Source organism: Heterodontus francisci, chromosome 3 (genome assembly GCF_036365525.1).
Source record: "Heterodontus francisci isolate sHetFra1 chromosome 3, sHetFra1.hap1, whole genome shotgun sequence".
Classification (NCBI taxonomy): domain Eukaryota; kingdom Metazoa; phylum Chordata; class Chondrichthyes; order Heterodontiformes; family Heterodontidae; genus Heterodontus; species Heterodontus francisci.
In genome coordinates this window covers 79,918,027-80,053,055 of record NC_090373.1, presented here as the reverse complement: position 1 = coordinate 80,053,055, position 135,029 = coordinate 79,918,027, and the positions used below count along the sequence as shown (strand labels likewise).

The following is a 135,029-nucleotide window of genomic DNA, read 5'->3' as shown; positions in this document are numbered from 1 at the left end:
GGGCCATCCTTCTTGTTGCCTCCGATGGCTGGGTGTAGTCCCAGCAGTGGCCACCACTCCGAGTGGCCCTGCTAGGAGAAAAAGCTGCCTCAAGGAGGTGCAAGTTCTGCCCAAGACCAATTCATGGCCTGGGGAGCAAAAATTCCCGGCGTGGCTCCCCAGGCCCAGCGGAGGCGGGCACTCCACTGAGATTTCCGCCAGTGGGCGGGGCCTCCCATTCCCACCCAATGTAAATTCCGGCCAATATTTCAGGTTGATAACTGTTCATCAGAACTTGTAAAAGTTAGAATGTAATAGGTTTTAAGGTCTTCAAATGGAGAGAGGGTGGAAAAAGAGCAAAAGGGAAGGTCTGTGATCGGGTGCAAGATGGGAGACATTAAATGACAAAAGAGTCGATGGGGTCGAGCGAAAGGGAGTGGTAATGGGACAAGTAAAGACACAAAAGATGTGTCTAGAGGAGGTATCAGTGGCAGAATGATGAACAGCTTTTTTAACCTGTTCTACTGAAACTAGCAGAGGACATTGATTTGGCATACTGAGATGATGCTATAAATGTAGAAGACACCTCTGTTCATGACAAAGTCATCACAAAGTCTGTATGAAAAAAATTAACCTAAACTTTCCCTAGTTAAGAAATGTTCAACCTTTTTGCATCTGTAAGCTGTTTAATTACAAGTCAGTGGATGGAGAAGGAAGTAAATGCAGCAAACCTTGCATGTATTAGAGTTGTGTATGCCTAAGCCTGTCAAATCGTCTAGGGTTAGGCATAAATATATATGTGCAGCAAGTATCCAGCAGGAATATACCAGCCAGTGGGAATCTGATATTTGGGTGGCAGGGTCAGATCAAATTGCTGCAAACCTGGACAACTAAACAAGAAATGGGAGGAGGAGGCTCCATGAAATCCCCATCCTCCATGACAATGAAGCCCAGATGTGAGTGTAAAAGACAAGGCTAAAGCTTTTGTAATCCATTTAAGCCAGAAGCGTTGAGTGGGTGATCCACCTGGGCTTCCTCCTGAATTCTCCACCATCACAGAAGCCAATCTTTAAAGGACTGCTGGCACTCTTTTGAATAGATACAGCAGCAAAGAAGCCTGAGAGTTGACAGCAGCTGGCTGATGCAACAATGGCAGAGGCAAGACCCGGGTGGTCCATGGTTTAGCAATGCCTCCCTGTAGGTTCCCCTTCAGGCTGCCCTGGAAAGTTGGGAGGTTCTCTACCCCAGGAGACCTGCCTACCAGACCAAGCAAGCCTGGATGGAGATCGCAGAGGAGGTCAGCAGCCGTGGGGTTGTCCGTAGAACCTGCAGTGCCACAAGAGGGTGAGTGACTTTGTGATCTGCCAAGGTAGGTGCACCACAATGCGCTCACCTTAGTGGTGACACATGAGGGTGAGCTAGTTAGATAAGGGATGCTAACCCATTTCCTGGCAATGGGGCCAGGCAGCATCATCGGCTATTGCAGGCATGGCAGCATTTCAGTGAATTGCCGCAGCCTTTCTCAGGTGACTCCTGCACTGCTGCTTCCAAGTGGCTGCGGGTGGGACCATCATAGTCAGATGGTCAGCATCATAGTTTTTGTCAGGTGACTAACAATGGTCATCTATGTGCTTGCAGGAAAAGACAGCCCACAACACCCGGGAAAGGGGCATCCCGTAACTCTTAATCCTGACCCTCTGAGCAGGTGGTGCTGGAGATTGGAAGACAGCATGGCGTCCATTCTATCACTGATGGTGAGATAGGAGTGGAGAGATGAGAGAATGAGTGACCTTATGGATGGGCACAAGAGTGCCTCTGGCAAACACAAGGCATAGTGCTCATGTGTCCATCACTGGTCAGATGGAACTCCACATTAGGAGTGGACTGAAGGACATGATGGAATGGTCATCATGCTCTAATTACTCTTCTGTCTCATGTAGGACAAAGACAAGAGCAGCTTGCTGCAGAGATCGGGTATAGCCATCCACCTCTGAGGAGATGGAGGGAGCCTCAGAGGAAGCACCGTCACATCATTCCCCCGCACTGTCCATCAGCGCAGATACTCATGTTGGTGGGCATCTGTTCATGAGTAGATCTGGGATCACAAGTTGGTGAGCACGCCACAGGCGTGTCCGAGCAGCTGATGGAGGCTGTAACAGCTGAGGCCACCGACACTTGGAGGACTGTGGAAGGCCAGGGTGATCCTGAGTTTCAGGCTGATGACATGCCTCTGGAGTTGTCAGCAAGATGGCAGATGCTGGAGCTGCAGCCAGAAGGAGTCCATCCAGGCCATGAGCACTGCCACGTCTCTGACTAATGCGCGTATAGCTTCCTCCATGGGGAGACTGGCAACACTCATGGAGATGCATATCTAGCAAACCACTCATTGGATGCTGGAGATGCGTGTGGGCCTACATGCCATCGCCAACTCCATGAGTCTCCTGAAGCTTGGTTTTGTGTGGGGGGGGGAGGGGATTGGGATGAGGCGCATGGAATCACAACCAGGTCCTCACACTCCTCAGGTGATCAGGGAGGGACAAGTGTGCCTTGAAAGGGAGGAGACATTGCTGCCTGAAGCATCAGAAGGCTCCTCAGGGTGCTCCTGGTGTGGACAGTGGCTGCTCAGCCCTTCTGTCAGTGACACCAGTGCCTTACTCAGCTGCGATGATGGAGGCAACTCCTGAACTTGTGCAGGAGGCCCTCAATGTGCTAGGGCCCTCCAGGACTCAGGCAGCCTCAGGATGACAGCCAAGATCATCCCAAGCCATGTGGTTTCAAGGTCAGCAGCTGCCTGAATCTCAGCTGATAGTGTTATGGGAGAACTTTGTAGAAGCGCACAGAAGAGATTTAAGATGTGCACCTAGTTGCACTTGGGGTTCCAGGTTACTTTTTTTGGATTTGTGTAGACTTGAAAATATTTGTAATGCCATTAAATTTCTGATGTGGCAAGATCAGAGTTCTCCTTGCATCTCTTGGGGGGCCGTTTGGACTTCAGGAGCACCCTGGCTCCGTCAAAGGGTTTGATGGGTGGGAGCACACTGTGCAAGGTCAAGCCATTCACTATGCCACAGTGTCCAGTCGAACTGGGACCAGGTAAATGGTGAGGACAACGAACAAGGTGGCACCAAGGTTGCAGAGTGTTGAAGCTTCATTGGATTGCATGGATCTGTCAATAACAATATGAAACGATTTTGTATTAGCGCATCCTGAGCATCCCTTCAGCATATAGCATGGCGCCTTGCCTGTTGTCCCTGTGGCTTTGCAGCATTCTGTGCCTGGTCACTGTAAGATCTCCACATTGTAGATCTGATATTGTAAATGTATAAAAGAAACAAACGGCACTAACTTCTGGATTGCTGATGTAAACGGAACCTTTATTACTGACTCATTATAATGGCACGCTGTGCAGGCTGCATTAAGCATGTATGGTGTCCTCAAATGAATAATACATAACATATCAAATGATATGTCATACATAGCTGCAATGCTTCATCTTGTTTTGTTACCACTTTGACGCCAGTTAATTTTAGCAACTTTGTCACTGCATTTATGCTCACATGGTTAAGATGTTGTTTGGCAGTCCGTTCTTTGCGACTTGATCTGGTGCACAGATTGTCAGCCAAGGATGGAGCAAAAGATGGTCTGCTGGGTTAAGCTTGCCTGGCTGATACTTAACACGGAACTCATACTCTTGTAGTTTGAGCATCCAACACTCTACTTGAGCAGGTGGCTTGTTATGCAGATTGTTGAACAGGCTCACTAGTGGCCTATGATCAGTTATCACTTCAAATTTGCTTCTATACAAGTAGAGATGAAAGTGTAGAATGCTCTATGTGATTGAGAGTGCTTCACTCTCTGCAAATAACATTGTTCTATGGGCGTTAATTTAGTTTAGTTTAGAGATACGCACTGAAACAGGCCCTTCGGCCCGAGTCTGTGCCGACCATTAACCACCCATTTATACTAATCCTACACCAATCCCATATTCTTACCACATCCTCACCTGTCCCTATATTCCCCTACCTATACTAGGGGCAATTTATAATGGCCAATTTATCTACCAACCTGCAAGTCTTTTTGGCTGTGGGAGGAAACTGGAGTACCCGGAGAAAACCCACGCAGACACAGGGAGAACTTGCAAACTCCACACAGGCAGTACCCAGAATTGAACCTGGGTCGCTGGAGCTGTGAGGCTGCGGTGCTAACCACTGCGCCACTGTGCCGCCCCAAATGATCTGATTGCCATCACGCCGACTGATGGGTGACCTGCTTTGTCTTTCTGCATGAGAACTACACCAAAGCCAACCCAGCATGCATCCATGGCTGGCTGGGTGGTTTTCTTTGGGTCGAAGTAGGTGTTTATGGAACTTGCAGACAACTGTTGTTTGATCTGGTGCACAGCTGTTTTGCGATTTAGTCCACTCCCACTTGATGGTTTCTTTTGGCAGTCCACATAGGGGGGCAGACAGCATAGCGAGACCAGGAATGAAATGATTACAGTATGTGATAAGCCCAAGCACACTCCAGACTTCATGCACGTTTGGAGGGTCTGCAGCGTTTGCAATGGCTTTGACTTTCTGTGGCTCAGGTGATACTCCTTCACCACTGAAAACATGATCTAAAATTTGATTTTGCTTTCATTAAACAGGCTTTGTTCAGGGTGAGGTTGCATTCTCTTACACATTGAAGGCACACATGTAGGCATGTCTTGAGTTACCTTGCAGTGCGGCCGTAGATGACACTGTCATCGCTGATATTCAACATGCCAACAAGTCCTTGCAGTGCAGACTGAATCATGTGCTGAAATACCTCAGCTGCTGAGTTGACTCCAAGTTGAGCTTCTTGTATTGAAAGAGCCTGATGTGAGTGGAGAACACTAAAATATCTCAATTCTTCTGCAAGCTCGATTTGATGGTAGCCTGCATTGAAGTCAAGTTTGGAAAAATGTTTGGCACCATTCACTTTCTCTATGATGTCATCAATTGCCAGTGTTCAGTGTCTTTTTCATTGTATTGCTTGGTTTGGTGATTGCTACTGATGCAGATTATGATCGTGTTCTCACTCTGGGGTTTCTTGACAACTTGTATGGGTGAGACCCAAGGGGTGTGTTCATCCCTAACATTCTCAATGATGTCAAGGTCAAGCAAGCACTGATGTTCCTGCTCTGTTTGCTTTCTGACATGGAATGGTATTCGTCTATGTTGACGCATGACTGGACTGGCTTGCATGTAGCATCCTTCAATTTGCCGATACCCATGAAGCAGTCAGCATACAGTTCAAAAAGTTGTTAGTATGCAGAGGAACTGCATATGTGACTGCAATCATGCATAAATCTGTTGCTGTGTCATTTTCTCCAGATATGACATAGAATACAACTATTGTTCTGGAGTCTTTGAATGTGACTGGCATTTCAAAAGGCCCAAGATCTTTCAGCGGTTTGTTACTGTTGTAGGGGAAGATTTTTGTATTCCCTGGTTTGCAAAGAATGGGGCAGTCCTGAAATTTGTTAAACATTTTATCTCCTATGATGTTGACAGACGCTCCTGTCTGAGAGCATCTACTTTCGAGCAGCCAATGGTCACTGTCATAGTTGGCTGGTTGCTATGTCTGGAAGTATATTCAGGATCATCTATCTCTACATTGGCTACATTCTCTTGCCCTTTTGGTGTAGTACGCGTATATGGAACTGTTTTGATAGTGTTGGTCTTAACAGTTTATTTTGCTCATGAGTGGCAAACATGAGAAAAATGGTTGGGTTTTCCACAAGCTTTACACTGCTTGCCAGCAGCAGGGCATACTGTCTGGTGTGAATAAGTACTGCCACAGTGGAAGCATCACTCGGACAAGTCATGATCCTGTTTGCGAGATTGCTGTCATCGCTTTGCAAGTGGTTGCCTGGCACATAAGTGGTGAACACTGTTCACAGGAGTTGAGCTTGAAGTGTGGTAGCTTCTATTGGCAGGCTCCACTTCAGCAGCTCTGGACTCAGAAAGGGATAGCAATATTGCTAACTCCAGCAGTTCTGGCAGCTTTCTGTCTTTCTTGAGTGCTTTTCTGCACATTTGACTAGAGAGGCAGCCTTCAATTATCTGTGGAGAGAGAAGCAGAGTTAACGTTTCAGGTCTGTGACCTTTCATCAGAACAGACCTGAAATATTAACTCTGCTTCTCTCTCCACAGACGCTGCCTGATCTGCTGAGTATTTCTAGCACTTTCTGTTTTTATTTCAGATTTCTAGCATCTGCAGTATTTTGCTTTTACTTCAATTATTTGTATTTTAATTTCCTGTTTGACATGTTCAACATCACCAAGGTCACATTTGGTTTTCAGTTGTCGCAATCTTGTGTAATATTAATCAATTGTCTCATTTGAATTTTGCTTCATTCATCAGAAAAAATTGTTTTGTATATTGCATTCTTCTTGCCTGTGAAATAAGTTGTTAGTGGATTTTTTGCTGAGTTGCAGTGATCTTTTCCAATTTTTCATCTCCATAGTGGAGACATAAGGCTTTTTTTCTCTTATCAATGATTCCAAAGCCCACCATTGTGCCCTCAAATCGTCACAGCCACTTCTGCCAATAAGTGAATAAAGATGATGACTCAGCATGCCCATCGAAATGTGATGGGTTGCACATAGCCATCACCATCTTCATCACCAATGTAGCGATAGTGCATGGTCAAAGATCAAGGATAGTATTCCACAGGCGCAATTACACAGATGTAATAATGGCGGGTGGAAGAAACAAATTCACATTTTGTGGAGCGCTATAATCCTGTAATAAATTCTTCTCTAAGGTTTAAGCAGACCCTTGCATTGGTGTATGAGACAAAATGACTGTCCTGCATTAGCTGCACAAAGATACATGGTCTGCTGTGCACAAACCCAACACTGTTGGTATTTGACAATCTGGTTTACCTGGAGTTCATGACTGAAAGCAGAGCAAATTATATCTGGCGATAAAGTAAATGTAGATTCTGTCTTTGTAGCCATTGTAAGATCTCACATTGTAGATCTGCTATTGGAAATATCTGGAAGAAACACACAGATTACTGCAGTAAACTGAAACTTCATTATCAACTATCTTTGGTGGTACACTGCACATGCTGCACTAAGCATGTACGGTAGCCTCAAATGAACAATTCACTATATATCAAACGAGCAATACATTGCAGTCATCATGTTCCTCCATCTCATAGTCGGAAGAGGCATCGTGCTCAACTATCCTCATTGTGCAATTGCTCCCTGCTTTGTCGCACCAGGTTGTGCAGGGCACAACACATCACAACGATATGGGAGACCCTTGCTGGGGCATCCACCAGATCTGTCTAGGCATCTGAACCGTGCCTGTGCTGTTCCAACCTACTGGCCAAGGCTCACCAGTGCTCACGATGGCTGCCGTCTGCAGCCAGAACTGACCTCCCGCTTGCTCACCGTCGCCTTACACCTGGCGAAGCTCTGAAGCTCCGTGGTTTACCTGTAGGTCTGGAAAAATCTGAAAACCCTCATAAAATTTAAATTAATTGCTTTTTAAACAAGCTTAATTACCCGCCCGCTGCATGGAAGTGCGATATCTTCCCGACATGCCGCAATATCCGGATCTGGGGTGAAGACGTTAGTCTTCTGTCCTGATGTCTTCCAACTGGATATTCTGATTCCTCCTGGCCCACCTCCAATAGGCTGGGCAAAGTCAGCCTAACGTTTCAGTTTAATTCAGTTCTGACGAGGGGTCACAACCTGAAATGTTAACTGTTTCTCTCTCCACAGATGCTGCCAGACCTGCTGAGTAATTCCAGTATTTTCTGTTTCTCAGATTTCTAGCATCTGCAGTCTTTTCCTCTTTAACAACTAAAAACAGTAGTTTTTAACATTCCCACACTTATCCACTATTTCCTTCTCTATTGTCCTCTTAGCCAAACCACTAACAGGTTTTGTTGCCCTCACCTGAATCCAATTACCTTCCATATTGTCTTGAGTTTTTTTTAAAGCTTGTACCTTGTAAAATATTTCCACTTTATCACCAATTAGCCATTATGATTTTGTTTTTCTTCAGCAGTGAGATTTAAATATATTCCTATGTTCTTAGTTAACCTTAGTCAGCCTTAGTCATGTTCAGAAAAACTGAACTTTTAAAAAAACAAGTATGTGTCCCAAATAGATTGTGAAACAAATTTAGCGCTGAGAAGAGCTCAATCGTTCCATTAAAGCTCGTACACATGGTCACTGGAGTAAATTTTTGACTTTCGTCTCCTGGGAGGTAAACTGGTGGAGTGGATTGCTTGCCCTTTATCGAACTCATCCAATTTTCGTTCCAATTCCATGAATAAAAAAGGCGAGAGAGATGTAAAAGACTTTAGTGAAAAAGCACTGTGTGTGCAGGAGTGTTATTTGACTTAATAAATTCACTAGCAAGAGACTAATATTAGCATGGAGCAGAGGCTTCTTTGGAGACAGTGGATTTTACACATAGCATAGCAGAAAATTGCCATTAAACTTTATTATGCTTTAAGAATCATAAAAATATAAAGTGGCAGAAATGAAAAAGAAAATAAAGACTTATATTTATATTGCACCTTATTGTGGGTCTCAGAAACATCCTGTAAAATGAATTACTTTGAAGTGCAGTAAACATACAGATAGTCAATAGGAGGATGCCACCTGGGATAATGTGGTCTCTTTCAATATTGCGCTGAAGTATCAGCCTAGTTTGTGTACTCCAGTTCTGGATAGTAGGCTAATCAGCATCTGAAAGAGAAAGGTTATTTTAATCTATTCTGGTGGACCTTTCAGCAGAACTGGTCAGTTCTGATAAAGGGAACATTAAGCTCTCTTTCTCATTCAGACTTGCTTCACTTGATGGGCATTTTTGGTTTTCAAACAAAATTTCCAGCATTCACAGTTTTACATTATCGCTCTGTTTTATGGACTGGTCATTTCCTTTTTTCATGAAATCAAATAAAGGAGGCATTAATCCATTCCTGGACACTAACAAATAATGCCGAGCGCATTGGGAATAGCCATGGAAAATGTTAAAATCTCTGGACAGGCTTCCAACACTCAATAAATGAATCATTCTCTGAAGGAATTTACTTAGTGGTAAACCAAAAAATCATGAGACTCTTCAGCTACCAACAATAAGCCATGTAGCAACTCCAGCAGCAGATATTAGCACAAATAAACATCAGTCTATTCACATTGCTTCTTTCGCATTTGATACTGATGATGAAATAAATATTTGGGTTTTTATATATCAACAAAAAAATAGTAGGGAAAGAAATTATTTGGTAGAAAGTGGCAAAAGAAAGCGTTATGCAGAACATGGACCATAAACATCGAACGGCATGACTGACACACTTATGAAGCGTGTTGGAAAGGATTTTGGTGCCACTGTAAAAGTCTCTTGTAAGCCATATTTTGCACAGAGGATAGTGCAATATTGGATGCATTACTTTAGCAGTTATGTCTATCACTGCAAATGAATGTTGTTTTTATTAATATAATTGTTAGTCACTAAGCCAGTAGGGGAACGGGTTATCCTTGGCCATCTTAAATATTTGATATAAAGTGTTCTGATGAAAGGTCACAGACCTGAAACATTAACTCTGCTTTTCTCTCCAGATACTGCCAGACCTGCTGAGTATTTCCAACACTTCCTGTTTTCTTTCAGATTTCCAGCATCAGCAATATTTTGCTCTTATCAAATATTTAATGCATTTTCAGATTTTGAACTCTCAGTTAAGGAAAATATATATTTCCCCATTCTTTTAATATGCTTTAGAAAGATTCCTTTTGCTGTCTTGGATACTTTCAAAGTAAATACTTTTGAACTTCCAATTGGGAAAGTCTGCATACGACTGCTTGCCGCATTCTCACCACCTTCCTACATGCATTATTTTTATACAATAATTAACCCAGTTTAAGCATGAACTTTGCTGATCCAACATTCTACCCCGCTAGGCCAGAATTTCCGGCAATGGCATAATCGGCATGTTCTGCTGAAATTTACTTGGACATTTACGCTAATCGCATCATCATATGCTAAAATTTCCCCAGACTCCCATTAACATGGAAAGCGACAAATTCATGCCATATATAAAAATTAAAGTTTTTAGCTGTCAGATCATTATTTCGGCACATTTGGCACACAGCGGGAGAAATTCATTCACTTAGCGCCGCTTCCTGGAGTGCTACGCAGACGACATCGATTCTCTGGGAGCAGGCAGTGCCGCTGGTCACAATACGAGCATCCTGCATGGCCCGTGTGGCGTTCTTCAATGGTATCAATGAGGAACGTTGTGTGGGCTGCGCAGGTCGTGGCCCTACCAGTCGGCACTGCCTGACCCCACCCGGGGGAAACGACGTAAGTCAGATCCTACGCGAACGCATTTCTCCCCACATGTTTCAAAATGCAGCTGTGGAGGTTTTCTAATTTTTATTGCAAATCATTTTGATGCCATTAGGGCGATTCAAAGATACAGAAAACACATTGTGAGTCTCAGTGAAAAGAAATAAAATACGTTACTTTAAAAAAATCCACAAGACACTAGAGATATGACTTTGGATCCTGTTGCGCCTAAAATGTTAAGAGTAACTACACAGCCCTTTCAGAACTGGTGTAAATTCAGGAAATTTGCATGAGCTGCACTTTGCCATGCGGGAGTGGAAATATGTTGAGAGACAGGAGAGTAGAGGTTTTGTGGAATCAGTGCAAAAGATTGAGGAAATTCCGGCATAATGTAAAACAGGCGCAAGTCACTTGTGCCAAGATGTCCTTAATCCTTTGTGCCTAAAATCGGCATCACGTAATACGAATGCTGTTGTTTCAGTGCAAGTTTTCAGGCAACTCTACGTCTAGGTGGTATGATGTTGGGCCATAAAGACCGTAAGGTTCCAGGTTGGATTCCAACCAGAGTCCGATAAGTCAGCTAAGGTTCTTGATCTTGGTTGCTCTCTATTGACCTATGCTGGAAAATGCATGCGTGCAATGGATAAGGGAAAGATGGCTGGTGATGGTCCCCCCATGGTAAAATGGACTGCCAATACTCAATGCCCTCAAACAATCCTTGGATGAGAAATCAGAGTACAGGTTGCTGCCTTATGGAAATAGAAACGTGGAGGGAGGTGGGGGAAGCGAATAGTCAAGGATAAAATGCAGTATACTTATGAGAGAGAAGGAAAAACGTAACCTTATGTTAATAATGAAAGAAAGAGGGAAGTGAATCATTACACGCATGACAGAAATAAAGGGAAAACATATATCCAAGATGAAATTCAATGATGAAACTTAGACAGATACTAAATGCAACTGATAATGTAATATTATGGGTCTCTGAATTTCTTATGAACTCCAAATTCTAAAATGCATGTTTAAATTTTGTATGTAGGAACTTATTAAATCAAATAACCCACCTATGTTTAAAGCAAAGGTTTAGTTAAAAAAAAGCATGAAGCACAGAATCCTCCATTTTGCCAAGCTTGTCAACGGAAGAATGTCCAGCCATATAATGATGTAACAATATTATTGTGCTACAGGTATATATAACTTGTTAGAAGATGCACAACTTTATCCAAAAACAGAAAAAAAATTACATTGCAAAATTTGTTTTGGCAGCAGATATATTGCAGGGTGCATTTATACAGCAGCCATCATAGTAGCTTTTGAGCTGCGTTTTTACTGCAGCTGCTCTTAATAACTTAGCTTGCACAAAACACTACCAATTGTGGCCATAGGACCTCATTTTGACATCATGCCCATGCAAATGTTTTTGAGCACCATTTCTTTTGATTGGAAATAAATGAAGCAACCACATAGATAAACTGCATTGGAATACACTTCAGAATGACGGCATCAGGACAAAGTGACAGCCAGTTCTTTTCACTCTATTCTGTCAAAAAAGTCAAGTACATTTTTTTACAAAGATGCAGATAGGTCTTATTAGTGTAGTATTTATATTACTTAAATCACAGTTTTGCTGAAGTGCAATACGTGCACTATATGCATATTATTTTATTGATATAAAAACAAGAAATGCTGGAAATACTCAGCAGGTCTGGCAGCATCCGTGGAGAGAGAAGCAGAGTTAACGTTTCAGGTCAGTGACCCTTCATCAGAACTGGCAAATATTGGAAATGTAAAAGGTTTTAAGCAAGTAAAGTGCGGGTGGGGCAAGAGATAACAAAGGAGAAGGTGTAGAAAGGACAAGGTCACAGAGAATAACCGACCTGAAGGTCATGGAGCAAAGGCAAGCAATATGTTAATGGTGCGTTGAAAGACAAAGCATTAGTACAGATAGGGTATTAATGGACTGAAAACTGAACAGCTGCAAGTACAAACATGAAAAAAGTGGGTAAGCAAACTGAACAAACTAAGATAAAATATAATAAACACAAAAAATATATAAAAAGAAAAAAGAAAAAAATAACTAAAAATATAAGTAAAATGGGGGGCCTGTCATGCTCTGAAATTATTGAAATCAATGTTCAGTCCGGCAGGCTGTAGTGTGCCTAATCGGTAAATGTTCCTCGAGCTTACATTGATGTTCACTGGAACACTGCAGCAATCCCAGGACAGAGATGTCAGCATGAGAGTAGGGGGAGAGTGTTGAAATGGCAAGCAACCGGAAGCTCGGGGTCATGCTTTCAGACTGAGCAGAGGTGTTCCACAAAGTGGTCACCCAGTCTACGTTTGGTCTCCCCAATGTAGAGGAGATCAAACTGCGAGCAGCGAATACAGTATACTACATTGAAAGAAGTACAAGTAAATCGCTGCTTCACCTGAAAGGAGTGTTTGGGACCTAGGATAGTGAGGAGAGAGGAGGTAAATGGACAGGTATTACACCTCCTGCGATTGCAGGGGAAGGTGCCATGGGAAGGGGATGAGGTGGTGGGAGTAATGGAGGAGTGGACGAGGGTGTCACAGAGGGAACAATCCCTTCGGAATGCTGATGGGGGAAGGGAGGGGAAGATGTGTTTGGTAGTGGCATCACGCTGGAGGTGACGGAAATGGCTGAGGATGATCCTTTGGATATGGAGGCTGATGAGGTGCAAAGTGAGGACAAGGGGAACCCTGTCGCAGTTCTGGGTGGGAGGGGAAGGGGTGAGGGTAGAGGTGCGGGAAATGGGCCGGACACGGTTGAGGGCCCTGTCAACCACAGTGGGGAGGAATCCTTGGTTGAGGAAAAAGGAAGACATATCAGAAGTGCTGTCATGGAAGGTAGCTTCATCAGAGCAGATGTATCGGAGATGGAGAAACTGGGAGAATGGAATGGCGCCCTTACAGGAGGCAAGGTGTGAAGAAGTGTAGTCGAGGTAGCTGTGGGAGTCAGTGGGCTTATAATTGCCCTTTAAATTGCTATATTCGGCACTTCATAACTGTTCAAACAATATCTGTATTCTATTATTCATCTGGGCATCACTGGCAAGGTCAGTGTTCATTGCCTGTCCCCAATTACCCTTGAGAAGGTGGTTGTAAGCCACCTTCTTGAATACAACTGAGTGCCTTGCTGGGCCATTTCGGAGAGAAGTTAAGAGTCAACCACATAGGACCAGCCCTGACAGCAGATTTCCTTCCTTAAAAGAACATTATGAACCAGATGATTTTTTTTTAAAGGGCAATCCGGTAGTTTCGTGGTCACCATCACTATTTTATTCCATATTAAGTAATTAACAGAATTTAAATTCCCCAGTTTGGCGCGGTGGGATTTGAACTTGTATTTCTGGATTACTAGTCCAGTCACTATACTAACATAAAAGCAAAATACTGCGGATGCTGGAAATCTGAAATAAAAACAAGAAATGCTGGAACCACTCAGCAGGTCTGGCAGCATCTGTGAAAAGAGAAGCAGAGTTAACGTTTCGGGTCAGTGATCCTTCTTCGGAAGGTAACTATACTAACATATCCCTTTATTGAAGCAAAAGAAGCAAAGAAAAACATGGCTATTGGAAGGCAGTGAAATTGTCGAGATGAAGTATAAGTAATATAAACTAGATTTTCTAAACTCGAGTTTAGCGGTGAATTCTTCAGGACAGTATTGAGCTCCATATCTGTCCCGGCTAACAGCACAAGGCAGGCTTTACTCGCACTACCTCCTGTTCATGCGAAGTGCCCGGGCAGCGCGGCGTTGTTGCCTGGTAACAGTTTGTTACACAAGGACAGCGACGCCTGATAGCTGCAGCTCACAGGGCACCAGGGAAACCTTGTGTGTGCAGGAGAAAATAAATCAAAGCAGATAGTTTTCATTCGTTTTGTTAGGCTCTCAATATTTCCGAGGCAAACATTGTGGAATCATGGCTTCCCGTAGTGCTGGGACACTCATAACTAACTACAATGCGACATACATTCCTCCTGCCTTAATGCCCGGGTAAGATTAATGGTGCACTGATAATATTAGATGTCAGAATTTGTATTAGGCTGTTCTAATAATGACCGTAACGACTGCAAGTGTTATTGTTTACGCTATTCAGTCGCAGATATCCAGTATTGTTTGGAAATTTTCAACTACTGCAGAAATAACATAACCTTAAGGGATGTTTTTACTATTTTTTAGGTCTGTTATAATATAGAAACAAATGTTTGCCATATTAAATTACTAAACATCTCGGTTCCAATTCATAATGCTTCAGAAAGCACAACTGCCCTGAGATTTCAGGATTATTCAGTCATTCCCAGACTCATCCACGTTTGTCTTGAAAGTCTTCTTTGACCTCCTTGTCTCCAGAGACAATGGGTAAGCACCTGGAGGTGGTCAGTGGTTTGTGAAGCTGCGCCTGGAGTGGCTATAAAGGCCAATTCTAGAGTGACAGACTCTTCCACAGGCGCTGCAGATAAAATTGGTTGTCAGGGCTGTTACACAGTTGGCTCTCTCCTTGCGCTTCTATCTTTTTCCTGCCAACAGCTAAGTTCTCTTTGACTCGCCACTCTTTAGCCCCGCCTTTATGGCTGTCCGCCAGCTCAGGCGATCACTGGCAACTGACTCCCACGACTTGTGGTCAATGTCACAGGACTTCATGTCGCGTTTGCAGACGTCTTTAAAGTGGAGACATGGACGGCCGGTGGGTCTGATACCAGTGACGAGCTCGCTGTACAATGTGTCCTTGGGGATCCTGCCATCTTCCATGCGGCTCACATGGCCAAGCCATCTCAAGCACCGCTGGCTCAGTAGGGTGTATATGCTGGGGATGTTGGCTGCCATGAGGACTTCTGCATTGGAGATATGGTCCTGCCACCTGATGCCAAGGATTCTCTGGAGGTAGTGAAGATGGAATGAATGGAGATGTCACTGTTGGCTGACATACGTTGTCCAGGCTTCGCTGACATAGAGCAAGGTACTGAGAACACAGGCTTGATACACTCGGACTTTCGTGTTCCGTGTCAGTGCGCCATTTTCCCACACTCTCTTGGTCAGTCTGGACATAGCTGCAGATGCCTTTCCCATGCGCTTGTTGATTTCTGCATCGAGAGACAGGTTACTGGTGATAGTTGAGCCTAGGTAGGTGAACCCTTGAACCACTTCCAGAGCGTGGTCGCGATATTGATGGATGGAGCATTTCTGATGTCCTGTCCCATGATGTTCGTTTTCTTAAGGCTGATGGTTAGGCAAAATTCATTGCAGGCAGCCACAAACCTGTCGATGAGTCTCTGCAGACACTCTTCAGTGTGAGATGTTAATGCAGCATCGTCAGCAAAGAGGAGTTCCCTGATGAGGACTTTCCGTACTTTGGACTTCGCTCTAAGACAGGCAAGGTTGAACAACTTGCCATCAGATCTTGTGTGGAGGAAAATTCCTTCTACTGAAGACTTGAACGCATGTGAGAGCAGCAGGGAGAAGAAGACCCCAAACAGTGTAGGTGCGAGAACACAGCCCTGTTTCACGCCAGAGTCAAAGATAGTCACACAAAAATAAAATTACCCTTACCCCACACAAAAAAAAGATTCAGGGAGTTACTGATTGAATGTACACTGCCATGAACTGATTTGGATTTAGATTTATGGACCTTGGCTTAGATTTAGTTTTAGATGATATTAAACTTATGCCGTCAGTAGGTAGACTACATTAGCTATATTCACCATGCGACCTACCAAAGATATGCATACATTCTCCCTTGTCGTTTATAGTCATAGCCATATGACCTGGTGACCAGTTAGGCAACATAAAACGTGCTTAAAGTGTTGAATCATAGAATAGTACAGCACAGTACAATACAGAGCATCACATCTTTTGCAGGGCAGTTAAGAGCAGTCCCACTCCCTTCAAGTATTTATCCAATTTCCTTTTGAAGGCTACTATTAAATCTGTTTCTACCACCCTACAAGGCAGTGCACTCAAAATCTGACCCATTCATTGCATAAAAAAGCTTTGCTTCACACCTTAAATCTATGCCTTCGGGTTATGGACCTTTCAGCCATTGGAAACAGTTTCTCTTTATTTACTCTTATCTAAACTCTTCATGGTTTTAAACACCTCTATTAAATCTCCTTTTAGCCTTGGCTCAAAGGAGAACAACACCACCTTCTCCAATCTATCCATGTAACTGCAATACCTTATCCCTGGAACCATTCTAGTAAATCTCTTCTGTGTCCTCTACAAAGCCTTCACATTCTTCCTAAAGTATAGAGGTCAGAATTGAACACAATACTCCAGCTGGAGCCGAACTAATGTTTCATATAGGCTTAGCATGACTTTGTGGCTTTTGTACTCTAAGCCTCTAATTATAGAGCCCAGGATCCCATATGTTTTATTCACCTGTTTTGCCAAAGATTTGTATAAAAACACCTTCAGATCTCTTTGTTAATGCACCCACTTTAAAATTCTACCATTTAGTTTGTATTGTCCCTACTTATTCTTCCGACGGTCCGACCTAGGATTTTTCTGCATTGAATATCATCTGCCATGTGTCTGCCCATTCCAGTAAACTATCTAGATTCTCTTGAAGCATATTGCTAGCTGCCTCATTGTTTGCTACACTTACTGCATGTCTAGCCAAGCTGTTCCAGTGAAAAATTGCCCAGGTACGTCCTGTACACAAAAAGCAGGACAAAACCAACCTGGCCATTTACTGCCCCATCAGCCTACTCTTGATCATCAGTAAAGTGATTGAAAGTGTCATCGACATTGTTATCAAGTGGCACTTGCTTAGCAATAACCTGCTCAGTGTTGCTCAGTTTGAATTCCGCCAGGGCCACTCAGCTCTTGACCTCATTACAGCCTTGGTTCAAACATGGACAAAAGAGCTGAACTCAAGAGGTGAGGTGAGAGTGACTGCCTTTGACATCAAGGCAGCATTTGGTCGAGTGTGACATCAAGGAGCCCTATCATAACTGGAGTCAATGGGAATCAGGGAAAACTCTTAGCTGGTTGGAGTCATACCTAGCGCAAAGGAAGATGGTTGTGGTTGTTGGAGGTCAATCATCTCAGCTCCAGGACATCAGTGCAGGAGTTCCTCAGGGTAGTGTCCTAGGCCCAGCTATCTTCAGCTACTTCGTCAATGACCTTCCTTCAATCATAAGGTCAGAAGTGGGGAAGTTCGCTGATGATTGCACAATATTCAGCACCATTTGTGACTCCTCAGACACTGAAGCAGTCCATGTAGAAATGCAACAAGACCTGGACAACATCCAGGCTTGGGCTGATAAGTGACAAGTAATATTCACAAATGCCAGGCAATGACTCTCTCAAACAAGAGAAAATCTAACCATATCCCCTTGGCATTCAATGGCAATACGATCACTGAATCATCCACTATCAACATCCTGAAGGTTACCATTGACCAGAAACTGAATTGAAGTAGCTATTTTAATACCATGGCTACAAGAGCAGGTCAGAGGCTAGGAATCCTGTGGTGAGTAACTCATCTTCTGTCTCCCCAAGCCTGTCCACTATCTACAATGCACAAGTCAGGAGTGTGATGGAATACTCTCCACTTGCCTGGATGGTGCAGCTCCAACAACAGTCAAGAAGCTCAACATCATCCAGGACAAAGCAGCCCGCTTGATTGGCACCCTATCTAAAAGCATTCACTTCCTCCACCACCGACGCACACTGGCAGCAGTGTGTACCATCTACAAGATGCACTGCAGCAATGCAGCAAGACTCCTTAGATAGCACCTTCCAAACCCATAACCTCTACCAGCTAGAAGGACAAGGGCAGCAGGTGCATGGGAACACCACCACCTGCAAGTTCCCCTCCAAGCCACACACCATCCTGACTTGGAACTATAACACCATTCCTTTACTGTCGCTGGGTCAAAATCCTGGAACTCCCTTCCTAACAGCACTGTGGGTGTACCTACCCCACATGGACTGCAGCGGTTCAAGAATGTGGCTCACCACCACCTTCCCAAGAGCAATTAGGGATGGGCAATAAATCCTGTCCTAGCCACGACGCCCACATCCCATGATTAGATTTTTTGATTGGAGATACAGCACTGAAACAGGCCCTTCGGCCCACCGAGTCTGTGCCGAACATCAACCACCCATTTATACTAATCCTACACTAATCCCATATTGCTCCCAAACATGCCCACCTGTCCCTATATTTCCCTACCACCTACCTACACTAGTGACAATTTATAATGGCCAATTTACCTATCAACCTGCAAGTCTTTTGGCTTGTGGGAGGAAACCGGAGCACCCGGAGAAAACCCACGCAGACACAGGGAGAACTTGCAAACTCCACACAGGCAGTACCTGGAATCGAACCCGGGTCCCTGGAGCTGTGAGGCTGCGGTGCTAACCAATTTCAAGTCATCTGCAAATGTTCTGTATCTCCAAGACATTATTGTGGATCAAAACAGTAGTTGTCCAAATATCTAGCCCTAGAACCCTAGGGATGTATGATGTTTTGGCAATAACGGAGACCTGACTCAAAGGAGAGCAGGACTGGGTACTAAATATTCCTGGATACAAGGTGTTCAGGAAAGATAGGAAAGGAAGGAAAGGGGGAGGAGTGGCAGTTTTGATTAAGGAAAACAGTGCTGTTCTGGAGAGAGAGGATGCCCCAGAGGGATCAAGGACAGAATCTATTCAGCTGGAGCTGAGGGACAAAAAAGATGCAATTACATTGCTTGGTGTGATAAATAGTCCACCAACTAGCAGGAAAGATGTAGAGACACAATGCAAGGAAATTTCAGGGCGGTGCAAGAATTATAGCGTGGTTATAATGGGGGACTTTAATTATCCAAATATAGACTGGGATAGTAGTAGTGTTAAGGGCAGGGAGGGAAAAGAGTTCCTAGAATGTGTCCAGGAGAATTTTCTGCAGCAGTATGTTTCCAACCTATCTTGTAGCCATGGACCTGGTTCTTGGGAATGAGGTGGGCCAAGTGGACCAAGTGTCAATAGGGGAAAATTTAGATGACAGTGATCATTGTATCATAAGCTTTAGGGGTTGTCTATGGGAAAGGACAAAGAACAATCCAGAGTAAGAATAATGAACTGGGGGAAAGCCAACTTCAATGGACTAAGAATGGATCTGACCCAGATAAATTGGAATCAAAGGTTGGCAGGCAAAATGGTAATTGAACAGTGGGCTGCCTTTAGAAAAGAGATAGTTTGGACACAATCAAGGTATATTTCATGAAGGGGAAGGTTAGGGCAAATAAATCCAGAGCTCCCTGGATGACAAAAGAGATAGAGATTAAGATAAAGAAGAAAAAGCGTGCTTATGACAGACGACAGGTGGATAACACAACTGAGAACCAGGCGGATTATAGAAGGTTCAGAGTGGAAGTGAAAAAGCAAATATGAGAAGCAAAGTGAGATTATGAAAAGAGACTGCCAACTAACATAAAAGGTAATTCAAAAATCTTCTATGGGCATATAAATAGTAACAGGGTGGTAAAAGGAGGAGTGGGGCCAAGTAGGGATCAAAAAAGGGATTTACACATGGAGGCAGGGGGCATAGCTGAGATATTAAATGAATACTTTGCATCTGTCTTTACCAATGAAGAAGATGCTGATCAGGTCATGATGAAAGAGGAGGTAATTCAGACACTTGCAGGGTTTTAAATTGTTAAGGAGGAGGTATTGGATAGGCTAGCTGTACTTAAAGTTGGTAAGGCACCAGGACTAGATGAGATGCATCCAAGGATACTGAGGGAAGTGAGAGTCAAAATTGTGGTGGCACTGGCCATAATTTTCCACACTTCCTGAGATTCAGGGGTGGTGCCAGAGGACCAGAGAAAGAAAGACTCTCGGAGAAGGATGCACCATTCGTGGTTAACTAAGAAAGTTAAAGATAATATCAAATTGAAAGAAAAAGCATACAATTCTGCGAGGATTACTGGTAGATCAGAAGATTGGATAGATTTTAAAAACCAGCAAAGAATGTCTTAAAAAAAGGAGGGAGAAATTAGATTATGAGAGAAAGCTAACTAGAAATATAAAAACAGAGAGTAAGAGTTTCGACAAGTATTTAAAAAAGGAAAAGAGTAACAAAAGTGAACATAGATCCTCAAGAGAGAGAGTCTGTGGAATTAATAATGGTTAAATAAGGATATGGCAGAAGCGTTGAACAGATATTTTGTGTCTGTCTTCATTGCAGAAGACACAAATAACATCCCAGAAATACTTGTAAATCAAGAGGTAAAAGGGAAGGAGGAACTTAAAACAGTTGCAATCAACAGAGAAAGGGTATTGAAAAAACAATTAGAACTAAAGGCTAACAAGTCCCCAAAACCTGATGGACTTCATCCTAGGGTATTAAAAGAAGTGGCTGTGGAGATAGTAGATGCATTAGTTGTAATTTTCCAAAATTCCCTCGATTGTGGAGAAGTCCCATCAGATTGGAAAATAGCGAATATAAAGCTTCTATTCAAGAAAGGAGGGAGACGGAAAGCAGGAGACTACAGGCCAGTTAGCCTAGCATCTGTCATAGGGAAAATGCTAGAATCTATTATTAAGGAGGTTATAGCAGAGCATTTAGAAAATCTTAATGTATTCAGGCAGTCAGTTTGTTTTTGTGAAAGGGAAATCATATCTGACTAATTTATTAGAGTTCTTTGAGGAAGTAGCAAGCAACGTGGATAAAGATGTCGATGTTGTGTACTTGGATTTCCAAAAGGCGTTCAATAAGGTGCCACATCAAAGGTTACAGCACAAAATAAGAGCTCATGGTGTGTGTGTGTGTGTGTGTGGTGGGGGGTGGTGGTAACATATTAGCATGGATAGAGGATTGGTTAGCTAACAGGGAACAGAGAGCCATTTTTTGGGTTGGCAAGCTGTAACTAGTGGAGTGCCACAGAGATCAGTACAGGGGCCTCAACTATGTACAATCTACATCAGTGACTTGGATGAATGTATGGTTGCTAAATTTGCTGATGACACAAAGGTATGTAGGAGAGAAAGTTGTGAGGAGGACATAAGGAGTCTGTAAAGGGAAAGAGATAGGTTAAATGACTGGGCAAAAAATTGGCAGATGGAGTATAATGTGGAAAAATGTGAGCCAGTCCACTTTGGTAGGAAGAATGGAAAAGTAATATTTTGTTTAAAATTGAGAGAGATTGCAGAATTCTGCAGTACAGAGGGATCTGGGTATCCTGGTATATGAATCGCAAAAAGTTAGTATGCAGGCACAGCAAGTGATTAGGAAGGCAAATGGAATGTTGGCCTTTATTGCAAAGGGGATGGAATATAAAAGTAAAGAAGTTTTGCTACAGTTGTGCAGGGCCTTGGTGAGACCACATCTAGAGTACTGTGTACAGTTTTGGTCTCCTTACTTAAGAAAGGATATAATTGCATTAGAAGCAGTTCAGAGAAGGTTGACTCAACTGATTCCTGGGATGAAAGGGTTATCTTATGAGGAAAGATTGGATAGTTTGTGCCTGTATCCATTGGAGTTTAGAAGAATGAGAGCTGATTTTACTGAAACATATAAGATCTTGAGGGGACTTGACAGGGTGGATGCTGAGAGGATGTTTCCCCTAGAGAGACTAGAACCAAGGGACACAGTTTAAAGTAAGGAGTCTCCCATTTAAGACAGGAGATGGGGAGAATTTTTTTCTCTGAGGGACGTTAGTCTGTGAAATTCTGTTCCCCAAAGAGCAGCAAAGGCAGAGTCATTGAATATTTTTAAGGATGAGTTAGATAGATTCTTGACTGACAAGGGAATCAAAGGGTATAGGGGATAGACAGGAAAGTAGAGTTGAATCCATAATCAGATCAGCCATGATGTTATAGAATGGTGGAGCAGGTTTAAGGGGCTGAATGGCCTGCTCCTGCTCCCTATTCGTATGTTCGCACATTCGTATGACTGGAGAATTGCAAATGTTACACCCTTGTTCAAAAAGGTGTAAAGATAAGCTCAGCAACTACTCTCCAGTCAGTTTAACCTTGGTGGTGAGGAAGTTTCTAGAAATGATAATTTGGGACAAAAGTAATAGTCACTTGAGAAAATGCAGGATAATTAGGGTAAGCCAGCATGGATTTGTGAAGAGCAAATTGTGTTCAACTAAAATAAAAGCAAAATACTGCGGATGCTGGAAATCTGAAATAAAAACAGAAAGTGCTGGCACTATTCGACAGGTCTGGCAGCATCCGTGGCGAGAGAAGCAGAGTTAACGTTTCAGGTCAGTGACCTTTCATCAGGACTGGCAAAGCAAGTTCACTGGGTCACTGACCTGAAATGTTGACTCTGCTTCTCTCTCCACAGTTGCTGCCAGACCTGCTGAGTAGTTCCAGCACTTTCTGTTTTTATTTTAATGTTCAACTAACTTGCTGGAATTTTTTGATGAGGTAACATAGAAGGTTAATCAGGGTAATGCTGTTGATGTGGTGTACATGGATTTTCAAAAAAGCATTTGATAAAGTGCCACACAACAGACTTGTGAGCAAAGTTATAGCTCATGGAATAAAAGGGGCAGTAGCAACATGGATACAAAATTGGCTGAGTGACAGGAAACAGAGAGTAATGGTTAATGAATGTTTTTTGACTGGAGAAAGGTTTGTAGTGGAGTTCCCCAGGGGTCAGTGTTGGGACCCTTGCTTTTCCTGATATATATTAATAACCTAGACCTTGGTGTTTAGGGCACAATTACAAAATTTGCAGATGGTACAAAGCTTGGAAACATTGTGAACTGTGAGGAGGATAGTATAGAACTTACTTCAAAAGGACATAGGTTGCTGGAATGGGCAGAAAAGTAGATGAAATTCAATGCAGAGAAGTGTGAAGTGATTCATTTGGTAGGGAGAACATGGAGAGACAATATAAAATAAAGGGCGCAATTCTAAAGGGGGTGCAGGAGCAGATGGATCTGGATGTATGGACATAAATCATTGATGGTGGCAGGACAGGTTGAGAGAGTGGTAAATAGAGCATACAGCATCCTAGGCTTCATTAATAGGGGCATAGAGTACAAAAGCAAGGAAGTTATGTCAAACGTGTATAAAAAATGGTTCGTCCTCAACTGGAGTAGTTTAGGAAAGATATGAAGGCATTGGAGAGAGTACAGAAAAGGTTCACGAGAATGGTTCCAAGAATGAAGAACTTCAGTTACGTGGACAAGTTGGGTCTGTTTGCTTTGAAGAAGAGAAGGTTGAGAAGAGATTTGATGGAGGTATTCAAATTCATGAGGTCTCTGGACAGGACAGATAGGGAAAAAACTGTTCCCATTGGTGGAGGGATTGAGAACAAGTGGGCAGAGATTTAAGATAATTGACAAAAGAAGCAATAGCAACATGAGGAAAAACTTTTTTATGCAGTGAATGTTTAGGATCTGGAATGTACTGCCTGACAGTGTGGTGGAGGCAGGTTCAATCGAGGCATTCAAGAGGGAATTGGATTATTATCTGTAAAAGAAGAATGTGCAGGGCTATGGGAAGAAGGTAGGGGAGTGGCACCAGGAACACTGCTCTTTTGGAGAGCCAGTGCAGACACAACAGGCTGAATGGCCTCCTTCTGTGCTGTAACAATTGGTGATTCTAAACAGCACTATATACCTCCCTCCAGTTCAACAAAACAACTATTCATCACTATTCATCACTATGGTCTGTTTTCTATCCCTTAAGCAATTAATTTGACATTGAAGAGTTTATCAAATATTAGAGTAATAAAGCTAGGTGTGGTTTTAGAGGAAACTAAAATAAGTAATTCACCGTTAAGAAGTATGATATTTGTACTTGCTCACTAATTAATGCAAATAAAGCTCACTTAAAATTCCAGTGACTGAAATAACTTTCAGTTCTATTCAATGGTGTCAGCCTGTCATTATAACCACAATTACTATGAACACAATACTGAATGTTCTGTGAATCACCTAATGTATCACATTAGATGGCTCTTTGAATACATCTTTTGAAACTACAGCTGTTATATAGACTGTTAAGAAGCAGAGAAGGTAAAGGGGAGATTTAATAGAGCTGTTAAAAATCATGAAATGTTTTGAAAGATTAAATAAGGAGACACTGTTTCCAGTGACAGAAGGGTCAGCAACCAGAGGACATAGATTTAGCAAGTTGTCATGATCTGTAATGCATTGCCCGAAAGGGTGGAAGCAGATTCAATAATAACTTTCAAAAGTAAATCGGGTAAATACTTGAAAGGGGAAAAATGCAGGCAAATAGGCAAAGGGTGGGGGAATAGGACTAATTGGATAGCTCTTTTAAAGAGCTGTCAGAGTCACAATGGACTATGTTGCTTACTTCTGTGCTGTCTTATCTATTGTCTGTAAAGAAGTGCAGAACATTTAATTTAGAATTCAGATGGTTGTACCTTTATTAATCCATTCATATTGCATAGGTTCTCCTGTGAATAAGCAGCATTTATGTTCTATGTGTTTATTATCAGACTTAATCACATTATATGTTTAAGAGGAAGCAACCTGATATAAATGATGGAAAACTCTTGCTTTTCCCAATATTTTATCTGCAAAAATATGCCTCGAGTGGTTTGTAAAGGCCAACGAGCTATTTTCTGTGTCATTAAATTTATCAACACCCAGAGAAGTATGAAGTGATCAGAGTTGCTCAGCATGGCATTATGAGGAAAGATTGGACAAAACAAATATGTTAGAATTCTATGAGGAGCAGCAGAACTTCTGCAGAAAGGGATCTCCATGGACATTGTTTATCCAGACTTCAGCATCAATGAACTGAAACTATGTGACTTCCACTTCTACAGCAATAATTCTGCATTAAAAAAGTATATTGTGCAGTGAATTTTCAGTATGGAGTGTTCTGTCATCTCTTTAACTGCCACCCCTTGCCCACTCATCGACAATTTTATTAAGAAGAATTCAGTATCATCCTGTCTTGTTTCTGTTAACATGTTTAACAATGTGAAACTGTTTCCCCAGCCTTGAAAATATGTAGGTTTACAAAGCAAGAGTTCCTGTATCTTTTAACCAAATGCCCATTGAGTTTTATCATAAACTTATTGGGGATTTTCAATAGTGGCTTATAGTCAGTTTTACATTGCATCCAATTTGTAAAGAACAAAGAACAAAGAACAGTACAGCACAGGAACAGGCCATTTGGCCCTCCAAACCTGCGCCGATCTTGATGCCTGCCTAAACTAAAACCTTCTGCAATTCCGGGGACCATATCCCTCTATTTCCATCCTATTCATGTATTTGTCAAGATGCCTCTTAAACGTCGCTATCATACCTGCTTCCACCACCTCCCCCGGCAGCAAGTTCCAGGCACTCACCACCCTCTGTGTAAAGAACTTGCCTTGCACATCCCCTCTAAACTTTGCCCCTCTCACCTTAAACCAATCTGAAACGAGGAATTAAGAGGGCTAAAAGGGGTCATGAAATATCTTTAGCAAACAGGGTTAAGGAAAATCCCAAAGCCTTTTATTCATATGTAAGGAGAAAGAGGGTAACTAGAGAAAGGATTGGCCCACTCAAGGACAAAGGAGGAAAGTTATGCGTGGAGTCAGAGGAAATGGGTGAGATTCTAAATGAGTACTTTGCATCGGTATTCACCGAGGAGAGGGACATGACGGATGTTGAGGTTAGGGACAGATGTTTGATTACTCTAGGTCAAGTCGGCATAAGGAGGGAGGAAGTGTTGGGTATTCTAAAAGGCATTAAGGTGGACAAGTCCCCAGGTCCGGATGGGATCTATCCCAGGTTACTGAGGGAAGCGAGAGGGGAAATAGCTGGGGCCTTAACAGATATCTTTGCAGCATCCTTAAACACGGGTGAGGTCCCGGAGGATTGGAGAATTGCTAATGTTGTCCCCTTGTTTAAGAAGGGTAGCAGGGATAATCCAGGTAATTATAGACCGGTGAGCCTGACGTCAGTGGTAGGGAAGCTGCTGGAGAAGATACTGAGGGATAGGATCTATTCCCATTTGGAAGAAAATGGGCTTATCAGTGATAGGCAACATGGTTTTGTGCAGGGAAGGTCATGTCTTACCAACTTAATAGAATTCTTTGAGGAAGTGACAAAGTTGATTGATGAGGGAAGGGCTGTAGATGTCATATACATGGACTTCAGTAAGGCGTTTGATAAGGTTCCCCTTGGTCGGCTGATGGAGAAATTGAAGTCGCATGGGGTCCAGGGTGTACTAGCTAGATGGATAAAGAACTGGCTGGGCAACAGGAGACAGAGAGTAGCAGTGGAAGGGAGTTTCTCAAAATGGAGACGTGTGACCAGTGGTGTTCCACAGGGATCCGTGCTGGGACCACTGTTGTTTGTGATATACATAAATGATTTGGAGGAAAGTATAGGTGGTCTGGTTAGCAAGTTTGCAGACGACACTAAGATTGGTGGAGTAGCAGATAGTGAAGGGGACTGTCAGAGAATACAGCAGAATATAGATAGATTGGAGAGATGGGCAGAGAAATGGCAGATGGAGGTCAATCAGGGCAAATGCGAGGTGATGCATTTTGGAAGATCCAATTCAAGAGTGAACTATACAGTAAATGGAAAAGTCCTGGGGAAAATTGATGTACAGAGAGATTTGGGTGTTCAGGTCCATTGTTCCCTGAAGGTGGCAACGCAGGTCAATAGAGTGGTCAAGAAGGCATACGGCATGCTTTCCTTCATCGGACGGGGTATTGAGTACAAGGGTTGGCAGGTCATATTACAGTTGTATAAGACTTTGGTTCGGCCACATTTGGAATACTGCGTGCAGTTCTGGTCGCCACATTACCAAAAGGATGTAGATGCTTTGGAGAGGGTGCAGAGGAGGTTCACCAGGATGTTGCCTGGTATGGAGGGCGCTAGCTATGAAGAGAGGTTGAGTAGATTAGGATTATTTTCATTAGAAAGACGGAGGTTGAGGGGGGACCTGACTGAGGTGTACAAAATCATGAGAGGTATAGACAGGGTGGATAGCAAGAAGCTTTTTCACCAGAGTGGGGGATTCAATTACTAGGGATCACGAGTTAAAAGTGAGAGGGGAAAAGTTTAGGGGGGATATGCGTGGAAAGTTCTTTACGCAGAGGGTGGTGGGTGCCTGGAACGCGTTGCCAGCGGAGGTGGTAGACGCGGGCACGATAGCGTCTTTTAAGATGTATCTAGACAGATACATGAATGGGCAAGAAGCAAAGAGATACAGACCCTTAGAAAATAGGCGACAGGTTTAGATAGAGGATCTGGATCGGCGCAGACTTGGAGGGCCGAAGGGCCTGTTCCTGTGCTGTAATTTTCTTTGTTCTTTATTCTTTGTAAATCTATGTCCCCGAGTAACTGACTCTTTCACTGTGGGAAAAAGCTTCTGACTATCCACTCTGTCCATGCCACTCATAACTTTGTAAACCTCTATCATGTCGCCCCTCCACCTCCGTCGTTCCAGTGGAAACAATCCGAGTTTATCCAACCTCTCCTCATTGCTAATACCCTCCAGACCAGGCAACATCTTGGTAAACCTCTTCTGTACCCTCTCCAAAGCTTCCACGTCCTTCTGGTAGTGTGGCGACCAGAATTGCACGCAATATTCTAAGTGTGGCCTAACTAAAGTTCTGTACAGCTGCAGCATGACTTGCCAATTTTTATACTCTATGCCCCGACCGATGAAGGCAAGCATGCCGTATGCCATCTTGACTACCTTATCCACCTGAGTTGCCACTTTCAGTGACCTGTGGACCTGTACGCCCAGATCTCTCTGCCTGTCAATACTTCTAAGGGTTCTGCCATTTACTGTATACTTCCCACCTGCATTAGACCTTCCAAAATGCATTACCTCACATTTGTCCGGATTAAACTCCATCTGCCATTTCTCCGCCCAAGTCTCCAACCGATCTATAACCTGCTGCATCCTCTGACAATCCTCATCACTATCCATAACTCCACCAACCTTTGTGCCGTCTGCAAAATTACTAATCAGACCAGCTACATTTTCCTCCAAATCATTTATATATACTACAAACAGCAAAGGTCCCAGCACTGATCCCTGCGGAACACCACTAGTCACATCCCTCCATTCAGAAAAGCACCCTTCCACTGCTTCCCTCTGTCTTCTCTGATGAGCCAGTTCTGTATCCATCTTTCCAGCTCACCTCTGATCCCGTGTGACTTCACCTTTTGTATCAGTCTGCCATGAGGGATCTTGTCAAAGGCTTTATTGAAGTCCATATAGATAACATCCACTGCCCTTCCTTCATCAATCATCTTCATCACTTCCTCAAAAAACTCAATCAAATTAGTGAGACACGACCTCCCCTTCACAAAACCATGCTGCCTCTCGCTAATAAGTTTGTTTGGTTCCAAATGGGAGTAAATCCTGTCCCGAAGAATCCTCTCTAATAATTTCCCTACCACTGACGTAAGGCTCACCGGCCTATAATTTCCTGGATTATCCTTGCTACCCTTCTTAAACAAAGGAACAACATTGGCTATTCTCCAGTCCTCTGGGACCTCACCTGTAGCCAATGAGGATGCAAAGATTTCTGTCAAGGCCCCAGCAATTTCTTCCCTTGCCTCCCTCAGTAATCGGGGGTAGATCCCATCAGGCCCTGGGGACCTATCTACCTTAATGCTTTGCAAGACACCCAACACCTCCTCCTTTTTGATAATGAGATGACTGAGACTATCTACACTCCCTTCCCTAGGCTCATCATCCACAAAGTCCTTCTCTTTGGTGAATACTGATGCAAAGTACTCATTTAGCACCTGACCCATTTCCTCTGGCTCCACACATAGATTCCCTTCTCTGTCCTTGAGTGGGCCAACCCTTTCCCTAGTTACCCTCTTGCTCTTTATATACGTATAAAAAGCCTTGGGGTTTTCCTTAATCCTGTTTGCCGATGACTTTTCATGACCCCTTTTAGCCCTCCTGACTCCTTGCTTAAGTTCCTTCCTACTGTCTTTATATTCCTCAAGGGATTCGTCTGTTCCTAGCCTTCCAGCCCTTACGAATGCTTCCTTTTTCTTTTTGACTAGGTTCACAATATCCCGCGTTATCCAAGGTTCCCGAAACTTGCCAAACTTATCCTTCTTCCTCACAGGAACATGCTGGTCCTGGATTCTAATGAAGTGACGTTTGAAAGACTCCCACATGTCAGATGTTGATTCACCCTCAAACAGCCGCCCCCAATCTAAATTCTTCAGTTCCTGCCTAATATTGTCATAATTAGCCTTCCCCCAATTTAGCACCTTCGTCCGAGGACTACTCTTATCCTTATCCACAAGTACCTTAAAACCTATGGAATTATGGTCACTGTTCCCGAAATGCTTCCCCTACTGAAACTTCAACCACCTGGCCGGGCTCATTCCCCAATACCAGGTCCAGTACGGCCCCATCCCTCGTTGGACTATCTACATATTGTTTCAAGAAGCCCTCCTGGATGCTCCTTACAACTTCTGCCCCATCCAAGCCCCTAGCACTAATTGAGTCCCAGTCAATATAGGGGAAGTTAAAATCACCTACCACTACAACACTGTTACCTTTACACCTTTCCAAAATCTGTCTACATATCTGCTCCTCTACCTCCCGCTGGCTGTTGGGAGGCCTGTAGAAAACCCCCAACATCGTGACTGCACCCTTCCTATTCCTGAGCTCCACCCATATTGCCTCGCTGCATGACCCCTCCGAGGTGTCCTCCAGCAGTACAGCTGTGATATTCTCCTTAACCAGTAATGCAACTCCCCCACCCCTTTTACATCCCCCTCTATCCCGCCTGAAGCTTCTAAATCCTGGAACATTTAGTTGCCAATCCTGTCCTTCCCTCAATCAAGTCTCTGTAATAGCAACAACATCATAGTTCCAAGTACTAATCCAAGCTCTAAGGTCACCTGCCTTACCTGTTATACTTCTCGCATTAAAACAAATGCACTTCAGACCACCAGTCCCGCTGTGCTCCGCAACATCTCCCTGCCTGCTCTTCCTCAGTCTTACTGTCCTTATTTACTAGTTCCCCTTCATTTATTTCACTTGCTGTCCTACTGCTCTGGTTCCCACCCCCCGCCACACTAGTTTAAACCCTCCCGAGTGATGCTAGCAAACCTCGCAGCCAGGATATTTGTGCCCCTCCAGTTTAGATGCAACCCGTCCTTCTTGTACAGGTCCCATCTGTCCCTGAAGAGATCCCAATGGTCCAGATATCATAAACCCTTCCTTCTACACCAGCTGTTCAGCCACATGTTTAGCTGCACTATCTTCCTATTTCTAGCCTCACTGGCACATGGCACAGGGAGTAATCCTGAGATTACAACCCTGGAGGTCCTGTCTTTTAACTTTCTACCTAACTCCCGAAACTCCCCCTGCAGGACCTCGTCACTCTTCCTGCCAATGTCGTTGGTACTGATGTGTACCACAACCTCTGGCTGTTCACCCTCCCCCTTCAGAATGTCCCCTGTCTGTTCAGAGACATCCTTTACCCTGGCACCAAGGAGGCAACATACCATCCTGGAGTCTCTTTCACGTCCACAGAAGCGCCTATCTGTGCCCCTGACTATAGAGTCCCCTATAACTATTGCTCTTCTGCGCTTTGGCCCTCCCTGCTGAACAGTGCCAGCCGTGGTGCCAATGCTCTGGCTTCTGCTGTTTTCCCCTGATAGGCCATCCCCCGCAACAGTATCCAAAACGGTATACTTGTTAGAGAGGGGGAGAGCCACAGGGGCTTCCTGCACTGACTGCCTGCCCCTTCTCGCGGTCACCCATCTATCTGCCTGCACTTTGGGTGTAACCACTCCTCTAAAACTCCTGTCTATGATGCTTTCTGCCACCTGCATGCTCCTAAGTGCATCCAGTTGCCGCTCCAACCGATCCATGCGGTCTGTGAGGAGCTGCAACTGGGTACACTTCCTGCAGATGTAGTCGTCCGGAACGCTGGAAGCGTCACGGACCTCCCACGTCTCACAGGTGAAGCACTTCACCCCTCTAACTGACATTTCTAGTACTAGTTAATAAATTAATTTCAAATAAATAAATACTTATTAAATCCTTACTAAATTGTTATAATTAACTATATGGTCCCAAGTGCTAGATTCCTACTATAAATATTAAATGCTAACTAAATACAGTAATCTCCTCCCTCTGGTTTAGTTACTCTACTTATTAATTAGTTAATTAGGGTTTTAATCAATTTTTATCAATGTTTTATTTTCAAATTCAGTAAAAATTCCCTACCAGCCAATCAGGTCACAGCTTTCCTGTGATGTCACTTTCAGTTTTTTTTTACCAGAGGTAAGTTTTTTATACTTACCGGTCCGGAACTCCGCCCTCCGAGTCTTCTCCCAGTCAGCTGTGCTCTGTGGAAGCTCTCGGCACCCCTCACTCTGAGGATAGGGAGGAAATGAAAGGAGCTCCTCACTCCCTCCTCACCGAACTTCCTCAGTTACCAAACTTCCACTATAGCACTCTAATGCAACCTAAGTCAGCACTCCAATGCAAACAAAGTCGCACTGTAAGATGGCCCACTTTATTACTGACTGACTCCAGCCCCTGAAAACTGGTTTAAGCCAATTCTCTAATTAACAAGGTGCAGCTGCAAACAGAGCCTGAGTGAACCCTGTTTAAAGCTGGTCTACAACTCACCTTCTCCAACCCTAACTGCAACTGTTAAGTTAATCTGCTAAATAAAAGACAGATTAGATTTAAGACAAAATTAACCCTTAATTATCCTCAGTTACCAAACGTCCACTTTCGCACTCTAATGCAACCCAAGTCAGCACTCCAGTGCAAACAAAAGGGCTGACAATTCACTGCGTGTTCATTTTGCACTACTGCTGTAGACCAATTTTTCCCACAAAATCTCTTCAAAAAAGTGTTCTTAAATTTTTTCCTAGAAGCTATTTTTTATTGTATTCTCTTATTAAGACAATGCTTTGAAATGTTTTTGACTTGTTAAATGGGCTGAAATGCAAACCATTTATGATGACTTATATGTAACTAATGCTGCAAATGAAAACCTGACCCATTATGTATCAGTGGTGCAAGCGTTTTCATAAATTTCACGGATTATTCTTTGTTCTTTCTGAGAAATGATGCCTGATGTCAGGGAAGAAGAGTTGAAGATTCAACAGAACATTATAAAGTAACAAAATTTCAAGCAGTTTTCTATTTTTATTGAAGATAATAAAATTCTGTACACTGAATGAATTACAGTGAATAAAGATCATTAGCTTCTCATTTGATCAAAATAATAATAAAATTCCTCTGTGCTGAGATTACTGTAAGTAATCATTTCATCAGGGTGAAATAAGGAGTCAATCCATGTCATTTCTCTATCCCACATGAAGTGTATTTGGATAATAATGAGGACGGTCTTCATATTTGTGTAGAGGTACAATCTGTGTTGCTACTTCTGGTCACAGACATCCTGAAAGCCAGTTTAATTTTAATGTTTATTTAAATGGTCAGGATATCATATGCAGCATGTGCCCTAGTTTGTGAGGTGCATTTCTGATGAATGAGATTCTCTACTGGGAGCACAAAATCAGCATATTACCCCTTATGACCCTTTGCTACTGGTTTGCTAACCAGTAGAAATAAACTTTTGCTGTTTATCCTATCGAAACATTCAGATTTTAAAAACTTCTATTCGAACTCTCTTTAATCTACCAGTGAAAAATTTCACAATTTTTTGAGCTTTTCTTCATAATTGTAATTTTTTATTCCTGCTATTAGTCTTGTGAAGTTTCACAACACTTTTTCCATGGCTGGAATATCCTTCCGATAACAGGATACGTGGATCTGCATACAGTACGGTGGCATAACCAATGTTTGTGCAAATTAATTTCTTCCTTTTACATTCAACAACATGCATTTATATAGAGCTTTAATGTAGAAAATTGTCCCAAAGCACTTCCAAGAGATGCTATCAGACAAAAATAAGGCACTGACACAAAAGAAGAGCTATTAGGAAGAGTGACCAAACACTTGATCAGAGGAGGGCTTTAAAGAGGAGAGGGAGGTTGAGCTGTGGTAGGTTTTAGGGAGAGAATTCCAAAATGTGGATGCTAGGCTGCTAAAGGCATGGTTGCTAATGGTGGGGTGAAGAGAGGGCAGATGCATGTAAGGCCAGTGTCAGATATTAATGTTCTATGTAGAAAACCTAGATGTTCCATTTCCTTTTTTTTAAGAATGGCGTTTCCTTCCTGCACCTACTTTTACAAATGATGTATCTGCACTCTGGCTTTCTGTTCCTTCAGTTTCAAAAATTTGAATGTTTATTACAGACTTCCTTTCACTTTTTTTCCCAAAAATGTACTTATTCCAATTTATCTGCATTGAACTGTCTCTGCTATTTCTTCCCCAACTTCCCTCAGTGTTCTGGGGGAATTCTCAGTATCCCTCAGTATACTTATATGGGCCGACTGACTCATCTTCTTAATTTCATTCATTATTTTAATACAGTTTCTTCTTTCACATTCTCTTCAAACGTTCTTATAATTCCACTTTCACCCTCCTTTTTGAAAACTAAGCAAAATACATATTATTCATCTCCATCATTCCCTCATTCTCAAGTACAAGCTGGCATCAGTCATTTCTAAGTGGTCCCACTGCTTGTTAACTAACCATTTACTTATTTCAGAAGTTAGATGGATAGTTACATATTGCATTACGTCATTAGTACGTAGGGATATTTTCTATTCAGCCCTCCATTAAAGTTTAGTCCTTTGAAGGATGGAGAATGCAAGAGAGCTGAGGCTATTGGGACAAATCTTGGATGTGCGTTGTGAGGACAGGATGTTACTCTCTTAGTCTAATACTAAAGTCCATTTCTCTTGACTACTCCCAGAGGGAATTTCCACCTCAAGTTAGCTGCTTTTTCAGCACTCAGGTAGAGCAGCCAGGAAAAGGTGTTGGTACTATCACAGTGGTTCATGATGTTGAAAAGTCAGCAAGTGTTGTTCCTCATGTGGCAGTGCTGTATAAAATCTTATCTGACCTCTGTGAAATAGGCTAGGAGTAAATGCACCTAGCCTGGAAGCCACAATGTTGGATCATATGTTTTATTGTTCATGTTGAGAAGGCAGAACTCAACAATTGCCATAATAACAAAGGACAAGGAAAAGCACTGCCTCCCACCCCAAACAGAGGGAGATGCCATTGTGGGAGGCCAGAGAGACCTTTGGGATCATTGTCATTATTGCCAAGAGTTGCAAACCCAGAGAAAGAAAGATAAAAGCCAGAAACCAAACAAAGGAGACACTGAACATCGAGCATTGAATGAGCCCATTTACAGCTCAATAATTTCTATCTTGGCTGTGCAGCACATTATGGGTATATCCTGGCAGGACAAAATCACAAATGTGGCAATCCTCTCAAAAGCAGAGCTCCTAAGTGTGTTGGCACTAATCAAACAGAGGCGGCTTCGGTGGATTGGACATGTCCACAGGATGGAAGACGATCACATACCCAAGGACCTTCTGTATGGTGAGGTAGCCGGGGCCTGATGACCAGTGGGGTGCCCAAAGCTCCGCTTCAAGGAAGCTTGCTAGCGTGACATGAAGGCCCTAAATGTTGACTATTGTACCTGTGAGTCACTATCTGGCAAAAGAGGAAAATGGCGACACATCCTGTGGACTGGCATTCACTACCACAATGACCAGTTGCTACTGCAGCTTGGCAACAGGCACCAATGTCACAAGCAACTCACAGCGTCACTTGGCAGCTTCACTTGTGGCACTTGTGGCAGAACCTGCATCTCAAAGATTGGCCTTCACAGCCATCAGCAAAGGTGCACCAAGAGAAGACACCCCACCTAAATGGATTGTTTGTTGTGTGTCCATCAGCTTTCACAGATGGAAGGATGCCAACCATAGAGCTCCTCTGATATACCAGATTTGAATACCATGAACAGAACAAAAAGCTGGGGTGGTACCTCACATATATGCTACAACTATAAATGTAAAGCAGAATTGTTGCAGTAGGTACGAAAACTAAACAGTCATCACATTTCTTACCCCACTGAGATTAATAGGGAATTTACAAATGACTGTACCTCGCTACACACCTCTGAGTTCCAAGTTATACAATAATAAACTACACAATCCCACCCTTTGCTAGCTCTTGGGGAGAATACACAATTGCTTAATTCCCTAATCACAGACTGTGATGCTGGCTGTAAAAAGGTCCATTGCCTGATGGCTTCTCACCCAAATTCTACAAAGTGATGCCCCCAGAGCTGACTCTTCTGCTAAAACCTCTCCTCTACATACTGGGAAAGAGTAGTTTCAGAACGTTGAAGTCTCAGACTAACAATTTGGATGTAAACGAGTATCTGACCAGATCACCATGCGTTCGCTCATTCATTACTGTTCAATCCTTAAGTATCATTGAAGAATAGTTGTGACAGTGCACTATCAGTGGGACATTTTGTGCTCTGACTTGAACTATTGCTGTGTTATTCTTCTTTCCAGATACCGTGGCTATGTCCCTACTATAAATTTTACATATGGTGATACCTATGGAAACACCACCAGGAAGTATTTCCAAGACTTCCGTCTGTCAGCTCTGAATACAAGTCAGAGCCCTTACAGCAAAGGAGGGCAATTCCCAACCATTTACTCCAATGACCCCTCACTTGTAATAGCAAATAGGGCCCACAACCGGAATAGATGGCTGTATGCCCCACAGTGGTCTAGATACGATGTGGATTTTGACAGGAATGAAGAACTGAAAACATTTGATAAGGTAAGACCACGATAACAGGTAATAACTCTTTTTTAAACTGAGGTGAATGGTGCTGTTATACTACATGTATCGATTTGACACCAGTACCTTCTTACAGTGATTGGAACCTGCATTCTTGGTGGCTTTACATTGTCTGTTGGCTATACAAAGCAGGATGCTGGTCCAATATTTTAGTACAGGGACATTGTTGGACTAATGTTTGAAAGTTGTGGAATGGATGGCCATTCTCCCTAGAGCTCAGAAAGCACAGAACTTAATTCACCTCCATACAAAGTATGTGAAATTTCATGTTTACAAAAGAGCTTTGGGCCGGTCGGTTCCTTGCCAACTTCAAACAATTTTAAAATCAAGTTAAAAAAACTCTGCGGGTGATACAGCTGACAGCATAAAAACCTTTTACAGTTTGCTTTGTGCAATTTGCCATTCTCCTGCAGCTGATAAAGTGGTCTCACATTGTTGACCAAGAGTCAATCTGGCTGATTTCATTACCCAGTTACAGACATGTCAACATCACCATCTCATAAATCAAGAGACGAACTGTTAAAATTTAGGAGATTTGGTAGAAAAATCATGAGTTAATTTTTCAAACATAAACCAGAATAGACTGACAGTAGGTTCATAAACCTCATTAGCGACCTATTTAATCACTAGCAGGTCAGGGTTCTTTACAAAAACTATATTATTTTATTTGAAAATTATTTACAAAAAAACCCTTTTAAAAATTCTACCTGTTATCAGTTGTGCATTCTGTCTCAACAGACAGGGGGTCATGTTTACCAGCCTAGTATCTCTGGTTTGTGGAGTTGACGAATGAGGCAGGTTTCTGGGGGATATTCTATTTTGATTCTGTAGCCAAAAACCTTACTGAAACTGGGTATGATATGCTTTTGCTAGTTCACCAATCTCTTCTCACAGTACTGCTATAGGTTCAATAATGTCCTTCAGGAAAGGGAACCAACCCAGTCTCCCTAAAATGGAGTCCAGTCTCCAAGCCAACAATGCAATTGATTCTTAATGCCCTCCGGGGAACTAGGTATGGAGAATAAATACCGGCAAAAATTATTTAATCATTAATACTACTTATTTTGTGATAGAATTTTATTGCAGTTAAGCAGCAGGTCTGAACTGTATGAGCAAAGGAGATGGCAGATAAGTTCAGTAGGAACCCTGTGTCTGCGTGGGTTTTCGCCGGGTGCTCCGGTTTCCTCCCACATCCAAAGACTTGCAGGTGATAGGTAAATTGGCCGTTGTAAATTGCCCCTAGTGTAGGGAGGTGATAGGGAATATGGGATTACTGTAGGGTTAGTATAAATGGGTGGTTGTTGGTCGGCACAGACTCGGTGGGCCGAAGGGCCTGTTTCAGTGCTGTATCTCTAAATAAAAAAAAAGAAGCAATTCATCAAGCTTTTTTTTCCAGTGTCTTCTTGTTGCTCTGGCCCAGAATGGAAATATTTTGTATCGATGCTACTGTTATTTCTTAAATATTCTTGGTGAGTTTTCCTAACTAAGTACATGTTATACGATAGGCAATACCAAGAACAATATACTTGAATATGTAGATTTCAGAAATGCAAGGAATGATTTTAACAAATGTCTGAAAATACCAAGAGTACTATGTAATATTTGCATCATAGGATCTCGGTTGTCATTTTAGTTGGAACTGGTTAGAGCCTACGTCTTCTTCTCAACATTTCAATGTCAAAATTTCCATCCTTGGTTTTAAAGCAGTTCATAACCCATTTGCTCCTTAGTCACTCTGAACATACCTTCTGGTCCTGTTAACAGCTTCTCATCCTACCACTTGTTCCACTCCCTGGAAATCCCTACCCTGTTTCTTCCCCTTGCTGCAACCAGCTCCGCCGTAAGAAACCTGTTCAAAAGCCTCCTCATCCACTGTGCTTTTGGAGCCCTGAACACAATCTGTCCATTTCTCTCCCAATTTCCCCCATGCTATGATACTCTCTATCCTTTTTATCCTCCTTGTAAAGCATTCTGGTTGTTAAATAAATACAAGTTATTATATTGAGTAATGCAGATATAGGCTGGAATTTTACAGCTCCCAAACAAGCAGGCTGGTAGTGGGGGTAGTGCAAAATTGAGTGAGAGGCGGTGAGGGAGGGGGACCTTTCCCAACCTCGCTGCAATTTTATGCAGGGCAGTGGCGGCAAGAAACAGCCTGCCCACCCGAGGCCAATCAAGGCCCTTAAGTGACCACTTAACCGGCACTTAAGTGCCTTCTCCCACTGCTAGGGTACTTTACCCTCAGAGGCCGGATGGCAGAAGCCTCAAGAACCCCGCCCAGTAAAATCAGGCGGTCTTCTTGTGGGCTGGGGGGGGGCCCTCCTTATTGGGCAGCCTCTGCCCCACGGAGGGCTGTCCCTGAAGCCCCAACAATCTGAAATGCACAACATTCCCCCGCCCCTCTAACTGACTCACCTTCCCTCGCTGGGGCTCGACCAATTGTCCCCAGTGAGGCCCTAAAAACTTACCTGTCTTCCAGTGCCATCCTTCCCCTTGCTTGTGATGGCTGGGTGTAGTCCCAGCAGTGGCTACAGCTCCCAGTGGTGCTGCTGGGATTAAGAGCTGCCGGTCCGCTAATTGGTTGGCAGCTCCATTTGGCAGGACTTCCTGCCTCAAGGAGGTGGAAGCCCTGCCCAAGCCCAATTAAGGGCCTGGGGAGCAAACAATCCCGACCTGGCTCCCCAGGCTAGGCGGAGGCAGGCTTGCCACCAACTTTTTGGACGGTGGGCAGAGCTTCCCACCCAACGAAAAATTCTGGCCATAGATGCTAAAATCATTTTAATGTAACTCACAATCCCAAACTGAAAAAAAATGCACCCTCCGTGCATTTTGGGAGAAGACTCGGCAGGTCTGCCCAAATTGGGTAATGCACGCGCTTCATGGAGGTAGTTAAGTGGCTGCTGGGAACAGGGCCTGAAGAGGTGGTCTCTCAACATGTGGGTAAGGCTGGCGTTTGCTGTAGATCTTTGTGGGCCTGCTAGTTTCAGCTGCTTCAGGCTCGGTTGGTGTAGTGGACACCTCCAGCCAGTACTATTAGTTTGTCCGATCGTTAGCATGATCCATCCAGGGAGGAGCAGGATGTAGCAGCCTACGAAAGGCACTTTTCCAAGAATGTCTGCAAAAAATCCTGAGACTTCAAAGGTCTATCGCAAGATCATGAGTGAAATTTAATTTTGCTTAGGAACAGCGTCTTTCATTATAGATTTGAGAGAGCTGGCATGTCTGCGGTTATCAACACAAAGCTGAAATCACTCTGCATTTCCACAAACTGTCAAATAAATGGCTGCAAAGATTGAAGTTTCATGGATAATGCAATGCTGCTGTGTCAAAACATGTGGGCCAGTAGAGCAAATTGGGCTGATAGTGCTTTCCACCACATTGTACTTTCATTTCCATTGACTTCAACAGAAAAGAAAATGGGCTGTGTTGTAAAATGTGTGGCCCATTCTACATTACTGACATAGACCAATTTCAACACCTGTTTACTATGGTGAAAACATTGTTGACTAGGTCAGCATTTATTGCCCATCCCAAATTGCCCTTGAACTGAGTGACTTGCTAGGCCATTTCAGAGAGCATTTAAGAGCCAACCACATTGCTGTGGATCTGGAGTCACATGTAGGCCAGACCAGGTAAGGACAGCAGATTTCCTTCCCTAAAGGACACTAGTGAACCAGATGGGTTTTTGCAACAATCACTGATGGTTTAATGGTCACCATTAGACTACCTTTTTAATTCCAGATTTATTGATTGAATTCAAATTTCACCATTTGCCATGGTGGGATTTGAACTCATGCCCCCAGAACATTAGCTTGGGCTCTAGATTACTAGTCCAGCGACATTACCACTACACCACCAACTCCCCTAGATTTTCCAATCATCCAAAAAAGACATAAATTGGGCAAAACTGAGTGAAAATTCAAAGGTGAGCATAGTCATATTGGTTTTGTGACCCAAGTATTTTCTGCTGGTATTTCCTTCTGGTCCCTTAGGTGTTTGTCAACTTCAATATGTAAATGAGTATTGAATGACATGTTACCATCCTTCAGGCAATTTCCTTGGAATTATGCTGAATTATCACTGATTCATCTACCCACCCATATAAAATGGGTTTGGGGTTGCTTAGCTGTTGACGGAAATGCTTTTAAGGAGTCCTGCACAAAGACTACAAGGACAACCTACACCTCCATTTTTTTTCTGTTCTATCTTTTAACTCTTCAAAGTCCTTGAACGTGTTATTGCCTTCCAAATCCATGCCCATCTTTCCTGGAACTCTATGTTTGAATCCCTCCAATCAGGTTTCCACCACAGCCAGAGTGCTGAAATGACTATCAAAGTCACAAATGACATCCTATGTGACTGTGACAAAGGTAAACTATCCCTCCTTGTCCTTCTCAACCTGGTTGCAGCCTTTGACACAGCTGACCACATTGTCCTCCTCCAATGGCTCTCCACTATCCTCCAGCTGGGTGGGACTGCTCTTATCTCTCCTCTGTTTCCATTTTTATTTACTTAATCATAGCCAGATTTATTGATTGAATTCAAATTTCACCATCTGCCGTGGATTCTCTTCTTGCTCCCAGGCTGTTACCTCTGCTGTCCCCCAAGGATCTATCTTTGGCCTCCTCCTATTTCTCATCTTCATGCTGCCCCTCAGCGACATCATTCAAAAGCACAGCATTAGATTCCACATGTACATTGATGATACCCAGTTCTACCTCACTCAACTCCTCCACCGTTGCTGAATTATCAGACATGCTTATCCGACAATCAGTACTGGATGAGCAAAAATTTCCTTCAATTAAATATTGGGAAGACTAAAGCCATTGTTTTCGGTCCCCACTCCAAACTCCGTTCCCTATCTACTGACTCCATCCCTCTCCTTGGCAACAGTCTGAGATTAAATCAGTCTGTTTGCAACCTTGGTGTCATATTTGACCCTGAGATGAGCTTCTGACCATATATTTGCACCATCACTAAGACCGCCTAGTTCCACCTTTGAAACATCATTCCAACTTTGCCCATTCAGCTCATCTGCTGCTGAAATTCTCATCCATGCCTTTGTTACTTCTCAACTTGACTATTCCAATGCATTCTTGACTGCTCAACCACATTCTACTCTCTATAAACTAGAAGTCATTCAAAACTCTGCTGCCCATGTCTTAGCTCACACCGAGTCCTTTTCACTTATCATCTCTGTGTTCACTGACTTACATTTTGGCTCCTGGTCAGGCAACATCTTAGTTTTAAAATTCTCATCTTTGTTTTCAAATCCCTCCATGGCCACGTCCCTCCCTATCTCTTTAATTTCCTCCAGTTCCGCAACCCTCAGATATCTGTGCTCTTCTAATTCTGGCCTCTTGAGCAAACCTGATTTTAATTGCTGCACCATTGGTAGCTGTGTTTCCAGCTGCCTAGCAGCTAAACACTGGAAATCCCCCATTACACCTCTCTGCCTCTTTACCTCATTTCCCTCCTTTAAGATATTCCTTAAAATCTACCTCTTTGACCAAGCCTTTGGTCATCTGACTTAATGGCCGGGATTTTACAAAGCTTCCGGCGTCAGGCCGCATGGATACAGGAAGACCGTTCCATCAGTGGCTCACCACGGAGCCCGACACGGGAGAGCTGGGCCCAATCTTCCCGGCGGCACCACGGCTCCGTGGTAGCACCGCCCCTGTCCCTGCCCCTGCCACTGGGTGAAGGGACCCGGATTGAAATATTCAAATTAGCAGAATTCATTTTAAATAAAATTGACTCCAATCTTATCGTCAGGCTGTGATCTGCTGAGTGGCGGCCCACACTCACATGCCTTCACTTTGCCATTTAGTGGGGAAAGGGCGAACTTAAGATTTTTAGTATGGCGGTGGTGGGGGGTGGGTAGGGGGGGGTCAAATTTACATCATTAGTCTAGGGGATGGTGGGAAGGGGTGACCTGTGCACTTAGTTCAGTTTAGATGTTGTGGGGGGGAGGTCAAATGTGGAAGGTAAGTGCTTTGTGGGGGGGTTGGCAGGGTGGGGAGAGAGCAAATAATGAATTTTGTTATTGGTGGGGTGGGAAAGGGTGGCAGATTTTTAATCAGTATAGTGGGGGGGGGGGGTGGGGGGGTGTGGGGCTATAACTTTAAAAATCTGAATTAGCCGGCAGGGCTTTAAAAAAGGCTTTGGAGAGTCCGCCCTCTCCATGTGATTTGGTGCTGGTGGAGGGGCGGTAGTGCAGGGAGGAAGATTGTGGCAGCATGGCGGTGTGCGGGCCGCCATTTGTTTCGCCTGCCGCCACTTTTGGCGGCAGGTGCGTATAATCCTGCCCGATGTCCCCTTATGTAGCTCAGTGTCATATTTTGTTTTATAATGCTCCTGTGAAGTGCCTTGTGATGTTTTATTATGTTAAAGGCACTACATAAATATAACCTGCTGTCAGCATTTGAGGAAAATTCTGCCATTGTTAGCTTTGCTCCAGCTGCATGAAAAGCACATGGGTTTTTTTTCATAGGAATTCCCCTGTAATTGTGTTTTGATTATGATTATGATTAGAGATACAGCACTGAAACAGGCCCTTCGGCCCACCGAGTCTGTGCCGAACATCAACCACCCATTTATACTAATCCCATATTCCTACCAAACATCCCCACCTGTCCCTATATTTCCCTACCACCTACCTACACTAGTGACAATTTATAATGGCCAATTTACCTATCAACCTGCAAGTCTTTTGGCTTGTGGGAGGAAACCGGAGCACCCGGAGAAAACCCACGCAGACACAGGGAGAACTTGCAAACTCCACACAGGCAGTACCTGGAATCGAACCCGGGTCCCTGGAGCTGTGAGGCTGCGGTGCTAACCACTGCGCCACTGTGCCGCCCTGAAGAGAAGGTGGACCAATAGAAGAATGCAGCCCAGACCCGGCTGCATCACCAGCACCTTAACACAGTGAGGCACATATAACATTAGTGTCAGAGGAATGGTGCTTGCAAAGGCTGCTATCCACAAGGGAGATTGTGTCTGATGTTTGCCACATGCTGCAAGTGACTTAAAGCCAAATCCATCCATAGGCTTAGCCCTACTAGTAGCTGTATTTTAGGTTCTGGATCATTTCCAAGTGCCACGGATGACATCAGCCAGATATCTGTCACCTGCAGTACAGAGATACATATAAAGCAACATATAATGCTTTGCTTGCTCAAGCAAGAAATTTCATCATCTATTGTATGAACTAGAAACAATGAGAAGGTTATAGAATTTTAGAAAATGACAGGATTTCTGAAGAATTGGAGGATTATAGATTGCACCCACACAGCCTGTGTGCTTCATTGCACAGTGCCACTAAATACATGAAACTTGAAGGGTTCCACTCTTTGAATGTTCAGCTTGGTTGTGACCATCATCACAGGATTATACACATTGATGTTCAGTTCCTATGCAGTGGTCATGGTCCTGATGCCAATAACAAGAATTACATCTGGAATTCTAAATCCAGCATTTATTTTCCTTCTTGCTCTTCCCATTTATTCTAGATCAGATAGTAGGTAGAAAAAGTATTGGCTTGCTGGAACTGATTCGTACTGCTATGTACTGAGCTTCCCCAAACCTGCTGTGAAGGTGTTTGCTGGATATATTCAAAATCAAATTAAAGCTCAGAAAAAGAACATTTCGGTGAATGTGCTGAAACTTCATTCAATGCTTTTAACTGAAAAAGCTGAGCTGTGTTTTTTTTTAACCAAGAGCACATTTTCCCATCTCCAGAACATAATGGACAAAGAACCAAACTCCACTGGCTCCTTGAGCCACACTGTATCAATTTTAAAATCCTTTTCCTTGTTCTTTAATGCCTCATTTTAGTCACTGTGCACAATTCCACCCCCAGCAACCCCTGCTAGTTGTGTGTCCCAGGCAGCATCCACACATTCCTCTGACTCTGGATTACTGCTTATTTCCTGGTCCCTCTGCTCCTCCATCAGAGGCCAATCTTTCAGTCACTATGTGCTTTTGCCCTATTTCTCTGAAATTCTGTTCCCAAACCACTACTGTATTACTGACCTGCTTCTTGTTTACCAAGGCTTATTAAAAACTCATTGCTACAATTATATCTTCATTATTTTCCCCACCCCAAATTCTTTATTTTCTGCTTGGACACCCCTTTTTCTATTAAGTCTCAGAACACTTGACAAGAAGTTATTTTTTCTGCTACTGATCTATGATTACTCCATTTTTGAACATCAGGACCAGCTGCATATATACTCTGTCTTCTTTGGCCTCCTTATCTCGAGAGACAATGGGTAAGCGCCTGGAGGTGGTCAGTGGTTTGTGAAGCAGCGCCTGGAGTGGCTATAAAGGCTAATTCTAGAGTGACAGGCTCTTCCACAGGTGCTGCAGAGAAATTTGTTTGTCGGGGCTGTTACACAGTTGGCTCTCTGTCTTTTTTCCTGCCAACTACTAAGTCTCTTCGACTCGCCACACTTTAGCCCCGTCTTTATGGCTGCCCACCATCTCTGGCGAACGCTGGCAACTGACTCCCACGACTTGTGATCAATGTCACAGGATTTCATGCCGCGTTTGCAGACATCTTTAAAGCGGGGACATGGACGGCCGGTGGGTCTGATACCAGTGACGAGCTCGCTGTACAATGTGTCTTTGGGGATCCTGCCAACTTCCATGCGGCTCACATGGCCAAGCCATCTCAAGCGCCGCTGACTCAGTAGTGTGTATAAGCTGGGGATGTTGGCCGCCTCGAGGACTTCTGTGTTGGAGATACGGTCCTGCCACCTGATACCAAGGATTCTCCGGAGGCAGCGAAGATGGAATGAATTGAGACGTCGCTCTTGGCTGACATACGTTGTCCAGGCCTCGCTGCCATAGAGCAAGGTACTGAGGACACAGGCCTGATACACTCGGACTTTTGTGTTCTGTGTCAGTGTGCCATTTTCCCACACTCTCTTGGCCAGTCTGGACATAGCAGTGGAAGCCTTTCCCATGCGCGTTGATTTCTGCATCGAGAGACAGGTTACTGGTGATAGTTGAGCCCAGGTAGGTGAACTCTTGAACCACTTCCAGAGCGTGGTCGCCAATATTGATGGATGGAGCACTTCTGATGTCCTGCCCCATGATGTTCGTTTTTTTGAGGCTGATGGTTAGGCCAAATTCATTGCAGGCAGCCGCAAACCTGTCGATGAGACGCTGCAAGCACTCTTCAGTGTGAGATGTTAAAGCAGCATCGTCAGCAAAGAGGAGTTCCCTGATGAGGACTTTCCGTACTTTGGACTTCGTTCTTAGACGGGCAAGGTTGAACAACCTGCCCCCTGATCTTGTGTGGAGGAAAATTCCTTCTTCAGAGGACTTGAACGCATGTGAAAGCAGCAGGGAGAAGAAAATCCCAAAAAGTGTGGGTGCGAGAACACAGCCCTGTTTCACGCCACTCAGGATAGGAAAGGGCTCTGATGAGGAGCCACCATGTTGAATTGTGCCTTTCATATTGTCAAGGAATGAGGTGATGATACTTAGTAGCTTTGGTGGGCATCCAATCTTTTCTAGTAGTCTGAAGAGACCACGTCTGCTGACGAGGTCAAAGGCTTTGGTGAGATCAATGAAAGTAATGTAGAGGGGCATCTGTTGTTCACGGCATTTCTCCTGTATCTGACGAAAGGAGAACAGCATGGCAATGGTCGATCTCTCTGCACGAAAGCCACACTGTGTCTCAGGGTAGACGTGCTCGGCCAGCTTCTGGAGCCTGTTTAGAGCGACTCGAGCAAAGACTTTCCCCACTATGCTGAGCAGGGAGATTCCACGGTAGTTGTTGCAGTCACCGCGGTCACCTTTGTTTTTATAGAGGGTGATGATATTGGCATCACGCATGTCCTGGGGTACTGCTCCCTTGTCCCAGCACAGGCATAGCAGTTCATGTAGTGATGAGAGTATGGCAGGCTTGGCACTCTTGATTATTTCAGGGGTAATGCTGTCCTTCCCAGGGGCTTTTCTGCTGGCTAGAGAATCAATGGCATCACTGAGTTCCGATTTGGTTGGCTGTATGTCCAGCTCATCCATGACTGGTAGAGGCTGGGCTGCATTGAGGGCAGTCTCAGTGACAACATTCTCCCTGGAGTACAGTTCTAGGTAGTGCTCAACCCAGCGGTCCATTTGTTTGCGTTGGTCAGTGATTATGTCCCCTGATTTAGATTTGAGGGGGGTGATCTTCTTGATGGTTGGCCCAAGAGCTCTCTTAATGCCATCATACATTCCTCTGATGTTTCCGGTGTCTGAGGCCAGCTGAATATGACTGCATAGGTGTTGCCAGTAGTCATTTGCGCAGCGCCTGGCTGTTCTTTGTGCAGTGCTTCTGGCTGCTTTAAGTGCTGTGGATGTTAAATCGCGGGGGGCTTTCTTCTAGTTCAACAGTGCAATGCGCTTAGCGGCTATGACAGGTTCCAGCTCTTCATTACGAGATTGAAACCAGTCTGCATTTCTCTTTGCACTTTTGCCATAGGTGGTCAAAGCTGACTCATAGATGGCGTCTCTGATGTGGGCCCACTTGGTCTCAGCATCCCCTGTGGGAGTGTTTTGAAGGGCTGTTACAAGTGAATTTAGAAATTTTTGTAACAGCTGTGGGTGAGAAATTCTGCTCGTGTTGATGCGCGGGTGGCCCTTTTGCTTGGAATGATGCAACTTCTTTGGTCTGAGTCTAACCTTGCTGCACACCAGGGAGTGGTCGGTGTCGCAGTCCGCACTGTGGAAGCTGCGTGTGATTTGAACACTGTTTAAGGCGGCTCGCTTTGTGACAATGATGTCTAGCTGGTGCCAACGACGTGATCTTGGGTGCCTCCATGAAACCTGGTGACAGGGTTTAGTGTGAAAGAACGAGTTGGTGATGCAGAGGTTATGATAGGTACACAACTCAAGCAGCCTCTGCCCGTTTTCATTCATCCTTCCAACGCCATAGCGCCCAAGGCAGGAGGGCCATGAGTCATGGTCGGCCCCAACCCTGGCATTAAAGTCCCCTAGCAGGAATAGGTGTTCGGTGTTGGGGATGCTGCTGATGATGTTATGGAGTTCCTCGTAGAACTGATCTTTAGCTTCAGGTGGGGAGCAGAGTGTTGGAGCATAGATGCTGAGTAGGTGTACTGGACCAGAGGTGGTGAGCAGTCGGATCGACAGTATGCGTTCCGAGCCATTTGAGGGAGGCTCTATCATGCTGAGCAAGGAGTTTCTGATGGCGAAGCCCACTCCATGCTGTCTTGGTTCTTCAGGATCCCTGCCCTGCCAGAAGAAGGTGTAGTCTTGCTCTGCTTGAGATCCACTCGCGGGGAGGCGAGTCTCCTGAAGTGCTGCAATGTCTACATTGAGTCTACTGAGCTCGTTGTTAACGATGGCGGTCTTCCGAGAATCGTTGATTTGTGTAAGGTCTTCCGACAGGCCAGGACACATAGTTCTGACATTCCAGCTTGCAAAGCGAAGGGCTGGTACCTTCTTTCCTTTTTTCGTGTTTGGTGCGGTGTATCAGTCCACCTTTCAGGCAATGACCCTGAGCTCCAAGCACCCATTGAAGCAGGTAGACTGTGGCGGGACAGAACCTTATTGACCGGGGGCTGCCCAGTTTGAGGCGGGCGGTAGCTGTCCAGTATACTCTGTATGTTGATGGTATGAAACAGCAACTGCACCTTAAGAAACTGTACCATTCCATAAAGTGTATGCAGCAAACATGACAAAGCTTCAGATTCCATTTCTCCTGCCTGCCACACTGCATCCCACACAGTGCCATTTCCTAGATTTTATCTGTTTTATTCAGAAATCTAATACAGATAGTTAACATCACCACATAAATTCTCCAGACCCTTTGTGTTCTTAGGAAGCATCAGCGTCCATTCTCATTAGATTTCCTTCTGGTTGTGCTTGTTTATTGTAGACCAAAATAAATAATTAAGAGTATTGTGAGATTTATATTTGAAAAATAATCTTCCCAATGCTTGATTTTTTCAGCCATAATTTGTTTAATTACACCTGTCTTTTCCAGTGTTTTGAATTTTTGGTGAAAAAACACAGATTAAAAATATTTATGCATGGGGATATTAAATTTATGATGCTCTGCAGAATTATTGGTACAGAAATTATAATGCCAGACAGAAAACAATAACCATGGCCCAGATTTTGCAGCGTTCGGGGAAGGGGGTGGGCGTGTTTGTGGTTGACTGCGAACTGTCAGTATTCTCCATTATTACCCCACTGAAACTAACCGCGACTTCAGGATGTTCGCCATGCGCAGATTAGCGCAGAAATCCTGAAGTTCACAACTTTGTTACAGTGCAGAAGGAAGCCATTTGGCCCATCATGTTTGCACCAGCTCTCCAGAAGAGCAATTCACTCAGTTCCATTCCCTCCACCGCCTTCTTCCTGTAACTCTGCACATTTTTCCTTTTCATATAACAGTCTAATTCTCTTTCGAATGCTTCAATTGAACCTGCATCCACCACACTCTCAGGCAGTGCATTCCAGACCTTAGCCACTTGCTGTGTGAAAAAGTTTTTCCTCATGTCACTTTTGCTTTTCTTACCAAATACTTTAAATCTGTGCCCTTGTTTTTAATCCTTTCATGAGTGGGAACAGTTTCTCTCTATCTATTCTGTCCAGACCTCTCATGATTTTGAATACCTCTATCAAATTACCTCTCAGTCTTCTCTTCTCCAAGGAAAACAGTCCCAACTTCTGCAATCTAACTTCATAACTGAAATTCCTCATCCCTGGAACCATTCTCGTGAATCTTTTCTGTACTCTCTCCAATGCCCTCACATCTTTCCTAAAGTGCAGTCCCCAGAACTGGACGCAATACTCCAGCTGAAGCCATACTAGTGTCTTATATAGGTTTAATGTAACTTCCTTGCTCTTGTACTCGATGTCCCTATTAATAAAGCCCAGGATATTTATTAACTGTCTGAGTATTATCAATCTGTCCTGCCACATTCAATGACTTATGAATGTATACACCCAGGTCCCTCTGCTCCTGCAACCCCCTTTAGAATTGTACCCATTATTTTATATTGTCTCTCCATGTTCTTCTTACCGAAATGAGTCACTGCACACTTCTATGCATTGAACTTCATCCGCCTCCTGTCTGCCAGTCCATCAACTTGTCTATGTCCTTTTGAAGTTCTACACTATCCTCTTCACAGTTCACAATGCTTCCAAATTTTGTATCATCCACAAACTTTGAAATTGTGCCCTGTACACCAAGGTCTAGGTCATTAATACATATCAGGAAAAGACAGGGTCCCAAATCTGACCCCAGGGACTCTCCACTACAAACCTTCCTCCAGCCTAAAAAAATCCATTAACCACGACTCTTTGTTTCCTGTCATTCAGCCAATTCCATATCCATGTTGCTACCGTCCCTTTGCTACCGTCCCTTTTATTCCATGAGCTATAACCTTGCTCACAAGTCTGTTGTGTGGCACTGTATTAAATGCCTTTCCAGGTACATAAATCCCTGAAAGTTGCTACCCAGGTTAATAGGGCTGTTAAGAAGGCATATGGTGTGTTAGCTTTTATTAGTAGGGGGATCGAGTTTCGGAGCCACGAGGTCATGCTGCAGCTGTACAAAACTCTGGTGAGACCGCACCTGGAGTATTGCGTGCAGTTCTGGTCACCGCATTATAAGAAGGATGTGGAAGCTTTGGAAAGGGTGCAGAGGAGATTTACTAGGATGTTGCCTGGTATGGAGGGAAGGTCTTATGAGGAAAGGCTGAGGGACTTGAGGTTGTTTTCGTTGGAGAGAAGGAGGAGGAGAGGTGACTTAATAGAGACATATAAGATAATCAGAGGGTTAGATAGGGTGGATAGTGAGAGTCTTTTTCCTCGGATGGTGATGGCAAACACGAGGGGACATAGCTTTAAGTTGAGGGGTGATAGATATAGGACAGATGTCAGAGGTAGTTTCTTTACTCAGAGAGTAGTAGGGGCGTGGAACGCCCTGCCTGCAACAGTAGTAGACTCACCAACTTTAAGGGCATTTAAGTGGTCATTGGATAGACGTATGGATGAAAATGGAATAGTGTCGGTCAGATGGTTTCACAGGTCGGTGCAACATCGAGGGCCGAAGGGCCTGTACTGCGCTGTAATGTTCTAAAAAAAAAGAAAGTCCATGTACACCACATCAACAGCATTGCCCTCATCAACCCACTCTGTTACCTCCTCAAAAAACTCCAGCAAGTTAGTTAAATATGATTTTCCCTTAAGGAATCCATGCTGGCCTTCTTTAATTAACCCATATTTGTCAATATGACTGTTAATTTTGTTCCGAATTATTCTTTCTAGAAGTTTCCCCACCACCGATGTTAAACTGACTGGCCTGTAGTTGCTGGGCTTATCTTTACACCCGTTTTTGAACAAGAGTGTAATGTTTACAATTCTCCAGACCTCTGGAACCACCCTCGAGTCTGAATTATGGCCAGTGCCTCTGCGATTTCCACCCTCACTTCCCTTAGTTTATTTGGATGCCTCTCATTTGGTCTTGCTGCCTTATCGACTTTGAGTACAGACAGACTATCTAATACATCCTCTTTATCAATTTTAAACCCTTCTCGTGTCTGAATGACCTCCTCTTTCACTATTGCCTGGGTTGCATCTTCTTACTTGGTAAAGACAGATGCAAAATATTCATTTAATACCTCAGCTATGCCCTCTGCTTCCATATGTAAATCCCCTTTATGGTCCCTAATTGGCCACACTCCTCCTTTTATGATTTATATGTCTATGGAAAACTTTTGTCCTTTAATGTTAGCTTCCAGTCTCTTTTCATGCTCTCTCTTTGCTTCTCTTATTTGCTTTTTCACTTCCCCTCTGAATCTTTTATATTCAGTCTGGTTCGCAACAATAATTTCTGCCTGGCATCTGTCATAAGCACACTTTTTCTTCTTTATTTTAATCTCTACCTCTTTTGTCATCCAATTGCTGTCTGTTACCCAGGATTTCATCACAAGTTGCGCTGTGGTTCTGCCCAGAGCCAACTGTCATTGAAATCAGTGAGAAATTCAGCTTTCCCACTCCCACATTGTTATTACACACCATATAAAACGTTACACAAGAAATAGGCGCAGAAGTAGACTATGTGGCCCATCGAGCCTGCTCTGCCATTCAATACGATCATGGCTGATCTTGGGCTTCAATTCCACTTTCTTGCCCGCTCCCCATATCCTTTGTTTCCCTGCGAGACCAAAAATCTATCTATCCCGGCCTTAAACGTATTCAACGATGTTCACCTTGTTCAATCAGCTGTAACTGGGTTTTAATGGCATTGTGATGACTAAAATTTGATGAACAGAACTTGACCTAAAAAACTAATTTTGTAATCATGGAGTACTGTTAAATGATTCATTAGTAGACTTTTTAAGATGAATTTTTAAAGTAATTTTTTTAATAGTTTAGAAAAAGTTTTTCAAAATATTTTACATTCTATCTTCGTCCCATGTGTATGTCCCAATCATTAATTTGTTCAATATAAAAAATTTTTCAAATGATTTTATTCTAGTGCTTTTAGTTCCTTGAGGGGTGGGGAGTCTGTGAAAAATCTTTATTGTGATTGGTTGCTCGGACAGCTTGATGCCATAACTGCTGCTCCACTCTGGGAGTGCCCAGTAAAGAACGCTGCAATCAGTTGCAGTTCCACTGCATGGTGATACAAGTGGAATTCTTACCAGATCTCTCAACAAGACCTACTTAGGGGTCAGCGGCAAGCAACCTTGCTGTGCTGATGAATGCAAAGTCCAGCCTGTCATATTGCTGAACTGAAGTGTTAGAGGAAAGGTTGATTAATTACAATGTTGCCAAAGAAAATTATGGAATAGCAAATTACATAGGAGAACTTGGACATTATACTTAAGGATAAGCAAACTGGAACAAGAAATAATGCTAGACAGTTCTCAGTTATTCCTTTGTAATATACTTAAAAATGTCTTTTCACTATAGCTAGCCCAGCAACACCGGGAGAACTACAAGGATAAGACGGGCACAATACCCAGAGTGGATCATTTTGTGCTGCCTGGGAAAGAGGAGGACACATTCCCTTGTTTACCGAATATGTGAGTATGACAGGGTGGAATGATCTCAAAACAAATTATTACAGTATCATTTAAACAGATCATTAATTTAGCAAACCGGTGTTTAACAAATCTCATTGTTTGGGAATAAAGAAAAGTCAGAAAGTTAGATTGCATTTTCTTCATAATGAACTTTTACACACACACTGGCACATTTCAGTGTGATTTACACCCTGTCATGTACTCGTAAACAAATGACGAAGATTTTTCAAATACATTTTACAGGCATCACTGACCAGATATATTTTCCATGAAGACATGAGAGCCTCCTTAATGCATTACAGATGTATGTAAATGATAGTGCAGTTGGTATAATTGGAAAATCTCAACCCAAGATACAGTCATACACACTCATGTGACCGTCCACCACTGCAATCTGATCATGGGTTATTGTCGATAGGTTCATCTGATTTTCTTAATAATTACTAAACCACATAGCAATTGTTTACAGTTGGGTAGCTTGCTAAGGCAATTTAAAGGGCATTAAGAGTCATTTGGGACTGAAGTCCCAAGTATGCAGACTGGGTAAAGTTTAAAGGATCCTTTTCATGAAAGACCTTAATGAAATGACTCCTGACAATGCAGCCCAGCGCCGATGTCATCAAAGTGCTCCCAGCTTTGCACATGTGCAGAATGGACCCTTGTTGTCAGTATGGTGCTGCGCATGCGCAGCCTACAACCAGCTTGCCAGGACGAATTTGCGCTTCACCCCATCCCCCACCTGTCAGCCACTCACTCCCTGCCTCGCCACTTTTCTGTCCTCATCCACTCGCTCCTCGCTTCACCACCCACCCCCCCCACCTACCTGTGGGCCACTTGCTCCCGGCCTTGCTGCTTCCTCCCCTCTGCTCCTTCCCACTTCTGCTCCCCGTTCCTTCCCACGTTTTCTCCCCATTCCCTCCCGTGATCGCCGCCTTTCTTCCCCGCACGGGGGAAGCGGGGGAGAGAGAGAATGAGAATGTAGACAGGGAGGGGAGGGAGACTGTGAGCGGGACGGAGCAGGGAGCAGAGGCAGAAAGCAGCGAGACTGGGAGCGAGTGGCTGACAGGTGGTGGGGGGTGGGGTTGAAGCGGGAGCGAGGGGGGAGAAGTGGTGAGGCGGGGAGCAAATGGGTACAGGACGCAGTGGTGAAGAGAAGTGTGATGGCAGGATGGAGCGGGGTATTGTTGGGGTTGGGATGGAGGTGGTGGGCATTTGGGTTTCATTTGTTTTTGTTTTTGCGATAAATTGAGCAGCACCATCTTTACGACTGGCAGCTGCCAAAAACGTGGCGGACAGTGACATTTCAGTGAATGAGGCTGCATTTGCGCATGTGCAAGTACTGCGCCACCTAGTGGTTGTGTTGTCAGCAAATGCAGCTTTTCTTTTAACCACACAATGTATGTTTTCAAGGTTTTTTTAAAAAACTGATTTATTGAATTTACTTTCACATCATCATGCTAGGATTTGAGCTCTCAAACCCTTGTACCCTTCAATACCTTTGTTTGCCAAAAAATATATGTTACCTTCACAAATTTTATTACCTCCCCTGCCTCCCAGGTTGGTCACCATCCTGTGCATGAAGAATTTACATCTTAACTGTGTATTCACCTTTTTTCATCTAAGTTTGAATATATGTCCCCTTGCTTTACAGCTAATGCTAATATAACATCTGCCTGGAGTCCAGTTTATCTCTACCTATAATATATTAATACTGTGTTAAAGTTAAAATGTGAATTTGAATTACCTCAAAACTAAAGTGAATGTCAGGAAAACTACAAGGAGTGTTACAAAATTCTGTTACCAAAACAAGGTAATTTATGGTCCATCATATTTACACATTGCCAAAGGATATCCCAACCTCACAGTGCCAACAAGCCTCATCAGCCAAGGGTTAGAGGTTTATGCTATGCTTTTAATTTGATTTTGTTCAGGAGTCTCGATGAAGGGGTTTTTCCTGTTGCTTCCAAAGTTGTCCTATTACCATTGAATTTACTGTACAATCTTTGCCATTATAAGGCTCTGTAGACAAAATACTCCAAACTGCTATTGACGGAGGATCAGCAGACCTCAATTTCTTAAAATAATTATACTTAGTGGAAGTGAATAAAAGCAAAAAACTCCATTTTTTAAAGGGAGTTTTTACTCTAAATCTTCCGGTATTGATGTGGCTTCAGAAAAATAATTACAAGATGACTATAAAGATGGTGACTACAGGCTGCAAGACTGGGTTACTATGCATAACTTATTTTTCTGATACCTAAAGTAGATCAATGACACAGAGTGGCTTGATGTATGACTCCACAGCAAACTTGGATTAAAGCTCAGGCATGGCTCATTTGATGGATGCAGCTTAAGAGTTTTAATCACGTTTGTATTTTAGGAGATGCCTCCAACATACTGCTTGTAACTGAAATTTTCATCGAATATTTGTTCAATCTTGAGAGTTTGATTTCTAGAAAATTGCTAGATGTATGTAACTTCACGTGATATAGCTGCCCAGTTTAAAGTTTATGTCCTAACATTTAGGTATTTGTGAAGCTGAAATCAAAGATTCTATCCTTGATCCTGTTAGTAGCTGGACAAGACCTCCAAGCCCACCACAGAAGGATGATTCCTGTTCTTTTACAATACTAGGGGAAATTGATTATTTTTTCCGAGGGATTGAAGGCAGCCCTTACTTGCAATCAATCAGACCAATAACTTGCATTTATAGAGTGCCTTTATGCCAACATCTGTGCTGGAGAAAATGAACAGAAACAACAACAACTTGCATTTATATTGTGCCTTTAATATTGTAAAACATTCCAAGGTGCTTCAAAGGAACATTATCAAACAAAATTTGGCACTGAGACACATAAGTAGGTATTAGGACAGGTGTCTCAAAGGAGGAGAGAGAAAACCATTAGCTCACAGTGGATCAGATATCTGCTTCCATCCCCAACATGACTTTCTGGTAAAACAGACATGTAGTTGTTATTGGATTACCAGCTGGGCTGCCAGGGTAAGCAGATTATTATGGAACCACTATCCTCACTAGACTACCAGATAGTAAGAAACAAAAATAGTGATGTTGTATTTCCAGTAGTGGGTGACATGACAGTGACACAAGCACCACAATATACAGGGATAATCTATAACTGCATGTAGGTAGAAGGATATTTTGACCCAGTGTCTTGATAAGCTCAAATAAAAGCAAAATACTGTGGATGCTGGAAATCTGAAATAAAAACAAGAAATGCTGGAATCACTCAGCAGGTCTGGCAGCATCTGTGGAAAGAGAAGCAGAGTTAACGTTTCGGGTCACTGACCCGAAACGTTAACTCTGCTTCTCTTTCCACAGATGCTGCCAGACCTGCTGAGTTATTCCAGCATTTCTTGTTTTTATTCTTGATAAGCTCATTTTGTCTTGAAAAATATTTCTAAGTCAACCCAAGATTATTCAAGTTGGGCAATATTCAAATATTCCTCATTCAGGTCATTGCAATTGGTTTGATTCATACTTCCAGTGTCTGTGTCCATATAATGAAAATTTAGACAGTTCAGAACATCCACCTTTTTTCTAAAATCCACATGTAGAATCATAGAATGGTTACAACACAAAAGGAGGCCATTTGACCTGTTGTGTCCATACTAGTTCACTGCAAGAGCAACTCACCTAGTCCCACACTCTCACTTTTTCCCCATAGCCCCACATTTGTTTTCTCTTTAGATAACTGTGCAATCCTATTTTGAAGGCCTCAATCAAATTTGCTTCCACCACACTCTCAGGCAGTGCATTCAGATCCTAACCCCTATTTTTGTAAAAAAGCTTTTCCTCTTGCGCCTCTTGGACGGTGAAGCAGGCTCAGAGGGCTGAGTGGCCTACTCCTGCTCCTAATTCGTATGTTTGTATGTTCGTATTTTTTTCACCATTGCTCCTTTTGCCAATTACTTTAAATCGGTGTTCTCTGATTCTTGATCTTTCTGCCAAAGGGAACAGTTTCTCCCTGTTTACTCTGTCCAGACCCCTCATGATTTTGATCACCTCCAGCAAATCTCCCCTTAATCTTCTTCAAGGAGAACAGCCCTAGTTTCGCCAGTCTATACACATAACCAAAGTCCCTCATCCTGGAACCATTCTCGTGAGTGTTTTCTGCACCCTGTCCAGTGCCTTCACACCTTTCCTAAAGTGTGCTGCCCAGAATCGGACACAGTACTCCAGTTGAGGTCCAACCGGTTTTTTATATAGATTCATCATAACATCCTTGCTTTTTTATTCTAAGCCCAGGATCTCAAATGCTTTATTAACTGCTTTCTCAACCTGCCCTTCCACCTTCAATAATTTGTGCACATATACCCTCAGGCCTCTAAGTTCCTGCACCCTTTTTAGAATTGTGCTCTTTAGTTTATATTGCCTGTCCTCATTCTTCCTACCAAAATATATCACTGCACACTTCTCTGCATTAAATTTTATCTGCCACTTGTCTACCCATTCCACCAGTCTGTTCAAGTCCTCTTAAAGTTTATCACTATCCTCCTCACAGTTCACAATACTTCCAACTTTTGAGTCATCTGCAGATTTTGAAATTGCGCCCTGCACACCCTAGTCTAGGTTATTAATATGTATCAAGAAAAACACTGACTCCTGGGAAAACCCCACTATATACCTTTTTTGAACAAGGGTGTAACATTTGCAATTCTCTAGCCCTCAGGCACCATCCCCTTATCTAAGGAGGATTGGAAGATTATGGCCAGTGCCTTCTCAATTTCCACCCTTACTTCCCTCAGTATCCTTGGCTGCATGTCATTTGATCCTGGTGACTTATCAACTTTAAGTACAGCCAGCCTATTTAATTTTATCAATTTTTAGCCCATTCAGTATCTCAAGTGCCTCCTTTGGGTAGATAAAGACAGATACAAAGTACTTATATAGTACATCAGCTCGGCCCCCTGCCTCCATGCATATATCCCCATTTTGGTCCCGAATTGGCACCAAATTACCACCCTTTGTTGCAGTACTTCTGTAAATCAGCTGACAATTTACAGTATTTTTTGATATATAAGGTGTTTTCTACTTGGTTGATGTGTAAACTTTATGAAACTGATTTAATTGCACGCTATTCGTACAGCAATCTTATTCTTGACCCAGTTAAACTGTCAGACAATGGCAGACATGAACTCCAAGTTCTACATGCTGATCTGTTTGTAAGTGTTAATGGATTAAATTGATCAATTCAAATTTATCCACCTCAGGGCTCAGATATATTTGAATTTGTTAATACTTTAACATACTTTGACACACAACTAGTAAGCACATTAATCCCAGGTGTATCATTAAAATGAGCAGAATTGGGAGTTTCTTGTACAAACCCCAAACAATTGTCCACCCTAATTCTCAAATGTTTGTCCAGTGTTAGGAATAGTGACAGCATTCTATCACATCAATGGCTGCAAAAGGGACAAGGAGCATATTTGTAGTCAACATTTCTTCACACTGACACAGCTCTAAGGTGGCAACAGCAACAACTTATATTTATATAGCACCTTTGACATAATGAAACATCCCAAGGTGCTTCATAGGAGCATTATAAAACAAAATATGACACCGAGCCACATAGGCGATATTAGGTCAGATGACCAATAGCTTGGTCAAAAAGGTTAGTTTTAAGAAGTGTCTTCAAGGTGGAAAGTGAGGCAGAGAGACGGAGAGGTGTAAGGAGGGTATTCCAGAGTGTAAGGCCTTGACAGCTGAAGGTATCACCATCGATAGTTTAGTTTAGTTTAGAGATACAGCACTGAAACAGGCCCTTCGGCCCACCAAATCTGTGCCGACCATCAACCACCCATTTATACTAATCCTACACTAATTCCATATTCCTACCACATCGCGTGATTAAAATCAGGGATGCTCAAGAGGCCAGAATTAGAGGAGCATAGATATCCCAGAGGATTGTGGGGCTGGAGGGGATTACAGAGATAGGGAGAGGAGAGGCCATGGAAGGATTTGAAAATGAGGATGAGAATTTTAAAATCAAGGCACTGCTTGACTGGGTGCCAATGTAGGTCAGCGAGCACAGGAGTAATAGGTAAACACTTGGTGCGAGTGAAGACACAGGCAGCACTTTTGGATGACTTCATATTTACGCACAGTAGAATGTGGGAGACCAGCCAGGAGTGTATTGGAACAGTCATGTCTGGAGGAAATTAAGGCATGGTTGAGGGTTTCAGCAGCAGATGAGCTGAGAAAGGGGCAAAGTCGGGCGATGCTACCAAGGTGGAACTACGCGGTCTCAGTGATGCCGCAAGCCTATGGCTGGAAACTCATCTCGGGATAAAATATGACACTAAGGTTGCAAACAGACTGGTTTACTCTCAAACTGTTGCCAGGGAGAGTGATGGTGTCGTCAGCTAGGGAATGGAGCTTGGAGCAGGGACCGAAAACAATGGCTTCAGTTTATCCAATATTTAATTAGAGAACGTTTCTACTCATCCAGTACTGGATGTCAGATAAGTAATCTGATAATTTAGCAACAGTGGAGAAGTTGAGAAAAGTGGTGGTGAGGTAGAGCTGGGTGACATCAGTGTACATGTGAAATCTAACGCAGTACTTTCAGATGATGTTGCTGAGGGGCAACAGGTAGACGAGAAATAGGAGGGGGCCAAGGATAGATCCTTGGGGGGCACAAGAGGTAATGCTGTGTGAGCAGGAAGAGAAGCCAGTGAAAGTGATTGGCTATGATTAGATAGATATGAACCAGGTGAGAGCAGTCCCACCCAGCGACATGACAGTGGAAAGACGTTGGAGGAGGATGGGGTGGTCAACCGTGTCAAAGGCTGCAGACAGGTCGAGAAGGAGGGAAAGTTTACCTTTGTTGCTGTCACATAGGATGTCATTTGTGTCTTTGATAGTTGCTGTTCGGTACTGTGGCAGCAGCGGAAACCTGATTGGAGATATTCAAACATGGCTTTCCGGAAAGGATGGGCACAGATTTACAGGGCGACAACATGTTTAAGGACTTTGGCGAGGAAAGGGAAGTTGGAGCTGGGATAGTAGTTTGCAAGGATGGTTGCAGTAAGGATTCTTTTTTGAAAAGAGGCTTGAGGAAGGCAGATTTAAAGGGGAGAGGCACACCACCTGAAAAAAAGAGAGAGCCATTAACAATATGGGCTAACATGGGACCAGGAGGAGAAGTTGGGTGGTCAACAGTTTGGTGGGAATAGGATTGAGGGAGCAGGAGGTGGTTCTCAGGGAAAGGATGAGCTCGGAGAGGACATGAGGGGAGATAGAAGAGAAACTACAGAAAGATACGAGTTCAGGGCTAGGGCAGGGGAGAACTTTAGAGGAAGTTTTACCTAGTGGGCTACTGGAAGGGAGGGACGCGGCAGAGGCAGCTGATTGGATGGTCTCGATCTTAGTAGCAAAGAAGTTTATAAGCTCCTCGCACTTACTATTGGAGGTGAGGGTGGAGGGGACAGGGGAGAGGGTTTTAAGAAGACGGTTTGCAGTAGAGAAAAGAAGCCGGGGATTATCTTTGTGTTCCAGGATGATCCTGGAATAGTGAGCAGTTTTAGCAGATGAGAACAGGACCCGATAATGTTTTATGTGGTCCAGCTAGATCTGGCAGTGGATGGTTAAACCAGTTCTTCTCCATATTCTTTCAAGTTTGCACCTTTGGACTTAAGGGAGTGGAGATGAGGGCTGTACCAGATGGCCAGGGTGAGATAGACTGATCTTTTTATTGGAGACTAGGGTCAAAGATGGAGATGAGGGTGAGGTTGAGCAAATCAGTAGCTGCAGAAATGTTGTGGTGAGCGGAGGGCCTAAGGCTAAGTAGTTGGCATTTTGAAAGAGCAATTGTAAGGGAAATGGGGGATAATATTTTCCAGTGACAGATGCAGAATAAGGTAGCGTTAGGACGTGGAAGGGAGTGGAAAATGATGCAAGTAAGTGATCAGAGATGGCCTTATCTGTAATTGATATGATGAGGGATATGATGGGACTTGCAAGACCATATGAGATGGCAAGGTCAAGGGGGAGGCTTTGAATATGTGTTAGGGAGTTTACATGCAGGGAGAGATTTAGGGACGAGAAAGAGGGCAGTGAACTCAAAGAGAGAACATGATAAATTGAGATGGATTGAAGTGACGGAGGATGAGAAGTCGCTCGGTGCAGAGGCCGAGGGAGGAAAACACTGAAGATACCACCAGTGAGAATTTTTTTTATAGTACTTGGGAGGGCGGTGGAGAACAATGATCTTGAAAGAGAGGTGAGAGGGGTGGAACAAGACAAGATGCTCAAAGGAGGAGAAAGTGCCAGAGGAGTAGGGGGTCAGGCCAAGGTATGATCTGACGATAAATGCCACCCTGCCACTGTGATGGCTTTGGCGGGGCAGATGATGGAAGATGTAGCCAGGTTACATTAAGGGAAAAGATGTCATCACCCTTCAGCCAGGTTTCCGTTAAGGCCATGATGTCAATGCAATCATTCACAATAAGTTTATGGATTGCAAGTACTTTGTTCACAAGTGAATGGACATTCTGCAGGGAGATGTGTAGAGGGGCAGTGAGAGCTGATCTGCTGACAGGGTCCACAGGGCCAGCAGTGGGAAGCGTGAGTTAGAAAGGAAGATTGGCAAGATTTCCCCCAGTGGGTGCACTGGGTGGAAAGGATGACGAGAGTGTGAGATGGGGCAATTACGGTTGCTGCTCATAATGAGCCATCACCAAGTGCCTCAATGAGCCCATCAGAGGATGTCAAGTGAGGCACAGAGGGAAGCTGTAGGCTTATCTAAGGGGGAATTAAGCCTAGAACGGCGGCAAAAGAGCAGGAAGGTTGAGGAGTACTGAAGGGTTGGGGTAGGGAATTGGGAGGGCTAGAGTACCTGAGAGTGGAAAAATGAAAGGAGGCATGACGATAGAAGAGAGGGGTCTAGGAGGGGTAAAGGAAAAAAAGAAATTGAAAAGCAAGAACAAAAGTGAAAATAGAGTGATGGGCTCATGTTCGGCAGGCAGGCCTTGTATGGAGTCAGACAATGTCCTGTCTGTTTTTGATGTTTAAGACAACATTTTAAAAAAAATTGCAATTTACTTTTATACATGATTACTGATGTTATGTCTCTTAGCAGGGCAGCTGCTTAATATAGGATACACCTGAGTTAGTGCTTTGGTTTAGATTGCACATTGACAGATATAAAATAGATGACTCCATCTCTCTCCTTGGCAACTGTCTAAGCCTGAATCAAACTGTTTGCAACATTAGGTCATATTTAACCCGGAGATGAGCTTCCAACCGTACCATCACGAAGACTTCCTATTTTCACCTCCATGACATCATCCAACTGTACCCGTGACAGCTTATCTGCTGCTGAAACTCTCATCCATGGCTTTGCTACCTCGAGACATCACTATTCCAACACACTGCTGGCCAGCCTCCCATGTTCTACCCTTTGTAAAGTTGAGGTCATCCAAATCTCTGCTGCCTATATTCTAACTGGCACTAAATCCCATTCACCCATCTCCCCTGTGCTTGTTGACTTACATTAGCTCTGGTTAAGCAATGCCTCGATTTCAAAACTTCTATCCTTGTTTTCAAATCCGTCCATGGCCTCACCCCTCCCTATCTCTGTAATCTCCTCCAGCCCCACAACCCTCAGAGATAGAAACATAGAAAATAGGAGCAGGAGTAGGCCATTCGGCCCTTCGAGCCTGCTCTGCCATTCATTATGATCATGGCTGATCATCCAACTCAGCAGCCTGTTCCTGCTTTCGTCCCATACCCTTTGATCCCTTTAGAGCCAAGAGCTATATCTAACTCCTTCTTGAAAACATACAATCTTTTGGCCTCAACTGCTTTCTGTGGTAGCGAATTCCACAGGCTTACCATTCTCTGGGTGAAGAAATTTCTCCTCATCTCAGTCCTGAAAGGTTTACCCTGTATCCTTAGACTATGACCTCTGGTTCTGGACTCCCCCAACATCAGGAACATCCTTCTTGTATCTACCCTGTCAAGTCCTGTTAGAATTGTATAGGTTTCTATGAGATCCCTCCTCACTCTTCTGAACTCCAGTGAATATAATCCTAACCGACTCAATCTCTCCTCATACGTCAGTCCCACCATCACAGGAATCAGTCTGGTAAACCTTCGCTGCACTCCCTCTATAGCAAGAACATCCTTCCTCAGATAAGGAGACCAAAACTGCACACAATATTCCAGGTGTGGCCTGCAGCAAGACATCCCTGCTCCTGTACTAGAATCCTCTCGCTATGAAAGCCAACATACCATTTGCCTTTTTTACCGCCTGTTGGACCTGCATGCTGGTGTACGAGAACACCCAGGTCGCATTGCATATTCCCCTCTCTCAGTTTATAGCCATTCAGATAATAATCTGCCTTCCGGTTTTTGCTACCAAAGTGGGTAACCTCACATTTATCCACATTATACTGCATCTGCCATGCATTAGCCCACTCACTCAACTTGTCCAAATCACCCTGAAGCCTCTTTGCATCCTCCTCACAACTCACCCTCCCACCCACTTTTGTGTCATCTGCAAATATGGAGATATTACATTTAGTTCCCTCATCTAAATCATTAATGTATATTGTGAATAGCTGGGGTCCTGGCACTGATCGCTGCAGTACCCCACTAGTCACCACCTGCCATTTGGAAAAAGACCCATTTGTCCCTACTCTTTGTTTCCTGTCCACCAACCAATTTTCTATCCATCGCTATACACTATCCCCAATCCCATGTGCTTTAATTTTACATGCTAATCTCTTATGTGGGACTTTGTCGAAAGCCTTCTGAAAGTCCAATTAAACCACATCCACTGGCTCCCCCTCATCAACTCTATTAGTTACATCCTCGAAGAATTCTAGTAGATTTGTCAAGCATGATTTCCCTTTTGTTAATCCATGCTGACTCTTTCCAATTCTACCACTGTTCTCCAAGTGCTTTGCTATAAAATCTTTGATAATGGACTCTAGAATTTTCCCCACTACCGATGTCAGGCTGACTGGTCTATAATTCCCTGCTTTCTCTCTACCTCCCTTTTTAAATAGTGGGGTTACATTAGCTACCCTCCAATCTGTAGGAACTGTTCCAGAGTCTATAGAATCTTGGAAGATGACCACCAATGCATCCTCTATTTCTAGGACCACTTCCTTAAGTACTCTGGGATGCATACCATCAGGCCCTGGGGATTTATCGGCCTTTAATCCCATCAATTTCCCCAACACCATTTCTCTACCAATACTGATTTCTTTCAGTTCCTCCCTCTCACTAAGCCCTGTGTTCCCCAACATTTCTGGTATGATATTTGTGTCCTCCTTTGTGAAGACAGAACCAAAGTATGCATTGGGTTGGTCAGCCATTTCTTTATTCCCCATAATAAATTCCCCTGTTTCTGATTGTAAGGGACCTACATATCTGCTGTCCTCCAATTCTGGTCTCTTGAACACCTCAATTTTAATCACTCTGCCATTGTTGGCCATGCCTTCAGCTGCCAGGATCCAAAGCTCTAGAATTCCCTCCCTAAAATCTCTGCTCGTTACTTCTCTTTGCTCCTTTAGGATGTTCATTAAAGCCGTCTTTGACCAAGCTTTTGGTCATCTGCCCTAATACCAGCTTATGTGGCTCAGTGCCAAATTTTATTTGATTATGTTCCTGTGAAGTGCCTTGGGACTTTTTATTATTTTAATTGTGCCATATAAATACAAGTTGTTGTAAAATAGATGTATAGTCAACTGGCACAAATTACAGAGACGTGCTGCCCAGCTGCTTTCTTTGCTGAATCAGGGCCAGGCTGGTGTAAGGTTTTGCTGCATGTTGTGCACTTCTATTGTTGTCAAAGAAAGACACCAGAGCTGGTGCATTTAGAGTACATTGGGCATGCACGGAGTACACATGAGTATACACAAACGTGGATATTATGGACTGGGTGCTTCAGTATGTATGTCAACACCATTTTGTGTGTTAAAAATATGTATCCATCAATAAATATAGACTTTACTTGTGATGTTGTTAATTTTTTAATGTAGATTCTTCCATGGGATAATAAACTTTAAAATCAAAATTTGTTTCAAAAAATTAAAACAACTTTAAGTACCATGACTTCTTTAAAAAAAAATCTTTTGCAGTTCTTTACACATAATCATCACACAAATTTAAATCATGGCCCAGAGTGGATGGGCAGTTAGCAAAATTGTTCACACTTGCTCCAGATGTTACAATGGCGATTTTAACCGTGCCGGTCCAGTAGAAACCAAGTGGGTGAGCAGTTAAAATCGCCCGCGGGGCTCACCTGCTGAGGTCTTGCTCTCTTCTCACAGGTTTTTTTTTTAGAATTAGAACATTACAGCGCAGTACAGGCCCTTCGGCCCTCGATGTTGCGCCGACCATCTGACCTACACTATTCCATTTTCATCCATATGTCTATCCAATGACCACTTAAATGCCCTTAAAGTTGGCGAGTCTACTACTGTTGCAGGCAGGGCGTTCCACGCCCCTACTACTCTCTGCGTAAAGAAACTACCTCTGACATCTGTCCTATATCTTTCACCCCTCAACTTAAAGCTATGTCCCCTCGTGTTTGCCATCATCATCCGAGGTAAAAGACTCTCACTATCCACCCTATCTAACCCTCTGATTATCTTGTATGTCTCTATTAAGTCACCTCTCCTCCTCCTTCTCTCTAACGAAAACAACCCCAAGTCCCTCAGCCTTTCCTCATAAGACCGTCCTTCCACACCAGGCAACATCCTAGTAAATCTCCTCTGCACCCTTTCCAAAGCTTCCACATCCTTCCTATAATGCGGTGACCAGAACTGCACGCAATACTCAAGGTGCGGCCTCACCAGAGTTTTGTACAGCTGCATCATGACCTCGTGGCTCCGAAACTCGATCCCCCTACTAATAAAAGCTAACACACCATATGCCTTCTTTAGAGCCCTATTAACCTGGGTAGCAACTTTCAGGGATTTATGTACCTGGACACCAAGATCTCTCTAAAATAAAAGCAAAATACTGCGGATGCTGGAAATCTGAAACAAAAACAAGAAATGCTGGAATCACTCAGCAGGTCTGGCAGCATCTGTGGAAAGAGAAGCAGAGTTAACGTTTCGGGTCAGTGACCCTTCTTCGGAACTGACAAATATTAGAAAAGTCACAGATTATAAACAAGTGAGGTGGGGGTTGGGCAAGAGATAACAAAGGAGAAGGTGCAGATTGGACCAGGCCACATAGCTGACCAAAAGGTCACGGAGCAAAGGCAAACAATATGTTAATGGTGTTTTGAAAGACAAAGCATTAGTACAGATTAGGTGTGAATATACTGAATATAGAACATCAGCAAGTGCAAACCTGAAGAAAAACAACCTGAAAAAAACAGTGGGTAAGCAAACTGAACAAACTAAGATGAAATGAAATAAATGCAAAACATTTTTAAAAATTTTAAAAAGGAATGCAAAAAAAAGGAAGAAAAAATAACTAAAAATGACTAAAAATGAAAGTAAAGTGGGGGGCTGTCATGCTCTGAAATTATTGAACTCAATGTTCAGTCCGGCAGGCTGTAGTGTGCCTAATCGGTAGATGAGATGCTGTTCCTCGAGCTTGCGTTGATGTTCACTGGAACACTGCAGCAATCCCAGGACAGAGATGTGACCAAGATCTCTCTGTTCATCTACACTACCAAGAATCTTCCCATTAGCCCAGTACTCTGCATTCCTGTTACTCCTTCCAAAGTGAATCACCTCACACTTCTCCGCATTAAACTCCATTTTCCATCTCTCAGCCCAGCTCTGCAGCCTATCTATGTCCCTCTGTACCCTACAACACTCTTCGACACTATCCACAACTCCACCGACCTTCGTGTCATCCGCAAATTTACTAACCCACCCTTCTACACCCTCTTCCAGGTCATTTATAAAAATGACAAACAGCAGTGGCCCCAAAACAGAACCTTGCGGTACACCACTAGTAACTAAACTCCAGGATGAACATTTGCCATCAACCACCACCCTCTGTCTTCTTTCAGCTAGCCAATTTTTGATCCAAAGCTCTAAATCACCTTCAACCCCATACTTCCGTATTTTCTGCAATAGCCTACCGTGGGGAACCTTATCAAACGCCTTACTGAAATCCATATACACCACATCCACGGCTTTACCCTCATCCACCTGTTTGGTCACCTTCTCGAAAAACTCAATAAGGTTTGTGAGGCACGACCTACCTTTCACAAAACCGTGCTGACTATCGCAAATGAACTTATTCTTTTCAAGATGATTATAAATCCTATCTCTTATAACCTTTTCCAACATTTTACCCACAACCGAAGTAAGGCTCACGGGTCTATAATTACCAGGGCTGTCTCTACTCCCCTTCTTGAACAAGGGGACAACATTTGCTATCCTCCAGTCTTCCGGCACTACTCCTGTCGACAATGACGACATAAAGATCAACAACAACGGCTCTGCAATCTCCTCCCTGGCTTCCCAGAGAATCCTAGGATAAATCCCATCTGGCCCAGAGGACTTATCTATTTTCACTCTTTCCAAAATTGCTAACACCTCCTCCTTGTGAATCTCAATCCCATCTAGCCTAGTAGGCTGTATCTCAGTAATCTCCTCGGCAACATTTTCTTTCTCTACTGTAAATACTGACGAAAAATATTCATTTAATGCTTCCCCTATCTCCTCTGATTCCGCACACAACTTCCCACTACTATCCTTGATTGGCCCTGTTCTAACTCTTATCATTCTTTTATTCCTGATATACCTATAGAAAGCCTTAGGGTTTTCTTTGATCCTATCCGCCAATGACTTCTCGTGTCCTCTCCTTGCTCTTCTTAGCCCTCCCTTTAGATCCTTCCTGGCTAGCTTGTAACTCTCAAGCGCCCTAACTGACCCTTCACGTCTCATCCTAACATAAGCCGCCCTCTTCCTCTTGACAAGCGCTTCAACTTCTTGAGTAAACCACGGCTCCCTCGCTCGACAACTTCCTCCCTGCCTGACAGGTACATACTTATCAAGGACACGCATTAGCTGCTCCTTGAATAAGCTCCACATTTTGTTTGTGCCCATCCCCTGCAGTTTCCTTCCCCATCCTACACATCCTAAATCTTGCCTAATCGCGTCATAATTTCCTTTCCCCCAGCTATAATTCTTGCCCTGCGGTATATACCTGTCCCTGCCCATCGCTAAGGTAAACCTAACCGAATTGTGATCACTATCGCCAGAGTGCTCACCTACATCTAAATCGAACACCTGGCCGGGTTCATTACCCAGTACCAAATCCAATGTGGCATCGCCCCTGGTTGGCCTGTCCACATACTGTGTCAGAAAACCCTCCTGCACACACTGGACAAAAACAGACCCATCTAAAGTACTCGAACTATAGTATTTCCAGTCAATATTTGGAAAGTTAAAGTCCCCCATAACCACTACCCTGTTACTCTCGCTCCTACGAGAATCATCTTCGCTATCCTTTCCTCTACATCTCTGGAACTATTCGGAGGTCTATAGAAAACTCCCAACAGGGTGACCTCTCCTCTCCTGTTTCTAACCTCGGCCCATACTACCTCAGTAGACGAGTCCTCAAACGTCCTTTCTGCCGCTGTAATACTTTCCTTGATTAACAATGCCACACCCCCCCCTCTTTTACCCTCTTCTCTGTTCTTACTGAAACATCTAAATCCCGGAACCTGCAACATCCATTCCTGCCCCTGCTCTACCCATGTCTTTGAAATGGCCACAACATCAGGATCCCAGGTACCAACCCATGCTGCAAGCTCACCCACCTTATTCCGGATGCTCCTGGCGTTGAAGTAGACACACTTTAAACCAAGTTCTTGCTTGCCAGTGCCCTCTTGCGTCCCTGTAACCTTATCCCCTACCTCACTACTCTCAACAGCCTGTACACTGGAACTACAATTTAGGTTCCCATTCCCCTGCTGATTTAGTTTAAACCCCCCCGAAGAGCACTAACAAATCTCCCCCCCAGGATATTGGTACCCCTCTGGTTCAGGTGAAGACCATCCTGTTTGTAGAGGTCCCACCTACCCCAGAAAGAGCCCCAATTATCCAGGAAACCAAAACCCTCCCTCCTACACCATCCCTGCAGCCACGTGTTCAACTCCTCTCTCTCCCTATTCCTCTCTTCGCTAGCACGTGGCACGGGCAACAACCCAGAGATAACAACTCTGGTTGTTCTCACTCTAAGCTTCCACCCTAGCTCCCTGAATTTCTGCCTTAAATCCCCATCTCTCTTCCTACCTATGTCGTTGGTGCCTATGTGGACCACGACTTGGGGGTGCTCCCCCTCCCCCTTAAGGATCCCAAAAACACGATCAGAGACATCACGTACCCTGGCACCTGGGAGGCAACACACCAACCGTGAGTCTCTCTCGTTCCCACAGAACCTCCTATCTGTTCCCCTAACTATGGAGTCCCCAATGACTAATGCTCTGCTCCTCTTCCCCCTTCCCTTCTGAGCAACAGGGACAGACTCTGTGCCAGAGACCTGTACCCCATTGCTTACCCCTGGTTCTGATTTTAACCTGCTCAACTGAACAGGCGAGAGGGACACCCATTGGAAACTGGTGGGGTCCTTCTTTAAACATGCTGATTGGACTCAAATGATATTTCATTTTTATAGTCATTCATGGGATGCGGGCATCGTTGGCTAGGCCAGCATTTAATGCCCATCCCTAATTGCCCTTGAGAGGGCCATATTGCTATTTTAACCAGTGGCCTGGAGCAGGGAAGCTGTTGTGGCTTTCCCACTAGGCGAAAGGAAGTGGCATCCGAGCCAGAAGTTGTCCAGAAGTTGACTTTCCTTGTTGAGGCAGGTTGAGCAAGCGTGCTTCTCTCTGTCTCCAAAAAGAAACATTCTACCTCCTCTGGCCTGTCCAACTGCAAGGTCCTCCCAAACCCCCTCCAAGCCACTTAGCTCAGTGCCAAGGGCAATTTCTTCGGGTCCCTGGTGGACGTCTCCTAGTAAAATCTCCGACCCTCACATCGCCCAAGTCAGAATGGTTTGCAGTTCACCTTGCTGCTGCCTACATGATGCTCCCAGAGTTAAAATCCTCACTTATGTCTTCAATTTTGTCCTCATGATTATTAACTGTTTATTCATTTGAATTTAGCAGTTCACCAGAACACACACAAATTTTCTTGTGTGGTTATCCAAACACATTGCTGTGATGTTTGATGCATATGGGGTCATATATAAATCATCTGACATCATTATTCAGTTGAATAAAAACATATGAACTATAGAAATGCACTTCCATAAATGCTGATTTCTTTATTTCAGTTTTAATATATGAAATTTGGGAAATGTTTCAAGTTGTTATTTTCAATGTATTAATTTAAATATTAAAATATATTGGCTGCATGAATTTCAGTACAGATATTACAGGAAGGCAATCCATCTCAGAACTGGAAACACAATGTAATAAAAGCAAAATACTGCGGATACTGGAAATCTGAAATAAAAACAAGAAATGCTGGAACCACTCAGCAGGTCTGGCAGCATCTGTGAAAAGAGAAGCAGAGTTAACGTTTCGGGTCAGTGACCCTCCTTCGGAACTGACAAATATTAGAAAAGTCACAGGTTATAAGCAAGTGAGGTGGGGGTGGGGCAAGAGATAACAAAGGAGGTCTAGATTGGACCAGGCCACATAGCTGACCAAAAGGTCACGGAGCAAAGGCAAACAATATGTTAATGGTGTGTTGAAAGACAAAGCATTAGTACAGATTAGGTGTTAATACACTGAATATTGAACAGCAGCAAGTGCAAACCTGAAAAAAAAACAGTGGGTAAGCAAACTGAACAAACTAAGATGAAATGAAATAAATGCAAAAAAAAGATTGTAAAAAATGTAAAAAAGAATGTAAAAAAAAGGAAGAAAAAATAACTAAAAATGAAAGTAAAATGGGGGGCTGTCATGCTCTGTAATTATTGAACTCTGTGTTCAGTGAGATATGAATCATACAGTCCAGTAAGGTCCCAGCATTTATTCCTCATCTGTGCTTAGATGGGTGATGAGTCAGTGTAGTGATCTAATCAGAGACAATGTAAAACTAGAAGAAAAAGTATACAAAAATGCAAAAAAAGGCCAGATCCTGGTGAATGTGAAAGATACAAAGAGCAGAAAAGGATGATGAAGTAGATAGTAAGAGCTATAAAAAGGGAGTATGAAAGGAAACATGTAAGAGATACCAAAATGAACATTAAAAACTTTTACAATTACATTAGGAAAAGGAGGGTGGTCAGACGCAATATGGTCTCCTTGCAAACTGATAGCAGTAACGTGGTCAATGAAAATAAAGAAACGGTGGCCATGCTGAATAATTACTTTGCAACAGTATTTACAGTAGAGGAAGAGATCAGCATGCCAGACATCAGGGAAACTATTGAATTAGGGACTCAAAAATATTAACATAAGCAAGGTAATGGAGAAATTAAGGGCACCCAAGTGTGGCAAGTACCCAAGACCAGATGGTTTCCATCCTAAGGTTTTAAAGGAAATAGTTGAGAACATTGAAGATGCCCAAACTATAATCTTCTAAAGATCTCTGTTCGGGAACCGATCCTACAGATTGGAAAATTGCACATCTCACTCCACTATTTAAGAAAAGTGAGAGAGAGAAACCAAGGAATTATAAACCAATCAGTCTAACTCTGTTGTCAGGAAATTGCTGGAGTCTATAATTAAAGGATAGAATCATTGAACACCTTGAAAATTTTCAGCTGGACAGAGAGAGACAGCATGGATTTACAAAGGGGAGGTCCTGCCTGATGAACCTGATTGAATTTTTTGAAGAGGTGGACTGGGCAATGTCTATGGATGTTATTTATATGGATTTCCAGAAGACATTTAAAAAAGCCCCTCAGAAGAGACTGTTAGCTAAAGTTGAAGCTCATGGAATTGAAGGCAAATTATTGACCTATTTAGAAAATTGGCTGAGCAGTAGAAAACAGAGAGGAGGGATAATGGAGAGGTATTCTAATTGACAGGATGTGACTAGAGGTGTCCCGCCAGGAACTGCGTTGGGGTCTCAACTATTCAATGTATTAACAATTTAGGTAATGGGTTAGAAAGCCACAAATGCAAATTTTCCAATGACACAAAGAAAGGTAGCAGTGTAGATGGAAGTGTAAAATTACAAAGAGATATTGATAGATTAAATGAATGGGCAAAACTCTGGCAAATGAATTTTAATGTAGGCAAATGTGAGGTCATGCACTTTGGACCTGAAAAAGGATAGAACAGGGCACTTTGTAAATGGTGAAAAGCTAGAAAGTTCAAAGAGATGTTGGTGTCCAGGTACACAGATCATTAAAATGTCATGGACAAGTACAGAAAATAATCAAAAAGGCTAACAAAATGCTGGCCTTTATGGAATACAAGAGAGTAGAGGTCATTCTTCAGCTATACAAAGCTCTGATTAGACCATACCTGGAGTACATTAAGCAGTTCTGGGCACCACAACTTTCAGAATGATATATTAGCCTTGGAGGGAGTGCAGTACTGATTTATTAGAATTATACCAAGACTCCCAGGATCAAGTTACGAGGTGAGATTAAACAAACTGGGATTGTATTCCCTGGAATTTAAAAGGTGATGGGGTGATTTGATCAAAGTTTTCACAATATTAAGTGAAACAGATGGGGTAGATTGGGAGAAACTATTTCCACTGACTGGGGAAACTAGGACTTGCGGGCATAGCCCAAAAATTAGAGCCAGATCTTTCTGGAGTGAAATTAGGAAACACTTCTTCACAGAAAGGTGTGGTAGATGCTTGGCACTGTCTTTTGCCACTGGTTAGATCAATTGTTAATTTTAAAACTGAGGTAGCTAGATTTTTGTTAACCAAAGGTATTAAGGGATATGGGGCAAAGGTGCGTATATGGAGTTAGATTGCAGATCAGCCATGATCTCACTGAATAGCAGAATAGGTTTGAGCGGTTAAATGCCCTATCCCTGTTCCTATGATCATATGATACAATTCATCTCAGTGCCTTAGGTTATGAAAATTAAAAAAAACCTGACATTTATATTGTCTTTATATTTGCCATATCTTTAGGATGCCCCAAAGCACTTATCAATGGATTATTTATGAAATGCAGTTGCTCTTTTTAAAAGGCAAATATGATGACCAATTTGTGCTCAGCATGATTCCACAAACAGTATGTGAATGAATGACTGGATAATTGGTTCTATTTTGTGGTGTTAATGGAGGGAGGAACATCAGACAAAATGCTGGGGAAACACGCTAGTCTTCTCCAATTAGTGTCACCTTAGCGGGCAGAAGACACCTCAGCTTAGCATCTCATCTAAAAGACAGCACCTTTGCCAATAAATGAGCATTGTCGGAATTGAACTGAAGTATCAGCTTAGTTTGTTTGCTCAAGTGCATTGTGGGTTTTGAACTCTCAGCTTTCTGACTTAGAGGTGAGAGTTGAAAGGGGTAAATCAGCCAGGTTCCTGTTCCTAACCACTGTCCAACGACCTTTGTGACAGAAGTCTACATTTCCTATACTCATCCTTATACCTTTTTGTATCATGAATTTTATGTTCTGTACCTTTTATGTATGTTTTTTTAATTAACTTTTAGTAAGCAAAGAGGTAACTGCTGGGCTGGGTTCTAATGGAAATTACTGATTAAGTTAGGTATAAGTAAGGAATGCCACATGATGATTAGGGATAGCATGTTGGAGGAAACTAAATGCTTTTATAGAAACAAAGGGTGGGATGTTAGAACAATTCAGGAAGATTGAATGGAAATTAGAACAGTTTAAAATAATTGACTCTGAGGAATGCATAGTTCAACAATAAGAGGCGGGAAGAAGACAGTTAAATGGTTATGCTGCTCCATATTTCTGATTGTATTGTTAAAGGATCCCAACTATGAAGAACAATGTCAGCCTATTAAGGTGTCTGCATGCTAACTTCGTCTATTGTAATCCAGGAGAAGGTCATGATTATGTGTAATGGTCTGCTGACATAACTGTAAATAGGCTATTGATTATATTAATCATATGAATGATGGGTGTTGGTTACCTTTACCAAACATGGTTGGGGAGATACTGGAGATGAGAGTTAGCAAAGGATAGGAAGGGTCCTCTGGAAAGGTTCCACGGACAGTTTCATAGAAGAGAGAAACCAGAAGAAGCAGAATTCAAGAGAAGAGAAGAGAAGAAGCCAGTACACGTTGAACTGTGTCCAGGCTGCATCGAGGAGTAAAGACCATGTGTGGTATGTCAACTGTTGCCTGTTTGTTAAGTATAATGTTTACTGAATAAATCTCCTATTTGTTTGGAATAGCCTTGTTGTCTGTCAACAAAAGAGCCATGTTCCTGCTCCTAACCATTGTCTAATGAACCTTGTGACAGGATGAGAGGACACCCATTTGCAAAACTAGTAAAGGGAAGCATTACTGTGTGCTTATTGACCAGTCCAAAAGTATACAGTCAATGTGAAGGGCTGAATTTTATTAGCATGCTGCAAATGGTGGCGGCGCGCTTTGAAGTCAGTGGTCTGCCTGCATGCAGCGGCTGCCACTGAGCCCCCATGATATTTCACGCAGGAACTCATTTAAATGGAGGGGGCGGCTGCTCCGTCCCTGGTAACGGCATCTGGCATCAACTCGCAGGCGCTGGCGCCATTTTTAAAGGGCTTCAAGCCCTTCATCTGAATTTACATTTTTACAGATACATTTATTTCACATTAATTTTAAAAATTTCAATAAAAGCTGGAAGTCCCTCTACCACTCCCACCAATGACCACATATTTTATTTTTGGGCCTTTCCCACCAAAAAAAAACTTAATTCCCAAGCCAAACTTTCCCCCCTGAACTTAGTTGCCTTTGCCCTTCAACTCGTTCCCACCATCCCCTTATCCAATAGAAACAGTTTTCTCCTCTTCCTTCCCCTCCTGCCATGAAAATTTCACTCTTCCCCCCTCCCCAGCAGTGTCTCGCCTTGAATCCCCAAACGGGGATCGAAAGGCACGGGACTTCCGGCCAGCGGCCTGAATATCGGCGTGGGACGGCTGCCTGGACCAGGTAAGTTATTTATCATGTGTTTGTATAAGATTTATTAGGCAAATGAAGGCCCCGCCGAGGCCGCCCTGCCATCAGTAAAATGCGATGCTGCAGGGCTCATAAAATTCAGCCTGAAGTGTTCAAACTGCAAAGCTAACCTTTAAAAAGACCCAAGGTTCACAGAAAAGTGCTAAAGTTAATTCTGGAGTTTAGGGCTCAATGTGCCAGAGGCACATTGCAGAAATTAATGCTAAAGAGAAATATGATCCAGGTCCTTAAAATGCTGAAAAAAATAATCCAGATGCAAACAGGTGATTTCATTTGGATTGAGACCGTAGATTTAGACTTCAAAAGTATATGTCAAATATATCAATAAAGACAAGCAATTGAAAAGGCTTTTCCCCAAGCAAGTGGATATAGGGTTTTTGAAATTATTTAAAAAATTGAATAATGTTTCTCTAAAACTGCACACAATAGTCCAAATTTGTCTTCCAATGTTTTATACGAGGTTAGAACAATCTGTTTTATCATTTTGTCAAATCCTCTCGCGATGTAACATAACGTTGGATTTGCTTTGTTAATAGCAGCTTTACAGTGACTGGGAATTTTCAGTGAATAATCAGTAATCCCACCCACATCCATTTCCTTTGCCAGTGGAGTCATCGGATATTCATGTTTGTTGTTTCAATGTGAATTACCTTACATTTTTTGACACTAAAATCCATCCTGTATTCCATATCTCATCTACTTAAATCAAGCCAAAGCTCTTGAGTGCTGTCAATGTCCCTTATCCTTGTCATTTGGCCACATTGCCTGGCCTTATCAGCAAATTGTATATTACAAGGAGCATTTTCCTCTAAACACTTACAAATAGTGCAAACATTGGGACCTTAGGACAGATGCCTAAAGAACTCCAATAGGTACTGTTGGCTGAGCCAGAACTATTTCCAATTCCCATCTGCTTTTGTTTAAAATCAAGCAGTTTTCACCTGAATAGCATTTATCCATTATTTCAATTAACTTTAATCTACCTTAAAAATATACACAACATGGTATTTTAACAACTGCACTTTAAAATGGATTGTCTTTACATTTAGTTATTTCTTCTAAGAATTTAGTGCAATTGTAAGGCACAATCTGTTTTTTTCAGAATCTTTAGTTTTAGTTTAGAGATACAGCACTGAAACAGGCCCTTCGGCCCACCGAGTCTGTGCCAACCATCAACCACCCATTTATACTAATCCTACACTAATCCCATATTCCTACCACATCCCCATCTGTCCCCACATGATGTCTATTCAAACAGCTCGTGGGATTATTGATAGTTTTTCCCACCACATTTGGCACACAAACTACCATAACATTAGTGCTGAATTAGTGCAGCTCCATTTGCAACTCCTCAGATAATGAAGCAATCTGTGCCTGCAAGCAGCAAGACTTGGACAATATTCAGGCTTGGGTTGATAAGTGGCAAGTGACATTCATGTCATACAAGTGCCAGGCAATGACCGTCTACAACAAGAGAGCATCTAATCATCTCCCCTTGATGTTTAACGGCAATAGCATTGCTGAATCCACCCACCATCAACATCCTGGGGGTTGCCATTGACCAGAAACTTAACTTGACCAACTACATAAATATTATGGTTACAAAAGCAGGTCAGAGATCGGGCATTCTGTGCCAAGTGACTCATCTCTAGGCTCCCTAAAGCCTTTCCACCATCTACAAGGCAGAAAACAGAAGTGTGGTGGAATACTCTCCACTTACATGGATGAGTGCAGGTCCAACAACACTCAAGGCAGCCACCATCTAGCTCAAAGTAGTTCACTTGATTGGCATCCCATCCACCACCAGTGAATAGTGTCTGCAGGGTTTACCATATACAAGATAAACTGCAGCAACTCACCAAGGCTCCTTTGACAATACTTCCAAACCCACAACCAGGGTATCAGGCGCATGGGACCACCATCACCAGCAAGTTTCCCACCCAACCAGAAAACAGCCAATTCAACACTCTAGTAATCCCCCAGAACAGACCAAACCAGGTATCTTTAGACAACAACAAATTAACTATTTGTTAAAACTAAATCTTAAACACTATTAAGATAAACCTATGTCTGAAGACCTTATAACTTCTTATTTTAACCTAACTCCCCCATTCACACACATACACTCAAAAATCATGGTTAACCAATTTTAGAAGTGGTGTTTTTAAAAATTAGCAGTTTCTTAAGAATAAATAAATAAGTCTTTGTGGGTTACGTTCCTAATGGGTGAGGTATTCTAATGTGAAAATAATCAAATGCCTCTCCAAGTTTTCACAAAGAGTTGATGAAACAGCCCTTCAGAAGATAGACATTCAAATCACTTCGGCTGTAGCAGGCAGCAAGACCACCGGCGAATTCCAGAAAATACAATCAGCCAAGAGAGATTCAATCTTGAAGCAAATATTTCCTGGCTTGGAAGTAAAGAAAAGGAGTTTTGTTATTTTCAGCAATACAAATGGTCTCTTCAAAAAAAGGCTTTTTTTTTCTCCTTAGGCAATTAACTTGGCCTGTAGCTCCTTGTAGAATTTTGGCTGAGAAAGAATAGACAGCCTCGCTGGCGGCTGGTTCAGACTGGTTTTTGCCAGTTTTACACACCGTCACATCGAAACATTATACCATGTGACCACTCTCTCTCCTGCTGTGGCCTAGGTAGCAAAATGCAGCTGGCACACACTGCCTCAGAAATCCAAAAGCTTCTCCCTATCTTAAAGATACACTGTTTCAAACAGAGTCTTTAAGGCACGTGGTTCCCTTCTTACATTGTTAGTTTAATTTTTCCTCATAGGATTTTATCCAAAATACAATTTCAAATTTTGAAAGAAGGTTGGAGATGTTTACAACTTGTATAAAACCTAATTTTATGTGACTATTCGAATGTTATGTATTGTTATGTTAAAGCTGTTTAATAGGTCAGATTTTGGTGAGGATAGTTTTGTAAATCAAATTTCACTAAATCAATTTGCTATGCTTTAAGTGTTGTAATTGATTTTAGTCTGTACTGAATGATTGGACAGTAGACGAAAGATACCCATAACTGCATGCTATGCCAGCAATCTGATGTAAAGAACTCACATGACATTATAGTAAATCAGTGAAATTGAGGGGTTTTTAATCTAGATATCGAGACTGGGATTCTCCAATGGTCAATTAGCATTTAAATTCAGTAGTGACGTTCCACTGGATATACGTTTTCTCTTACCACCTTGGTGCGTCATTGCTCTATTCTTGGAAACATTGTACCAAAACACCTGAAGTGTTTTATGTTTGTTACTGAGTAGTATACATAAACTGTAAAATTAAATGAGCTATTGTTACAGACATGTATTTGAGAGTGATATATTTGTTGTATGCTGTAACATAATTTTCATTATTTGACATTCTTGATTTAAAAGACATTCATCCCTGCCTTTCATTAATTGCGTAATGAGTCTGTTCCAATTGGTGGAGGAAAGCACTGTGTTGTAAGAATGGATTTCTTGAGAGTGTGGGGGCAGGGTAGTTGGAGGAAGGTTGTCATGTAATGAAAGCTCCAGGAATACATCCAGCCTGGATTGGCAACCCTATTTGTTATCAGTGTCATCATGGAGGAGCTGATGGTGCACTGCGTACTATGATAGAAGCTAAAACACCAACTGAATTTTTACAACAGATTGAAGGAAAATCCACTGTCTGGCACATATTGTATTTGGGACACAAATTCAGTGTTTAATCTTTGTGCGAGAGAATGGGCTAGAAATTGTACCTTGTGCTCATTTTATGGGGGTATTGAGGAACCAACATATTGTGCCTCAAGAGCACCTGAAAATAAACCTGGCTGCTGCCTAAAACAGGCGTTGGATCACTTACACATATAAATGAGGGGCCTACTGCCTGTTTTCAGTCCCTTCACAGAAGCCAGGCAGCTTTGAGGATTCCTCAGCAGCCACAGTCGAGCTGCCAGCTAAAGGTTAGTTCTTTGAAATAATACTTTAAAAGCCTTCTAGTGGAGCCAGGAAGAGCAGGACTGCTACCTGACTCCACCATGGTTGTGATCACTCTCACCCCATTACCTGCATCAATCTCTATCCCAGGACTTACCTATGGGCTGCTCCTGGTGAGGCAAGCATCTCAATATTATTGCAAGTAAGTACACAAGCAGTCTATGGAGGCACAGCAGGCACCAACTGCTCGCAGTTGGGGTGTGTTCAAATGGCTCTTCAATATATCTAACATTTTTCCTGTTTCAAACTGGGGTCCACAGACCATAGTGGGCATATGAAGTCATCAAATTTCTATCAGACAGGAGCTGTGTATACCAGGCACAGTGTCTTAAGAATTCTGTGTGCTTTCGGTATTTTTTATATATTTGGCTTGTACCTTATTTTTGTATTAATAGAAACAATCTACATTTTTCCATTTAATAACCAACACTTGTTTCAGAATATTTGAAAAGACCCAGGAGTATGTTACTGTTTGCACGTGTGTGCTAAATTCACAATACATACATTTTGGTGAGTAGAATTGACAACTGTGGTGGGATGTATTCCTGGAGGTTTAAACATGAAATTTGATCACATGATATTCAGTCTCAGTTGTTAGGCCACATGACATTGGGATGGGGAGCAAGGAGAATGAGGTGTGAAATCCATATATCCAAGAGTTTGAGAGGAAAGCAACAAACAATGGAGTAAGACCAGGGGCTGGAAAATTACATATGCTGCAAAAAGGGGTAGATGGGAGTGTGGAATTCAAAACACAAACAGATCAGCCATGATCTTATTGAATGGCAAAGCAGGCTCAAGGGGCCGAATGACCTATCTCTGCTCCAAATTCGTATGTTCGTATGTAAGCTTAAGGAAATGATTGTGTATAATGTATTTTAAATGCAATGAAAAATTTGGATTTATAATTATGAATTGAAATACAGGCCTGTGATTCTGGGCAAAACTGATTCTGTATGTGCGCGCATGCACTGTTACTTTGATAGTCTGATTGTGAGAAAGTGTTGTTTGATATGATATATGTTGAAATGGGGCTAGGTGACCTGAGTAAAGCAATTCCAGCATATTGAAATGTGATAATGATATAATGAAATAGAAATGAACATCAGTTTTACGTATATATGCACACACACAGGCCACTCTTAAAATCATAATGCAGGGTATAGTAGTAAGTAAAACATAGCCAGAGTGAAGGAGAGTGAAGCTGGACTTCTTCTGCCAAGCTCAGGACTAGTAATATCTTTTCCTGATTTACTTTCTCCCCTATTCCTGAGGTGACATTCAAGCACAATCTCAGAAAACACAGCATGTTGCCATGTAAACACTGTTTGAAGGAATGTTTTGCAGTCAGCCTTCTCTCAAAGATTCCTCCTCTATTTCTATATGCAACCCTGAGAGCTAGCCCAAGTTTCCTTTTAAACGAAAGAAGCTAGCATCTCACGGCACCCTCTAGCACTTAGTCCAACTGTTGCAAACACCAGCATAGGTATAATCACTACGGATTTAGTTTGTGGATGAACCCATGGTGAATCACAGAGTGACAGAACATATGCTGGTGGCAGTGAAGGAACTGAGTAACGAGGAAGAGAAGGCATTTCCAGTTTCAGTTACAAAACTGGATATTTCCACACGGATATTCTCCATCGCGTTTTGTGTAGCAGCACCAGGCATACCTCAAAATGAGGTGTCAACCTGGTGAAGCTACAACCCAGGACTACTTGCGTGCCAACAGCGTAAGCAACTTGCGATAGACAGAGCTAAGCTATCCCATAACCAACGGATCAGATCTCAGCTCTGCAGTCCTGCCACATCCAGTCGTGAATGGTGGTGGACAATTAAACAACTAACTAGAGGAGGTGGCTCCACAAATATCCTCATCCTCAATGATGGGAGAGCCCAGCACATCAGTGCAAAAGACAAGGCTGATGCATGTGCAACAATCCTCAGGCAGAAGTGCCGAGTGGATGATCCAGCTCAGCCTCCTCCTGATGTCCCCAGCATTACAGATGCCAGTCTTCTGCCAATTTGATTCACTCCACGTGATATCAAGAAACGACTGAAGGTACTGGATACTTCAAAGGCTACAGGCCTTTACAACATTCTGACAATAGTACTGAAGACCTGTGCTCCAGAACTTGCTGCGCCCCTAGCCAAGCTGTTCCAGTACAGCTACAACACTGGCATCTACCCGACAATGTGGAAAATTGCCCAGGGTATGACCTGTACACAAAAAGCAGGACAAGGCCAACCCGGCCAATTACCACCCCATCAGTCTACTCTCGATCATCAGTAAAGTGATGGAAGGAGTCGTCAATAGTGCTATCAAGTGGCACTTGCTTAGCAATCACATGCTCAGTGACGCTCAGTTTGGGTTCTGCCAGGGCCACTCAACTCCTGACCTCATTACAACCTTAGTTCAAGCATGGACAAAAGAGCTGAACTCAAGAGGTGAGGTGAGAGTGACTGCCCTTGACATCAAGGCAGCATTTGACCGAGTATGGCATCAAGGAGCCTCAGCAAAAATGTAGTCAATAAAAATCAGGGGGAAAACTCTCCGCTGGTTGGAGTCATACCTGGTGCAAAGGAGGATGGTTGTGGTTGTTGGAGGTCAATCATCTCAGCTCCAGGACATCACTGCAGGAGTTCCTCAGGGTAGTGTCCTAGGCCCAACCTTCTTCAGCTACTTCACCAATGACCTTTATTCAAATCATAAGGTCAGAAGTGTGAATGTTCACTGATGATTGCACAATGTTCAGCACCATTCGTGACTCCTCAGATATTGAAGCAGTCCGTGTAGAAATGCAGGAAGACCTGGACAATATCCAGGCTTGGGCTGATAAGTGGCAAGTATCATTTGCACCACACAAGTGCCAGTCAATGACCATCTCCAACAAGAGAGAATCTAACCATCTCCCCTTGACATTCAATGGCAATATGATAGCTGAATCCTCCGCTTAATTGGCACCCCATCCACAAATATTCACTCCCTCCACCAGCGACACACAGCGGTAGCAATGTGTACCATCTACAAGATGCACTGCAGCAATGCACCAAGGCTCCTTAGACAGCACCTTCTAAACCCGCGACCTCTACCACCTAGAAGGACAAGGGCAGCAGATGCCTGGACCACCACCTGCAAATTCGCCTCCAAGCCACACACTATCCTGACTTGGAACTCTCTCGCCGTTCCTTCACGTCACTGGGTCAAAATCCCGGAAGTCCTTTCCTAACAGCACTGTGGGTGTACCTACCCCACATGGACTGCAGCAGTTCAAGAAAGCAGCTCAGCACCACCTTCTCAAGGGCAATTAGGGATGGCAATAAATGCTGTCCTAGCCAGCGATGCCCACATCCCATGAACGAACAATAATAAAATTGTTTTATTCCGTTTTTGTTATGCTAGTGTGTTTATCACTAAAAGTACCATCACAGATTAGCAAGGCCATAAAAAATGCAATCCAAGCACTAGGGTTTATTTCTAGAGGGATAGAACTGAAAAGTAAGTAAGTTATGCTAAACCTGTATCAAACCTTGGTGAGACCACACTTGGATACAGTGTGCAGTTCTGGGCACCATATTATAAAAAGGATAGAGAGGTACTGGAGAGTGTGCAGATAAAATTTGCAAGGACGATACCGGAAATGCGAGGATATACCAGGAAAGGATGAACAGGCTGGGTTTCTCTTTTCTTGAAAAAAGAAGCCTGAGGGGTGATTTAATAAAGGTTTTTAAAATTATAAAAGGTTTTGATAGAATGAATACAGAGAGAATTTTTCCGCTTGTTGGGAAGAGCATAACTAGAGGCCATCAATATAAGATAGTCACCAAGAAATCTCATAGGGAATTCAGACAAAACTTCTTTATCCAAAGAGTGATGAGATTGTGGAACTCGATACCACACGGAGTGGTCGAAGTGAATAGTATAGATGCATTTAAGGGGAAGCAAGACAAGCATATGAGGGAGAAGGAAATAGAGGTTATGCTGATAGATTTAGATGAGGAAAGACAGGAGGAGGCACAAGTAGTGCATAAACACTGGCATGAACTTGCCGGGCCGAATGGCCTGTTACTGTGTGGTATATCCTATATAATCCTTTTTGTATTTATTCTTGGGAAATGGATGTCACTAGGAAGGCCAGTATTTATTGACCGTTACTAGTTGCCCTTGAGAAGGTGGAGGGGAGCCTTCTTGAACTGCTGCAGACCGTATGGTAAAGGTACTCCCACAGCACTGCTGTTAGGTAGGGAGTTCCAGGTGACAATGAAGGACCGGTGATAAATGTCTCAATTGGGATGATGCCTGACTTAAATTTTTGTTGCTCACAATTGCTGTGCATTACACACTAACACCATGTATCACGGGGTGCTGAAACCTGCTTCACAGCCAGTGTGGAGCAAACGTTATAATGGTTTTAGCTCTAAAAGCTTGTGCACAAACCTATGCATGTGTTATGTATAGACTCATTAAGGTTAGAAAAGTATGTAGATTAGGAATACTGCATAGCACTCCAGATGCATTCCAAGGAAGATCCCTTCCCTCTTGTCAAGTTGTTGCTCATGATTTGCAGCAGAACCTATAGTTTATTTTTCAACCTATTTTAGTGCTTCTTTGTGTTAATCTTTACGCCGCTGGTTCCTTTTCAACAACACCCGGAGGTATCTTCCAAACCTTTTTACCTTCTGTGCCCAGCTATATCATGCAGAAAACAGATGCCTAATTTATCCCAGACCAGTCAATTCATCTATCTACCCTGCATGCGAGCGCATGCATATGAACCACCACCATCTTAACCATTACCTTCATTGTAAACAGAAAGGAGATCCACTCCATCAATGTGCACCGGGTCTGGGATTAGAATCATGCACATAATTGCCCACTAGCCTTGGAGTTGCTATAATATATTATTTTTAATCCAATCCACAATCCCATTATTTCAAGGGCCAGGGAGAATGAACAGATGGGTGTGTGAGCACCAGGGCTATCCACTGCAGCCGTGACTACTTACACCATTCAGGCATCCAAGGCCAAGACCTGATGAGTGATATAATGTGGTATCTTTGCACCTCAGGGTTTTGGTGGAGCAGGTCATTGCACCTTGAAGTGCAGATTACGATACTGTTAAATTATACAAAGTATGAGCAAATTTATTTTTGAAACCATGAGCAGCCCAGAAAAACTTCTTTCTTCACTGCTCCCCAAAGGTGGAAAGCATTAACACTCTCTGCAACCTGCACTGGTGGCACCAGTTGCCTTGTTAACAACTAACCAGACTTAGTGTATGATCCTAGCCAGTTGGTTTTGGCAGGTTATTTGACATCAGGTGGTGGAATTTCCTGTGGGGGTGCAATTGAAAGGTTACATTCAAAAATTACACCCATTTGTGCAGCCAATTTTGCCAATGTCTATTTACATCAAATGTCCTGCCAATATCATTGATGTAAAATGGGCATAAACAATCAGAGCTTGAGGAAAGCGTGAAACTCACACCATATATTGCTTATTCAAGCCAGAAAATTAAAGGCCTGAATTTTATGTTGGGTGGAAGCCCCGGCCAAAATGTCGGGGACGAGCCCGCCTCCGCTAGGCCTGGCAGCACGGCAGGATTTTTCACTCCCAGGCCCTTAATTGGCTTTGGGCGGGACTTCCACCTCCTGTGGCAGGAAGTCCCACTTAATGGAGCTGGCAGCCAATCAGGGGGCCAGCAGCTCTTAGTCCCAGCAGTGCCACCGGGATCGGTGGCCACAGCTGGGACTACACCCGGCAATCGGATGCAAGGAGGGACAATGGCCCCTGGAAGATGGCAAATTCTTGGGGCCTTGTTGGCAAGGCAAGGGGTATCGGTTGGGATGGTGGGGTGGGGGGGGGAGGTGCTGTGCGATGGGGGCGGTTGGGGCTTCAGGGGCAGTCCTCCATGCGGCACAGGGTGCCCGATCAGGAGGGCCCCCTCCAGACCGCAAGAAAGCCGCCTGGTTTTACCTGGCAGTTCTTGATGTCTTTGCCATCCGACTGCCATGGGTAAAAAAACAGCGATGATGGGGGGAGGCCCTGAAGTGCCAGTTAATTGGCCACTTATTACTTGATTGGCCTGAGGTGGGTGGGCCATTTCTCACCATCACTGCCCCATGTAAAATTGCAGCGGGGGCGGGAAGGCATCGGGAATGGCCCCCTTACCCGCCTCCCACTCAATTTTATAGCACCCCCTCCCCCGCCACCAGCCCACTCGTTGGGTGGCCATAAAATTCCGGCCAAAGTTTTAAGCTATTTAACGATCATTTAAGCCCATGAGGCACAGTAACTTGCAACTATGGAAGAAAAACAAAAAGTGCTGGAAATACTCAGCAGGTCTGTCAGCATCTGTGGAGAGAGAAGCAGAGTTAATGTTTCAGGCCAGTGACCTTTCATCAGAACTGGCAAAGGTTAGAAATGTAATAGATTTTAAGCAAATAAAGTGGGGGTGGGGCAAAAGAGAAGGTGTTAATAGGACAGAGGGTCACAGAGAATAACTGACAAGGAGGTCATGGGGCAAAGGCAAAGAGTCTGTTAATGGTGTTGTGAAAGACAAAGCATTAGTGCAGAGAGAGTATTAAATGACAGAATAACGAACAGCTCTAGCCAAAAGCACAGACATGAAAAAAAACAGTTGGCATGCACATGGTAAAAAAAGATTGAATGATGAAACAAACTAAAATAAAATTAAAATAAAAAAGGGGGGCCAGTCATGCTCTGAAATTACTTAACTCAATGTTCAGTCCAGTAGACTATAGCATGCGCAATCGGTAAATGAGGTGCTGTTCCTCGAGCTTGTGTTGATGTTCACTGGAACACTGCAGCAAGTCCAGGACAGAGATGTGGGCAAGAGAGCAGGGGTGTGTTGAAATGACAAGTGACAGGAAGCTCGGGGTCATGCTTTCGGACTGAGCGGAGGTGTTCCGCAAAGTGGTCACCAAATCAACGTTTGGTCTCCCCAATGTAGAGGAGACCACATTGTGAGCAGCGAATACAGTATGCAGTATAAAAACCTGAAAGGAGTGTTTGAGGCCTTGGAAAACTATAAAATTCCAACAGGACTAGACAGGCTAGATGCAGGGAGGATGTTCCTGATGGCTGGGGAGTACAGAACCAGGGGTCACAGTCTCAGGATACGGGGTATGCCATTTAGAACTGAGATGAGGAGAAATTTCTTCACTCAGAGGGTGGTGAACTTGTGAAATTCTCTACCACAGAAGGCAGTAGAGGTCAAGTCATTAAATATATTCATGAAGGAGATAGAAATATTTCTTGATGCCAAAGGGATCAAGGGATATGGGGAGAAAGCAGGAACAGGGTACTGAATTAGACGTTCAGCCATGATCTTTTTTGAATGGTGGAGCAGGCCCAAAGGGCCGAATGGCCTACTCCAGCTCCTATTTTCTATGTCTAAGTTTCTATGGATAGTGAGGAGTAGGAGGTAAAGGGGCAGGTATTACACCTCCTGCAATTGCATGGGAAGGAGCCATGGGAAGGGGACGAGGTGTTGGGTTAATGGAAGACTGGACCAGGGTGTCGCGGAGGGAACGATTCCTTCGGAATGCTGACGGGGAGGGGAGGGGAAGATGCATTTCGTAATGGTATCACACTGGATGTGGGTTCTGGGAGGGAGGGGAAGGAGTGAGGGTAGAGGTGCAGGAAATGGCTGGATACAGTTGAGGGCCCCGTCAACCACAGTGGGGGGGGCGGAATCTTCAGTTGAGGAAAAAGGAAGACATATTAGAAGCACTGTTGTGGAAGGTTGTATTATCAGAGCAGATACGTCGGAGACGGAGAAACTGGGAGAATGGAATGGACTCCATACAGGAGGCAGAGTGTGAAGAGGTGTAGTCAAGGTAGCTGTAGGAGTCGGTGGGCTTATAATGAATATTAGTAGACAGCCTATCACCAGAAATGGAGACACAGAAGTCAAGGAAGGGAACGGAAGTGTCAGAGATGGACCATGTCCATGTGAGAGAAGGGTGAAATTCGAAGCAAAGTTGATAAAGTTTTCCAGTTCGGGGCGGGAGCAGGAAACGGCACCAATACAGTTATCAATGCACCGGAAAAAGAGTTAGGGAGGGGAGCTGAGTGGGATTGGAACAAGGAATGTTTGATATATCCCACAAAAAGACAGGCAATAACTAGGACCCATGTGGGTACCCATAGCTACACCTTTTATTTGAAGGAAGCGAGTGGAGCTGAAGGAGATGCTGTTTAATGTGAGTACAAGTTCAGCCAGGCAGAGACGAGTGGTGGTGGATGGGGACTGGTTGGGCCTCTCTTCAAAGAAGAAGTGGAGAGCCCTGAAACCGTCCTGGTGGGGGATGGAGGTGCAGAGTGATTGGACGTCCATAGTGAAGAGGAGGCGGTTAGGGCCAGAAAACTGGCAATTGGCAAAATGACGTAGGGTGTCAGAAGAGTCACGGATATAGGCGGAAAGAGACTGGACCAGGGGAGAAATGATAGAGTCAAGATAGGAAGAAATAAGTTCAGTGGGGCAGGAACAGGCTGAAATGATGGGTCTGCCAGGACAGTCCTGTTGGTGGATTTTAGAAAGGAGTTAGAAGTGGGCTGTCCAGGGTTGCAGGACTATGAGGTTGGAAGCTGTAGACCGAAGATCTCCAGAGGAGATGAGGTCAGTGACAGTCCTGTGGACAGTAGCTTGAATGTTCGGTGGTGGGGTCATGGTCCAGGGGGAGGTAGGAAGAAGTGTCTGAGAGTTGGCGCTCAGCCTCTGCAAGGTTGAGGTTGATACGCCAGATAACAATAGCACCACTCTTGTCAGTAGGTTTGATCACAATGTCGGGGTCAGACCTGAGAGAACGGAGTGCAACAAGTTCAGAGGGAGACAGGTTAGAGTGCGTGAGGGGATCAGAGAAATTGAGACGGCCGATGTCTCACCAACAGTTTTCAATGAAAAGATCAAGAGTGGATAAGCGCCCAGAGGGAGGGGCCCAGGTAGAGGGAGAATGCTGGAGGCGGGCGAATGGGTCTGCTGGTCGGGGGGAGGACTGGTCAAAGAAATGAGTCCGGAGGCAAAGGCAATGGAAGAAGAGCTCAACGTCATGCCGAGCGCAAAATTCATTGAGGTGGGGGCGTAAGGGGATAAGACTGAGTCCTTTGCTGAGTACAGAACGTTCAGTGTCAGAGAGTGGAAGGTCAGAGGGTATAGTGAATACACGGCAAGGGGTCAGATCAGAAAGGATGGGGTCAGAGGGCAGTGAAGGGAAAGGAGGATCTGAAGCGGCATTCGTCCCCATCAGCTGCTGGAGCTTGCATTCCTGAACACCCAAAAGGAAGAAAAAAAGTTGCATTTATGGAAGCTCTTCAAATTTTAATGTGACTTATATAGGTGTCATAAAAATGCAATTCAAGCAACTGACAATACAGTATAGGTCTCAGATTAGTAAAAAAAAGTGCAATAAAACTTCTTAGCCTGGCTGCGCAACCATTATAAATGAAATGAGAAGCATTTGGGAATGGGGATCGATTCATGTAAAACAGCATGTAAGTTACAGCCTGACACAATTGTCTGTGGAACACACTTGTGCATGAGTTTCCTTAATCTTTTATTGTAGGTATTTGCTCTACCCCTCTGTTGCACACATCCGGGCGTAAACACACAGGAAATTCCACCCCCAGAAATATACTGGAGAGGGGAAGGAGACACGCAGAATAATTTTCATGCATTTTTTGGGTTTGAGGTTCACATGAACTATACTAATCCCCATCTGTCTTGCAATAATTGAAATATTTCCAGGTGCTTTCACTGTATTGTTAATAAGTGTGGATAACATGGCACTCTCTACAGGTTTTCTCCAAAATGGATTTTGCAAATATTAAAAACTGAATGTGACATGTTACAATAACCCAGAAATAATCCTAGCAATACATTTATGTAAAAAAAAATTTAACGATACAATTAGCTTTCCAGAATATAACAAAATGGAACATCAGTACTCAGACATCACAATCCAGCTTTCACACTTTTTTCTGGTGCAGCAAAATTTTAAAATGCTGTCTCCTTCTGATCTATACTAACCTCAAGCTTGAAATGGACAACCATCCAATTTAAATCTGCAAATTTCACTAACCTAAACAACAATTAATCCAAGTTGACCTCATGCTGTGTTTACTTGCAGTAGTTAGACTTACTGGCCTCAAAATGAGAGGATAATTTAAATTGCATCAACCTTCACAGAATTATACATTGTACACTGCATGACATCATGCAAAATAACAGCATGGGTGACCTACATGTTATAATAAAATGACACTTTGTAAGTAGGAAATAACATTTGATATTGTAGCTTTAAATTGTGGCATCTCTAACCTGAAAATTATGACCCCCAGATTCCTCACCACTGTCCTGTAACTATTCAAGGCTTTTGACAAGCTCCCACATGGCAGACTGGTTAAAAAAATAAAATCCCATGGGATCCTGGAAAATGCAGCAAGGTGGATACAAAATTGGCTCAGTGGCAGGAACAAAGGGTAATTGTTGACAGCTGTTTTAGCGTCTGGAGGGCTGTTTCCAGTGGCGTTTTGCAGGGCTCAGGACTGGGTCCCCTGCATTTTGTGGCGTATATATACATAAACGTAGGGTACATGATCAAGAAGTTTGAGGACGACACAAAGATTGGCCGTGTGGTAGATAGCGAGGAGGATAGCTGTAGGCTGCAGGAAGATATTGATGGTCTGGTCAGATGGGCAGAAAAGTGACAAATGGAATTCAACTTGGAGAAGTGTGAGGTGAAGCATTTGGGGAGGTCAAACAAGGCAAAGGAATACATGATTAATGGGAAAATACTGAGAAGTGTAAGGAAGTAAGGGACCTGAGAGTGAATATCCACAGATCCCTGAAGGTAGCAGGACAGGTCGATAAGGTGGTTAAGAAGGCATATGGAATCCTTTCCCTTATTAGCCTTATTAAGAGCAGGGAGCTAATACTGGAACTGTATAAATCATTGGTTAGGCCACAGCTTGAGTACTGTGTGCAGTTCTGTTCACCTCATTACAGAAAGGATGTAATTGCACTAGAGAGGGTACAGAGGAGATTTACGAGGATGTTGCCAGGACAGGAAAAATGCAGCTATGAGGAAAGATTGGATAGGATGGGGTTGTTCTCCTTGGAACAGAGAAGGCTGAGGGGAGAACTGATTGAAATGTACAAAATTTTGAGGGGCCTGGGTAGAGTGGAGGTGAAAGGTCTATTCACCTTAGAAGAGAGGGAAGTGATGAGGAGATATAGATTTAAAGTGATTAGTAGAAAAACTAGAGGGGAGATGAGGAAAAACTTTTTCACCCAAAGGGTGGTGATGGTCTGGAACTCACTGACTGAAAGGGTAGTTGAGGCAGAGACTCTCAACTCATTCAAAAGAAGTCTGGATATGCACCTCAAGTGCTGCAAGCTGCAGAGCTAAGGACCAAATGCTGGAAGGTGGGATTAGAATGGGTGGATCGTTTTTCGGCCAGCACGGACATGATGGGTCAGGTGGCCTCTTTCTGTGTCTTAAACTTTCTATGATTCTTTCTATGATTCTAACCATGCTGCATTCACTGTAACTTTGTGCTCTCGACAACAACCGCAAAAACATGCAGTTATATAGCACATTTAACATAGCTGAAATGGACCGAGTCGCTTCACAGGAGCCTAAATTAGACAAAATTTGACACTGAATCACAAAAGGAGATCTTAGCATGTGTGACCAAAAGCTTGATCAAAAAGATAGGTTTTAAGAAGAAACTTAAAGAAGGAGAGGAAGGTGGAGAGGCAGAAAGCTTTCGGGATGGAATTCCAGAGCTTAGGCCCTCATCATGGCAGGCAATGATGGAGCAATGAAAAACAAATATGCAAGAGACTTGAATACTATCTTATTAATTTTTCATTGCAGTCAAAATATACTTACAATATGTGTAAATTGGAGCGAACTGAATACTTCTGTCCTATACATCAAACAGGTTTGGCAAACTAATTGCTTAGAGGACAAATATTGGTTGCAAAATGTAATTCAATGATGCATCAGCACCATCTAGTGATCAGCAAAAAAGAGTCTTACTAATAAAATAAACTATTCACGTTGACAAAGGGAAAAACAACCTGGTGGTTCAGGTATCAAAACTTTGATCTCTTATGTATCCCTAGCATTTTCATATTTTTTCTGTCACTGATGCCCAATTTTATTTTTGTACAATATGCAAAAAGATATCTGGCTGATGAGGTGCTTTACTGTGCAGTGAAATGGATCTCAGGAAAGCCAATAACAGTCAAGAACAGCAAATTGTTTTAGCTGTTGAACTTTGCAACTGGAAGGTCTAGTAAACTGCAATTATTAATTTCTTTAATTAAATTAATAGTTTACTAGAATAGATAGTCCATAACTAACACATGTCAGACTTTTAGTTTTAGAATTCTTAAGCCTTGATTTGGATTCAATAAATAAGGTCACAGTTGTTAGTATTTTTCACCACAAGGACTACCTGGGACTTTTTGAGCACCACCCATTGAACCTGATAACATTTGTTTTCCATTGAACGTATGTGAATCAATGCCATTTAGTTTACATTATTCCTCCATGGCCATGATGTCAAAGGAGAAAAATAAAGTAAAAACTTTAGTGAACAAATAGCCGTTGAATGAAAACCAAATGAACCCTTGCGCTAAACTATTTTCCAACAGCCAAAGAAACAAAGATGCTTGCCCTTCCCCCAACTATATTTCCTGGCCTCGTGAGTACTTGGACAGATTGTGCAAAGATAATTTGGAAGCTGCTCTGTGCATCCCTCCCAAAGGACATTCAGGGGCTGCTATGGATGCACCACCGTGAGTAGAAATACCTGTACTAGTCAAGGAGTATAATAATAAGCTTCATTGTAATATCCAGGAAAGCCTCTGCTTGGAAATAAGATGGGCTAACACTTCTCACTTTAGGAAAGAATAATCCTAAAAATATTTGGTATGATCTCCATAAATTAGATGGGCATATCCAAACAGTAGAATTTCGATATAAACTAAATTGAGGGAGATAATATACAAACAGTGATGGACAAGAAAAGACTGACTGGCCCAACTAGACTGTCTATCGCAATCACGATGCCTTGTGCTTCCCAATATATTCACCCCCCAACACCACCTGAAAGACATGTAATATTCTGGGAGAGATGAGAAACCAGATAAATACCCAGGCCAACTGTGGTGGGTGGTGGGGGGAGTGGGGTAGGGGGTAGAAAAGCTGGAAAATACATCTCTGACCCCTTTAGGTCATCAAAGTTAGTGTAGGAGTTAACTCTGACCCTAATTAATGTTATACAGTACCGAGCTGTTAAATGGGGTGTTCCCTTTGGCTACAATAAAATTACTAAATCAAGTGCCAATGAAGAATATACAGCATTTAAAGGCAGTGTTATATATTTAATAGTAATAATAATAATCAGATATGATGACCACAGGGAAGCTTAGGATCTAAGATAGGATGTGAGGACTCCGACTATCCAACTCATATCAAAAAAAATCAAGAGTGAAGGAAGTAAGCTTACATACAAAGGATTAACAGCTCAGAAACAGGCCAATTGGCCCAACAGGTCCATGCTGGTGTTTATACCCCACATGAGCCTGCTCTCGCTCCCACCCTTCTTCATGTAACCCCATTAACATTTCCTTCTATTCCTTACTCCCTCATGTACTTATCTAGTTTCCCTTTAAATTCATAAATGCTATTTGTCTCAACTGTGGTACTGAGTTCCACACTCTAACCGCTCTCTGGGTAAAGTTTCCCCTGAATTCCCTATTGGATTTATTAGTGGCTCTCTTATATTTATGGCCCCCAGATCTGATCTCTCTTGCAAGTGAAAATATAGACTCTCAAAATTAATGTTGTTATACTTGATATCAGTTTGCTTGTTAATTACCACTCTGCAAAACCCGGCCCTAAGCTGATCCATAAGAAATATGCAAACAAGAGATGTTGGGTTGAACATTGCTGCAGGGCAATACTCTCTTCAGAAAAAGCACTGGTTATACTTGCAGAATTTTGATCTACACTGAAAAAAAAAATCAGTCATGAATGTTATTTGTTTATTATTTATATTTAATTGTATGCAGGTGGTGGGAATTAACTGGGGATTCACTTATGCCCCGAGAAATAGGAACAGACTGAAACTGTGGATGTTGGGCGAGGAGGTGCATGTTTGTTATGTGTATCTCTCAAAATAAGTGTTTATAAAAGTGTGTAAAGATTGACTCCAGTTCTATCCTTCACCACCTGCCTTTCTGGAATAGAACAATGAAGCAGGATTTAATTCTGAGAATTCATAATAAACAAGCATAACCTTGCTAAGCAAACTCCACACAACCTACAGGACATGTTATTGAAAGTGCATTGAGGAGTTAAAGAATTACTACTTCCTAAACTAATTTACATTCCTCCCAGTTACCTACATTGTCCGAGGCTGGATAGCAGGATGCTGTTTGGTACTAATGGGCTAGCATCACAATTGCGATGCAGTCCCCAAGGAATTACCAATTACCAAGCAGGAAATGATCGAACAACATATTTTTGTGAGGACAAATAAATAATTATCCACAAACAAAATGTTATTGTGAAGCTGTTGGCTGATTTGAAATAAAGCATTTTCTCTTCCCAGTTTGTGTAAATTTTTCTCTCTGCCTAGAAAACCCATTACTGACAAATTTCTGCAATTTAGTTCAAGATTTTTTTTTGATATGCGGTTAAAGCTCCCAGCATAATCCTACATTATTTGTGATGTTACAATAACTGCTGATCTAAAGGATGTAAAGAAGGACATTTGAGGATATTCGTGCACTTGACAATTACCTTACAACACCATAATCACATGTAGGCATAAAAATAAGTTCATATCTATAACATTAAAAATCTTGCATCCGCGTCCATTTCCTGCCTACAAATCTTAATTTTGTTGTCACATTTTTGTGTGAACTCTCGCTATTATAAATTCCTCTGTCCATGTTTATAATGGAAACTGCCTCAGTAAACATGTAAATGTGTAATTACACCCTGTCAGCAGTGGTGACAGTAAGTCCCTCAGTTTTGCTTCTCACAGCTCCTCAGCCCATGCAGCAGAAAACCCTAATGCTCCAAACAACTCTACTTCTCTGTATACCAAATTGCTTAATATTTTGTTATTCAACTAAAAAAAAAGCAGAATGTTTAAGGTTAAATTTAAAATGGAAACTGAATTACCTCCCACCTTTTAATCCTGATTCACCTAAAAACTAGAGTTAGTCCTGACTTCCTGCAAACAGTGCTATAGAACATCAATTAGCATTAAATTAAACTTTTTCCAACTGAGGATAACTCTTGTTTTCACTTTCATTCCGGTATCGTGTTTTTGTCTTGTCATATGACATCAGTATTACTTTTTCATACTTACTATTGGTGGCACTGTGTATCTGAAAACATCCATTCTCACCTAGATGTCCTGTTACTAAGTCAATGGTATTTTATCTTTTAAACGGTTTTAAAAATTAATGGCCTAGATTTTGCAGTAGTAATAATAGCAAAACGATCAGATTTTGCCATCCTTCCTCCTCTGAAATAGTCAGCAACTACTGGAGTCTGCACATGCGTGATTAAATGTTGAGTCCCAGTAGTTGCTGTCAGTGATTCTATGCTTCTCCAGAGAGTGCGGTTTTGAGGGTCCCCAAAGTGGAATCAAGTAGAAATCATTTGAACTGATGAGAACTTCCACTGTTGTGCTCTTACTCTCATTGTAAAAACCCTTGAAAAAGTTACACCTTGTTGAATGAAGTATAACTGGATTTTTAATGGCGTATTAAGTTCATAATTACTGTAAAACAGCATCACTGGCCCCAAAAGAGTAATTTTATATATTTGTTGAATGTAAAATTTCTCAACTCCGATAAAAAATTAAACATATTTTTAAAATAGTACTCTTAAAGTTTATGATACTTTGAGCTGAATTTTACTAGCTTGCTGCCGATTTTGGCGGTGAGCTTCAAAAGGTGGCAGGGCGCACGTGTGGGATTTATTCCACGGAGCTGCCGTGATATTAAACGCGATGGCTAATGTACATGGCCGGGCTGGACTGATGACCCCGATGATGCGGGAGGGGGCGAGCACTCCGTCCCTGGCAATGGTGTCCAGCACCACCGTGCAGGCACTGGTGCCATTTTTAAAGAGCTTCAACCCCTTCCAATTCATTTAATTTTTTCAAGTTTTAGGCAGTGAAAATTTAACATGAAAAATTTAATAAAAGTTTGAATACCCTCTTCCACACCCCCAATGACAAAACAATTTATTACTTGCCCTCCCCCCAAAAAAAAATTTACCTTGCATTCCCAACCTCCCCCTCCCCAAACTTTATAAACTTTGAAATTTACCCCTACCCACCACCCACTAGACCAATCAAAAAGGTTTCACCCCGCTCCACCCCTGCCCTGAAACTTACCTCCTCCCCCCTTACCATCAGTGTCTTGCATCGGATCGTCGGTTGGAGATCCGAAGGCATGGGAGTCCTGGCAGCCGACCGGAATATGGTAGCGGAACGACGGACGGTAGCAGATAGGCCATTAATTCATTTATTTAAATATTTAAATCCTACTCCCATTGTCAAGCAGTCGGGGGGGGGGGGGGGGGCACCATGAGGCCTCGCCGCTGCCAGTAATATGGGGTGGGGCCTTCCTGACGTGGAGGCCCATGGCGGCCCTCTCTTGGAGGCATTTTCCGGGCTCCCCCACCATGACCCCTGATGTCGGGGCCGGTAAAATTAGTCGCTTTATCTTTACATTAATCCCATGCATCTGCCCAATCATTTATTTCGCTATCTGTAAAATGCAAATTAAAAGTGAAGGGCCTCTAGCTTTTTTACTTCCTGGTTTGCTGTCTGTGAGAATTCCTCAATATGATTGCTTCCTTGTCCTGTTTAACGACTTACTGCTGCTGGACACCTGGCGATCCCCTTGGTGCCAGATTCAAACTGACGTTAGGAAAGGGGAAGTCCTGCCACAGCGATTGTTAGATTTTTGTGGGCAGCTTTCTTAGAGGTGAGCGGCAAGCACTATTTCTTTGCCACTGACCGCAAAATCCAGCCAGTAAGATAAACTTTTTGATGGTAGCTGCAAATTAACAAGTGTGGCATCACCAGTTGAAATTGTTTTTTGGAGGTTAGTGGGCAGTTCTGAATTAATAAGACCAATGCAGTCTCAACACATTCGCCTTGATTTTAACTTGGGGCAGGTGCGGCTGGGTGCGCGTCCTGCACAGACTCCTCGGCACGTGGTTGGATCATTTTAACCCTCGGATCACATTTAAATTTGTCTCTACAGTAGGTTATAGGCAATTATACAGCAGTGTTCTTATGACATTTTAAAAATGTAATGGATTATGATATCAACTGGATCTCTCAGTTGTGGTACATGCTTATAATTCTCTAATGTGACTATTATTCGTTGTATCATTACTTCTGGCTTATAGCTTCCTACTTTCTTCGATCATTGCACAGCATTCAATTTCTTCCTTACTGAGTACTATTGTATCCTAGTGAATAAAGTGTGTAACGTTATTCACAGACGAACTATAAATACCTTGCTTACGTAGGGTATCACATACAGGTAAGTGAAATTCAGTCTCATTTAATATTTTCCTGTCCGTGAAGCACTGGAGGTTCAAACCAAGATGCAATTTCAATCCACTGTACACGAGCTTCGAATATATGTTCAGCTGAATTAACTGACTGCAGGGAATAACCATTTTTGCTTCGCAATATTGACATAGGGAATAAGTTTACGATGTTTGCATGGTGTCCTTTAAATAAAGCCATCATTTTGAGCAGCTCAAAGTTGCATTCAACGTGTAGTTAACAAATGCTGGATGGAGTCAACTAATTGAGATAGGTTGTGGTGTTCCTTTCTTTCGGTACACATTCTGAATTCCCAAATCATTTTTTCTTGTTTTCTGTAACTAAGTCAATTTAGCTGGTTTGTTCCGACTGTAAGGTTGCCCTGAATCACTAACGCATTGTGAGTATTGATACTTTTGAGCCTGTCAGGATTGCACCCCAGGTTCTGAAGCAAGTTTCCCCACCACAACACTTTGGACTGGTTTAAGAGCAAAATTCAAATCTCAATTTATGCAAGCTTTCCTCTAACTGCGTTAAGCTTTTACAGCAGTTAATTGTTAACTAGACATAGCAGTTAACCAGAGAAAATAAATCCTTGCCAGTATAGAAAAACCATTAGAGATTGATTCTTTTGGGGAGCTATTTGCAAGATTTGCAGAGTGTGTACAGTTATATACAAACTTTTAAATAATGGAAGTATTTATACAGTTTTATCTTTAATAAATACATAGGTGATGATGGAACCATATAAGTTAGAAAGGTCCATTTTATACATAAAGTACAACTGGCATTAAGCTGTTGGAGATATAAGCCTATTGTTGTTGTAATGTTACCGTACAAACAATGCAAGCGAACAACATTTCTCCATTCAATATTTTAATGGAAATGTTAACCCATTTATTTTCAATGTGAGCATTTATTCACTAATATTGGCAACAGTAATTTCTAGGCTTTAGTGCTCTGTTTCCACTGATCTGTACTTTATTTCAGTTAGTTTATTGTAGTTGATTTTTTTAATATCTTCCACCCATGCGAGATCCAGTAGGAGCAACTTCTGTGAAGGGAACAAGTTTTGTACAGAGATTTTGCATGACCAATCATGATTTTTGAAATAAGCCGAAGCCATAAAAACAGGGAAACTGGTTTAGTAGAAAGGTTTCTTGCAACTGCTTCATGTGAAGAATCAGGGCAGCAGTTTGACAAGAGAAACAGGATGTTGGTTGTGTTCAAAGAAACAGGGTCAACATTTGTAATACAAAGAAACAGGATTTGGTTTGATACAGAAGATTGGGGGCAGCATTTTGGTAGAAAGAAATGGGAAGTGGTTCTGATACCGAGAAACAAGGCAGTGGTTGGAGTTAGAGAAATAGCAGAATAGTGCCCTGGCAGAAGAAAGAAGGCAGGTCAAGATAAGCCTTAGATGCAGTGTTTTGACAGTGGAACAGTGAAAGCTCCAACAATGTTGATATACTGAATTGTCAAAATTGTGCTACAGAAGTTCTATAATGGGGGGGAAGTAAGACAATGGAGGCAGGGGAGCAGCTGAAATTCCCTTGACGTTTTTTCTGGGAGTGTGGGGGTGGGTTTTAGATTTCCAAACAATGACTAGACAGCAAGATGAGAGTGGATTGTTACAAAGGGTCAGGATTTCTAGACCACTAGTTTGTTGGGACAGTGACTGACCAATGTAATCCAGATTACAATGTTATTAACATGCATACTAATTATTAATTTACATGTACTTTAAAAAAAGTAACTGATTATTTTATAGGTCCACATGTATTTTGTGCATGCAAGCATTCAAATTTACACTTAGAAGTCCTGAACAGAATAAATAAACTAACAAAAATGACCAGCAAGAGTCTTCAGCAGTTATTTTCCACATAATATTTCCTATCTCATTCTTAAACATTAATTTCCCTCAATTGTGGAAAATTATTGGAAAGCATCATTAATGATCACCCACAGTTCTTGAATTTGATAGGGGATACGTAAGACAGCTTCAGAAAACAAACCGGATCCAAATATTTTTTTCCAGGAAAGCACTCGGACATCACCTGCCAGGATTTCTAAGAAGTTTTTACTAAAGTACTGAGGAACTCACTGCCGAAAGTTATATTGTGATATACATAATGAAAGGTCCCAACTGACCCCAGGTCCTAATCAACTGGATTATTAATTATAGGCAATCTCAATTTTCTGTGTTAAGACATTCACAGACTACTCTTAACCTCCTACTATTTTGTCAAGGATATGCAAGAGTATCTCTCATATGGACTCTGCTGCTGATCCAATTACAAATTGGAATTAGTGTGAAACAAATCCACTCAGGGTGAGTCTTATGGTTTGCACAAATACATGCCAGTGTAATCAATCCATTTGTACAAATTTGATTCCTTAGACAGATTACAAATGCACAAAAATAGAAAACAAAATTTGTTTTGATAATCGCATCAAATGTTATTTGCAGAACTTATGAGAATAACATTTACTGCATAAACTAAGACTGGTAAAATGAAAAAACAGCAACTCTTTCATCTTTCATGTGGAAAGCTTTATGACTGCAGATGTTGCCAGTGAGAATGATAAAGTGTGATGCTAGTTAATTCTGGATGGCTATGTTCAACAGACTATGACAAGACACTGATAAATGTTATTACATCATAAATCAACTGATAATTCCTCAAAGGAATGAGATTCATTCATTTCTGCAATAACTAAGCAGAATTAACTCTTAACTGTTGCCAGGCATTGTTGATATTTAGAAATTATATAATAGCATTTTTTTTTAAAAAGCAAGCATTGTTAAAAATGCATAGAGATATAAAACTAAATTGACTTTTAGATATGTATTTCATCGTAAATAACACTTCTAGGTAATTAGTGAGTAACTTGTAACTGTTAATCTGCTAACTTTATTCCTTTTTAAATCATCTGTTGCATGAAATAAGAAGCAAAATCCCAAGCTCGTCAAGTAAGTGATGATAAACTGGTGCTGATCTCTTACCTACATTAGGAATAATGTTTATTGAGTATTTAAAATGAAAAAAGAACTATTTTTATGCAGCAATTTCAGGAAAATTCTTCTGATACAGAATAAATTAATAACATTTATCACACTTTATAACTTCTGGGTCTAGCTGCCTAAAAGTAAAGAATCTTTCTGCTTTCCATCTCAATAAACATTTAGATGCTAGATAATTCTTGACAAGGAACTTAATTTTTAGATTTGGTATACAGGCCCCCAGATACTCAATACCCTTTCTGAGTTTTATTATTTTACATAAAACATGATTTTTGCCAGAATTGAGATTCAGCAATTTCATGACAGGATATTTGAAAAATATATACATTTTTTTGTAGAAATAGAAGTAGAAATAGAAACCAATAGAAGCTGATGTTGAGAACTTAACATTCTTGATTTTAATTCTCATTACACAAATATAATGATGAATTGTATAAATATTAAGAGTGTTAATAAAGAAATCAAGCAGTTTTTTGATGCATATTGATTATCCCAAGAAGGAAAAACATCCCAAAATGCTACATATATTGTTGATATATTTGCATAATAATATGTACACAATTTTTGAAAAATTATCTTCCACATATACCTTGCAACAAAACAAGGTTTAATAATTTTGATGATGTAAGTACTGATTGCATTGCCTATGTACTCAACGAGTTGCTAACATGCAAAATACAATATACAAAGTTATTAAAGCATGTGCATTTCAGAGAGAACAATCCTTTGAACTCATATCTGTGATCATAAATCTAGCAAACACTATGAAAGAATTACTTAGTGCAATTAGACTCTACAGTTTACAGCTTTTCATTACAGCTTAAGACATTAGAATGGAAAGTGGAGGCCAAGCGATATTGGAATGCTTTGAGATTCCAATAGAATAAAGTAGACAAATCTGACCTAAACCAGCTTCCATCCTTTCAATGTTTCTTGCCATCATCCTTTACATCTTTTTCTCCTTGCCCTCTTCATTGAAAAGCAGATTGACTAGATATACCCACCCACATTTCTCACAATCATTTCCATAAACATGGGACACCAAGGAAAACACCAGACTTTCTAAGTCAAGGATGCCAGTTAGTAAAGGATAAAAGACAGTAGGAAAGAGAAAAGCGGAGAATGTGGAGGCTCACTTATACCTTCTGCACACTTCCATGTTTTCTAATGCTTGTCTACGGCCAACGTGCCAGATGGTTACCAAATTACAGACTCCATGCTGTACCACCTGATTCATTTCTAAACATTCTAGTTTATTGGCACAAAGGGGAGATGATCTTGTAACAAGAGCAAATGGACCAAACATTGTGGTTCCTGCCCTAAAGCAGTAGCTATTTCTAAACTTGCAAATAATGTCACTAACTCAAACATGTGGGGAAATTTTGAGGCCTCCCACCCATTGGAAACAGGCCAGTAGAGTCCAACAAACAGTAGGGAATGAGTTATCGCTCTATTCCCGCTGACACCACGGCCAACGCTATTTTCAAAGGAGTGCCCACTTGAGTTAGGAGATAGGCCCTACTAATATCCAATTCAGAGACCTATTACATGCATAGAACCCTGATTGCCATTGTAGTAAGTAACTGGGCAGAACATGCGCAATGCAGACTCGTCCAGTTTCAACTGGTCGTCTAGAAAAGAGGAGCCCACAAAGTAAGTTTTAATTTATTTTTGTGGGGTCAGGAGAAGCTTTCAATACATTAAAAGCTATGTCCCTCCCTCCCCCACCCACCTCAGTTTATCAGATCACACCCTCATCTTTCTACACCCTGCTTTTCCTCTCTCTTGTTTGTACTGTCCTTTTGTCATTTTTGGAAAATTACTGCTGGAAAAAATGCTTCTTTTAAATAAAATTTAAACCAAAATGGCATTCTTTGATCACAAAGATCAACCTTTTATCTGCATTTTTAAAAAAGCACAGCAAAAGAATCATTCTCTGGCTGCTAAAGTTTGTATCACAGGTTTGTCTTTTGTATTACATACAGGCCTCTTTTTGTCCCTATATTCTTAAAACAATACAATTTTTAACTCAGAGGGAATGCCAGACAATGAAAACAAAGTCAGTGGTCTGATCTGGGAGCAGATAGCAGAGAATGCACCCCAGCTGAGACCCATCATGTCAGAGCTGCTTCATTCCAGTTGTCTCACTCAAAGGGGAGGAACCACTTGTTTGTGAGTAGGGCTGTGACTTTGCACTGGTCTGCAAGCCAATCTGAAAGACACGAACAGTGCAGGTTCAAACCCCATACTGGCTGTGGTAGTTCATGGAGGCCTGCCTCCTTGCCTTGCCCCATGCTTGAGGAGTGGTGACCCTCAAGCTATACATCACCAACTGTGCCTCTCTAATAGGGAGAGATGCCTATGGTCCTATGGCTAGAGCAAGCCAATCTAGAGCAGCTGACTCATAGAATATCATGTCACTGGCTGTGGATGCAGCCTACAGAGAAAAAAAAATCCTGAACAAATTTAGATTGGAAGAATATTTTAAAAATATTAACAATGAAGAATCAGAAGAACTTTTACTTGCATTTACATGTTTCTAAGTTTCTTTCATTTAAAATATTTTAGTTACTAGAATCAAAACTGGGAAAATCACTTTACTTTAAAATAATATATAAAATAGTATAAATTCCCAAGAAGTGAAAACAATTAAACTGATAATGGAAAGCCGATTATGCATGTAATTTTATATGGCCTTATTAAGATTTGCAAATCCAACATAAACATTCAGTGCAAAAGCAACATACTGTGGATGCTGGAAATCTGAAACAATAACAGAAAATGTTGGAAATACTCAGCAGGTCAGGCAGCATCTGTGGAGAGAGAAACAGAGTTAATGTTTCAGATCGTAACCTTTCAGCAGAACTGAGTATTTCCAGCGTTTTCTGTTTTGGTGTGTTATAAACTTTCGGTGGACTGAACTACTTGGATTTGAGTGAGGCGCTGCAGGGTCATTGTATTGCAAGTCCATGTTTTTAAACTTGCGAGTTTCTTCCTTTCTCTTGTCTCTGAAGGCAGTGACATAACATGGGATTTGGTCTCATAATCAACCCTCTGGTACCTCTCTCAACTAGCCTATCTACATAGCTTCAATAGGCCATTCAACTGGAAGACAACAAAGCTGTGAATGATCCTGTTTGTACTGAATATTGTATTTTCATTTCTCAGCATGGCTCATACTCTAAAACAATCAGGGGTGGGCATATTAGCTGAGAATAACTGAAAGAGGACCAGTTGGGTCAAAATCTGGAACTCCCTTCCTATCAGCACTGTGGCAGTAGAGGCCTGCTCGGGTCTGTAAGTGAAACCCGACCCGAGCCCGACAGAACCACATCCGACCCGAACCTGAATCCTTTCATTTTTTTCCTTTTTTTTCCCAACCCGACCTGACCACCGGAATATAATCAACTTTATTGAAGAGGTTGTGCTCTACCTTGGATGGAATCGCTCACCGCAGACGACTGCGGAGTGTTTCCCGCCTTGACACCCTGGCTGTCACTGTGTCCGATCCGGCCTAACCTGACCCAAGCCTGAATGCCAGACCCAGATGAGCAACCTGAATCCGACACATCGTCTGGTCCCGTCAGGTTCGGGTCGGGTAGCCATGCTTTATGTGGAAGTATGTATACCACACGGACTGTAGTGGTTCAAGAAGACAGCTCACCACCATCTTCTCATGGGAAATTAAGGATGGGCAATAAATGCTGGCCTTGTCAGCAATGCCCACATCCCCATGAAAGAATAAAAAAAGAAATCCTTGCAAGATAGGCAGGGGTAGACAGGGCAGCAGCCAAGTCCTTGGTCAATGTGCATTTTTCTAAAATATGGTTACTTATTGTGATCTAAATAAAAGAGGGTCTGTAAAAATGTGGTGCTGGTACTGTGGAGGGAGGTGCAGAGGCGATTATGCAACTTTCACCTCCCATACAGTGCTAGAAGAGACTTAATGACCTCAGGAGGTTGGCCAAGGTAAGTGTAGGCCTACGTTTCCAGGCATATCCTGTAAAAATGATAGAGATGTGACTGATTCCAATATTTATCATGACTTCACAGTGTAAATTCTTGGGCATCTTGTTTTCCACTAAATTTTTCCCACTAAATTTCCTGGAAATGCATGAATTTTGGTTTCTGTCAAACATTATATATTAATGTTGACTAGCAGAACAAGAGCAATAATTCTGCTTTTAAACAACATTTTTGATAGCTGGCTGGACAAAGTCTTAATTATCATCTATCACAGGTAATTTGAAGTACTCAGCACAGATCAATGAATTGCAAGTGATTGACATCCTGGGTTAGTTTAGAATGACAATTATGTTTGGGGTAAAAATATGGGTTGGGTCTGTGAGAGTGACAATGCCAATTATTCTTTGTAGTTCCTTTAACAGGCCATATTAGGGTAGATTTTCAAGTCTTTGCCCGTAGCTAGGTATTTGGCCACACGAATTGCCATGGAATAAACATCATGGTAGGAGTGCATACCTTGTTCACTCCATCCTTGGATTCTGCTGAGTAATTTCCTATCATCCTATTCCTTCTATATAAATATACCAAGCTTAATATGGATGCCAGTATTATGTTAAATAGCATTTTAGCTCCCAAAATTATATCCCTCCATCAACTGTATTTTGCCTAATGAAAATAGGTCAGCTCTATTGGTTTCTCTTTATAACTTAAGGCTTACATTCTGGATCATCCTTGTTCTTCTCTGAGGCCTCTCTAATCTATCAGTGCCACTTTGGAGGCAGGGGCTCAAAGTGACCATTATCCTTCAAATGTGGACTCATCTGTACAGGATTAAAATCATTTGTTCTGATTTATAATCAAATTCCCTTGAGATACATTCCAGTATTTAATTAATTTTATTGCTAACAGCTTCATATTGACCAGATACTCACATTAACTTGATCAAATGCCTTTCCATTTTTATTATTCTACACCTTTATGACAGAGATAGGTTTCATGTTCCAATATCTATTACGTTACATTTGTCCACATTAAATGCCACCTGGTATTAATTAGTTAGTTCATTTAATTGATCCAGATCCCTTTGTATGCTATCAATCTTGTTAGTATTAATCGCCTGACCACATGGCTTGTTAGTAACTAATTCTAAAATATTAGTGGAGAAACATAATTTATAAGCAGTATGAGCTGCAGGAGATGTTGTTTGACATAGTTAGTCATTGCCTGCACCCCACAGTGAATGTTTTATTTCTTCCACATTTGTCATTGCCAATTTATCCAGCAAATGTCACATTGATTCCTATATAGTAACATTACACCAGGCAGGAAACTCCAGGCAAACTTAATGATTGACAGTGCCAATTTTTATTATAGATTGACAATTGTTAATATTTGATCCTCCATTGCATTGGTCATAGCAATGGGGATCTGGGGTGATATTTAGCTAAGGCGGAGCATTTAACCAGGGTGGTTAACATGTAAATTTGGGTCCAGCTACTCTTGGGAGGAAAACAAACACATTCCAATGGCAATTAAAGACTATTTGCTGAGGGAAATTTGTGAAGTTTAGCAGCTGCTTGCAAATGGCAGAAGTCAGGTTATCAAGCTTAGAAAAAACCCCAGAAGGCAGTAGTTTGCTTACTCACTGTTCTTTTATTTAAGATTGCTTTGTTGATATATGATGTCTAAAGTATAGTCTTTGAAATGTGATGGACATTCACTACTTGCAAGACTTCAAAAAAAATAATTTCTATTTTTGCCCTAGAGTTTCTCTCTGTATCTGTCCTGTGCTGCAGGTGGCTGGTTTTACTGGGGTAATTCCATCAAGATCTTGTCAAAGTGTCCATTCTTCCCCGGTGAGCCTGAACATCTGGTGTCAATGGGTCATGGGGTGGGGGAGGGGGAAACCAATCCAAACCCCAACCATATCCTAACCCAGCATTCACACGTGTGCCCTTCTAGCAGGGACCGTTGGATCACCGAAGGAACAGGAACTCCTAATAAATTCAAAAGAAACCTGATTTAAATGTAATGCAATAATATACAAGTGGTCCAGTAATGCTCCTGTTTCACATCGCCACAGATGCATTTGCTGTGAGGTTTCCTGTATGATGCTTGCCAAACATCCTTCTTCTCAGAATAGGACCCATGTAACCTGAATCTACTGGCTTTTCAGCCAAGGACAGGCACCTTTCCGGCTTCTGATTGGGACTGACTGATTCCCCTTCCACTCCTCCAGTTCACTTATGATCTGTGACTGTCCCAGTGCTAATTTCTCATCACTAATACTTTTCTCCCACCTCCCCACCAAGTGAACTTACCTGAGCTGGTGAATGCAAAAAGAGAGCGAGTGATGTAAGGGTTGAAAGAGAGGGGCCAAGATATAGAAGGAGCAGTCTCCTCCTCCTCTGCTGCACCACACTGTGCTATGATTGATCTGTAGAAGGAGAGGAGGTAATAATGGGGGTAGAGCACCCAGAGAGCAGAATGATGGCAAGGCAACAACCTTCTGGAGGTTTCTTGCTGGTTGATAGACTGTGTTTCCGTAGCAGAAGTGGTGATGCTTTACACACAGTCGCCTCCAGAGGGAAACAGCCCACCAATAGCCAGAGCAACTCTATTGCTTGCTATTCATAGAGCGGGAGTTGTCTGATGATAGTTGTCTGATGACAGAGATTTTTCCCCAACCTGATGGCCTTTCCCTTGCAGGCAAGAACAATATCAGTTGAAGGCTGGCTTCTCTAGAATGCTGTAGAGGTGCCAAAATTCAGGTGATGTTACAGGAGGACAAATGCTGGAAGGACTCAGTTTACATTGAAAGTTTGTGAGAGGGGTTCCAAATACAGATATTAAGTGGAAGGGCAGGGACACAATTGGCCCACAGTGCTCTCCGCATGAGGAACTTGCATACTATTCAAGTGGTGAGGGTGATTGGTAGAAGAGGGCCTGTGATGCCGTAGTGAAGAGGATAATGTGACAGTACTCTTAACTTGCCAGCCCTTGACGGATCATTGAACTTATTATGTCATTGCATAGGAGATGGAACACCTGACCTTTTACTTCCTCCCTTCTCACCATTCAGGGCCACAAACAGAATCGCAGGATCACAGAATTGTTACAGTGCAGAAGGAGGCCATTTGGCCCATTGTGTCTCCGAATGAACAATTCATCTGGTGCCACTGCCCCGCATTCTCCCCGTAACCCTGCACATTCTTTCTTTTCATATAACAGTCTAATTCCCTTTGAATGCTTCAATTGAACCTGCCTCCACCACACTCTCAGGCATAACCACTCACTGCGTGAAAATGCTTTTCCTCACGCCACTTTTGCTTCTTTTAACAATTACTTTAAATCTGTGTCCTCTCGTTCTCGATCCTTTCACGAGTGGGAACAGTTTCTCTCTATTTACTCTGTCCAGACCCCTCATGATTTTAAATACCTCTATCAAATCTCCTCTTAGCCTTCTCTTCTCCAAGGAAAACAGTCCCAACTTCTCCAATCTATCTTCATAACTGAAATTCCTAATCCCTGGAATCATTTTTGTGAATCTTTTCTGCTCCCTCTCTAATGCCTTCACGTCCTTCCAAATGTGCAGCGCCCAGAACTGGAAGCAATATTCCAGCTGAGGCCGAACTAGTGTCTTCTACAAGTTCAACTTAATCTCCTTGCTCTTGTTCTCTATGCCACTATTAATAAAGCCTAGGATACTGTATGCTTTATGAACCGCTCTCTCAACTTGCCCTGCCACCTTAAAGGCCTGCTTGTGTCTGCAAATGAGACCCGACTCAAGCTCGACAGAACCCCATCCGAGCCTGAGCCCGGTCCAGCCCGAGTCCTTCTATTTTTTCCCGCGCCCAACCCAACCCGGCCCGACCATCAGTTAACATTTTTCACTTTGTTCCTTACCTGCACAAGCTTAAAGTAACTGTAGCAAAACCACCTTTAAAGTCCAAAAAGTAAATTAACATTAAAGTCACTTACCTGAGGTGGTGATACAGCATGTTCAATCAGGCCCGACCTGACCCGACCCGAGCCCGAATGTCGGACCCGGAAGTGCGACCTGACCCGACCTGAACCCGACACATATCGTTGGGTCCCATTGGGTTTGGATCGGGTAGCAGACCTTTACTGCCACCTTCAATGTTTTATGCACATATACACCCAGGTCCCTCTGCTCCTGCAACCCTTTAGAATTGTACCCTTTATTCTATATTGTCTCTCCATGTTTTTCCTACCAAACTGTATCACTTCACATTTCTCCGCATTGAACTTCATCTGCCACCTGTCCGCCAATTCCAGCAACTTGTCTATGTCCTTTTGCAGTTCTACAGCATCTTCCTCACAGTTCACAATGCTTCCAAGTTTCATATTATCCACAAACTTTGAAATTGTGCCCTGTACATCAAGGTCTAGGCCATTAATATGTATCAGAAAAAGCAAGGCTCCCAACACCGACCCCTTCGGATCTCCACTACAAACATTTCTCCAGTCCCAAAAACATCCATTAACCACTATGCTTTGTTTTCTGTTACTCAGCCAATTCTGTATCCATGTTGCTACTGTCCCATTTATTCCATGATCTATAACTTTGCTCACAAGTCTGTTGTGTGGCACTGTATCAAACGCCTTTTGGAAGTCCATGTATACCACATTACTCTCATCAACCCTCTCTGTTACCTCTTCAAAGAAACTCCAGCAAGTTAGTTAAACACGATTTTCCCTTAAGGAATCCATGCTGGCTTTTTTAAATTAACCCACATTGTCCATGTGACGATTAATTTTTGTCTGGAATCTTTCCAGAAGCTTCCCCACCACCGAAGTTAAACTGACTGGCCTGCAATTCTCCAATCTTCTGGCACTACCCCCGTGCCTAAGGAAGACTGAAAGATTATGGCCAGTGCGCAATTTCCATTCTCAGTATCCTTGGATATTTTAAAAATTCATTCATGGGATGTGGGCATCACTGGCCAGGCCAGCATTTATTGCCCATCCCTAATTGCCCTTGAGAACGTGATGGTGAACTGCCTTCTTGAACCGCTGCATTCCATGTGGTGTAGGTACACCAACAGTGTTGTTAGGAAGGGAGTTCCAGGATTTAGACCCAGCAACAGTGAAGGAGTGGTGACATAGTTCCAAATCAGAATGGTATGTGGCTTGGAGGACAACTTGCAGGTGGTGGTGTTCCCATGCACCTGATGCCCTTTTCCTCCTAGGTGGTAGAGGTCGCGGGTTTGGAAGGTGCTGTCTAAGGAAGCTTGGTGATTTGCTGCAGTGCATCTTGTAGATGGTACACTGTCCGTCGGTGGTGGAGGGAGTGAATGTTGTCAATGGGGTGACAATCATGCGATTGCATCTCATCCGGTCCTGGTGCCTTATTCACTTTAAGTACAGACAGCCTATCCAACACCTTCTCCTTATCAATTTTAAACCCTTTCAGTGTCTGAATTACCTCTTCTTTCACCATTGCCTGGGTTGCTTCTTCCTTGGTAAAGACCAATGCAAAATATTCATTTAATACCTCAGCTATGCCCTCTGCCTCCACGTGCAAATCCCCTTGTTGGTCCCTAATTTGCTCTACTCCTTCTTTTACCACCCTTTTACTATTTAAATGTCTATAGAAAACTTTGGGATTCCCTTTTATGTTAGTTACCAGTCTCTTTTCAGACTCTCTCTTTGCTTCTCTTATTTGCTTTTTCACTTCCCTCTGAATGTTCTATATTCAGCCTGGTTCTCAATAGTATTCTCTACCTGGCATCTGTCATAAGCACACTTTTTCTTCTTTATCTTAATCTCTATCTCTTTTGTTATCCAGGGAGCTCTGGATTTGTTTACCCTACCTTTCCCCTTCCAGGGAACATAGCTCAACTTTGCACGAACTATCTCTTCTTTGAATATAGCCCATTGTCAGCTATCATTTTTCCTGCCAACCATTGACTCCAATTTATTTATTCCAGATCCGTTCTTAGCCCATTGAAGTTGGCTTTCACCCAGTGAATTATTCTTACATTGGATTGTTCTTTGTTCTTTTCCATAGTCAGCCTAAACCTTATGACACAATGATCACTGTCCCCTAAATGATCTCCTATTGATACTTGATCCACTTGGCCCACCTCATTCCCAAGAACCAGGTCTAGCAGTGCCTCCTTTCTTGTTGGTCTAGAAACATACTGCTGTAGAAAATTTTCCTGAACACACTCTAGGAACTCTTGCCCCTTACTGCCATTTACACTACTACTATCACAGTCTATGTTGGAATAATTAAAGTCCCCCATTATAACTACCCTATTATATCCTATCAACACCCCTTCCAAGTGAAACAGTGATTTACTTGTATTTCATTCAATTTATATATTGTATTCACCGTTCATGTTGTGGTCTCCTCTATATGAGGGAGAGTTGGGTGACCACTTTGCAGTGGTGTCCAAGTGTGACCCCAAAACTTCTGATCACCTGTCATTTTAATTCTCCATCTCACTCCTACTCTGATCTCTCTTTCCTCAGCCTCGTATACTGTTCCAATGAAGTCCAGCATAAGCTCGAGGAATAGCACCTCATCTTTCAATTAGTCACTTTGCAACTTTCCGGACTTGACATTGAATTCTACAATTTCAGATCATAACCTCTGCCCCAGTTCTTTAGGACAGCAGTTGTTGATGATGATTCTGCTCTTTCCCATTTACATATTCTATAGACCCATCTTTTGCTTCTTTACTTATCGTATTACCATCTCCTTTTAGCTTACACCATTGTCCCTTTTGTAATGTAATATCTCTTGCCTTCCACCTTATCATAGACCTTCCCTTTTGTTCTTCCCCCCCCCACCCGCCCCCCACCACCGCCCAACAGCCACCTCACCCCTTTCCCTGCCTCTGTACTTGCTTAAAACCTGTTGCATCTCTAACTTTTTCCAGTTCTGGTGACGGGTCAACGACCTGAAACGTTAACTCGGTTTCTCTTTCCACTGATGCTTCCCTGACCTGCTGAGTATTTCCAGCATTATCTTTTATCATTTCCGATTCCTAGTATCTGCTTTTGTATTATTGTGACATTGGTGTGACATCCAGGGGGGTTCATACAGACGACAACCAGAGTCATTGTTGGCCCTTCTGATTCTTACTCAGTCCACGTGATGTTTAGTACTTCCTTTACTGTATTATAACCCAGCAACTCTTCCTTTTCTCACTTGATTGATTCCACTGAGAAATTAAATGCTCCGTGTTTCAGTCTTTTTCCTGGCAGGGATTTGCCTGGGGCTGCTGACACTCCTAAGGATCAGGCTGCCATATAGTCTCTGGGCATTTACAAATGCTGCTGCTACTTCTGATTATCAGTTTTCAAATTGCCAAAAAAGGGAAGGTAAATATTCAGTAACTCTTATCTTCTGCCAATATCTGCAACTTACCTATTTTCCTTCCATGCAGTTATTAAACCCTGCAGTAACAAGGTTTCACTCACTTCCCCAGTGTAATTCTCCTATTTTGCCTCACAAGTTGCTCTTCTGGGCCATCCTTGCTTATGCTATTGAGCTAATTTGTGAACTCACAACACTGGCTGATGGAAGTTCCACCCAGCCTTCATTCTAATCTTCCAAGGTTTCAAAGACATTCAGGACAAAAGAGTTGTCCCTTGTTTTGTGCCTTAAAGAGCTAACAATGACAGCGAGGAAAAAAAAAACACAGCCAAATATTCCTTTTGCTATTAAGCTGGTAGGGGAAACAATGCATTGCAACACACTTGGGTTTAATGTTCTTGACTGTCTAGAACCACCTAAGCCGAGTGCCTGCTCCAACACTCCATTCATTTCAATATTATAGCAGAGAAAAGAGAAATTGTGAAGATTCCTCACCAATTTTCTTAAAATAACTGTCACCAAAGTAAACCACAAAAAAATAGTTGATAGTATTGTAACCAAGAGGTGTGCAACCACCTTCAGTAACCCGATTTTCTATGTTCAATAGAGTTAATGACAAGTTGTTGCTGCAGTCTGGATTCTTCCTCCTTTCCAGTATTGTTAGTAGCTAACAGATGCTGAGGCTAGGGGAATGAAGTGAGCTAAGCTCTTCTGCTACCCAACAGCATCATTCTTAACTTCTCGGGCATTGCCAGTGGTGAAAAAAGAATGGAAATTGGTTAAAACAAATGGCTGCTGTCCATGCTAAAAACATTTTTCTTATTTCATTGGTGAAGGGATCAAAATGAGTCTTCAGGCAGTAGTAGCATTTCCACTGGTACAACGGATGGTAAACCTCATATTGCCCATCTGAAGAAAATCACAATATTAATCTAAATGAAAGCAGAAATGATACTGCATGAATATATATTTATTCATTTAGATAGAGGTACACTGCAGTGTTGTCTGATAATGTTAGAGAATAGATAAATAAAATATTTCCAAAAATGGATTAAGTTCATATCGAAAAAAGCCAACAATCTTGCTCTTTACTTATAAATAGATTTAGATAGGAGTGGATCAAATTCATGCAAAGGTTTTGTTCTTAAGATGGCAGCAGAGATCCATTCTTAAGAATAAACTTCAGCAATGACTGAACCGCTGGACTGCCACTATACTTCATGGTTTAGCTAATAAAAGAGTTTATGGATGTGCATTGGCTACACATTAACATTGGAACTGATTGTCACAAATATTATTAATTTATTAATGTGTCATACCTACTGGGCGTAGAATTTCCTGGTAATCAATTGCAGCTTATTTCTCGGTAAATCTATAGCAATTACATCATAGTCGTTAATCCTCTTTCTTAAATGTCTTCCTGAATCTTGAACATGAGTGTTCCACCAGCTGGCACTCACACCAGCAGTCACTGCCAGCATGACAACATAATAAAATTCCACATCAAATTGAAACAGTGAATATCATAAACAAAACCAGACAGAAACGAGTAGTTTAAGCTCTATTTAAACTTTGGGGTTCAAATGATGGATATAAACTGCTTAAATTTTGCTCTTGTGCCTAATGATATCATCTGAAGCCACTAATTAGATTACTGCCTTAAAATCACTCAAACATCTTCTCATTCACTGTTCATTAATCTTTGTATGTGAATGTTCTCATGCATCATGGGCCTGAAATAATCTATATGGGTCCAAAACAAAAGCCATAATCGTAGGGTGGTGTGTGAGATATGCAAGACTGACTAAATAACCTTTTATTACATTTGTGTTTTCTTACATTTTTTTGTTGTTTTAGCCAGGTTGTATGCAATAGCCATGAATCCAGAAACCAGAAGTACTGCACAATTACCTCGAGACTTGGACACAATTTTGTTTCAACCCAATGATCAAAAGTAAATGGTTCACAGATTATGAATAAGACAAATCTGTTTTGTTATACTGTATGCCCCATTTTTCTCTCTCCAATTTTCCTCTAATTGTCCTGACTGCTACTCCTTTCCTGAAGAAAGATAGCTTATTGTGGAGTAAGGTTCCACAAGGTGTGGAAGACTTCCAATAGCTCACCCAAGTTGTTATTCCTTTGTAACTGCAATGCGTGATGTATTGGTAAGTCAGGCAGATCAGGACAGACTTGGGGTGAATCTATGGTTCATGCCAAAATTTAGTTTAATCAGTTGTGTAACTGACATACAGAGAAGCCACATCACCATATTTATGGGTCTCCGAATCAAGCTACTGAGTAATCTGCAGCTGTAGAGTTCTGTTTCCCTGACATATATAAACATGAAAAAAAACAGTGCTTTGTGCTTTGGGCCAGGGCTGTTCATTTTTCTGTTAATTAACACCCTCTCTGCACTAACGCTTTGTCTTTCACCACACCATTAACATACCATTTGCCTTTGCTCCATGACCTTCTGGTCAGTTATTCTCTGTGACCCTGTCCTATCAATACCTTCCCTTTTGTTATCTCTTGCCCCACCCCCAGTTTTACTGGCTTAAAACCTATTACATTTCTAACATTTGCCAGTGATGAAGGGTCACTGACCTGAAATGTTATCTCTGCTTCTCTCTCCACAGATGCTGCCAGACCGGCTGAGTATTTCTAGCATTTCTTCTTTTTATTTCAGTCTTCCAGCATCTGTAGTATTTTGCTTTTATATGATGTGCATATTGGCTCTTCATAGGTCCAGACAATTTAGGTGCTTGTTAGTAGAACCATTGCTTGGGGTTCCTTCCTGTGTGTGCAGTGGTACTGTTGGGTTTTTAATCAAGTAAATTTCATACAGCTTACCAATACAGAGTACTAGTTAGCTTCCTGCTGTTGACTCAGTGGGACCATCCCACTCATTAGTACATTGGCTTGCAGGATTATTTGGAACCAAGTGGGAAAAATCTCAGCCCCCAGTAAAGCTCTACCCTTCCTAGTTCCATTAGTGACCTAAGGAAACTTCTGGGTCACAAAATTTGACTCCGTAGCATCACTGGTGTCAGCACTACAGGAACTTGGAATCCCAAAAATGGCAGCTAATCTGCTTCCATCCCCCTCCAGTGCAGCCTGCACAGCGCACCATGCTTGGGAAGGTACTAGTGTGGGCATGCCATGCATGTACTGGAAGCATGCAGAGTGGTCAGATTGTGATATCATTCAGCAAACTGATTTGGGGCCCGACCTGCCATTTCAGACTTCGATATTTGCGTGCTTCCTGCATTACCCTGACCAGATGTGAGGTAATCACGCATTGCAATTCCTGTGCCTGATTTCCAGCACTATCAATTTTTTTTTTTAGCGCCTGTTCTTGGTGTTTTATCTCCCTGACCACAACCCTCTGATGGAGTGGGCCATATTTGAAGTTGGGGATTCACCCTAAGCAAAGGCTACTAGAAAGTAGCTGTGCAAATTGAAACCTGATGTCTCAGGACCCAGCAACATTATTGAGACCCAACATTAATTTTTACTAGCTGGCCTGAGTGGGAATTGGCAGCGAGTTTCCATTAGGCCTACCTTGTGAGGAGCTGGATCGGAGTCAGAAGAGAACCCAAAATGTAAATTCAACTTTTAAAACATTCCTTGTGATGCCAGGGGGAAATGGAGTTCTCCTTCTGCTACCCACAGGAAAATCTTAGGGTTATCCTGCCATTAGCATGCCACCACCCCTCCAGATCATGGGCATCCCTACAGGGCAGCCTGGTAGCCAATCCCACGGACCTACTTGCTTTTGGTGGTGGCTTCTCAGCCAGGCAAATTTAAGGCTTTTCCTACCGACTTTCTACCCTGAAACGAAGGGAAATTGTCCAGTGGCATTTAAATGAGACTCAAGAATTAAATTACCTGGGCCTTATTTCTTCCAGAAAAGGCAAGTTTTGAGCTGAGACTTGCTCAAAAGTGGCCCTCGTTCAAATTGAGGTCTCAGATCATGACAGGTAGACACTCAGACAATTACATTTAAAATCAAAAACTCAGAACCAATTATTTTCTTTGTTCTTGCCAAATGCCTTGCTGTCTTTTGGCACCCTTCCCTTCAATTTTCTTTATATTTGCTATCTCACTTCTTGAGCTGCAGAGTATTTTCTTTGTAATATTAATTATAAGCCATGGAAGAAACATTTGTTTCTTTACTGTGAGTGACAGTCAGTAAATAATGATTTCATCCAACAAGTCCAATACAGATTACATGCAATAGCCATCTTATTTACTCCTCTCCCTTCATTAAGAACCTATAACCCCCACAAGCAATGGTGTTTGTCTCTTCAGTCTAGGTTTTCCAGTGTGCAATCAGGTGGGATCAGTATCTGCTTGATGTCATGACTGCTGACCATGCCTTAATATCTGGGCACCATCAACATTATTTTGCTTGATTTATTATCCAAATATCAGAAAAATGTCTGCTGCGGGGTGCTAAGCCCTTGCCCACCATTTTGTGGCTTTAGATATTGAAAGTGGAATATAGCAACTTGCTGCAGCCACCTGTCAATAGAGCTCATGACTTCAATGGAAACAAAAATCAGGAGATGTGCTTAACAAGCAGCCGAGAAAACAGCGTGTATTTTAAGCCATGGTCAAAAGTCAAAATGACCCCCACCCTTGCAACTGTATGTGCAGACGTTTTTGGAATGGTGTGGCAGTTGCTTTCATGAATAGGGTCTTAGTGAGTTCGCAAGCATGACCCCAAGTTTCCGATTACTTGCCATTTCAATTCACCATCCTGCTTCATGCCCACATTTCTGTTCTTAGACTGTTACCGTGGTTCCAGTGAACATCAACGCAAGCTCGAGGAACAGCACCTCATCTTCCGAATCGGCACTCTGCAGCATTCTGGATTCAACATTGAGTTCAACAATTTCAGAGCACAACTGGCCTTTTTAATCATTATTGTATTTTTATTTTAACCATGTACCTGCCTTAAACTTGGTTTTACATGCTTGTGCTTTTGGACAGAGCTATTCATTATTCTGCCATTAACACTCTCTCTGAACTAATGCTTTGTCTTTCACCACAACCATTAGCCTTTGTCCCATGACATATTTGTCATTTAATCTCTCCTGCCCTCTGCCCTATCACACACCTTTCCTTTTGTTCTCTTTCCCCACCCCTCTTCACTTGCTTAAAACCTATTACATTTCTAACCTTTACCAGTTCTAATGAAAGGTCACAGACCTGAAACGTTAACCCTGCTTCTCTCTCCACAGATGCTGCCAGACCTGCTGAGTATTTCCAGCACTTTCTGTTTTTATTTCAGATTTCCAGCATCTGCAGTATTTTGCTTTTAGCTTATTGAGTTATTGAGCATAGTGAAGGGACTCCAGGTGATAGGATTTTTATGGCGGGATGTGGGGTGGATGGGGTGGTTGGGGGGAGGTGGTGGTGGTGCATGATAGAGATAATTGACGATACATTTTTGCATAGTTGACTGGCTAATGTTAGTGCTGTCCCCAGGGACAACCTTGAATGACCATGTAACTTAAAAGTTGAAGACAGTTGTGACTTTACAAACATACTGACAGAGTAGAGCCTGTGGTGGAGGTGGACTGTCAGTAGGATTGCAGTGGCATTGTTCAGTGACATCATTTGTCTCAGTTACCATCTCATTGGTGCCAGGTCATACTCCCATCCATAAAAAAAAAAGGGCAACCAGGTTGCCAGATGCTGCTGAAAAGTTCATTCATGTCAAATTTTTAGAATCCGAATTTCTAAATTGATTTTCTTTTTTATTTGTTTGTTTATGCCAAGCACATTTCCAGCTGTCTTTGTGCCATTTGATATGGGGTTGCCATTTAACCACCCCCACCAGACCCCTCTCCCCCCCCCTCAACTCACTCCCATTTCAGGCAGGACACAAAGGGTTTATCATTTTGATTTCCCTTGTATCTTTGCTTTCTGAAAGAAGAGGAGGAAAAAGGGATAGATTTCAGACTTTTCCAACTCAACAGATGATATTGGAAAATGAGGCAGGCACTAAACAAGGCTGAATTCCAGCAAATTGGAACTCCCACCCATTTTCCACCAGTCTGTCACCCAATTTACACTGCAATGAACAGCTGGGAGTGAAACATCCTAGTTTTCCTCTCCACTAAAGTTTTCCTGGCATCAGTGGGACGATTTATTTCTTCCACATTAGGGGTAATATTCCAATATTGGGCTCTGGGCGTGGAGCCCAGCCCACTGAAACCACATATCAAAAATTCCAGCACGTGCTGTCAACAGCTGGGATTTTCCACTGGGAGCACAGAGTTAGAAAATTATTCCACGCATTCGTCCTTCTGGTGGCCTGTTACACATGCATTGCCATACCAAATCTTTCAAAGATTTAATGCATCCACAACGAAAGTGGTTGGCAAACCTTTATTTTATTCCGGGAAGAAATCATAGACAGATCGCTTGATTGTGAGTCCATGCCATTTGTTTGCAAACAGATGAAAAAGCATTTGCCAAACAATTTAATATGAAACTTAGTGTAGCATTTTTCTAAGCCTTTCAGATGATATATTGCTTTATAATGACAGGGCACTCATACCATGTAACACACAATGCATTATTCTGATGTTAAGATGGAGCTGTCTTTAACCAAGACAGTCTCTAAGATTAAATAAAACAGGCAGTCAGGATATCCAGGTGCTGCTAAAAAGCCAGAAGTATGTTATCTGAATATTTGAATTTTTTACCCAAGTTTATCAATACTCCTCTCTCCTGCCATGCAACATGAAAATATCTGTTCACAGACTTACGAGGTAAACATCTGACTTGCAGAAATTAGACTCCTTTAGAGAACAACCTGGTGGTAACTGGCCACAGCTTTTGGGGATGGCAGAAATTTTCACAAATGTGAATGTTAATTTTGGCAAATCAACTAGGTTAGTGGTAAAGCCATGGGGTTTCCACTGACAGGACCGCTGCAGGCTACCCCTTTTGCACGTACATGCTGAAAGGAGGGTGGAGCCCAGTCTCAGTCCATTTCCCTCCCCCGGCACACCATTCCTCTTAACACTGTTCCTGAATACTACCTGGTGGAAGATGTCAGGCGGCTCAGACTAATAAAGTTTGCAGGCATTTCTGTCTCTGCAGTTGCTGCTATATTATTGGCTCTTCTTCCTCTATAAGGTCCCTTTCCACCTCCTCGAGGATTGTAGGGGGGGTCCCGTTGTAACACCTGCTGCTCAGTTGCACTGGCAGGGCTGCTCTTGGTGACCCACCCTGCTGGAACACCGCCTAAAAAAGGGAAATCCAGTGCCATGGTTGGTATTCTGGAAGTTTTAGATCAAATAGAATGACAGGCCTTCTGCATCTCAATCTATTGTATGATCTTGTGACATGATAGAGGGAATTCTGGGCTAATCCAGCATTTCCTGAGGGGAACAGAACACACGGGCAGCAGTTTTGCAGCATACAATTTCCTACAGTGTGCTGCCTCTGAGCCTGGGTCCTTGCTGGGACAGCTGGATTGTTAATTCACCACCATTAGCTATTCAGTTCAACAAACCCCTAGAAGTGTTCATGTGGAGCCAGAGAAAATAACTGAAAAGGTTGCTACAGCCTGTGTTCAAAAAGATAAGATCCCATTCATATAGCACCAGACTGAAGCAACAATGTGCTGTATATGATACAGATTGGGAGAATTACCTTCTGGATAATTTCACAGGATTTTTTGAAAACCTATGATCCTAACTTATGCCAGAAAATGCACAAATCTGTATAATTCACTTAATCTGCACTTGTATCAACCATGAAGTTACTTGCAATCCTTCCTGTTTTGGCGGTGAGGAAATATGGAAATAATGTCTAGGATTTTCTCAGCACTTTGAGGATGGTCTGGGAGAGGTGGTAAAATGGCCACGAAAGCGAAGGGAGGGAAGTCCGACATGTTTACGTCATGATTGGATATTACCAAAGGCAGCTGGGCTGGTGGGAGGAGGTCATGCTGATATGCGGCGGGAAGGCAATTAAGGCTGTTAAACAGGCAATTAACTGCGATTTTACCAGAGTTTTACAACTTTACGGGGAGCGCAGGAACAACAGGGCTTCAGAGCCTCACCAGCTATAATGAGGTGGAAGCTCAGTGGAAGGTTAGTGTTGGCTGCAGTTGGCAGCCATTGTGACAGGTAACGTGGCTTGGTAGGGTTACTTTATGACTGTCTATGGAGTAGACAGTGGCAGTAGCAATTGGGAGCAAAGACAAACTTGGCTAGCACAGCGGAAGCATTCTGGTTGAGTGTCCTCTCTGACTTGGCACTTGCATGTACAGAGTAAGGCAAAGTGGGAGGCCTAGAGAACTGAGTGTAGCTATTTACTATGGGCCTCATTCACTGAGGCTTTGAGACCTCCAGTAAGGAGGAGCATCAGAGAGGGAGAGAGTTGCAGCAACACCCAGAGGAGCATCAGGATCACGAGCTGGAGGGGGCCACAGACAAGGGGGGTGCAGAGGGGCTCACAACCAGCCTCTTGTGTACAGATGATGCTACCCACCAGAGAGGGTCCACCGTCAGAGGCTCAGCTTCCTGCAAATATATGAGTAGCTGTGTTGCTGAAGATGATGCCTCCCCAGGGAGGCGGTGTGCCATGATGGAGGAGGAGCCAAGCCCTATGGGAAGGGGCGGGCACACAATGCCTGTTCATTGAAGATCACCATGGCACTGAATTTCTATGCCTCAGGACCAATCCATGGATCTTCTAGGGAAGTCTGTGGGATCTCCTAGTCTGCATCATGTCACGAGCGCAATGATCAAGAGGGTCAATCAATACGTGCACTTCTGCACCGATCTGGACAGTCATGCTGAGAGATCTATAGCATTCAGGGCCATCGCTGGATTCCCCCAGGTGCAGGGTGTCATCAACTGCACGCATGCGGCCATCAAGGCTTCCTAGACCAGGCAGCAGTCTTCAGTAGCAGGAAGGGCTTCTACTCACTCAATGTGCAACTGGTCTGTGACCACCTCAAACGAATCCTACAGGCTTGTGCAAGATTCCCAGGAAGCAGCCACAACATCTACATATTAAGGCAGTCCCAGGTGCCAGACGTTTCAGTCCCCACCATATGCCTTCAAGGACGGATACTGGGAGATAAGAGCTACCCATTGAAGAGATGGCTACTTACACCTGTGAGGAACCCAAGGACAGATACAGAAGAGAGATAAGATAGCTGCCACGGGACAACTTGAGCAGGCCATAGGCCTTCTGAAGATATGGTTCCAATGCCTGGATAGATCTTGTGGAACCCTTCAATATACCCCAGCTGGGGTCTCGCTAATCGTGGTGGCGTGCTGTGCTAGCACAACCTGGCTCGACTGAAGGGAGAATCTTTGAGCAATAAGGATATCCTGGAGCATGATGCCTCCTCTGAGGATGAGCATATGGAGGGGGATGGTGACCAAGCACAGCAGGATGAAGACTCCAAGGGACAGCAGGCAAGGTGCTATGAGATATGCGTAAGTGAGGCTCGCAATTCTCTATTACATGCATGTTTCACACGAGCCTTACTTACACAGAGTCAATCCAATAAATCCTTCAGGTTCTGCAGACCTGTTGCCATTTCCTTGAATGCCCTTACTATTTCCCTGGACCCATGATCACGTGAGCAACAGCATGGGAAATACGTTAATCTCATCCAGTCTGGTCCTTCCCATCGCAACCTTTGTGAGAGCCAGCGAACTGTTAATGACCCGGTAGTGTGTAAAAAAAAAAGTAAAGGATTCTTTCAATGGTGCACCATTTCAGAATTCATGGAAGACATGTAGACAGCAATGTGACGTCTAATATCAAAATATAAACCCGTGAAACCCAAGTTCATCTTGGTGAACTGCTTCACACGCTGCAGGTACTGCTATATGGTGCCCCCCCTGCGCTGTCAGTTGACATGGAGACATGCTGCTGACCTTTCTGCTCCATGGTATTCGATGACCTTGACAGTAGTAGTCTAGTTGCCTGAGGCCTGGAGGACCCCGGCATATTGAGGGCTTCCTGCACAGATACAGGAGCCGCCTCTGACTCTGCCACTTTGTGAGACGCTGGTGTCACTGTTGGAGAAGACGAGGAGCCACTGTCCATGCCACAGGCATTCCAAGAGGAGACCCCAGATGCTGTAGAGAGCCGCTCTTCTACCCTTTCAGGGTACACTTGGCCTTCCCTGTTCACCTGAGGAGTCCGAGCACCTAGCGATGGCTCCAGGCGTCTCATCCCCCTCTTGCCCAGCCATTACTCCCCAGAGCTCATGGAGATGCCAATAGCATGCAGGTCCTCGCACAGCTCCGGCATCCACTGAGTGGTATGTTGGATGTGTCTCTCCATGAGGGTTGTCAATCTCTCAATGGTGGAAGCCATATGCGCACTTGCCAGAGTCATGGCTGCACTCATAGCCTGGCTGGACTCCTCCATCATCCGTGCATGGCTGCACGTAGCCTCTGGAAGCTCCTCCAGATGTTCACGCACCTCACACTGCAGCTCCAGCATCTGCTGCCTTATTGTTGTCTCGAGGCATGTTATTAGCCTGAGGCTGTGCATTGTCGGGCCCTCCCATAGTCCTCCGAGTGTCAGTAGCCTCAACTGTTACTGCCTCTGTCAGCTGCTCTGACACATCTGTGCTGTGCTCACTAGATTGTGACCCCATTACTACTCGCGTACGACTACCGACCAATGTGAGAGTATCTGCGAAGGTGGAGGGTGCGGGTGAATGATCTGATGGTGCACCCTGTGAGGTTTCCTCCTCCTTTTCAGAGGTGGAGGGCTGTTGCTCAGGTTCGGTAGCTGGCTGCTCTTGTCCATGACCTGGAAGAGTGATGAGGGCAATGCCCTTTCCAACATGTCCTTCTGGCTACTCATCATCTGGAGCTCTATGTGACCAGTGGTGAACACATGAGCAGTATGCTTTGTGCTCATCAAAGGGTCTATTGCGTCCATCCATTCGACCACTCACTCTCTCAGGGCACCACACCTGTCTCACCATCAGCGATTGCCTTGCCTGCCTCCATTCCTCCAAGCTCCTTCATATGCATGAGGAAGGCCATGTAGGGCATGGCCCTCTGGTTCTTGACCTTTCCCTTGCATTGTCAGCTCTCTTCTCCTGCAAGCTGATAAATTTCCATTGTTACTCAACCATCAAAGACATAGACAATGCCCATGTTGGTGGCAGCCTAACTGTCCATCATGGTGGCACAGATATGCCTCCTTCTTGTGGCCAATCAGTACTTGCTGTGCAGGAGTCACCTCTGCCTGACTGGTGTCCCGCACAGGGAGAGTAACATGCATCTGACAGCCAATGCTGATGCCTGGGCATCTCCACCAACAGGTGGGCAACCCCTTCTCCAATCTCGTTGATCTTCAGTCACATTTAAGGCTGCAAGCTTTATACTATGTGCTCTATTCATCTTGCCAGAATGCACCAAGTCATTGACACTCTTTTGGCATTGCAGCCAGGTACAGGGGACAACCACACGGCTGCTGACCTCCTCTGCTATCTCTATCCAGACCTGCTTGGTTTGGCAAGCCGGTCTCCTCCTGCCATCGCAAGGGAACAGGACTTCCCTCAGTGCCCTTACAGCCTGGAGGAGTACATTCAGGGAGGCATCATTCAATCGTGGAGCGACTCTTGATCTGCCTGCAGCAATGTCATCAATTTATGCAGTTGCCATGTTTCTCTTGCTGTTCCCTCTGGGGCTGCTGCATATGTTTTTAAAGATGGCGCCGGCATTGCCTGAACCAGAACTTCCACCCCACCTGCCACCTAACTGGCTGGCTCCCCCACCTGCTGGCCACTAATTAGCCACCCTGAGAGTATATCATTCTCAACACTGCCCCCTGCCCTCGCGGCCACTTCACCAGATTTCAGTCCTAATGTCGGGACTTGTTTACTTCCAGTAAAATCCCAGCCATCGTCTCAAACACGGAATGGATGGAATAGATATATTTTATTACTCCAGGTGCTGCACAAACCTGAATCCGAGTTCTACTGTGTGATACATCGGCTGGATTTTCTTCCGCATTCATGCCCAAAATTGGGTAAGATAACAGCAGAGAATGATGGAAATGTTGGGCGGTATAGCTTATCCCACCTCACTAGCTGACCTGCATTGCTCTCTTACCACCCTCATCAGGGCCACTGCTGGCTGCTTCTTCCCCACCCAGCACATGCAAATTCACCCACCATATAAATGCAAGTTGTTTCTGTTGTATGAAACAATTAGAGCAAATTTGATGTGTAAGGGAAGGCAGGTTTGCCTTTGTGCTTTACCATTAGTGATTAGATAGTATTACGGGGTAGAACTCTCACAGGAGTTTCCCAATCTCCTGCAATAACCTCCAGAGAAAATCAGCAGAAATCCTGGAGAAACAGCATAAATGGCTATTTCCACCATTTCTCTGGGATGTCTGCTGATCTTCTGTGGATAATTGGTACAACCACCGTATGTAATCGTTGGCAAATGGAAAGGTAATTAGGGGACATTTTCCTGATTTTCTTTCTAATTAGAATAAAGGAGGAAAACCAATTGGGTTTCTTCAACAAGCGTGTGCTCCCACCTGCCCAATTTTCTGGTAATTGCTGTGCCCAGGTGATCCAGTGCGCTACACACCTTGAAAAACGTCTCCTCTATTGTACATAGGCAGACAGCTGCCTTTTATCACAAAGAACAAACTACAGGGTCTGTTTTAAACTGAAGTGAACAAAACATAAATAATGAGGCTTCATACTTCTGTCTTCTCCAAGAACTGAAGCATTACATAGAGATGCCAAAGGTCTGATAAAGTGAATTTCACTGGACCACTGAATTATCAGATTTCATAACTGAAAAAAATAACACTGATAAGATGTGTGTTTAACTCTTTTTTTAAACTTTATTTTTGAAGAACAAGAACTGCTGTTGCAGCTCCAGAAATTGCTTTGCACAAATGATTTGTAAGCCATGCATGCTCCATATGCTTGATGTAACTGATAGTACACGTCTGTTATCTTTGCTTATTTGCTTAGCAGTTTTTATAACTAGGTCTCTGATATAAATCTTCTCACTGCTTAGATCTTTAAAAATCACTGTCATAGTCCAATCTCCCCTGCAGCAGAGAAAGGAATTCGGTACAATGTGCCGAAAACATCGCTCACTGCAATTTCCAGGTTCATTATGTTTTCATTTTTTATAGTACCGGGAGAAATAACTGTCGGATCATATTTCCAACGGAGCACACCATAGTGATGAAGTGATAAAGTTTTAATTTATTTTTCTGCATCACACAGTTTACAATATTACTCGCTAAAGTATTTTCTTTTCTAATGTTGTAAACATAATAGGGACAGATGGGACTACTTGGCAGGATTACCAAGTTTGAAAAGGAAGACTTAGCTTTATAGAGCACTTTTCACAACCTCAGGACATCCCAAAGTGCTTTACAACCAATGAGATACTTCTTTGTTGATGTGTAGACACTTGTAATATAGGGAAACAAGACCACCAATTTGCACACAGCAAGGTTCCGCAAACAGTAATGAGATATGGGATAATGGTCAGATAATCTGATTTAGCGGTGTTCCTTGTGGGATAAACATTGGCCAGCACACTGAAGGAGCTCTCCTGCTTTTCTTTGTAAAGTGCCATGGGATGCTTTACATCTACCTGAAAGGGCAGACAGGGCCACAGTTTAATAACTCATCTGAAAGACAGCAGCACTAACAGTGCAGTGCTCCCTCAGTACTGCACTAGTCTGTCAGCCTAGATTATACGCCCAGTCCCCAAACTGGGACTTTAACACACAAACTTCTGACTCAGAGGTGAGACAGCTATCATTGAGGCATGCTAACACTACTGATTACCCATGATTGACTTTTAGTAATACTCAGAGCTCTGTTTGCATTGTGATTCAAATACATTTATCATGGAGTAATTAATGTGACATACTTTACCCTTCAAACTTACTGTGGTGCATCTCTTTAACAAAGCACTGCACAGCATAGAAAGTGTGCAGCTGGAATCCAGTGACTTACATTAATTCATTTATTTTTAAAGTAAAGCAACTTCAAGAACCAGTCAGCTGCACAATTCATCCTGGAGAAGTAAACTAACAGTAGCATTTATGTATATGTAAAATGTATTCATTTTCATAATGAAAGCAAATCTTGATATTTCAATAGAATATATTTTAATTACTTTTCAAGACTATATGCATACATACAGATAGAACGTTTTGAGTGCTGATGAAATGCTATTGACCTGACATGTTAACTCTGTTTCTCTCCCCACAGATGCTGCCAGACCTGCTGAGTATTTCCAGCATTTTCTGTTTTTATTACAGATTTTTAGCATCAGCAGTATTTTGCTTTTGCAGATAATTTTGAGGCTAGAATACCATTCAATTCCACATTGCATGTGGAGAGTGCACTAATATTTTAGATTTCTTGGCATGGCTATTTATATGCTGGGGGCAATGTGTTTTGAAGGTTTGAAGCAGCTGATTTGGACATAATGCCTAGGATTCAGTTGAGCTGAGGAAACTAAAGGTTCTGTTTGACTAGTGGGCCTGTTGATTTGGGCCGCTCTTCTGGGCTGGCTTCAGACTAGTTGCTGATGTTGGCTGATTTCCTCTTCTGTGTTGGTTGCTGTTTGCTCCTAGAAAGTGTTTTCTTTAAATGTGATTTCCTTTCTATGTTGGTACGGAAATGGATTCAGCATTTAAATTGCACCATAAGACACCATTGCTGCCACAACACCCCCGCAGAATGCTGGAGATTTGGAAATGATTAAAATAAATAAATTACCATTGATTCACTGGCACACTCTCAAAAACAATGTCTTGGAGCAAGATGCATTAGCTGGCACATCAATGCACTCCTCAAAACTGATTCTAGTCAGAATATTATAAACTATGCAGCTGTTGCCATCACCACCAACATTACACCATTTAGAACTTGAATCTGGCAATACAATGAACCTAACATCTTCACCTTCTTGTCAGTGAGGTTTTAAAGAAAGTAATGCCAGGTAACTTAATATCATTGGATGACATATTTTAAGAGATGTCCAACAATGTGAGGGAGTGAAATTAATCTCATAACATCATAATCTCATATTTGGAAGGTGCAATTCAAGAAGGGACTTAAAGGAGGGACTTAGGGAGGGAATTCTAAGATGTAGCATCTAAAAGTATGGTTAGCAATAATGGGGTGAAGTGAGGAGGGGGTACACTAAAGGTCAAAGTTAGAAGAACAGAGAGTTTGCAGGGTTATAGCACTGGAAGAGTTTAGAAAGATAGGAAAGGATAATGTCACTAAGGGATTTAAATGTGAGGATGAAAATTTTAAATCGACAGCATTGGGAGGCCAGGAACTAATGTAGACCAGCAACAACAGGGATGAGGGGAATTCGGATTTGGTGCAGGACTGGCGTTCTGGATGAGATGAAATTTACAGAGCTTAGAAAATGGGAAGACAGATGGCAGAATATTTGAGTCTGGAGGTGACAAAGGCATGATTGCAGGTGGAGATGGGTGATGAGTTAAGGTTGAAATAGTCGTATTTTGTGATGGAGATTTTCACTGGAACGACGGAGGTGGAGGGGCGATATGATAGAGGTTTACAAAGTTATGAGTGGCATGGACAGAGCGGATAGTCAGAAGCTTTTCCCCAGGGTGGAAGAGTCAGTTACTAGGGGACATAGGTTTAAGGTGCGAGGAGAAAAGTTTAGAGGGGATGTGCGAGGCAAGTTTTTTACACAGAGGGTGGTGAGTGCCTGGAACTTGCTGCTGGGGGAGGTGGTGGAAACAGGTACGATAGCGACGTTTAAGAGGCATCTTGACAAATACATGAATAGGATGGGAATAGAGGGATACGGACCCCGGAAGTGCAGAAGGTGTTAGTTTAGGCAGGCATCAAGATCGGCGCAGGCTTGGAGGGCCAAATGGCCTGTTCCTGTGCTGTACTGTTCTTTGTTCTTTGAGATTAGCTCGAGTTGAAAGCTCAGCTTGGGTTGAACGGAACACTAAACATGCAAATAATCTTGTTTACCTTGACACAGTGGCTGGGTAACGGAAGGAATCAGTGGCAAGGGTACAGAGTTTGTTACGGGGACCAAAGACAATGGCTTTGGTCTTCCCAATGTTTAGCTGGAGGAAATTGTGGCTCATCTAAGACTAGATGCCAGACAAGGTATGAAAGTAGCTATTGATTACCCCATCTCCTACTGGAAGCAGGTATTTGCTACCTTAATCACTTAAGTAGAATTGGTAGATAAAGAAGTGCAAATGTAAATCAATTAGCAGAGAAAGTTATACTCTTTAAAAATAGAAGAAAAAAGGCTCCAAATTAAAGAGAGTCAATCAGCATCTGTGAAGAGAGAAAAATTAACATTTTACGTGTGGATGTTTAGTCAGAACTGTTAATTTTGCTACAATCTTTCAATCCGACAGGCCAAGAAGCCAAGTAAAAAGTTATATATTGGATACTTCTGGGATAATAGGAAACTTTAAAGAAAATGAATCATTTAATAGGCTATTTTGAAAGAAATTGACTGATAAGTTACTGTAAAGTTGATAGATTGTTGCTGGAATTTAAAGAACAGCAATTCAAATTAGTTCCAAGTGATAGAAAGAGGGACAGACTGGGCCTCTATATATAAAGGGGGCAAATAATGAAATGTTGCTACTTGGCAAAGATTAACAAAGTCATTCCTATCGCTGTTTGTAGCTCCTGAAAAAAAAGGTAGAGTTAAAGAATACGTTTTTACGATCCTGAATTTAGTTTCTAATTCCCCTTTCTAGCTCTGCAGGAGGTAAAAGCATATGCTTTGTTAACAAATTCATTGCTGTTTAACTTTATATCAAGTGGTTTGTTTACAAATGTTTCTGTATATGAAACAATTTGAATAAAGTGCACTTACAAAATGCTGTATGCTGTCGCTCAGCTGTATGCTCATGAAGCCTGTAACCCAGGTCCAGTTATGCAATTCATCAAGTGGCATGGCATATTCTTTCCTGTAATGATTGCTCCTTGGATGATCCACATTGTAGCTGTGGTGTTGTCTGAACATCTGGCTTCTTGGTAGGAGTGTTTCTGCTGAGACCTCCTCTGATGTAGGTATCTCTCCTCATAGCTGCAGGACCCTCTTTCATCCTCTAGCTTCCTGAGGGAAAAGGAATTCCCATAGGAATGTTCATCCTATAAGCCAGGGCCTGTTGCTAGCAGAGGACAACTTCCCAAAACAGTTGGCACAGGCTGAAAATAAAATCATCAGTAAACTGAGAAGTAACCTGAAAACCAATGAAATCTACAAAGAAAGTATCAATAACTAATACGAAATGCTAACAAAATGCTGCTCCCGTGTGGCTTGCAACAGCTAGGGATGTTACCACTTTGAGAAATTTGTGCTGCAGGCCAGGATGTTCTTTACCACGTGCATCTGTTTTATAGCACATTTTCAAAGCTCCAACTTGTCATGGGATTTCCGACACACATCCCTGAGCTACCAAGGGTATGCAAGTGGAAAATATCCCCTATGATGCTCTTCACTACAATTTCTCTGCACATTATGACCATGAAGCCATGACACAGGTTTGGAGATGCAGAATGGCGAGTTACCGCAGATGCCCTTTTGGTGGCTTGAGAATCTGAGAACATTTTACCTTTGGATATTTTTGTGAAAGAAGAACAAAAGAGAACTCCCAGCAATTATCTTGCTTAATGAGAAACAAAACCAAAATAATGATGTTATTATTAACTAAATCTTGCAAAGCAGCACAACATTCAGTAAAAGGTATCGCTATGGGTACCCGCATGGGTCCTAGTTATGTCTGTCTTTTTGTGGGATATGTCGAGCATTCTTTGTTCCAGTCCTACTCAGGACCCCTCCCCCAACTCTTTTTCCGGTACATTGATGACTGTATCGGTGCCGTTTCCTGCTCCCGCCCCGAACTGGAAAACTTTATCAACTTTGCTTCCAATTTCCACCCTTCTCTCACCTTTACATGGTCCATCTCTGACACTTCCCTTCCCTTCCTCGACTTCTCTGTCTCCATCTCTGGGGATAGGTTGTCTACTAATATCCATTATAAGCCCACCGACTCCCACAGCTATCTCGAGTACACTTCTTCACACCCTACCACCTGTAAGGACTCCATTCCATTCTCCCAGTTTCTCCGTCTCCGACGCATCTGCTCTGATGATGCTACCTTCCATGACGGTGCTTCTGATATGACCTCCTTTTTCCTCAACCGAGGATTTCCCCCCACTGTGGTTGACAGGGCCCTCAACCGTGTCCGACCCATTCCCCGCACCTCTACCCTCCCCTTCCCCTGCCTCCCAGAACTGTGACAGGGTTCCCCTTGTCCTCACTTTTCAACCCACCAGCCTCCATATCCAAAGGATCATCCTCCGCCATTTCCGCCACCTCCAGTGTGATGCCACTACCAGTCACATCTTCCCCTCCCTTCCCCTGTCAGCATTCCGAAGGGATCGTTCCCTCCGCGACACCCTGGTCCACTCCTCCATTACCCCCACCACCTCGTCCCCGTCCCAGGGCACCTTCTCCAGCAATCGCAGGAGGTGTAATACCTGCCATTTACCTCCTCTCTCCTCACTATCCAAGGCCCCAAACGCTCCTTTCAGGTGAAGCAGCGATTTATTTGTACTTCTTTCAATGTAGTATACTGTATTCGCTGCTCACAGTGTGGTCTCCTCTACATTGGGGAGACTAAGCGCAGACTGGGTGACTGCTTTGCGGAACATCTCCGCTCAGTCCGCAAGCAGGACCCTGAGCTTCCGGTTGCTTGCCATTTCAACACTCCCCCCTGCTCTCATGCTCACATCTCTGTCCTGGGATTGCTGCAGTGTTCCAGTGAACATCAATGCAAGCTCGAGGAACAGCATTTCATTTACCGATTAGGCACACTACAGCCTGCCGGACTGAACATTGAGTTCAATAATTTCAGAGCATGACAGCCCCCCATTTTACTTTCATTTTTAGTTAGTTTTTCTTCCTTTTTTTAACATTCTTTTTTACATTTTTTACAATCTTTTTTTTGCATTTATTTAATTTCATCTTTGTTTGTTCAGTTTGCTTACCCACTGTTTTATTTCAGGTTTGCACTTGCTGCTGTTCAATATTCAGTGTATTTACACCTAATCTTTCAACACACCATTAACATATTGTTTGCCTTTGCTCCGTGACCTTTTGGTCAGCTATGTGGCCTGGTCCAATCTAGATCTCTTTTGTTATCTCTTGCCCCACCCCCACCTCACTTGCTTATAACCTGTGACTTTTCTAATATTTGTCAGTTCCGAAGAAGGGTCACTGACCCGAAACGTTAACTCTGCTTCTCTTTCCACAGATGCTGCCAGACCTGCTGAGTGATTCCAGCATTTCTTGTTTTTACAACATTCAATATGTAATGGATTCAATATAGCCTTGGACGAGCTGCTCTAATATTTCTTCCTTTACTTACTCACATTTAATGTTGGCAGGCAATAACTTTTGATTCTGTAAACATAGTTTCCCCAAATTGTATTAAAGACAAACAATGATTTATTTATTTTCCAGTACATTTTGAGCTTCTGAGCCAAGAATTCCAAGTGTTCCTTCTCAATAATTGCTCAGTTAGTTATGTTTGTTACCAGTACTGATCATGGGTATCGAAGGAGTCTGCGTGCTGGAGGAAATAAGTGTTATGATGTCACTTGATTGCTTAGATCTCACAGAAGGGTTCACTACTCTCTGCTGCTAGTTTTTGGACATGTGGCTGAGTTGATACACAGCACATATGTGGGCCCATAATTTCACCTTGCATCCATAAAAACAGGGCCTTGTTAATAACAATTACTGCATGTGAAAATCACCAGTCAATCTTCTGATTTTAGGGTCTTGTTTGGTCAAAATGTCAGGCAAAATCATCTTCAAGCAAATAAGTAAAAACAAAATGCTCAAAACCAGAAAGCTTTGGTTTTAATTGGATTTAAACAACAAAGTAATTTTGAAAAGAACAGATATGAAATATTTTAAGTCCATCATACTGTCTTCAGAAAATAGCCAAGGGTCTCCAATAACAGGAACAGATTGTGGGTCTTATTACCAATGCTCTGATATCCCCGATTTGGACCACACATGGCCAGCAGCTGTTTACATCTGCCAATGGTCTGTCTGATATATAAAACAACATGGGGATGAAATTCATCTTGAGGGGTAGCACACAATGGCAATAGCGAATTTGCAACCTGTTGTGTACGTCAATAGGACAGAGAATCAATTGGCCAGCAACTGTTCTGCACTACCACTCAAATTGAATTTCACCCACTATACTCGTAAACTTTAAAGAAATCCTCTGACATCGATCACTACCTCCTTACTCTGGCACTGTTGAGGCCTGACTGTTGGATTCCTTGCACAGGAAATCCCATGTCAGACACTGGAGCAGCCACAGCATTTAAATTGATACCCCAATGTTGCTTTGTTTTCATGTCACTGCAATTTCCATAACAGACACTTTTTGGCTGCAGTTCCTGCCATGGTGGGCTGCAGTAACATCAACTATTATTACAGGACAGTATGGATATTGGAGATGGTGTAGTGTTGATGAGTCTACAAGTAAGCATTTAATTTAATGTAATCAACCAATAAAGTTTATTTTTCTGTTTTGGCCTCCTGGTCTCGAGAGACAATGGGTAAGGGCCGAGAGGTGGTCAGTGGTTTGTGGAGCAGCACCTGGAGTGGCTATAAAGGCCAATTTTAGAGTGACAGACTCTTCCACAGGTGCTGCAGGTGAAGTTGGTTGTCGGGGCTGTTACACAGTTGGCTCTCTCCTTACACTTCTTTCTCTTTTCCTGCCAACTGCTGAGTCTCTTTGACTCGCCTCTCTTTAGCCCCGTCTTTATAGCTGTCCACCAGCTCTGGCGATCGCTGGGAACTGGCTCCCACGACTTGTGGTCAATGTCGCAGGACTTCATGTTGCATTTGCAAACGTCTTTAAAGTGGTGGGTCTGATACCAGTGACGAGCTCGCTGTACAATGCATCCTTGGGGATCCTGCCATCTTCCATGCAGCTCACATGGCCAAGACATCTCAAGTGCCGCTGGCTCAGTAGGGCATATATGCTGGGGATGTTGGCTGCCTCGAGGACTTCTGCGTTGGAGATACGGTCCTGCCACCTGATGCCAAGGATTCTCCGGAGACAGCGAAGATGGAATGCGTTGAGACCTTGCTCTTGGCTGACATATGTTGTCCAGGCCTCGCTGCTGTAGAGCAAAGTACTGAGGACACAGGCTTGAAACACTTGGACTTTTGTGTTCTGTGTCAGTGCGCCATTTTTCCACACCCTCTTGGCCAGTCTGGATATAGCAGCAGACGCCTTACCCATGCGCTTGTTAATTTCTGCATTGAGAGACGGGTTACTGGTGATGGTTGAGCCTAGGTAGGTGAACTCTTGAACCACTTCCAGAGCGTGGTCACCAATATTGATGGATGGAGCATTTCTGACGTCCTGTCCCATGTTGTTCGTTTTCTTGAAACTGATGGTTAGGCCAAAAATTGTTGCAGGCAGCTGCAAGTCTGTTGATGAGTCTCTGCAGACACTCTTCCGTGTGGGATGTTAATGCAGCATCGTCAGTAAAGAGGAGTTCCTTGATGAGGACTTTCCGTACTTTGGTCTTCTCTCTAAGAACATCTGATATTGTGTGGAGGAAAATTCCTTCTTCTGAAGACTTAAACGCATGAGAGAACAGCAGTGAGAAGAAGTTCGCAAACAGTGTAGGCGAGTCACAAGACGAGCCTCCATAAACAGCGTTTAAATCACACGCAGCTTCCACAGTGTGGACTGCGACACCGATCACTCCCTGGTGTACAACAAAGTGAGACTCAAACCAAAGAAGTTACATCACTCCAAGCAGAAGGGCCGCCCGCGCATCAACACTACCAGAATTTCTTACCCACAGCTGTCACAAATGTTTCTCAATTTGCTTGAAAAAGCCCTTCAAAACACTCCTGCAGGGGATGCAGAGACCAAACGGGCCCACATTAGAGATGTCATCTATGACTTAGCAATGACCATATTTGGCAAACGTGAGCAGCAGATTGCAGACTGATTTTAACCTCACATTGAAGAGCTGGAACCTGTCATTGCTGCAAAGCGCACTGCACTGCTGAACCAGAAGAAAGCCCCCAGTGAGTTAACATCTGTAGCATTTAAAGCCGCCAGAAGCACTGCACAAAGAATAGCCAGGCGCTGCGCAAATGACTACTGGCAACATCTATGCAGTCGTATTCAGCTGGCCTCTGACACCAGAAACATCAGAGGAATGTATGATGGCATTAAGAGAGCTTTTGGGCCAACCATCAAGAAGATCGCCCCCCTCAAATCTAAATCAGGGGAAACAGTCACTGACCCAAGCAAGCAGATGGACCGCTAGGTAGAGCACTACCTAGAACTGTACTCCAGGGAAAATTATGTCACTGCCACTGCCCTCAATGCAGCCCAGTCTCTGCCAGTCATGGATGAGCTGGATGAACAGCCAACAAAATCGGAACTCAGTGATGCCTTTGATTCTCTAGCCAGTGGAAAAGCCCCTGGAAAGGACAGCATTACCCCTGAATTAATCAAGAGTGCCAAGCCTGCTATACTCTCAGGCAAAGCAGTTCATGGAGTGCTATGCTGGGATGAGGGAGCAGTACCACAGGACATGTGCGACGCCAATATCATCACCCTCTATAAGAACAAGGGTGACCGCGGTGACTGCAACAACTACCGTGGAATCTCCCTGCTCAGCATAGTGGGGAAAGCCTTCGCTCGAGTCATTTTAAACAGACTCCAGAAGCTGGCTGAGCGTGTCTACCCTGAGGCACAGTGCGGCTTTCGATCAGAGAGATCCACCATTGACATGCTGTTCTCCCTTCACCAGCTACAGGAGAAATGCCGCGAACAACAGCTGCCCCTCTACGTTGCTTTCATTGATCTCACTAAAGCCTTTGACCTCGTCAGCAGATGTCCACCAAAGCTACTAAGTATCATCACCTCATTCCATGACAATATGAAAGGCACAATTCAGCATAGCGGTGCCTCATCAGACCCCTTTCCTATCCTGAGTGGCGTGAAACAGGGCTGTGTTCACGCAACCAATAAAGTAAGCTAGATCAATTATTTAGTATAAAAACTAAAAGTACACCAATTTATAAAATATTATAAACTTTAACTTAAATTATACAATATACAATGTATAAAATATATCATATAATTGTAGCATTACCAAGTTTGTAAATGGTTCACCTTGGACAGATATTTCTCTCATTAATTGCCCTAAGTGTACATTTAACACCCAGAATTACCTCAAGGTTTCTTCCAATCAGCTGCTATAACTTCAGCTCAGAACGGAGTGTATAAAGGGTGAGGCTCAGAGGAGAGCGGGATGAAGAGCGAGGCTCAGAGGAGAGCGGGATGAAAAGCGAGGTTCAGAGGGCAGCAGGATAAAGAGTGAGGCCTATTCTGAGTCTGTGAATGGCATGGGAGGAAAAAATAGTATAGTGATGTCGCCACACAAGGAGGCATGTGGTGGTATGTCTACAGGCAAGCATTTGATTTAATGTAATAAAGTAAAGTAGATAAGTTAATTCGTATAAAAACTAAAAGTAAGCCAATTTAGTAAAATACATAAACTTTAACTTATGTTTTATGCATTGTATAATTTATCATATAATTGCAATCAGTGTTTAATTAATCAGATCTGGGGGGTTACGTTAAAATTAAATGAAGATTGATAGTAACATTAAAGGGTTCCCAATATTTCATTATATGTCTCATATTTCAATTTAGATAGTAAGAATTAAGTAAAAGATTTAAATCAACCTACCTATAAAATAAAGTGATGTCAGCACAAGGGAAGGAGCTGGTGGTGAGTAGCCAGTGAGTGTTTATTTAAGTGTTAAGTTTATTTCTCTGAATTTAATTAATGGTCTCATGAATAGAACATGCGAATATACGAATTAGAAGCAGGAGTAGACCATTCAGCCCCTCGAACCTGCTCCACCATTTGATAAGATCATGCTGATCTGATTGTGGCATCAACTCTACTTTCCTATCTACCTGCTGTAACCTTTGACTCCCTTGTCAATCAAGAAGCTATCTAACTCAGCCCAAAAAATATTTAATGCCCCTGCCTCCACTGCTGTCTGGGGAAGAGAATTCCACAGACTAACAACACACAGAGAAAAAAAATTCTCCTCAGCTCGGTCTTAAATGGGAGAAGTATGGCAGGCAACCTCAGTCCCATGGAATGCACATCCTGTTCCACATGGGAACTCTAAAATGCTTCTCACGTCCTGGACAACCACATGTAAAGGAAGTGTCATCAGCTGGAGGAGTTTGAGCTCCGGGTTTTGGAGCTTGAGCAGCATCTGGTGTCACTGTGGTACATCCACGAGGCTGAGAGCTTTGTGGATAGCATGTTTCTGAAGATGGTCACCCCAAAGCTTAAGAGTGAGTAGGCAGAGGGGGAATGGGTGACCACCAGAAAGTCAAGGAGGACCAGTGAGGTTGTGTAGGTGTCCGCTGAGTGCCTCTCACTCGCCAAACAATAATGGTGAGAGTGATGCGTCCTCTGGGGAGCGCAGCCAGAGCAAAGTCCATGGCACTACAGCTGTACAGGGGGGCAGGAGGAAGGTTGGAAATGCAATGGTGATGAGGGAATTCTATAGTTAGGGGAACAGACAGGTGTTTCTGCAGCTGCAGATGGGATTCCGAGAGTGTATGGCCTCCCTGGTGCTAGGGTCAAGGAGGTCACTGAGAGGCTGCAGAGCCCTTTGAGCAGGGAGGGTGAACAGCTGGAGGTTGTGGTCCACATTGGTACCAACCACATAGGCAGAAAGAGATGAAGTCCTGCAGACAGATTAAGGGAGCTTGGAAGGAAACAAGCAAGCAGGATCTCAA

The 135,029-nt window shown here is 42.9% G+C and overlaps 1 protein-coding gene across 2 annotated transcripts; it reads left to right on the top strand.

Moving 5' to 3' along the window:
• Window positions 1–14,132: 14,132 nt before the first annotated feature.
• cimip2c (ciliary microtubule inner protein 2C) lies at window positions 14,133–92,746 on the top strand. 2 transcript variants are annotated; one of them, XM_068017744.1, is made up of 5 exons: window positions 14,133–14,335; window positions 35,728–36,001; window positions 51,968–52,080; window positions 90,821–90,964; window positions 92,571–92,746. In XM_068017744.1, the coding sequence occupies exons 1-5, from the start codon at window positions 14,262–14,264 to the stop codon at window positions 92,710–92,712; spliced, it is 747 nt and encodes a 248-aa protein (XP_067873845.1). In that variant the 5' UTR covers window positions 14,133–14,261; the 3' UTR covers window positions 92,713–92,746. The 2 variants fall into 2 exon arrangements, with proteins under 2 accessions (XP_067873845.1, XP_067873855.1); XM_068017754.1 differs by lacking the exons at window positions 90,821–90,964; window positions 92,571–92,746 and adding an exon at window positions 54,607–55,304.
• Window positions 92,747–135,029: the final 42,283 nt, after the last annotated feature.

Bases quoted from the DNA above. Each gene is read 5' to 3' on its own strand.
- cimip2c (XM_068017744.1), top strand. From the start codon at position 14,262: ATGGCTTCCCGTAGTGCTGGGACACTCATAACTAACTACAATGCGACA. The intron at 52,081-90,820 runs GTGAGTATGACA...ATTTTCCAACAG, and splicing joins TTCCCTTGTTTACCGAATAT to CCAAAGAAACAAAGATGCTT. The intron at 90,965-92,570 runs GTGAGTAGAAAT...CATTCCTCCCAG, and splicing joins GCTGCTATGGATGCACCACC to TTACCTACATTGTCCGAGGC.